At 39.4% G+C, this 143,693-nt stretch overlaps 9 protein-coding genes, 2 long non-coding RNA genes and 1 pseudogene across 15 annotated transcripts; 5 read left to right on the top strand and 7 right to left on the bottom strand.

Annotated features, from left to right (window-relative positions):
- Window positions 1-7,280: 7,280 nt before the first annotated feature.
- LOC133725318 (pentatricopeptide repeat-containing protein At2g36980, mitochondrial-like) lies at window positions 7,281-10,537 on the bottom strand (annotated as a pseudogene).
- Window positions 10,538-11,007: 470 nt separating this feature from the next.
- Window positions 11,008-12,926, bottom strand: LOC133724460 (uncharacterized). Its single transcript, XR_009853694.1, has 3 exons — window positions 12,638-12,926; window positions 11,946-12,010; window positions 11,008-11,700 (listed from the first exon to the last, which is right to left on the bottom strand). It is a non-coding gene; the product is annotated as an uncharacterized LOC133724460 (long non-coding RNA).
- A 9,921-nt stretch (window positions 12,927-22,847) lies between these two features.
- Window positions 22,848-26,086, bottom strand: LOC133724458 (pentatricopeptide repeat-containing protein At2g36980, mitochondrial). The gene is made up of 2 exons (XM_062151204.1): window positions 23,708-26,086; window positions 22,848-23,189 (listed from the first exon to the last, which is right to left on the bottom strand). The coding sequence occupies exon 1, from the start codon at window positions 25,856-25,858 to the stop codon at window positions 23,981-23,983; it is 1,878 nt and encodes a 625-aa protein (XP_062007188.1). The 5' UTR covers window positions 25,859-26,086; the 3' UTR covers window positions 22,848-23,189; window positions 23,708-23,980.
- A 325-nt stretch (window positions 26,087-26,411) lies between these two features.
- LOC133724459 (bifunctional 3-dehydroquinate dehydratase/shikimate dehydrogenase, chloroplastic-like) lies at window positions 26,412-32,357 on the bottom strand. 2 transcript variants are annotated; one of them, XM_062151206.1, is made up of 11 exons: window positions 32,187-32,357; window positions 31,855-32,084; window positions 31,088-31,193; window positions 30,463-30,690; window positions 29,083-29,429; window positions 28,928-28,991; window positions 28,673-28,781; window positions 28,427-28,570; window positions 27,173-27,321; window positions 26,885-27,047; window positions 26,412-26,802 (listed from the first exon to the last, which is right to left on the bottom strand). In XM_062151206.1, the coding sequence occupies exons 1-11, from the start codon at window positions 32,205-32,207 to the stop codon at window positions 26,759-26,761; spliced, it is 1,605 nt and encodes a 534-aa protein (XP_062007190.1). In that variant the 5' UTR covers window positions 32,208-32,357; the 3' UTR covers window positions 26,412-26,758. The 2 variants fall into 2 exon arrangements, with proteins under 2 accessions (XP_062007190.1, XP_062007191.1); XM_062151207.1 differs by having other exon boundaries at window positions 30,472-30,690; window positions 32,187-32,355.
- A 1,157-nt stretch (window positions 32,358-33,514) lies between these two features.
- LOC133724457 (uncharacterized) lies at window positions 33,515-40,684 on the top strand. Its single transcript, XR_009853693.1, has 3 exons — window positions 33,515-33,916; window positions 34,858-34,910; window positions 39,572-40,684. It is a non-coding gene; the product is annotated as an uncharacterized LOC133724457 (long non-coding RNA).
- A 2,072-nt stretch (window positions 40,685-42,756) lies between these two features.
- LOC133724455 (crossover junction endonuclease EME1B-like) lies at window positions 42,757-53,215 on the bottom strand. Of its 3 annotated transcripts, none has more exons than XR_009853692.1 (13): window positions 52,853-53,215; window positions 52,443-52,598; window positions 52,281-52,354; window positions 51,258-51,437; window positions 51,102-51,175; window positions 50,807-50,912; window positions 49,637-49,812; window positions 48,767-48,830; window positions 48,534-48,652; window positions 48,156-48,245; window positions 45,424-45,538; window positions 44,309-44,536; window positions 42,757-43,505 (listed from the first exon to the last, which is right to left on the bottom strand). XR_009853692.1 is itself a non-coding variant. In XM_062151203.1 (12 exons), exons 1-12 carry the CDS (start codon window positions 53,118-53,120, stop codon window positions 44,363-44,365), a joined length of 1,680 nt encoding a protein of 559 aa, XP_062007187.1. In that variant the 5' UTR covers window positions 53,121-53,211; the 3' UTR covers window positions 43,868-44,362. The 3 variants fall into 3 exon arrangements, 1 of the variants encoding a protein (XP_062007187.1); XR_009853691.1 differs by having other exon boundaries at window positions 42,760-43,505; window positions 50,807-50,916; window positions 51,022-51,175; window positions 52,853-53,210; XM_062151203.1 differs by lacking the exon at window positions 42,757-43,505 and having other exon boundaries at window positions 43,868-44,536; window positions 50,807-50,916; window positions 51,022-51,175; window positions 52,853-53,211.
- A 20,338-nt stretch (window positions 53,216-73,553) lies between these two features.
- Window positions 73,554-78,754, bottom strand: LOC133724453 (probable serine/threonine-protein kinase At1g54610). 2 transcript variants are annotated; one of them, XM_062151201.1, is made up of 7 exons: window positions 78,052-78,754; window positions 77,396-77,680; window positions 76,695-77,012; window positions 76,139-76,360; window positions 75,431-75,525; window positions 74,879-74,969; window positions 73,554-74,198 (listed from the first exon to the last, which is right to left on the bottom strand). In XM_062151201.1, the coding sequence occupies exons 1-7, from the start codon at window positions 78,421-78,423 to the stop codon at window positions 73,824-73,826; spliced, it is 1,758 nt and encodes a 585-aa protein (XP_062007185.1). In that variant the 5' UTR covers window positions 78,424-78,754; the 3' UTR covers window positions 73,554-73,823. The 2 variants fall into 2 exon arrangements, with proteins under 2 accessions (XP_062007185.1, XP_062007184.1); XM_062151200.1 differs by having other exon boundaries at window positions 74,879-74,972; window positions 78,052-78,692.
- A 653-nt stretch (window positions 78,755-79,407) lies between these two features.
- Window positions 79,408-84,234, bottom strand: LOC133724454 (uncharacterized). Its single transcript, XM_062151202.1, has 8 exons — window positions 84,131-84,234; window positions 82,986-83,143; window positions 82,483-82,703; window positions 82,134-82,372; window positions 81,798-82,026; window positions 80,901-81,413; window positions 80,032-80,151; window positions 79,408-79,937 (listed from the first exon to the last, which is right to left on the bottom strand). Exons 2-8 carry the CDS (start codon window positions 83,110-83,112, stop codon window positions 79,845-79,847), a joined length of 1,542 nt encoding a protein of 513 aa, XP_062007186.1. The 5' UTR covers window positions 83,113-83,143; window positions 84,131-84,234; the 3' UTR covers window positions 79,408-79,844.
- Window positions 84,235-90,284: 6,050 nt separating this feature from the next.
- On the top strand, window positions 90,285-91,673 carry LOC133725310 (uncharacterized). Its single transcript, XM_062152520.1, has one exon. It carries the CDS (start codon window positions 90,285-90,287, stop codon window positions 91,671-91,673), a length of 1,389 nt encoding a protein of 462 aa, XP_062008504.1.
- An 898-nt stretch (window positions 91,674-92,571) lies between these two features.
- Window positions 92,572-94,825, top strand: LOC133725301 (uncharacterized). The gene is made up of 4 exons (XM_062152510.1): window positions 92,572-93,049; window positions 93,400-93,492; window positions 93,536-93,854; window positions 93,967-94,825. Exons 1-4 carry the CDS (start codon window positions 92,572-92,574, stop codon window positions 94,823-94,825), a joined length of 1,749 nt encoding a protein of 582 aa, XP_062008494.1.
- A 10,313-nt stretch (window positions 94,826-105,138) lies between these two features.
- LOC133724452 (UDP-rhamnose/UDP-galactose transporter 4) lies at window positions 105,139-109,312 on the top strand. Its single transcript, XM_062151199.1, has 6 exons — window positions 105,139-105,341; window positions 105,937-106,110; window positions 106,831-107,015; window positions 107,099-107,299; window positions 107,663-107,824; window positions 108,734-109,312. The coding sequence occupies exons 2-6, from the start codon at window positions 105,984-105,986 to the stop codon at window positions 109,052-109,054; spliced, it is 996 nt and encodes a 331-aa protein (XP_062007183.1). The 5' UTR covers window positions 105,139-105,341; window positions 105,937-105,983; the 3' UTR covers window positions 109,055-109,312.
- A 7,876-nt stretch (window positions 109,313-117,188) lies between these two features.
- On the top strand, window positions 117,189-121,398 carry LOC133724451 (systemin receptor SR160). Its single transcript, XM_062151198.1, has one exon. The coding sequence runs from the start codon at window positions 117,589-117,591 to the stop codon at window positions 121,150-121,152; it is 3,564 nt and encodes a 1,187-aa protein (XP_062007182.1). The 5' UTR covers window positions 117,189-117,588; the 3' UTR covers window positions 121,153-121,398.
- The last annotated feature ends 22,295 nt before the right edge of the window (window positions 121,399-143,693 follow it).

The raw sequence follows: 143,693 nt of genomic DNA, 5'->3' as shown, positions 1-143,693 counted from the left end.
AGCTGAAATTCCCCGGACTGAGAAATGACAGAATACTCGGACTATTGAGGCTACACTACTACTCTCTGAATTTGATCTAAAAAGGTCCAGTTGTCTGTTTGGTTGGCCAAACAGCCTACTTGTTCGTCCCAAGGTGTAGGGATGAAGTCTAGTTCTTGATAAGGACAGTGGTGCACTTACTAAGCTTTCCAACCTGTAAGTCTTTCTTAGAAAAAGTTATCTGAAGTACAGATCCCTGACCCCTCCCGGTAGTCATGTCTCCCCAGGACTGTGACCACTGAACCACACATATATACTAGCAAGGAAAGGCAGCTCAGCAAAAATGACACCACACTGCAAATCAAGAAAATAATTGAGAAAGAATAGTCCTCTTAACTCAGAAGAAAGCGAATCCAATAAAAATAGGCAACCTATTCAATCCCCATTGCCATAATCTAGAGTAGCTGCAAAAAGAGATATAAACTCTAAAAAGTGAAACAAACTAATGATTATAGATGTAATCTTAATGATTATTGATGTAATCTTCAGGCCCCGATTGGGATTGCTTTACTTTTAAAAAAATCAGCTTTTGTTTAAAATTTTAGATTTTATTGTGTCTGGTAAATAAATAAAAATGAGCTTTAATTGAAACTTATTTGGCAGCAGATTTTAGAAGCAGCCCAAAGGTTGCTTTTAGAAGCTGCTATGGATCAAAACACGTTCTGAAGTTGTTTTATGTACTGACAGCACTTTTAAAAATATTATTTACCAAATACGAAACTGTTTTAATTCATAACTGATTATTCTCACAACACAGTAGCAGCAGTTTTTTTTTTAAATCACAGCAATCCCAAACTATCCCTCAGTAGGCCATTAAAAGCTTTTCGAGAAATCTCCATCCTTCTTTATGAATTTCTCCTTTATCTTTGAACTAAAATTCTACTTCCAATTCTTTGAGGTACATTTCTTTCTCTGAGTTCAGCTCCCACAAAGTCAAATCATGCAGCAGCAATAACAAAATTAATAATAAAATTAGATACCAACAAAATAATACAAGCGAGTAAAGCAATATTGCACACATATGCTTCTGTCCCATATGCAGCTGTAAAATTGCAGGGAGCCACACAAAACACTTCCTATAATAGTACAATTTGCTTATGTAGAATCGGTGTAAATCTGTATGTAATTAAAATTCTTATTTATTTAGGATATCATGTAATTATAGAAATGATTGTTTCCTATTAGAGTTAGACTACTCCTTTGTACTTATATATATAGCCTCATTATGGGATGAATAGAATCATCGAATTAACCTTGAATTGAAGTATTCTTTTCTACTTGGTATCAGAGCAGGTTCAATCCTTTGAACTTGCGCTGCATCGTTTGAATCTTGAATCCCGAAGAACACCACAAACCGCTACGTACCGCCACCATTAAAATCAAACCATCCTTGAATTTCAAACCACCATCACCCTACCTTTTCTCGAAGAAAAAAAAAACCTTCTTTTTCAGAGAATTCAGATCCATCTTGAAACCCTAGAAAACCCAATCCTGCAAAAATCTCGAATTCCTCAATGGCCGGACCTGTAATTGAAGGCGAACATTCAAATCCGGAGAAGGCAATGGTGCCATCCTCACAAGTCATCCTTCACCACTACGCCACCCAACAAGATAACTCTGTGTTCCCAACAAGTGTTGTCTTGAATGAATCCAACTACGCCATATGGGATCCTCTCATGCGGATGTGCATTGGAGAACGAGGGAAGGTTGTTTATTTGATCGGAGTGAAGGCTGAACCCGCCATAAATTCTGCAGAGTATGAAGCTTGGGCCATGGACAATGAAATGGTGAAAAGTTGGCTCATTGACTCCATGGAGTCCTCTATTATGAACCGGTATATTCATCTCCCTACTGCAAAAGATATTTAGGAAGCTGTAGAGAAAACCTTCTATGATGATTCTGATGAAACCCGGATCTTTGAATTGAACAAGAAGTGTTTTGAAGCAAAGCAGAAGCTCTGCTCCAAGGAGAATTTAGGTTCCTTGTGCAGGATTTCTCCATGCACCTGATCATACTCTGGGTCAAGTCCACTCAAAAACATGTGAACACACATTCGGGACATCGCTGAAGTCTCTTGCACTACAGCAGCAACATTATCATTCTGAGAGGCCACCCTTTGATCAATCTCCTGGAACATCGCCACTACCTCATTGTAGTAGGTAGGAATGGGCCGTCCAACATTCGCAAGGTGCAATAAGAGAAACAAGCTATGGGGCGTTCGGTACCAACCGAATCTTCTGTTATGGCTGTTCAACGCAAACCGGGTCCTCCTCCAGGCTTCTCAGTTCCTTCTCCACGTATCCTCTAAGTAAACCAAATCCATTTGCAAACAGAAAGTGTGTTATCTATAGGGAATTAGGTCTAGCAAGGAGCGGTGCTATGAAGTGATTGGTTGGATTTCACCAAGACACCACGAAAGAATCTGGGCAAGGCCGCCGTTGCTACTATAGAGGAAGAGCATCTAGACAATGCCTCTGCTAATGTAGCGCAGTCAGGTATGAAAGGTAAGGTTACTTTGAATAATACACGGATAATTGATACAGGTGCATCTGATCATATGACAAATGACCATAATCTTGTGAAAAACCTTAGACATTCCCCTCAAAATGTTGTCTCTACTGCTGATGGAACTCCAACTCCGATCACCAGAGAAGGTTATATTGTTTTAGCTGATACCTTAACCCTTGAATATGTCTTAGTTGTTCCATCACTAGCTTATAATCTCTTGTCTGTTGGACAAATTATTTTAGCTCTTGCATGTATTGTGACCTTCTATCTGTCTTTCTGTGTGTTTCAGGACATTCTGACTCAGCGGATTCTTGGTTATGGTGTTAGAAGGGGGAAACTGTACTACCTGGATCTAATAGAGACTGGAGAGAACCAGAAGCACCTTTTGAGGCAAGTGAATCAGATCAACGAGGTAGAGAATGCAAAGGAAGCTGTATGGTTATGGCATTGCCGTTTAGGTCATCTATCTTTTAGTTATCTTAAGAAGCTGCAACCTCATTTGTTTTCGGTTGTCAGTGATTTGGATTTCCATTGTGACATTTGTGAACTGGCCAAGAGCCACCGTATTTCATATTCACTAAGTCTTAATAAAAGTCCTATTCCTTTTATGAAATTCACTCTGATGTCTGGAGTCCTGCGAAAATTCATTCTCTTTCTGGAGCTTGATATTATGTAACGTTTATTGATGATTGCACTCGCATGACATAGGTGTCATTATTGAAGAATAAGAGTGATGTATTCGGGATGTTTACTGAATTTCACAAAATGGTGACAACTCAGTATTAACAATCCATCAGAGTGTTTCAGTCTGACAATTAATGGTGGAAAGTTTGTGAATGGCCCTATGATTGAGTTTTGCCGGTCACATGGAATTCGTCATCAAACCTCTAATTCTTATACTCCTCAACAGAATGGTTTAGCAAAACGAAAGAACAAGCAGTTGATGGAAGTTGTTTGTGCTTCCTTAATTGGCATGAATGTACATCGGTCTTATTGGGTCGAAGCAGTGAAATCAGCAGCATATGTCATCAACCGTACTCCTTCAGGGGTAATTAAGTTTCAGAATCCTCATAGGAAGCTTCATATACTTTTGATCATCCCCTCTATGCCTAAGATGGAGCCCCGAGTGTTTGGGTGCATAGCTTATGTCCATATACCAAAGCCACAACGGAGAAACTTGATCCCCGTGCAAAGAAGTGTATTTTTGTGGGTTATGCAGAGTTTCAGAAGGGCTACATATGTTATCACCCGCTCACCAAAACAGTACATATATCTCTTCACGTCTCATTCTAGGAATTTGAGCCATATTACTCAGGGGGAGCTTCTCAGTCTTCCCTTCAGGGGGAGAGAGGTTGTGAAGGGAATCCTCGTTCCATTGTTGATTTTGATGTCTTTGAAGACTTGGAAAATTTGGAGGAACAATTTAAAGGCATAAATTCTGAAATAGCCAAAAACGATCAATCGTTTGAACCTGACGATTAATCGTTTCGAGAGACAGAAGCTCCCAGTAGACAAAGCGATCGATCATTCAGCCCTAGCGATCTATCGCTTCCTGAGGCAGAAGCAAACGATCGATCTCTTGAATCTAGCGATCGATCGTTTCAACAGGCAGAAATTTCCAGTAGCCAAACTATTAATCGTTTGGTCCCTAGCGATCGATTGTTTCCTGAGACATCTTTTTTGGATAGTTTGAATCAAAATCAAGACGTATCTGAAGCTCACACACAAGATATTCCCCCTTCTACAGCACCAACTGAAGATCTTGCTCAGAATGATCCACCTCAGGTACCCCTAAACTTTAATGAGCCTTTTGGGTTAGAAAGTGTCGAAGCTAGGAAATCACAAAGGGTTACCAAGGGAATTCCTAAGAAACAATATGAACCAGATATCAAAGCTAAAGCTAAATGCCCTATAGCTAACTTTATGTCTAACCATAGGATTTCTGGGTCACATGCACTTGTTGTTGATCAATTGTCTACTGTATCCATTCCTAGTAACATGCAGGATGCATTGACGGATCCAAAATGGACAAAGGCGATGAATGAAGAATTGGAAGCTCTTCAGAAGAATGCAACACGGGAACTAGTACCTATGCTGGTTGGAAAGAAGACTGTAGGATGTCGTTGGGTGTTTACGCTGAAGCTTAATGCTGATGGAACTATTGATAGATACAAAGCGAGGTTGGTTGCCAAGGGATATACACAACGCTATGGGATTGATTATGAGGAGACGTTTGCACCTGTGACAAGCGTTCTACATCTGGGTACTTCACTTTTGTTGGAGAGAACCTTGTCACTTGGCGTAGCAAAAAGCAGAAAGTCGTTGCCAGATCAAGTGCAGAAGCTGAATTTCGAGATATGGCACATAGAGTCTGTGAAATGTTGTGGATCCGTAATGTCCTGAAAGACCTAGGTTACAAGCTTAAATGGCCTATGGATTTGCATTGTGATAATTAATATAGTTGCCATTGAGATTGCACATAATCCAGTTCATCATTATAGAACAAAGCATCTGGAGGTTGACCGTCATTTTATTAAAGAAAATCTTGACAAAAGGGTTATTCGCTTACCATTTGTAAACTCAGATGAGCAATTAGCTGACGTTCTTACTAAATGAGTGTCCAGGAAGATATTCGACAGCTCGGTTGACAAGTTGGGCATGATAGATATCTATGCACCAACTTGAGGGGGAGTGTAGAATCGCTGTAAATCTGTATGTAATTAAATTTTTTATTTATTTAGGATATCCTGTAATTATGGAAATGATTGTTTCCAATTAGAGTTAGACTATTTCTTTGTACTTGTATATATACCCCCATTGTGGGATGAATAGAATCATCGAATTAACACTGAATTAAAGTATTATTTTCTACTGCTTGGACCTCCCATCTGCTTTCCCATAGCCAAATAAATGCAAATGCAAAAACTCAGCATTGTGAAATTTTTCTGGCAGATTATTAAAGATGATCTTGAAACACGAATTGCACGTGTGCATATACATTATATTCCAGAACATCAACATCGTCTAAAAAGAAATGCCTTCAGATTTCTCTAACAAAGTGACACCTATCAGCTTCTTCAGTAATTCCTAAAGGTGTCGGTTTCACAGCACTCCTGCACACTGGCGGATCTACTCACAGACTAGGACGGGCTCAAGCCCGTCCGAGATTTTGAAGCCCAAAAAAAAAATTAGATCTATACTTTTTTTTTTAAATTGGGGTTTGTCCAGACAATAGAAGCCCAGTAGGCCACCCACTAGCCGACCCGAACTAACTCCCCACTTCGTCCCGACTCCACTCATCGTCGTCATCGACTACGGGTCAACTGGAGATCTGGAGAATTGTCTCTCACAGAGTCACAGTCTCACTCAGTCACTCTCTCCCACTTCCTCCTCCTCTCGCCGCCTGCGGCTCAGCCTGCTCTCCCGACTCCACTCATCGACTACGGGTAACGGGTCTACGGCCTATTCAAAGTTTCGAACTGGTCAACTGGAGAATCGTCTCTCACAGTCTCACTCTCTTCCACTTCCTCCTCCTCTCGCTCCTGTGGCTCAGCCGATTCTCCCTTCTGGCCTTCTCCACTTCTCTCAGAGATCAACTGATCAAGTTCAATTTTGTTTAATTTTGTAAGTTCAATTTTGTTTAATTGAATCAATCCAATTTGGGGCAATTTATAGGGTTAAGAATTCAATTTCGTAGGTTGTATTGGATATTTGGATTGAAGCTTTCGTGGATTGAAGAATGAAGGTTGCATACTGGAAATCAGGTAGGCTGTAGGCAGCATTCTCTCCGTCTCCTTGTTCTGCAAATATGCAATCTACTGCTGGAAATCAGAGAAGCTTGAGTCCATTATTTGCTTTCTTCTTAAGCTAGCTTCCTATTCATCCTCCTTTCTTTTTTAACTTGTGATTCGTCTTCGGTTTCAATTTCTTGGAATTTGAGTTAGATTTGTGGGTTGATTCGGTGATTTGAAGATTTGCACCTTTTCTACTTCAAGATTCGTTGCTTTCTTGGGGTTTCTTTGTTTTAATTTCTTGTTCATGTGTGCATCTATGTATGATCTTGTGCAGGATGGAAGTACTTTTGGACTCCATGTGTGCATCTATGTATGATCTATGTTTAAGAAATCCAAGCCCGCCCAAGATTTCAATCCTGGATCCGCCATTGCTCCTGCACCAAGCAGAGCATATTTTGACAAAATTCACAATGTAAGACCTTCAGATGAAAGCTCATCAGAATATATACCTCACAAACTTGGTCTTGCCAATATGTCATGCTCTCCCTGTCCATGCACGTCAAGGAGAAATTAACCATGGACGTACTCGACAATATTATGAGAAATCAGGAATGTGTGCAAACAACAATATGGCAATTGATTCAGTACATTTGCGTCTGTACCGAAGAAAAACGCTGTCGACAGCAATGCTGCCAAAGGGCTCCCATGAGCTGGATCTGTTACCACAGCTATTAATCAGTTAATTGTCTCCTGACGAATTCTCTTATGTGTACAGATCGAGCTCATAGTTTGCTTGAGGAAAATAAGTAACAGTTTATTTATAATGTATCTTCCATCACACTCTCTCAGCAACCAATCAAAAAAAGAGAAGGAACAGAGCATATCAAAACCATATAACTACAATACTAGTTTAGTCAACAATGGACATGTCCGTTCGGTTGCTAACAAAACATAATTGAGACACAGGAAGATCTAATGAATTTTTGGGTCTAAATTTTGCTTTTCTCTCGCCAGTGGAAAAGAAAATCATAGAGGGAGAGATAGTTATTGAAAGGCATTAGTGCATTACAACGACGTTTTTGGAGTCCACTGCTGCATTCAAGAGGTAGTGGGCAGTAGACCTCACTCCCCTACAGGCGCCAGCGGTGTTTGACTAACTGGTCTTGCAGTGGCTAGTTGTTGTTGGCATTTCTGCAGCCATTAACAACAGTTCTTAAGTCACAACAAAAATGCATCCATTACAACTGTACTATTTATCTATTTCTTCAAATTATACATGGAATGTGTGTCTCATTAACAGTCAACACATATCAATGCCTTCCACTATTAATATCAACAAAGTATGGATTCCTCATTTCAAAATCAATGTACTGTAGTACATTGTACACCTCGTCAATAAATGGACCAGAATGCTTTCCCGCTACAAAAGCTGTTACCTTGTTTCTCACATCGAACCAACTACAACCAGGCATTTCTTCACACCTTGATTTGCCATTCTCGTCCTAACCATTTCAGCTTCCTTCCATTGCTTAGTTGCACAATACAAATTTGACAATAACACATAGCTTGTCTCCTTATGTGGTTCTGTGGTTTTCAGAGTTTCCCCCATGCATCTATTTTCCAAATCCCAACTTCCCATGTGCAGAACATGTTCCAAGCAGAGCTTCACGCGAGCTGGTCTTAGCATATACTGAACAATACCCATCAGCCCGTTCCCTTGCTTCAGCTAAGGATCCACCTCTAGCAAGCATATCCACCATGCATGATCTTTCTCAGGAGAGAGACCATAAATTGTTTGCATTGTTTCAAAAAGTATGTGACTTTCCCCTATTAATCCAGAATGGATGCAAGCCATCAACAAGAAGATGAAGGTAACATTATCTGGTTTAACCTGATTCACCACCATTTGTTCAAAAACTTGTAGAGATTGGATAGCTTTTCCATGCAATCCGAAAGCAAACAACATTGCATTCCAAGATACCAATCCTTGTGCAATATATCACAGAATGCACAGATGGACCCTTTCAATTCCATGCATTTAGCATACATGTTAACCAAGCCATTCCCAATAAAGGCATATGAATGGAAACCATACAGAATTATGCAACCATGAAACATATCACCGCGTCCAAGTAAGCCAAGTTTGAACATGCAGGAAGAACAGCTGCAAAACTGAAATCGTCTTATTGTAGGTCACTTGGCAACATATCAACAAAGAAGATAGCAGCTTCCCATGTCCATTTCCTTGAGATCATAGATGTCCATGAGACAATATTCTGTTCAAGGGATAGTTGAAATACATGAAGTGCTTCATGGGTATTTCCCAGTTTCATGTAGGTATCAATCATCGCATTCCAGGACACCTGTGTTAGAGTTCAACCAGACTTGAACACATTTACTGCATTCACCAGGCAACCTAATTCAGCATAAATACTTAAAAAGGAGTTCTTCACCAACGCAGAAGATCTCCAACCACATTTTTGATGATAAAAGCACGCAACCACGCCGAAATTCTAATGCTTCACCGCAAGCTTTTATGAGTGCACTGAAAGTCCACTGATCTGGCAGGCACAAACTGTCTTTCATCTCTTTCAACAAACCCAAACAAAGCGCACAACCCACAATCATAATATTCCATGCAATATTGTTAGAATTTGTGGCTTTGATACCACTGTCGTAATTTGGTGCGGAAGCTTATGGTTGTGATGGGCTAAAACTGTGTTTAGGACAATGTATTTGAGAGCTAGAAGTTGGGAGAAGATGTTTATAGGACAAAGATGATAGGAGGATATGATTTTGAGGAGAAGCAATATATTGAAATAGAGGAGGGAATGATAGCAATATATGATTTTGTTTAACTTGCTTCTTGTTCTTTCTTTTTTGATTAGAAGGGCACATCATATATTTATAGACATTGATGAATCATTCTAGACCTTCCTAGACTTATTAGATATTCTAGACCTTAATTACACTTCCATGATTAAGCTAGAACCTTACCATTCTTATATGACAGTTCTAGAGTCTTCCTACATTTACATGATGAGTGTAGAAACTTCTTGCACTAGCTAATATGATCATTCTAGATCATATTCTAGATTACTCTAGCAACTCTTAGACTTCACTTGATTGCTCTTGATTTCTCTCTAAATTGATGTAGATTATCTTAGATGATCAATGTGCATTAACTTTCAACAAATATCCACCCTTCTAGGCACAACGTAGAACTACACTTCACGCGCGACATCAAACTGACTGGAGTTTGTGTATGCAAATAACAACGAACACCAAGTAAATTCATTAGTTTCATGTCCTCAAACACTCTGGTAGCACTACAAGGGTCCAAACATTTCCCAAACATATCAATAAGTGCATAGTTAACCAGCAACTAAGACTGGTAACCCAAAATCGTCACTAACCCATGCACATTGGTTCCACATTGAAGCTTACATGCGCTGGCACAGGCTCTTAAAGCAGAATTGAAGGTAAAGTGATTAGGCCTTGTGTAGAAGATTCTCATGTGGCGGAAAATAAAGTTATGAACCATCAGCTCTTTCTTGGCAAAGAAATCTGAAGAACATAAATACAAAGCCCACAAGATTTTGAGCTTATGAACCTAGAAGTGCAACTACAACTCAACATAACTCAACTGACTACAAGTCTGAAAACCACAACAACTGGTTTTTGATATACTCAAGGTGAAGTTTCTTATGTATATTGCAAAACTGAACCTTTCTCCCAACAGTTAAATCTCTATATGGCAATGTCAGGTGGATCGGCTTCGATAGGCATTTTTAACCACCATTCCTAGGCCAATCACACTTTTATCCAAGCCGGAAGCTACTAAAAATTCTACATTTGGATACTAATCAAGCATGAAACACTATTACTGACCAGTGTTTGCTTTGATTCAATTAAACCTAATTTGCTTCAATTCCAATTATACTTCAAAAATTCTTTGGTCTTTGTCCAAAACTAAGTGCAACCAATCGAGCTAACTGAAATCTTATATGCTCGCACACTAGTACAGCCAACACACTAGTACAACCAACTTGAAGCACAACAAATCAAGCTCAATCATATAACATATTCCTTGCGAAGTAGTAGTACCTAATAAGTGAAAAGAGTGAGCAAAGGGGATTCTTCTCTTCATTGGAATTGAAGACCTTCAAATGGACCAATCTAATCTCCACAAGGTCAGCACCAACGGCTTTAGCCCTGCCGATATCAACCACCATATTGGCCACCGATTTTGCCATGATCGGAGCACAAATAAGGGTTGAACTCTTTCTCATTCCTCCACCTCCCACTTGAGCCTAGGCAACCCGAAATCCCAAAAACACAGAAAAGTAATAAACTTAACACAATGCAGGTGCCAATCCCCGTGCCATTACTCTAAATTTGATGTTGAAGCAATGCAGCAAATTACAGTTTGACAATTTATATAAGCTCAATCAGACAGAGAACGAATACTAGGAATTGAATTAGTTGAGAACCAAAAAAAAAAAAAAAACAATCGGGATTTGGACTTTAGAGAACTATGAACAGAGAATCAGAGGAGGTAGTTGGTTGTTACCGTAACGTTTTGACAGTCCATTGATTGCTTGCTTGGTGTTGACAGAGAGTTGGAAACAAGCGTAGAAGATGCTGCTGTGGTTGCGTACGTATAATAAAAAGTGATGGTTGTTTACTGATTTATAGGCGCATTACCTTTTCGAATGCCAGTGTATCCAACAAATCCATCAAAACTCATACATATATATACTTTGCATCACCCTTATACATCTACATATGGTCATATGGATATATAGATACATATATAACACTGGTTATAAACAACCCACGAAGGTCTACTAGGAGCTATGTGATATATGTTTATACAAATTTAGTTTCCCAAGTTCTCCTTTACAGTTGACATGATGACATGATGAAACTTGGAATATAAAAGGCTTTGTAAAAGAGAGAAGCTCAGTGGAACAGTACATAATTTCGCAAGAAAATTTGGCTTCCTTTAGCTATGAACTAGGTAGAAAGGGGCGCACGATGCTGCGGGTCTTTTAGTTGCAGTAATAATTGGTGTTTCAAAAATACGGAATGAGAAAACAAAGAAGAATAGCCAGCAGTGTTCACAGCCAAACTGAAAACAGCTAAAAAAAGATCAGCATGCTAGCAAATTTCCATCCATAAAATACCAACTAAACAGTATAGTGTTTGGGATAAGTTTAGTATAGTAAAATGCAACACCTGGATCCCTAGCAGAGTTTATTAAGTTCTTTTACCTAGATATCTAAAGATGATTATTGAAAAATAAGTTAAAAATATCTAGACAATGTGTTTTCAAAGGTCATGTAAAACAATTACTACAGTAGTGACCAATTTGTTGCTGGGATGTTCCTTCCTGTACTTCTCTCTAAACTCCTCCCTATTCAAAATCGAAACAAAAGTCAGCGAAATAAATTCACACCAAAAAACAAAAAAACAAAAAAAGGAAAATTTTCACAGATCCAAAAAATTCATGAACATGCTCAAAGATCACTTTTTTCTCTACTCAATAAAATGAATCCCACAACCCCAGCTGAAATGTAAATAAAGAAAGGGAGACAGGGACCTTGAACATGACATCAAATCTGACTTGAAGAAATGTAAATAAAGAAAGGGAGACCGGACCTTGAACATGGCCTCAAATCTGACTTGAACAAATTGTTAGGGGACTAACAATCAAAATGTAGGAGCTGTAGTACATTTGAAATTAACTTGTTTAAAATCCACATTCGAGCGTATATGAGTTCCATCTCTTCACATGTATTAAGTAATAAAAAAAAACTTGTCTAAAACTTGTGTCACAATCTCAACAGAGGCATATACGAATCCAAACCCATCAAAACTTAAGCTGACAGCATATAGTATATTTAGAAAGGGGCAACAAAAGCCTCCAACAAAAGGAAACACCTCACTGGGTTTCTCACTAAATCTTTCTTTCTACTATGCATCCTCTTCCCTTAAACAACTTCAAAGTTACTGGAAGCAACATCCATCTTGCTTGAAGAATTATGCAAAGCAAGAAGTTAAAATTATTAGGTCTATATAATTATACACCATGTGTGTTTGAGTGTTCATATTTCATAGACCGGAAGGTCCACATTGTGTAATCCAATCGCACCCGGTTAGTAAAATTTCAAATCCAAGTTAATCTATAGACAACGGAAACGAATTCCATCAAACTCATTCATATCACACACAAACCCAATTCAGAACAACAGAATAAGTAACAATTGGTGTCCCTAATCGTCTTAAAATACAAAATCAATGGTGGAAAAGAGCAAGAACTCAATTGAGTAGAGCAAAAATCAAGTAAATACCTCTTTTGTCTTTCTTCGAGGAAGCTCAATCACCTTGTGCTCAGATAATCAGACGCGGATTCACTTGGGTTAGGATCGATTTGATTCCCAACTCTCTCTCTATCTTTCTCTCAAGCGTAAAATTTCAGTCATTTGGGCAAAAGAGAGCTGAGGTCTGACCAAATCACACCCTACCGGTCGTTCGGCGGAGAAAAGAGAAGACACGCGGAAACAACCCGGCGACATACAAATCACACCCTATTGGTCCATGTTGAACCGTTTACATGAATTCCTCTTGTTATTTGCGAATGAATTGTGTCCTAAAACAATCATTTTGATGTAATTATTATTGTAATTATTATTATTCAAAAGGGCAAGTTTATTGTTCATTGCTTATATTTAATATTTGATTGAACAAGGTCCAAGGAATATGAGTTAAAGAGAAAGTAATCTAAAGAGTTAGATGTGTGAGACCTTTACTCTTTCACACTCTTATCCTAAAAGGTTCCTAGTCATAGGATTATCACTTGGACATTGATAATCCGGAAAGACTAGCACATACTATGTATGCTCAATATGGAGGATGATATGTCTCTTGTCATTTGTGTAGAGACACTAATACAAGTATGTGGGTGCTCTTAACTTAAAGAGTACACTGAACGCGATCATTAGAGTTCTTGTATGGAGTCTTACTTACATGTCAAACTTGAACTCTAAATTGCAATAATACAAATTAGTCATTTGACCTGAGACACCATAGTTGTCTTATGAGTGAATGGATTATCTCTTGATGATGCAATAATATTGTGTCCCTTAATGGATATAATAGATGCATTCATTGGTATAATCAATTCGGTCATGGAGACATGTGAGTGTACAATAAGGAATCTCTATCCTTAAGTAAATAAGGTGTATGTTCAAAGATGTGATTCAATGAGTCTTTGGCCAAAGCATTGAATGAGATTAAAAAGGAGTTTTTAATCACATTCTAAGAATCACATAAGAATGAAAATCACATTAGGGAATTGACATATCAATTCCATACCCCGATGATGTGATTTAGAACATAGTGTTAGAGAAGGACCGTATTGTATTGTAATTCCAATTGAATAGGTTCTTTGTCATTCTACATTAACTAGGGTAGTCATGATATGTTGCAAGACGTCACTCATGACTTGTGAAGTCCCCGAGGATTAATAAACATTTATAATCCTAATAACAAGGGAGAATCAAAAATGGAGTTTTTGATTCGTAAACAAAATAGAATGGTTTCTATAAACTTCACTGCCTTGTTAATTAGAACCTAAGAGATCGCACACCATATAAGTGGATCCTTGAGATTGTATATGAAGAAGATTAAACAAGAGTTGGTTATGACCAAATAATTAATTAGATTTATTATTTGGACATAATTAGGTTTTTCGGGTAAAACCGAACCTATTGGGCCTAAACGATTGTCGGGCTTTTCGTGTGGACTTGAGCTTCACTAAATGAGATTTAAATGAAAGCCCAAGACACATTTTTAGTGCCCAATAACAAGTATGGACCAGCCAAAATATTGGCTTTATGAAAGTCAATATTTTCTTTTAGTAATTGGAGTTATTTCCTATTATATAAAAGTGAAAGCATGGACAAAGAGAATAAGTGTGTCTCCACACTATTATTTTCAGATTTGAGAGAGAGAGAGAGAAAGAGTTCTTTCTTGGTCCATTACAAAATTAAAGTAAAGAAGAACACTTGCATAATTTCTTCTTTTCTTTCATCTTTCTTCATCTCTTGATTCACTTGGTGAAGATCCTTAGAGGCCATATCCTTTTGTGGCTTTACTTGTTACATCAAAAGAGAAGATTACAAGCACAAGAAGGAGTACAAGAAGGAGTTCTTAATCCAAGGTGCTTCAAGGTGGAGGAAACACACACAAGGAGAGATCAAGGAGAGGAACTTTGGTGGTTCACTTGGATCGGATTAAAATCACGCTCCAAGGGTGAGTAGAACATAAACTCCCTCTTTGTTCTTCCTTACTATGCATGCTATGTTTATATACATATCACAATAAGCCAAGATCATGGGTTAAAGGAATGGATTTTATGTTTAGTTAGTAGTTTAATGGTTAAACTAATTCCGCACTAATTAAAAAGTTTTGAAATCCATCCATTCCTTCAATTGGTATCAGAGCCATTGGCTTAATTTTGATATGTTATAAACATGGCTAAGTATGTTGGTTGATGTGATTTTCTTAAGCTTAGAGTAATATGTAATTTAGATCATAAAATTTGCTTTATCATAAAAGTTATGAAGCATGTGATGTAAGGTAGATTTTATGATAGCTAGAAAAAGTTTTCTGGAAATTACATGTAAGAAGTGGTTTAAGTTTTATGAAACTTTGATGCATATGAGATATGTATTAAGGGATTCTATATGTTTCTTAATTAAGGTGTTAATCTTAGAAACATATTAGATTATATATGCCTTAGGGTATGCATGATTTTTGGCTTCAAAGATGAAGTAAACAAATGTTCAATGGAAGAACACAAAACTGGAATTTTATTTCCAGCTTTGGAACATGTCTAAACTAGTTATGAACTAGCTAATTTTTCATGGTGTTTGTTTTTCACTTTTGATCCATAAATTCATGAATTCAAATTTACCTAATAGTTAATGATGACATAAAATCATTTCCATGTTTCCCTCACCAAAAGGTTGGTAGAGTTAGTCATCTTTACTATTAGTTTCTCTAAATTACTCACCAAAAGTTGGAATGAGATAAAAGACATGTCTCCCTAAATTATGAGATAAAAGACATGTCTCCCTAAATCACTCACCAAAGGTTGGTGAATCATGATGTAAAACATCATCCCCTAAATCACTCACCAAAAGTTGGTGATGCATGATGTAAAACATCATTCCCTAAATCACTCATCAAAAGTGATGTGAGACATCATCCCCTAAATTACTCACCAAAAGTTAGTGTTGCATGATGTAAGACATCATCCCCTAAATCACTCAATTAATTTACTTGCATTAAATTAAAGTAATTTAGTGGTTAATTTATTTTGAATAAGTTAATTATGCTTGTTTAATTAACCTTATTAATCTTGGTTAATTAAATGATGATTATGGACTATGGCCTAATATAATTGAGCATGAGATTGGCCGACTATTCATTTTGAATGAATGTGGTTATGTAATTAAAGTAGTTAATTCATTTGGGCTATGTAATTAAAGTAGTTAATTCATTTGGGCTATGTAATTAAAGTAGTTAATTCATTTGGTTGTGTAACTAAGTAGCTTATTTAATTTATTCAAGTTTGATTAAATTAAATGGGAGCTTGTATGCCCCTCATCCACTCTTGTAATCGAAGATGGAGGCACATGAGGATGATCCAAAGAAGAAGTTTGAAGTCATCAAGCCTTGAAAGGAGTTCAAGTGCAAAGTGTAATAGCTTAGCTTAGTTATTTAATTCTCGTAATCGTTACGCGTAATTAAAATCAACCACCCAAACATAACCTTGATCCAACATATTGGCTCATGTTGGATCAAACAACAAGTCCATAATCATCCTATGTGACCTATTATAATTGCATGTTCGTTGCACTTGATCAAGTAATTTTATACTTCCCATGATTCCATTTGAAAATGTTTTTGATGAAATCAAATTGTTTTTCCGAAAAACAATTAAGTGGGAGTATTTTATTATAGATCAAGTATAATGAAAATGTGATTGCATTAGGATCAAAGCAAATGCAATGTGATTGTTATTAATGAGATTATTAAAGATGAGACCTTAAAATTCCCTCAAAGTGATATTAAGTTGAAAAACGAAGAAGTCATTATGAATGCTTCTTTGTGGCCTTCCAACATTGTAATCTCCTAGTAGATGTTCTTGCATGTGAATATCATTCCGAACGGAGGTATTTCTTGCTAGGAGCATTAAAGAGAGGTTATTCAACATTTGATGTTGTAAGGTAGGGACAAATCTTGGTCAATATTCTATTATGATGAGATTTAATTTTTGATCCCTATACTTACATGAGATGAAGGGTATAGCTTAACTAGAGTAATTTATCAATATCCTATTATGGTGAGACTTAATTACTTTAGAGGCCAAAGTTATGGATATTCACATTTGATGTGATTGGATAAGAGTATCCTCTCATGGAAATTAAGTTGACTTATAGTTCTATTATGATGCGGTTGGCTTAATGAAAATGAGTCTTCCATACTCACTAAGAGTTTTAATTTATACTCTCGAATTCCTTTGAGGGATTTGGAATTTGTTAAAATAGTGAGAGGGTGCCATTTGATTCTTAAGACCCGAGTCACTTGGTTTTAAAATCAATCTCACTTCTTTTATTTTATGTTATGTAGACTGCAATATGTCAGGACATCCTATCACCAAAATTCTCAATGAAAATCGTCTTGAGGGCCCAAACTTCAATGACTGGCTCCGCAATTTGAAAATTGTATTGACATTCGATAAGATCGCTTATGTCTTACAAAATGCACCCCCTCACACTCCTTTGGCTCAAGATGCAACCGATGAGCAACGTGTTGCTTATCAAAAGCATAAGGATAATGACACTCAAGCTAAATGTGTTATGCTTGCATCCATGAACTCACAACTTCAGAAGCAACATGAGAATATGGATAGCGCCAGTTCTATATTACTTCATCTCACTGAATTGTTTGGTGAGAGAAATAGAAATGTGCGATTCACAGCTGTCAATGAGCTTGTTAAGACAAAGCATGTGAGGGGTGCACCTGTTCATCAACATGGTCTAAAAATGATAGGCCTTATTGAGCAAATTCAAGACCTTGGATTTGCACTTGATGCGGAGCTAGCTCAAGATCTTCTTCTTTCCTCCCTAGATGATTCATTTTCTCAGTTCATAATGAACTATAATATGCAACAAATGGATCATACTCTTTCTGATCTTCTCAATATGTTGGTAACAGCTGAGAAGCAAATTAAGAAAGAGAGTGGGAGTGCGGCTATTATCGCTTCTTCTTCATCCCATAAGTCCAAATGTAAAGGCAAAGGGAAGAAGAAACAAGTGATAAAGCCTAAGGGAGTAGTCCAAAAGAAGAAGAAGAAGGAACAAAAGGAACCAAAAGGTATTTGTTTCTTTTGCAACAAAGATGGGCACTAGAAGAGGAATTGCAAAGCTTATCTTGCATCCTTGAAGAACAAGTCTTCAACAGAAGGTATGATCAATGTGATTGAATCAATATTTACAGTTAATAATACTTCCACTTGGATAATTGATTCAGGTGCATCCCACCATGTTTGCACTTCGTTGCAGGACCTAGTGGGAGCAAGGAAGCTTAAAGCTGGAGAAATTTCCCTACGTGTAGGAAATGGCACAAGAGTTGATGCCAAAGCCGTGGGGACTTATATTTTGAAGTTACCATCAGGAGATACATTGGAGTTAAATAATTGTCTTTATCTTCCTATATGTATAAAGAACCTTATCTCCATCTCCATGCTTTTGAAGGATGGTTATAGAGTAGTTTTTGATAAACTAAGTGGTTTTGTATCTATTAATGAACGCATGATATGTCATGCTAATATTATTGATGGTCTCTTTCATCTAGCTTTAGATGGTAGTATTAACTGTATGAAGGAAAATGCTTTGGGATCTAAGAGAACTCGAGAAACGGTTAACCCCATTAAAATGTGGCACCTTAAACTTGGTCATATTAGCCAAGATAGAATTCACAAATTATCCAAAAATGGATACTTAGAGTCATTAGGATCTGATCCTATGCCTACTTGTGAGTCTTGTCTAAAAGGAAAAATGACCAAGTCACATTATGGTGGACAAAGAACAAGAGTTAAAGAACTCCTAGGCCTAATACATACCGATGTATGTGGTCCCATGTCCACTATTAGTAGAGGTGGATTCTTATACTTCATAACCTTTACCGATGATTATTCTCGGTTTGGTTATTTATACCTTATGAAGAACAAATCTGAAGCCTTTGAAAAGTTCAAAGAATTTAAGAATGAAGTTGAGAAACAAACCGACAGAAGTATTAAGGCTCTAAGATCTGATCGAGGAGGCGAATACTTAAGCAATGAGTTTATTGATTATCTCAAACAAGAAGGCATTGTTTCTTCATTAGCTCCTCCTGGAACACCACAACTCAATGGTGTCTCTGAAAGGAGAAATCGAACTTTGTTAGACATGGTTCGTTCCATGATGAGCTATACTGATTTACCTATATCCTTTTGGGGATATGCACTTCAAACAACAATTTATTTGTTGAATAAAGTGCCTTCCAAGTCCGTCCCTCTTACACCATATGAGATGTGGCATGGGAAGAAACCAAGTCTCAATCATATTAAGATTTGGGGTTGTCCAGCTTATGTCAAAAGACTAGAAGCAGGCAAGCTTGAAGCTAGATCAAGCAAGTGTTTATTTGTGGGATATCCTAAAGATAGTTTAGGATATTATTTCTATCAACTTGAAGAACAAAGGGTGTTTGTTAGCAGGAATGCCACTTTCCTTGAAAGGGACTACGTCCTTGATGGAAATGTTGAGCAAATGGTAGAACTCAAGGAAGTGTCCAACAAGCCACAAACTAACACTCCATTTCCCATTGAACAACTTCCTGAACCAACTATAACACAAACTCCAAGAATTTCTAGTAGGATCCGGATACCTCCCAAGAGGTATGGTTTGTGTCATGAAAGCCTTGGGGAGTTAAATCTCCTTGGTGACAATGAAAACCTGCATGATCCTTCTAGTTATAATGAAGCAATGTCAAACGTTGACTCAAAGCAATGGCAAGAAGCCATGGAATCCGAGATTGACTCTATGTATACCAATCAAGTCTGGACTCTCGTTGACCCTCCTCCTGGTATTAGACCAATTGGAAACAAATGGGTCTTCAAGAAAAAGATAGGTTCAAATGGTAAAATAGAAACCTACAAAGCAAGGTTGGTGGCAAAGGGCTATAAGCAAAGAGAGGGCATTGATTATGAAGATACGTTCTCTCCTGTTGCCATGGTTAAATCTATTCGGATATTATTTGCTATAGCTGCTCACTATGATTATGAGATATGGCAAATGGACGTAAAGACTGCCTTTCTGAATGGCAACCTTGAGGAAGACCTTTATATGGATCAACCTGAAGGCTTTACGTCTAAAGATGACATTCATAAAGTGTGTAAGCTTCATAGGTCCATCTATGGACTCAAGCAAGCTTCAAGGAGTTGGAACATCCGTTTTGATGATGCAGTCAAATCTTTTGGTTTCACACAAAACATGGATGAACCTTGTGTTTACAAGAAGGTCAGTGGGAGTGCTGTTGTGTTCCTTGTACTTTATGTAGATGACATCCTACTATTTGGGAATGATGTAGGAATGTTATCTTCAATTAAAGTTTGGTTGTCCAAGACCTTCCTTATGAAGGATCTTGGAGAAGCTGCCTATGTACTAGGAATAAAAATCTACAGAGATAGATCAAGGAGATTAATTGGATTATCTCAATCCTTGTACATAGACAAAGTGTTGAATAGATTTCACATGGAACAATCTAGGAAGGGTTTTCTGCCTGTCAGACATGGCATTCACCTTTCTAAGAAAATGTGCCCACAAACGATTGAGGAAGTGCAAAAGATGAGCAAGATCCCATATGCATCTGCAATAGGGAGCCTCATGTATGCGATGCTATGCACAAGACCTGATATCAGTTATGGCGTAAGCATAACTAGTCGATATCAGTCCAATCCAGGTTTAGAACACTGGAATGCTGTTAAGAATATCCTTAAGTACTTGAGAAGGACTAAAGATTTATTCCTCGTTTATGGAGGTGGTGATTTGCAATCAGAGTTGCAAGTGGAAGCATACACAGACTCAGATTTTCAATCTGATGTGAATGACAGAAAATCCACATCAGGGTTTGTCTTCACCTTGAATGGAGGTGCAGTAAATTGGAGAAGCTGCAAACAAAGCGTTACTGCAGATTCCACTACTGAGGCAGAATACATTGCAGCTGCAGAGGCTGCAAAGGAAGCAGTTTGGATGAAAAAGTTCATCACTGAACTTGATGTTGTTCCTACCATTGAGTCACCGATTCCACTTTACTGTGACAACAATGGGGCAATTGCTCAAGCCAAGGAACCAAGGTCTCATCAAAAATCCAAACACATCGAAAGACGTTTCCATATCATAAGGGAGATTGTTAATCGTGGAGACGTTAACATTCTCAAAGTAGCATCTGTTGATAACATATCAGATCCATTCACTAAGCCTTTATCACAAGCAAAGCTAGAACAACATCTTGAGAAGATGGGTGTACGTTTCATGGCTGATTGGGTTTAGTACAAGTGGGAGATTGAAGGAATTGTGTCCTAAAACAATCATTTTGATGTAATTATTATTGTAATTATTATTATTCAAAAGGGCAAGTTTATTGTTCATTGCTTATATTTAATATTTGATTGAACAAGGTCCAAGGAATATGAGTTAAAGAGAAAGTAATCTAAAGAGTTAGATGTGTGAGACCTTTACTCTTTCACACTCTTATCCTAAAAGGTTCCTAGTCATAGGATTATCACTTGGACATTGATAATCCGGAAAGACTAGCACATACTATGTATGCTCAATATGGAGGATGATATGTCTCTTGTCATTTGTGTAGAGACACTAATACAAGTATGTGGGTGCTCTTAACTTAAAGAGTACACTGAACGCGATCATTAGAGTTCTTGTATGGAGTCTTACTTACATGTCAAACTTGAACTCTAAATTGCAATAATACAAATTAGTCATTTGACCTGAGACACCATAGTTGTCTTATGAGTGAATGGATTATCTCTTGATGATGCAATAATATTGTGTCCCTTAATGGATATAATAGATGCATTCATTGGTATAATCAATTCGGTCATGGAGACATGTGAGTGTACAATAAGGAATCTCTATCCTTAAGTAAATAAGGTGTATGTTCAAAGATGTGATTCAATGAGTCTTTGGCCAAAGCATTGAATGAGATTAAAAAGGAGTTTTTAATCACATTCTAAGAATCACATAAGAATGAAAATCACATTAGGGGATTGACATATCAATTCCATACCCCGATGATGTGATTTAGAACATAGTGTTAGAGAAGGACCGTATTGTATTGTAATTCCAATTGAATAGGTTCTTTGTCATTCTACATTAACTAGGGTAGTCATGATATGTTGCAAGACGTCACTCATGACTTGTGAAGTCCCCGAGGATTAATAAACATTTATAATCCTAATAACAAGGGAGAATCAAAAATGGAGTTTTTGATTCGTAAACAAAATAGAATGGTTTCTATAAACTTCACTGCCTTGTTAATTAGAACCTAAGAGATCGCACACCATATAAGTGGATCCTTGAGATTGTATATGAAGAAGATTAAACAAGAGTTGGTTATGACCAAATAATTAATTAGATTTATTATTTGGACATAATTAGGTTTTTCGGGTAAAACCGAACCTATTGGGCCTAAACGATTGTCGGGCTTTTCGTGTGGACTTGAGCTTCACTAAATGAGATTTAAATGAAAGCCCAAGACACATTTTTAGTGCCCAATAACAAGTATGGACCAGCCAAAATATTGGCTTTATGAAAGTCAATATTTTCTTTTAGTAATTGGAGTTATTTCCTATTATATAAAAGTGAAAGCATGGACAAAGAGAATAAGTGTGTCTCCACACTATTATTTTCAGATTTGAGAGAGAGAGAGAGAAAGAGTTCTTTCTTGGTCCATTACAAAATTAAAGTAAAGAAGAACACTTGCATAATTTCTTCTTTTCTTTCATCTTTCTTCATCTCTTGATTCACTTGGTGAAGATCCTTAGAGGCCATATCCTTTTGTGGCTTTACTTGTTACATCAAAAGAGAAGATTACAAGCACAAGAAGGAGTACAAGAAGGAGTTCTTAATCCAAGGTGCTTCAAGGTGGAGGAAACACACACAAGGAGAGATCAAGGAGAGGAACTTTGGTGGTTCACTTGGATCGGATTAAAATCACGCTCCAAGGGTGAGTAGAACATAAACTCCCTCTTTGTTCTTCCTTACTATGCATGCTATGTTTATATACATATCACAATAAGCCAAGATCATGGGTTAAAGGAATGGATTTTATGTTTAGTTAGTAGTTTAATGGTTAAACTAATTCCGCACTAATTAAAAAGTTTTGAAATCCATCCATTCCTTCAATTTGGTAGTAGTTGGTACCAATTGAAAAGAAAGAAAAGTCCATTATGGACAACATGAACTAGTACAAAGTAGTACAAGTTTATCACTAAACTAGTTCTAAACATCCATAAGCTCGCTCAGTAAATTAATAAACCCAACTGAGCAAATGAAGATCAGCAACCAAGAAACCCAAAAGGACTGATTGAAATCTAAATCTGGATCTAAGTCAAGATCTCAGACGGAGGACGTGGCCTTGGCCGACTGTAATCCGCAAGATTTACTTCCTCGGTAGTCCCATCAAGAACATCATCTTGGTTTGATGGAAACTTATAGTCCATGCCTTGTTGACGATCACTTCCATTACTGCTATGTGCCACTTGCAAACTCCTTGCTGTCAGAGTAAACCCAGAAGAAGAATAAAATTCCCAAAACACAAACATACAAACGAAAATCTTGACGAGTTATGTAAAGAGAAAATTTCATATGTACGTTTACCTCTAGCAGTGATAGAGATGAAGCAAACCAAGATAAGAATAGAAAGAACAAGACGCTTGCATGGTACTATAGCCATATCTTAAAAGATCTTGATGATCTGCTCTATATTATCTATCTTTTGCTGTATATATAGAAATTATAATGTTATAATATAGATGCACTTGCTCATATTTATATATAATGGGATGGAATAGTTGTTGCCTCAGTAACCGTCCAAGTAGAGCAGTTTGGTTAATGTGACATGATCACAATAGGTTTCGTAAGCAGACTTCACCTAGAACAGTCGGCAGGCTTATATTTTACAAGTATTTATTCTTCACCTAATTAGCTTTAACCAACAGGTCTTATTATATACAATAGCATAGAAGCAGCAGCATTATGAGTCCTATGGGAGCTCATATAAAAAATACGTACCCTTATTCCTTTATTTCCAAATATACCAAGAGATGAAAATGCACAAAGCATTCGACTGCATCCCTTGATATTTGTAGCTTAGTTGATAGAGGTTAGCAGAAATCCAACCTTCCCAATGAAGTCTGATTGTCTGAAGGTTCTCTGTATTAATGTACCTGGGGATGCCAAGAGAATGCCAAACAGCTTGAGGTTTAGGCCAATCACGAGGAATATGAAACATGCTCTTCTGTATATCTTGGCACCACTAGGATCCAGAGTGAGTTGCCTCTTCCTTCAACAATTAATATCAACAATGTATGGATTCCTGATTTCAAAATCAATGTACTGTAGTATATTATACACGTCATCCATAAATGGATCAGAATTCTTCCCTGCAACAAAAGCCATTACCTTGTTTCTCACTTCTATCCAACTACATCCAGGCAATTTCTTCACCCCTTGATCTGCCATTCTCTTCCTAACCATTTCAGCTTCCTTCCATTGCCCACTTGCACAGTACAAATTTGACAATAACACATAGCTTGTCTCATTATGTGGTTCTGTTATTTTCAGCGTTTCCCCCAAATATTTTCCAAATCCCAACTCCCCATGTGCAGAACATGCTCCAAGCAGAGCTTCACACGAGCTGATCTTAGCATTATATACTGAACAATACTTATCAGCCAGTTCCTTAGCTTCAGCTAAGTAACCACCTCTTCCAAGCATATCCACCATGCATGCCACATGATATTTGTCAGGAGAGAGCCCATAAATTGTCTGCATTGTTTCAAAAAGTGCACGACTTTCTCCTATCAATCCAGAGTGGCTGCAAGCCATCAACAAGCCGATAAAGGTAACATTATCTGGTTTGACCCCATTTACCACCATTTGTTCAAAAAATTGTAGAGTTTCGATAGCTTTTCCATGTAATCCAAATGCAAACAACATCGCGTTCCAAGATACCAAATCCTTGTGAAGTATATCACGGAATGCACGGATGGACCCTTTCAAATCCCCGCATTTAGCATACATGTTAACCAAGCCGTTCCCAATAAACGCATATGCATGGAAACCATAGTGAATTATGGAACCATGAAACATTTCCCCGCATCCAAGTAATGCTAAGTTTGAACATGCATGAAGGACGGCAGTAAAACTGAAATCATCTGGTTCGAGTCCAGTTCTCAACATATCAACAAAGAACATTGCAGCTTCTTCCCCACGTCCATTTCTTGCATACCCTGAGATCATAGATGTCCATGAGACAATATTCTGTTCAGGGGATAGCTGAAACACACGAAGTGCTTCATGGGTATTTCCCAGTTTCATGTAGGTATCAATCATCGCATTCCAAGACACCTGTGTTAGAGTTCCACCGGACTCAAACACCTTCACCGCATTGCCCAGGCAACCTAATTCAGCATAAAAACTCAAAACCGAGTTCTTCACCTCCGCAGAAGAGCTCCAACCACTTTTAATGATGAAAGCATGCAGCATGCAACCACACCGAAATTCCAATGCCTCCGCGCAAGCATTCATAAGAGCACTGAAAGTCCACTGATCTGGCCGGCACAAACTCTCTTTCATCTCTTTCAACAACCCCAAACACATCTCCACCTCCCCGTTTCGTGCATAACCCACAATCATAACATTCCAAGCTCTCTCCACCCTTCTAGGCATTACACAAAACACTTGACGCGCGGCGTCAAACAGTCCGGAGTTTGTGTATGCAAATAACAAAGAACACCAAGTTACTTCATTCCTAAGTTCCATCTCTTCAAACACTCTGGTAGCACTGCAAGGCTCCAAGCACTTGCCATACATATCAATAAGCGCATTGTTGACCGGCAAGTAAGACTGGTAACCCAAAACAGTGAGTAAACAATGTAATTTGGTTCCACATCGAAGGTTACATGCGCCGGCACAGGCGCTTAGCGTAGCAGTGAAGGTGAAGTGATCGGGCCGGGCGTTGGAGATTCTCATGCTGCGGAGAAGAGAGAGAGCTTGGTGGTGGAAGCCCAGTTGGGTGTAGGCGGTGAGCATTGCGTTCCAAGCAATGGAGTCTCGGTGAGGCATTTCGTCGAACAGTTGGCGGGCATGGTTGATGTGACCCAACCTTGCAAAGGCTGCTATCTTCGACGTCGTTTTGATCAATTTTTGAGCGTATGTCATTCTATTCTATTGTAGTAGAAGATGCCCATTAACCCTATGAATGAGCTTCTGCGGAGGAAGAATGCCACGAGCTCAAGCTGCTGTAAGGAAGTTGGACCCATTTTGAAAAGGTTCAAAGGCCTTTGCTGATCTTTGTTTTCACTGTAAATGAACGAGTGGTTGGACATCGTGAACATTTTATTATAAGAGAGGACACATGTCAAGAAGTAAAATATAAAGAATACATCGACTAGCAGATTAGCGGAAATAATACTTAGCCGATCATTTAGTTCCGTAATCTTAACCGTTCAATTTATAAATATTATCTATGTAAAAAAGTCAACCTAAACGAAAACTGTTAATGTTAAATTTCACAAAAACCGTCTCTACTTATTTGACATGGTTGAAGCTAAACCGTGTGGTATGTTCGACTCTATGTCGACACCTAGGAGCCTGTTGGCAACGACCTTTTCCCTTCAATTGCAATACAAGATTCTTCGAGAAATCATATATTGCTTGAATCGATTTGCCAATACTAAGAATTACTTTTTCTTCTCAAAATTAAAAAGAATAATAACAAAAATCAGATCAACTGATCCTTTTCTTCTATAAGGAATGTGTGTTAAACATATCAAATCAGAATAGAAGAACACAAAATAAAGATCCACTAAAAAGGTAAAAGTCTATATTTCAACTTTTTTTTGAAGGACATTAGAATCAGCATCTCTCTCCATACAAACATATATGATCGTGGCCAACTGATTCCTCACACAAATGTACCCGCTACTAACTACTGCCAACAAGGGTGCTTGGTGTATACTTTTCTTTTGGACTCAGAGCTCTGCTGACACAGCGCTGTTTCTCATGCCTTATAGGGGCGTATAGAACAAGCAAGAATTTGATGACTTTGGGTGACAAACCTCAAGAGGTGCTCTCCACAACTTTCCTGAAGAGTTCCTTTGGCGCTGCAAGTTACAGTTAAAATGCATAAGAGACGATAATAAAACCATAGAACGTAGACCTTTGAGTGCTATAACTAAATCTTACCAGGCAATCCAGTGAACCTCTCGAACTGTTCATATGCCTGTCCAATGAACATCTCCGACCCACTAACAACTATGGCACCAGACTCTTCTGCTTCCTTCAAGAGTCTGGTTATTTTGGGGGTGTAAACGGCATCGAACACCAAGGCGTAAGATCTCAGAGCATGCTGCAAAAACAGAAAGCCAATTAACTAAAGAGATCCAATGCTATTTATAGTGCATGACCACATACCTTATATTATGTAAGGCCAACAGATCATTTATCATGCAACAGAATAAGAGGGTGGCAAACCTTAGAAATGGGTGTCTCATTAACTTTGGGCTGCATTCCAATAGATGTTGTGTTTGCAAGAATCATGCCATCCTCTGGGTGGAATTTATCTAGATCAGAAATAGACAAAGCCTGTCCTCCAATTGTGTCTGCAATTTCTCTGGCTCGATCTTGAAGAAAATAATTAAGCATATATTAAGATTTAAAAAAAAATATATGGATTTTGAAATGAAATATAGAAGTGGACAGTGGGGAAAAAAGAGGTAGCTAACAGGAAAAACCATTAACAAGCGAGAAAAATAATATTGAGCAACAATATAAGGTGTAACCCACTTCATGTCTAGAACATAATAACTCTTTTTTTTTAAGCAGCAAGAACATGATAATACTTAATATAGATCTGTACTAGAATAATGCAGACTTTGAAGGTTATGCAAAGATTCAAATCTTACAGTAATTATGAAACAACAGTTGATCTTTTTTCTTAACAAGAAAGTAGGAATGGATACAAATTGAATATGGTCCCTCTGATCCACGGTATCAAACTTTGTTAAATATGAGCATTTGGTTCGAAGAAATTTTGGGTCATGTCAGAGATATGGAAGCAAAGTGTTGCTGATGACACTGGATATCAGTGTGAATACAAAATCTGTGGGGCTTTCAATTTAAGGAGAGCAATGTTTGCTGGGTGTCGCCAGACATTGCACCTCATTGATGAGTGAGAAGTTTAAAGTGTCGGAAAACAGGGTAAACACTATGGGTTTGTCTAGTAATGGCAATTATATGGGTCAAGTAGGCAAACCAAAACAGATAGAATATTTAAGGATACTAGGGGGCAGCAAGGGGACAAGGCTTGGGCGAAGTTTATGTTTCGTGCAGCTCTTTCGCCTCTCCATATTTCAGAGACATATCTCTATCACACATTATTTTTTATTGAAAGCCATATTATCTTGATTAGCAGACTATCCCATACAGTCCAGTTAGACAATTGACATGTGACTGCGTAAAGGTATTTATCAGTATGAAGAAGAACACAGAACCTATTTCAAACAACAAAATCTTACAATTCTTTGAAATAATTCAAAGGTAACCTTCATCTTCAATAAAAATGAGCATGGATAGTAAAAATGACCCCAAAGAGAAAGGGAGAGAAATGAACTAAAAAACACAGATTGACCATTGTTAATTAAAATAGTATGAAAGATCAGAAAAACAAAAACAAAGTTCATAAGCTCACAGGAAAAAAATAAAAAATAAAAAAAAGCTGGAACTAACCATAGGTGCGGTTGGCAATCACAATCCTTGCTCCCTTCTGTTTTGCGCCATAAGCAAGGGCCTTGCCAGCACCTCCGGCACCTATGACAACAAATAGCCTACCAGCTAAAGGGGAACCAGTTACAAGGGAACTGTTGAGTGAACCTGTAAAGGAAGATAAGCAGAAACTCAGACACCCTAAAGAAAAATTTTCCTAGAATAAATAGAGAGAGAGAAAAAAATTAGCTAGTACAACAAGATGCAAACCTCGCAGTCCATCCTCTATGGCAGAGATAGCCCCGACATAGTCCGTATTTAATCCATATAACTTTCCATCAGTTGGTCTCCTTATAATGCAATTAATAGCTCCTATTGACTGAATATCATGATCCAGATAGAACAATTATGAGCAAGTATCAGTAAGAAAACTGAATTATATGTACAAGTATGAATCAAAAGTCAGCCAACTAATGCAACAAAAATGTCAACACTAGTAATATTAGAGAGTGATTCGTTCACGACCTTTGCAACTGGATCAACCTCGTCACAGCACTTAAGTGCAGCTTCCTTGTGAGGAATTGTAACACTGTCAGAAATAAAGACAATAAGCTCTGATCTTCATTTAATAAGAGAATTAACTGTATACTACTATTTCTAATCAACTCTAATGACTGAACCTGAAACCAGCAAAATCCGCAGATGAGTATGTCTTGAGAAATTTGGCAATATCATCCACCAACAAATGTACATAAACTCCATTGAAACCCACTGACTTGAATCCTTCATTATGCAAAATAGGCGATTTGCTGTGGCTGACGGGCTTTCCAATAATACCGAACACTTTTGTGTCAGGCCCTATCTGTCTGAAATTGTATAGATGCAAGATATCCTTGATAGTAGGTTGACCAGGAGCTGAAACTGCTCCTGAATCAATTGTGCCAAAGGTAAGATAACCACCAAATTTGGCACAAAGTATCCGTGAAATCAAACCCCTTTCACCCATTACAAGTCCAATTATTGGGACCTGAAATTCCATGGAAAAGTTAGTTTTGTTCTCATCTTACGAATTAAAAAGTGTGAAAATGCAATGACTCAAAGAGAAGACATTCCCTGCAGGCGCATTTATGCACACATACAAAGGAAGAGAGAGCAATTTGAGCCATTTTTTCATCCTATTGTTGTTCTCTCTATCAAACTGACATGTATATCTACAACTTACTCTTGATCTTCCTGAGAAAATCAGTTTTTAAACCAGAGAAGCAATCCGCCTACACTTATCCCCCCTAGATGAACCCCATTTATTTGACGAGTAGGTTTTACTTATAGTAATCATCTTAATAACAGCAAAATGTTATACATTCTTTATCATTGGTAGTACAGAGAAATAAGAATAGCACTACTCAACATGCAAACATTCAAACTACTCCTGTGATCAATTAATATTACAGGTACTATCTGAGGTGGCCTACTATACAAGATTCTCACTAGTGGGTCTGTAGAAGGATTATGTAGATGGCCTTATCCCCCCTTGAGGGAAGGTTTGTCTCCCATTACAAACCCACCCGCCTACAGTTTCCTTACAACAGTGCCAAGCCAAGCTCATATTTTCAGAGTATTAGTACTACCATAAATCATTTATTTTAGTAGAAGGTCTTACCTATCATCTAATGTACCATCTAAATGAGAAGGAAACATGATCCATTATAGACCATTGGTCTCTACGGTTTGCAGACTATTGAATTGGGCAGGGTAGACAAGACTTACTAATGTGAGGTATTGGGAAGGTCGTGTTCATTTTGTAACCACTAGCCTCCAGTCGCAAAATGGTAATCTTCCTTTGTGTTGAGGCTCAACTCATATTTACAGAACACTATTACTAACATAAAGCATATAAAATGCACACCTAAATAAACCATATATATCTGCACATTGATTTTGATCCATCAACATACTGGTATATAAGTTTACCTACAAGAACAGTGATCTAAAGTTCAATTCAAAAAGGAAACAAACTCTGCATCAAGGTGAAATACTGCAATAAATAGCATACCACCTACATTGCTTACTTGAGAATGCACGGTTATTTGAAAAATGCGAGCGACATCAGTGATATCCAAGGCAAAGGTCGCAATCTTCACTATATCAGCTCCAGTGGCTTGTATTTTTGCAACAAGATTGCCAAGAGCCTCAACAGATGGAGTTTCTTGATAGTTGTGAGAAGAAACAATAACTTTTAGCTTTTCAGGCTTCTTGTCTTGTATGGAGTCAATAAATTCTTGAGCAACCTTCAACAGAGGTAATAACATTAGTAAATGGAAGCTTAGGTTTAGAATCCTAATTACAAAGTTAAAATGGAAAATAGATTAATCAATTTTTTAAGATCTTTACTACAGAGTACAGTCACACTACTTAGGGTAGCTTGTTCAGATTTTACAGGCAGGAGAATGTATTGACATGCTACTTCAGGTATTTGTTTCATTAGGAAAAAATGATGTCTTTACCTACATAAATTTGTGTAACAAAAAAACATAAACAAAAGTTGAATGATCTAGAAGTTGTCTTTACAATCACAAATAGACTGTTAGGGAAGGACCGATAAAATATATCATGTTACATAGTTTATGATATCACCATGCCAAAGGACGAAAATGCTTTAGAGTTATCTAGTCATTAAGGAGCAACCTGAAGCTCAACATCAATGTAATCTGCCCCCAACTCCATAGCTAGTCGAAGCGCATCTAATCTGCTCTTTTCATCGCCATCATACTGACCACCTTCCCACTTTGGTCTAGAAAAATATATAATGTCAGATAAGATCTAGCAGAGAGATTCTTAGGTTGATCACATTCAAAATACAAAAGTTGATACTGATATGCAAAGAAACATGTGCTAGCATGAGAAGACATGAAAATTTCACTCCACATTAAGCACTTAGAAGCAAAAAGCATACACCACTTCACATAAACAAGTTGCCGTGAAATCTGATAAGAGAAAGGAAAAGCCCATCTGAGTGATAAAACATGAAGAGTTGGCTCATGTATTCAACACTATAAGAAGAGAGGAAAAACCTCATTCATTACATTTTACCACCCATAAGAAGTTCACAACCAATGAACCATCATTTTCTCCGACCGTAGATCTCTATAAGGCAATGCATCGACTTCACTTAGCATTTTTTAACAACCATTCCTAGGCCAATCACACTTTTTATCTAAACCAGAAGCTGCTATCATGAAACATCACTACTGATCGTCGTTTGCTTTGATTTGATTAAACTTATTTTGCTCAATTCCACACTCTCTTATATCATAACAAGTTGTAAACTTCAAAAATTCTTTGGTCTAACTTAAATCTCTACATGCTCTCTCATACTAGCACAACAAAACTTGAAGCTGCACAACAAAACAAGCTCAATCACACAAGATAAGATATTTGTAGCGAACTAGTACCTATAAGTGAAAAGAGTGGGCAAAGGGGATTGATCAATTAGGGTCTTGACATCTTGACTGCAATTGAAGACCTTCAAATGGTCCAATCGAATCTCCACAAGGTCAGCACCAGCGGCCTTTGCCCTGCCAATCTCAACCACCATCTCGGCCACCGATTCGGCCACGATCGGAGCACAAATAAGGGTTGAACTCTTCCTCATTCCTCCGCCTCCCACTTGTGCTGAAGCAACCTGCAACCCCAAGAACACACAGAAAAGTAGTAAACTTTGGCACGTTTCAGGCCTGAGAATTTAAGAGAATGAGAGAGAGAGAGAGAGAAAGGGAAAGGTTACCGCAAGGTTTGGTGAGTCCATTGGTGGGTTGGTATTGATATAGAGAGAGAGAGAGAGAGAGAGAGAGAGAGGGAGAGTGGGAAAGAAGCGAAAGAAGATGCTGCTTAAAAAGGAGTGATGGGAGGAGGAGGAGGAGGTTGGTGAAAGCGTGGAGAGGACACAGCCAGCATCAGTTAGACGACTACCAACCTCGTCAAATCTTTCGTGTACCCACCACATATCTAAACAGACCCCGCGGTACAGAGTATCTAGTCTAGACATAACCCTACCAAAAAAAAAAGACACATTCCGAAATTGAAAATTGGTTCCTAATTTAGTAATGATAGAAGGATTGATAGAAGGATTGAAATCAATTATCCATTACTAAAGGGATTTCAATGATTTTTTGATTATATCTTACTCTTGCATCCTTTAAACAAGATTATCACAACGTTCACATTAATATTTGTAATGATATCATTATGTACTTTAAAATACGATTAAGATATGCACATAGCCGGGGAGATACGATTAAGATGATGTTTTAGGCGATTTGAGGATTGTAAAGAATTATAAACATTTACCAGAGGTTTGATACGCCAAGGGGTTTGAAATTGACCAATTAAGCACTGTTGCTTGGTAAGCCTGCAATGCCAGCAGCACCAATTGCCAGCCCCTGAAAATAAACAGAGTTGAGAGCCTCCACGCCAATGTAGCAGACACCAAATTATGCTACTTAATTTGTTCAATTTGTGGTCTCCAGTCCCTTGTTTTTGAGACGTTGCAAAATGCTAAGGGGTCGTTTAAAGTAGCATATTTGCTACTTGGTTTGAGATGTAGCAAGAGATATATATATATATATATATATATATATGAGACCTTTGGAATGGAGTTGCTTTAACCCGTGACAAATTTCCAGGGAAGAAATTGTCATAGACAGTAACAACTTAAAGACTAGCTATAAGAATTAATATGGACTTATTAATGTTCACTATGGACCACAACAATTTAGCTACCTTATTTGCAGAATTACGTGCTTTGATTATTCAAGTCTGTGATCTCTTTATGTATAATCAATACTGAATACGGTATATATTGTTGATTACTTAATTATAGAGTAATCCTAAATGTACATGAAATAGTTTGACAAATGCCTACATCAAGTAGGACTAAGAATCCTTTATGGGAGGTACCTAGTCCTTGATGCCTATAAAAGTCTTAGATCCCTGCTCTATCAATCACCACGCTATTCATAAGCTTTGCCCCATAAAAGGTTGCATACAGGATTGGATAGAGGAGAAGATCTATCATGACTAAATTCAAGTTGGTATACATGATTTATATTTTGTTCATCTTAATATTAAGCTTATGTTAATCTTAATTATATTTTGTGTTCTTAGATTGAGTACAATCTTATTTTAGTTTTACATTTGGTATCAGAGCCTTTTGTAAATTAAGAATCAAAATGTTTTGGACCGATTGATCTTAAAAAAGAGGGGGAAGAGCATGTGTTTTAAATAATAAAAAAATAGTGCTGCAGATTATTTGAAAACAAAATTGTAGAGGGTCGACCCTGGGTCAAACCAGGTTTTTAATCAAAACCCAAAAACCTTTGGTGTTAAAAAAAAAAAGTTCTTTCTTTCCGGGCGTTGTTCTCTCTCTGGCGCGCGAAGTACAAAAGAGAAGAGAAACCTGTTTTGTCAAAATCGTTTTATGGGTTTTGTTTTAGATAGTTTTGCAACTCGATTGAGGTATGTTTTGTGAATTTTAGTCTGATATTTTGTGGCAAATTTTCAAAACCTTGAAAAGTTGGAGTTCTTCAGTAAACATGGTGTTCAACTTGATCTTGACATGAGTTTCATATATGCTTTATATTTTATCAATTTACTACTGCAAATCTAAATTCCATAGCCTTGAGGCCTATATGAAACTGCTGCAGGTGTTGGTCGAATTCTATGAATATTGTTTGCTTATCTGGTTTTGTTTTGTTGGCTGTGTAGATTAACTACTCCCTGCTTTTTCGCTAAGCAAAACTACACAATTCCTTAAGTTTTCGTGTAAAACTCTGAAAGATTTCGACATAAGACACTTAAAACTTGTTCTGATCTAAGTTATCTAAAATTTTAATTAACATTCAATATTGCCCTAGCAATTACATGTTAAAAGTTTTTATAACTCTATAGAAAGGATCAGAAAACTTGTGATTTTATTGCCTAAAGATTGTAGTTCTTGCTCCCACAGGAGGTTTAAATAACATGCATCTTTAGGTGTGAGATCAGCACCTTACAAGCTGGGATAATCACTTTCAGATGGTGTAGGAAGTTCTTCATGCCTCCAAACATGTTGACTTAGCTTATAACCTACAGTTGGTTATTTCAGTTTTGGGAATGTGATTCAGTATGTCACAGTCCTGGCACTACAGCTGAGCAGACATGTTATACAAAACTGGAACTTCAGTTTATTTTCTGATTTTTCTTTGGTTTGCATCTTAATAAAACTTATGCATGAGTTTGCACGAAAGATTGATTCTTTTATGTTCAGAAAATAAGAAATTTTTGAAAAGAACTCATTTTACTCCGATTTCACATTGTTTATCCTGACAAATATTTTCGCTTTATCAATTTACTTTTTTCCTCCTATATTTGTGTATAATTATTGTTGAAAGCGTGGTTGAGGAAGCCTATTGCTGCAGGTATGCTTTCATGTTGTTGCTATTTCCAAGTTGCAGGATAATTTTGCTTCCAGGTGCGTTTCCGTACCTATCTTAAAATTAAGCAAAACTATATAGTTGCCGTAGTTCAATCATGATTTCCTACATGCTTTACATGATGAATTGTCTTGGTTTAAGTAATTTTTCATGACCCTGGTGAGGCATGCATGATTTTGGCAAACTGTGTTGATTTAATCCTTGTATTTTATCGAGTTTATGATCCTGGATGCTTCTGTCTGCATTGTTTGATTCACTATATGCTTAAAAATTAGCTGATTACTTGTTCTCCCAATTCAGTAAATAATCATTAGTGAACAATTCATAAAACTCGAATAAAATACATAAAACTCTGTATAATTTTTGGTCCAGTTTAATTAACATCTTTTAACATAATGTATTGTCAATAGCAATCCCATGTAGAAGACTATAACTAAACAAGTATTGGACCAATACCTTGTAATATTGAGTTTGAAAGTCAGTGTCTTTGCTCCCCATAGGAGGTTTAAACATTCACAACTTTTAAATTCAATATTAGCACATAACAAAATTAAAATTCACATTCAGAGGTCATTAGAGATGTTCTTCTTGCCACCCTAGGTGTTGACATTATCTAACCGACCTATAGTTGAGTTTTGATCTTTGGTTATGTGATTCAGTAGTGTCAATTGTCCTTTTGCCACTCTAGGTAAGGCTGACACGATGAAGCACTTTGGGGCTCTCCAGTTTTAATGCCTAGTTATTAATTTTCAAACTAGGGTAAATATTAAGGAACTGTTAATGACCTGTTACAGCAATAAGTATTCTAATAAGTTTTTCCACTTTCTTATTTAAGAGGTGAAACTGGGGCAGCAACTAGAGTTGAGTGTCTGAATCTTCCATCAATTTCATAAATAACTACTTCTTTCTTTTACCTTGAGGGGAAGAGATTTGTCATACCTCAATAGCTACTGTTTTGTTTTCTCTTTTAGGGGAAAAGGAATGTAATTATCCCCTAAAGTTGCTGCATATACTACATGGTTGAAAGATAGTAGCTATGTTCATCAATCCTTAAGTCTTGGATAGTTATGGTGTTGACTTTATGTTTGGTTTTTGCTCAATCATGGTTCCTTTTTTGGAGAGTGTTACGTTATTTTATTTTGGTTTATTCATGGAACCGTAATTAAAAAGGACCATTTGCTTTTCGTTTGCTTGGTTGTAATAACATCTGTGATAAATCAAACAATACCTTGATGAGTTACATAGTCAAGATGTGCTGGTTTTACCTAATTATGTATTAATTTTGATTATGTGTTTGGTATACTATCTGTATATGTTGGATGCCAAAGTATTGCCTTGTTTTGAAGCTTGTTCATGATCTTCAAATATTCTTGCAGATCTGATTCTTAGTGTTAAACAAGTTGCTTATATATATTTATTCGGCGTCTTTTATTTATTTTGACTACTTTAAGTTCCTGGATCTTCATATAACCCATTCATTATTTCATGCTATCTTTTAGAAAGGATTTTCCAAGACTAAATATACTTTTTCATTCTCTGCATGAAAATCTACTTCAAATTTTTGGTAACTCAAGCAACTGCCATAAGTGCAGTCATCTTTAAACATTGACTCGTTTTAAAGATAAGTTTTTATCAGTTTGCCTTCTCTACTACAAATAATGATCTTTTGATAAACGCTACTGTACTACTTATCAAAGAAATATATTTTGGTATTTGTTCACATTAATACGATAACAATGAATCATAGTTTTTCTCATTATTAGGAGTCATATGATAGGTCCTCTTTATATCAATATCGGCACTAAGTGAAACTCTTAGCAAATACTTAAATGAAATAAAAGGAATTTTTGCTTTTGGCAGGTTTATTAGATTCACTTGTTTAAGGGTGGACACAAGTTGTGTAGTTCTTATGATCCTACATGTATTGTTATTTCTGTTACATATAGTCTGTTTTGGCAATTTTCTTTCTGTTTAGGAAATATTAATGGAACTAAGTTTAGAGGTATAATGGAACAGCTAGGTTCCAAATAAAATTATATATATATTTACAGGGATATTTCCTTTATGATTACTTTTCATTATGTCGAATGTGGTCTTGTGTTCACTTTATGTTATTCTCCTTTATTAATGCCTTGGGAAATTAAGATCATTTCGTGCATAGATTACACAAGTTAATTTGCATTACAAAATATAGATACCAGAGTTGTAGTGAATTTTGTCCTTTGTGTATTTTTTGCAGTTCATCTACTTTTCTATCTAGTTGATAATTGCAGTACCTTGAAATTGAAATTGAATATACTACAATTAATAAGGACCTTTATAGGGTGTCTATAACCAATTTATTTTTGACAGGGGTAATGTAAATCCATTTGTCTTTCATGAATTGTTCTCACCTTTAAAAGACACACTTTAAGTCATATGGTTCAATATTTTGTGTTTAATCCAACTGCGTTTTCATTTGCATTTATTTAATCCAAGGACATGCAGCTTAGTCCTTCATATGTGTTGTAGAAACAAAGTTTTAAGTGTTGGACTTTATTGCATCTGCCTTGTTATGTCCTTTTACTGAATGCATACCTTAATTAAAAGACAAACCAATCTTAACCATACCAATGTTGAAAACTTATAGTTCCTAACAGCAGGGAAAGAGAATCCAACCCATAAGGTTCATACCAGATCTCCTAGAACTAGTAACTTTTCACTTCATCCAAAATAGCATATGTAGCTCGAGAAGGAGGGCTGTAAAAGTAGACAACCCCATTTTTTCATGGCCAATACTAGCTGTGATTAGCAAGGGATCGAAGTTGCAGTCATGGTGAATGCTGTGCTTGAAAAATATGGGAAATCACTACGTGTACTATTTGGGTATTTAAAGGGAAATCACTAACAAAGTATTTGACAAATCCATGAAAACTATTACATTTATGTCTACTTATTGGCACCACTCTTTGCAATACACGCGCGCTCGCGCACATGTATATTATAACACTGGCTTATAGAAGACCCACAAAATGTGTTACATGTTTTACAAACTTCTTTCTCCAATACCAGTGCTCCTTTACATTATGACAAGATAAAACTACTAATATATTAAAAGCTTTGTAAAAGTTGAGAAAATTTGGCTTCTTAATTAGTTATGAATTGGTGGTTTCCTCCTTGCTGGAGTGTAATCCATAGCGTTTAAGTCCTCAGTATCATCGTCAAGAACACCATCTTGGATTGACTGGAACTTATATTCCATGCCTTTTTGTCGATGATGATCACTTCCAGTACTACTAGCTGCTACATTGAAACTGCGTGCTGTCAAAGTAAACAAAAGAACAATAAAATCAGTCCTCAAAAACAATACACTTAGACGAAGATGTCAACTGTTTATGTAAAGAGAAAATTTTGTAGTTGAGTTTACCTCTAGCAGTGACAGAGATGAAGAAAACCAAGAGAAAAACAGAAAGAACAAGGCCCCTACATGGTACCATAGCCATATCTTAAAGCCCTTGGTCTGGTATATAATATCGATCTCTTCTTTTGTAGATTATATAATGTTATAGAACAGATGCTCTTGCGCTTATTATATAGTGAGATAGACCTCTAGTTGCCACCAGGTAGCGGAACATATACAGCAGTTTATTGTTATGGTGACATGATGGTTTAGTGCATAGGTGGATTGGTGCTTGAAGGAAAAGGCTTCATTGTCGTCAAGCCTTACCGTCAGGATGAGATCGAGAAAGCTACCTTCACATTGAGGACCATTTTCACTTTCAAGTACAATGTTTAGGGTCCAGATTTTTTAACATCTGTCCCTGGCCCTCCCCTCCCCCTCCCCCTCCCACCTTCCCCCCAGCCCCCCTCCCCCCAAAAAGTGTGTCATTCATGACTTGAATATGAGGTTGACAATACTGGGGAGCTAGAAATGTAGTTAATCCAGGGCCATATGTTGTCGGAGGATCCAATAGTGTTCATAATAGTAAGCTTGCTTGAAGAAGGTTTTCTTTAACCACTACCCGACAAGGCAATCCTTTATCACTCCATCTTTCTAGTCCATTTTGTGTGTTGAACCTGTTCTTCACCAATTGAATAACTGCTTTTCAATTCTCTTTCCATCATGTCTGTTTTCTTCTCCCCATGGTCCTCGGTGATTCTAATCTAATATTGAAGTTCATTCCAAACTGTAACTTCTGACTATTGGCGTATCCATCTGTTTGTGCATGCATGTTTGATTGTGATTTTAGTTATAGTAAGTCTTGATATTTCGACCGGACAAGATTTGACCGGCTGATGAATTCGAGTTTGTACCGACTGACCAAAACAGCCAGAACATCCATAGCTTTTCCCAGCTGATCTGGGAGAAGAGAGCACACGGGACAACCATGGAAGAAAGGAAGCATTGCATTGACGAAGCGAATTAAGGACAACCAAGAGTCTGCAACTCTGCATATATGCCAAACTCACATGGGATTCATCTAGCACGGGACCCAGGGATGGTGTACGTACTTGTTGAGTACCTAGCTAGATAGAGCCTTATCACTGGTTTTGTTGCGCGTATATACGCTTTAGACTTGATTATCTCTTTGGCATAAAGCTTAAGATGGAGACATTTTATGCAAAAAGTTGAACAAACACATTTTAATATTGAAGTTCATTCCAAACTATAACTTCTGACTATTGGCGTATCCATCTATTTGTGAATGCATGTTTGCAGGATATAGGATATCTATTTGGTTCCTTTCAGCATGTTTGGATGGGATCTTGGCCAAGCTGGAATAGTATGGAGGAGAAGCTAGAAACAGCTTAGAAAAGGAAGAGGAAAATGTAACTAGTTCTAGATAGGCACCTTGCATCCGTCGACAGTGAAGAATTGTTGAGAGGGAGGGGCCTCCACATGCCTATACAAGGAGGGCCTCACGGCATTAGAAGGGATTCCTGCCACTTGGAGCAAGTTATGAACTCAACAGAGGCATGTAACTTGTATCTATGTTTCATGCATAGTGAAAACCCTAAAACACCCTGAAGTGGACGTAGCCTGATAACCATTGTACTGGGTGACAAAAGCAGCTGGCACCCAGTATTAGATTGTGATTAGAATCACAATCAAAATGGTTACAGTACGTCTCAGCTGTAACCATTTTGATTGTGATTTTAGTTACAGTACGTCTTGATATTTCGACCGGACAAGATTTGACCGGCTGGTGAATTCGAGTTTGTACCGACTGGCCAGAACATCCATAGCTTTTCTCAGCTGATCTGGGAGAAGAGAGCACACGTACAGTAAGAGATTTTATTAACCATGGAAGAAAGGATGCATTGCATTGACGAAGCGAATTAAGGACAACCAAGAGTCTGCAACTCTGCATATATGCCAAACTTGCCAAACTCACATGGGATTCATCTAGCACGGGACCCAGGGATGGTGTACTTGTTGACCCTAACTAGATAGAGCCTTATCACTGGTTTAGTTGCGTGTGCATACGCTTTAGACTTGATTATCTCTTTGGCATTAAAGCTTAAGATGGAGACATTTTATGCAAAAAAAATGAACAAACACAAGAAAGCTGGGAGAACGCGAAACGTAGTGGGGATGTAAGGAGAAAGCCCAAGTTTAGGGTCAGGGATTCAATAATATTGGCAGAATGGCATCTATTTAAATCTCAGCCCTAGCCCTAGCTCCTTTTTCTTTCTTTGCTTTCTGTAATGGTGACATGTGAAAGTTTTGCAATTAATAATGAGTGGCTTCGAGAAATTATATGAGCGATACTTATAACCTCTATGGTCACATACATGATACATGTATGAGGGCTGGCTCCTCCTTCAAGGATTTCGTCTTTTGGATCTAATTTGAGAGAGATTAGTATATAAACCATCTTGTCACTTGCAATTACATTACTCACATAAAAGATTTTATAACTCTTAGACAACCACGATTTGACTCTCAAATGTTTTTTTTCTTGTCCAAAAACTTAAAATTTTTGTCTTCAATATCAATATATTGCATGTGTAAAATCCCGTTTTTATGATCTCAATCATTCATCATGGCACAGAACTAGTCATTTTTAATTAAAAAAAAATCCAAATTCGAATTATCAAGCCTTTTTAAAACATTGTGTCTTTTTAAAAGTCGCGAGAACCAGAAATCAAACCTAATCACTTAAGCAATCATAGAAGCAAGAAATTAAAGCATTTTCTCAATCAAAGTCTCTTTCCATCTTTTGCAACTTCCAGCAATTAATTAGAAGCGGATCTAGCCTTTCCTCCATCATATAGACTCGTGTTTGTGAATGTATAACTACGAATAAACATGATTTACTCTTGGTGGACGATCATCATCGGCAAGTAACAATCTACTGATTTGACTGATCATCTTGCCTGACATGATCGGGTTTGGATATCGACAACTAATAATCTACTGATTTGACTGACCACCTAGCGTGCATGGCTTTACTTCTAATTCCACAAGGAAGTAGGTTCCTCCATCACAGGAATGTGTTTGATGCTTGGACTAATTTGGAGCGTAGCCAGAGCCAGAAACAAAGTACGTATAGTGCCTTCCTTGGCCTGTTCTGTTGTTTGCAGGTCATTTTCAGATATCCTGGCATCAACTGAAAGAAAGGTTAGTAGGGAACAAGCTCATGTGTATGTGTTTGTTATCTGCAGTACACTAGCTAGATGTGTACTAAATGAGATTCACAAAATTCTTTTTATCAGCGCAAGCAATATCATCCATTAATCAAAGGGTATTATCTAGGTCAAATTAATTGGATCCAGCCATTTATCTAGGGTCAGGGTGGAGCATTCTCATCCTACACCAAAGGCATATATAACGTCTAACTAGAGGATGAGCTCATTACATATGTGAGTAGTGTATACTTTTAGAGAGCATATTTAGCTTTTTGGCTATTTTAGCATCACCATCAACCTTCTAAGAAACATGTTAGCCATTTTTTTACCAAACTTTAATCAAAGTAGCTAAAAAGCTATTTTGTCTTGCGACTTTTAAAATACATCAGCACCAGTTCTTTTTTTTTTAACTAGTTATGAATTTAGATTATTATTTTTAAAGAAAAAGATAGCTTATTTTGATTCAAGTACAAATATTTCTTTGGATTTTTTAGTCATTATATTTAGACAATGCATAAGTGATGATCCAACGGCTGTTACACAAGGAATTTTGGGACACATCATAAACTCGATCAATTAGGGTTTGTATGCTATTTGTACTGTTTTTTTATTTTCTTTTTTCTTTTTCTTTCTTATCTTAAACTTTAAATTGGTTTTGAAACTAATTCTAAATAGTACAGTTGTTGCCCCTAATAGTACAGTTCTTATCTTAGAGCTTAGTGCAGTTGTTGTTGCTTTACTCATCAAACAACCCTGGAAGTCAGAACCCTAATACAGTTCTTGCCCCTAATTTAGACAGGACAAAGTGCCGATCATAGGACATGAATGTAATGATTTTCAAAGTGATAGAACATAGTTTGTTACGTTCAACTTAAGATTTTGATTTGTCTCTAAGAGTTGGTTTAAAAACCATTGTAATTATGGTAATACCTCCATTCTACAATGTTTTACAATTCTACTCTTATTGAGACCGAAAACTTAACAGTAGAGATATTGATATGTGTTCGAAAAATGATTCCTACAAATGATCTCTTAAAATTGACAAAAAGGACCTGATATGTAAATATCTCTTCTACTAGGCAATCCTTTTTGTTGTTCATTTTATGAGATCGCTTGTGCCACTCACTTTTCAATCACATATCAACATCTCCACTATCCAGTTTCTAGGTCTCTATGAGTAAATCACCTCAATAAATTTTCAGCTGAATTGAAATCTCATAATCATAGTTTCTCCTTATAAACATGAACAGTTCAAGTTAGACAAATTTTATTCATGAAGATCGAAAAACTATATAGTCGAAATGTCAATATGTGATACAAAAGTGAGTCCCACAAATGATGGACAAAAAAAAATATCCCTTACTAGAAGGGCATTGTGTGTGTAAAACTTCCTTTTAAGGAAGAAGAAAAGAGGAACTTTTCTGCTTACAACTTGAGAAAGGTCAAGCATATATGATTTATGAAATGATCAGCGGCCTCATTTATGCTATGCCCTGCATCGTGTTCGTGTTCTTATGCTTCCCATGATTCAGCGAAAACACAACCTTTGAAAATATTCTTGCAAATGGTCAGGACTCAGGTCAACATGGTCTAGATTTCAATCCTTCTGACTTCCACAACTTTGCAATTAAAGTTTGCCAACAAATTTTCACTCTAAACTAGCTCTAACTAGATGTCATGTAACTATGACAAGCAAGCCGACCTTAAACTTCGCCGCACATCACTATAGAAGCTGCAAGCTTAACAAGCTTATTTCTCCTAACCTAAACCAGCAACTCTAATCTTATCTGAAGTTAGGTTGAACTATACAACTATAGCCAAGAACTTGATTTACATTATACATCAGTGAAATCATAATTACATCAATAAAATTTGAAAGGACAGCTTCCCACTTCATAGTTCAAAGCACAGCTTCTCATTGCCTTTGTGGATTCTGTCTGGTACAGCCTAGCACTAACCAGACCTCAACACACATACATCAGTTCGGTGGAAGCCAATTGCGGAAAGAAAATGACCGGATTCTGCAGGAAAAGTATTATTATTAAATTTGAGCACACACCTCGACCACTCAACATAATCTGTAGCCGATCATGCATATGAATCAAAGACATGTCACATGAATGATAAATGCAAACAAACAGTTAAAGAATGTCATCTATTAGGAACATGTGAAAAACTGAGAATGAATAGAGCAGATAAAAGTAATCATATCGGGTAAACAAGAAGAAAAATGGATGTATAACCCCAATTTTCAACCAACAAGGTCTCTCTTTTTTAATCAGTTACAAAAAGGCAAAAAAAAAGAAAAAAAAAAAAAAGACACTGACAACTGAAAGCCAATTCGATTGTGTTTTTTGTGTGAACAGCGCAGAACAGAACAATTGCGTTCTTGTACTTGGCTTGTGCTTATGGTTTAGTTTCTTAGGAAAACTATAGCTGACCATGATTTCTTCTCATTTCATATCACAGATTATGAACAAGTCCTCACATTTCTAGAGCAGAAACAATTCTAAGATGAAAACGAGAAATTGTCAAAGAGCAACAACATACTATGAAGTCACTCAGTAAACACATTGCAGACATATATGAAGCAAATTAAACACTTACTATAATTGCATCGACAAAACCAAGCTAATTATTTTCAGTTAACTAAATTGGTAATAATGGTTCATTATTTCAAAGGCTTGAAATTCTAATTTTTTTTTAAGTACATTAATTGAAGGTTTTGTTTAACACGGCAAGAGCAACCTGAGGCTCCAAAACAGAAAAGGTGATGTGTGTATCACAGAAGAAAAATTTAGATGAACAGGTCAAGAATATACACCTGCTTTTGTCCATACAAGTAAGAGTTATATAGAAATTTTGAGGAGCAACTAAGTCAATTGACCCTGAAAAAATCTGCACCATCCTCAACATCATCGGTCTTGGTGCAGCCACTTTGTGCCATGAGTATTCTGTACACTCTCTTGGAACACACCTCACCTAATCTTCTATCACCACCGAGTAAACCTTCTGTTGTCAAGTCCTTGAGCAGAAATTCCTTTTCATGTACCTATCATTTCAATAGAGAGTTAACACCACAGTGAACGAGGGCCATATATAATCAATATCCTTATACTGGAATTCCATGGTTGAATCTTATTACTTCTCAAGAAATTTTTTATCAGTTGTGATAACGAGACATATTACTCAGCTGTCTAGTCATATGCATTGCCCGCAACATAAATAGCTATCAATTAGAAAACCAATCCCACTGAACCTAAAGTTGGCCCAAATCTAGTCAAATTTGTTTGATAAACAAGAGGATAATGAATATTAGTTCCTTATATGCAGGGGGAAAACAACACAACCTGTTGCATTTCTTCATCTCCATTGGCTTCCAAAAAGGACTAGTCATATGCATCCCATAATTAGAAATGCCATCTTCGAAACAAGACTCTGAGTTCCTAATCAAAACTTGGCTATTTTTAAGGTAGTTGTCTGCTCTAATTCCCACAGAAAAAGCAAAAAAGTGTACTTTGATCTTGTTCTACAATATTTATGTTTCTCCTAAAGAAAGTATCTTTACATCCCATCTTTTGAGAAGAAACACAAACTTTATAAAACAAGATCAAAGTACACGAGAGAACAAGTCCTCAGACCCTAAAAATGTCTATACATCCTATTGGACGTAAAATATCAGGGAAAATGGAAAACGGTGCATCTACTACACCCAATGAAACTGGATGGAAGAACTGCAGTTTCTACTATCTTTTCTATTTTTGACCAACTATGTGACTAATAACCATGTATAAGAAATTCTTTTCTTCCAAGGCAATTAAATCTGCCAAACTGGAAATTTACATAGGTCAAATAAACAGTGGTAGAGCAATCTAGTTATCTGTTGTTTATTCGTCATGGCCAGTCAAACAGAAGAGGCATTCTAATATTTATACTTACTGATATATTTGGGTCCATGTAAACACTCAACAGAGACTTCAAGGTAGGATACTTCTTGCCTATGGCAATAGCAAATCGTGGCTGCACCTTCGGGATAGCTACCAAAGCCTTTAACCTGGATGCAGAAACTAATGTCAGGTACTGAAATAAAAAGCTCAAAGACATAATAGAAAAAAATCATGAAAAACAGACAAATCAACTTAGAAGCCTTCTTCTATGGTACTGTTTTTTTCCCCAAGCTTGTAATGAATAGCGTTGGCATAGTTGAGCATAATCATAGAAGTGAAAGACTGAGTGAAACTCTTAGGTGTTTGGGAGATTGATTCAAATTGAATTCATAAATATAACAAGAATTCCAGATACAGTTTTAGTTAAAAGTTTGAAGGAAAGAGGGTTTCCCTCACTAGAAAACTAGACTGGAAGGTCTCTCTTACTCTCTGTCCTTCCACTTTCATTATGGCTCCTCTTCTAATTTCTGTCCTATCACAACCCTTTTCAAAAGTAGAGAGACAACCTAGTTCATCAGATCATACCTAGTTCTCCTCAACCTAAAAGAAATATTCCTGGCAATATATAGTCATAACACCCAAATTGGGGGTTCTATAACCCCAGAAAGTGAAGGCAAAGCTATCAAATTCCCATCAAGGAAACAAGACAATGTATCAAGTGGAGCAGTATCACAACAACCATATTTTTTTATTGGGGCTGTGACCAGTTACCCATTTTTAGCCCAAAAAATGCCCACTTACTCCACCAAGAGTTTTTTAACCCCATTTACCCAATCTTACATCTATTGACATTTTAGCCCCTGTTAATTAAATTAAAACCCATCCATCTCTTATCAGTCTCTCTCTCCTTCCCAAACTCTCTCTCTCTCCCCCCGATCTCCACCTCCACTCTCTCTCTCTCTCCTCCCCATGATCTCCACCTCCGGTCTGTCTCTCTCTCTCTGATCGCCGCGCCGGAGATGCAGTCCAAATCTGAACACGACGATGAAGCTCCAGTCGGCGATCCAACGTTCTCGTCGCCGTTCAATTGATCGGCGATCCAGCCACTCCAACGTCCTCGTCGCAGTTCATCGGCAATGTGTCTACTGCCCCTAACGCTGCCCCTAAACCCTAAACTTAACACGAAGACATTATTTGGGGGCAGTAATGTGTCTACTGCCCCCCACTAAACCATTATTACTGCCCCCCACTAAACCATTAAAACTTGCCCCAGTTTTGTGAAGGGTTCTGACTTCGTATGAAGACATTATTTGGGGGCAGTAATGTGTCTACTGCCCCCCACTAAACCATTAAAACTTGCACCAGTTAAGTGAAGGGTTCTGACTTCGTATGAAGACATTATTTGGGGGCAGTAATGTGTCTACTGCCCCCCACTAAACCATTAAAACTTGCACCAGTTTCAAGGATTCACAGTGTATTGCACTTTATCACAAACAAATCAACAAGAGATGATTACTGTCTCCTAAGAAAGACATTATTGGGTGGCACTAATGTGTCTACTGCCCCCCAATAGACCATCAAACATTACACCGCTTCCTATGTTTCGCAGATTATACAAGTTATTCACACTCAAAACAACAGATAATGTCTAAAAACCCACATTATGAGGGTCAATATTCTGTCTACTGCCCCCCACTAGACTGACACAAACAACACAATTTTTTTCATTTATCAACTACTGCAATTTAACACTACATTTACTTTGGAATAGCAGTTTTCAGTCCGTCAATAAATAAAGCAGTCATCATTGGCCCCCAATACAAAGTCTACTGGGGGGCACTAATGTTACAACTTTTATGGTTATGACTGCACAATAGCAGATAGCCATTTTCAGTCCGTCGTCGATTCCTTCAGAAGGTCAACCCCGGCCTCGCCGAGCTTCTCAGCGACGAGGACCGTCGGCTTGGCGTCGAGCCTGGCAGCGGAGAGCACGACGACGAGTTTCGGCGCGGCGATGGCTAGAGCAGGCGTCGTGGGCGACCTGCAGGAGGGATGGAGGGAGGGAGAGAGAGATCCGACGTCTTCTGGAGAGAGAGAGAGAGAGAGAGAGAGAGAGAGAGAGAGAGAGAGAGAGAGAGAGAGAGAGAGAGAGAGAGAGAGAGAGAGAGAGATAGAGAAATCGGTGAGGGGGGAGGAGAGAGAAATCGGTGAGGGGGAGAGAGAGAGAGAGAGAGAGAAACTGAGAGTAGAGAGATTGAAGGAGAGGGCAAAAAAGTCCCAAAAATTAATAAAAAGAATTAATTGGGTAAAGGGGAAATAATCCCTTAGAGTGTTTTGGGTAAATGGGGTTTAAAAACTCTTAGTCGGGCAAGTGGGCACATTTTAAGCTAAAATTGGGTAAATGAGCATTTTCCCTTTTTTATTCAATTCACTCTTGAGTGGATTAGGGGCACCGGAGGTGTGTCAACTTTCACTACTTTTTGCTAGGTCTGACTCCCTTAGGCATAAAGCCAATTCCATCTCTATCTGACCACTCTGGGACTCCAAGACCAGAGGCAAAAGGTAAGAGATAATAAGACGTCACCACTCAAACTATTTCTACCTCACCATAAATAACAATATCAAACACATACAACTTCTGACTTCATCTTATAATGGTTACCATCTCCACCCTAGGAAGGCATATCTTCAATCTTTGTTCACCATATAGTCTTTTGAATTTGGGTATCCTGTTATCTTATGATTCTTCTATAATGATTAATTGGTTGACATCATACTACTCACCATGAGCTCTTTTTTATCAAATGCCGGTCAACGCAGTCCTTTGTGATAAAGGATCCATTAGCATTTACATCAAGTCTAGTTAACTTCTTCCTGCATATTCATAATTAAGGAGGTAGAATCAGAATAATGACCTAATTGTAAAACTGCACACACACATAAAGGATAAAAAAACGCGCAGAGGTGACTATAAATTTCCTAAGTTATGGTATACAAATTTAGAAATATGCAAATTTGGACTTAACAACTTTAGGGAAACACCGTCTGTGATGTTGATATATGTATATTAAATTCCAGAAAACTCGTATTTAGTGCAAGCATGTTGTAAAGCGTACTGAAACTATGAGCAGGTATTAAGTAAATAAATAAGAGTGTTCATACCTGAAAAGGCAGGATGACAGGCTACATGTTAAACCAACAACATGTTCAGCAAGTTCAGCCTCATCTTTGCATTGCCTGGAATGTACTTTGGAAAAGCTAGTGGTCAAATTTGCCAACACCTGTTAAAATGGAGGAGTTAAGACACTAACAGAAGTACATATCAGCTATTCTGTATGATGACCAGAAACCGTTTAGGTCTCACAAGCACAAGCATTTTGTGTTACCAGTACAACCTTTTCAACCTTGTCAACACTTGGGTGTCCCTCGTGGCCCCGGCCATTGTACAGTTGTCCTTCCCTGACATTGTCAATTCAATGTGATGAAGCACTAGATAATCATTATACACAAAACCAATAAAGCACATAAGAAAAAATATGAAAAAAAAGAATCAGATACTGTAAAATGACTTTAACTCCATTATATCAGTTCCATGAGATGATTTTCTACAATATACAAAAACGTATGTTCAACTGGTGCTTATAATCATCCATAATGCCCAACTGTATGTATTCATCAATGAACAATGTTTGCTTATAGGCAAACACAAAAAGCTTGACTTTACTGCAAATCTGCTCATTTTCACTATAAGGCTCCTAGATAAATGACTAACCAATTAATTAAAAGTAACTTATAGATATTCAAGCTGCCTGTAAATGATCTTCAATCAAAACTATAAAACTTCAGTTTTAGTAATACTTTCTGCAGAAAATGGCTGCCTGATATACTTAAACAAGGGAGATATCATGGTCCAGTTAAGCTCTAAGCCACACTATGATTTCAGTTTTTATTATCACTTAATTTATAGGTATTGATGAATTGATAACCACAATGATGATAAAAGAAACTTATTTCTCATGCTTGCTGTCGGCCTTGGCCATAGGAAAAACAATAGCATAAGATTTTAGTACACCATCCACATACTTCTTATCTGAATGATGATAACCATCATGCAGCATCTCTCAATAGAATATAAAAAACACTTACAAAAGAATAAATCAGTGAAATGACAGAGGAAAAAATAACACAAAAATACAACACATATTAGGTAATTAATATGAACTAAAGACGCAATATAGTAACCTCAAAACTTCAGCAACTCTCACCTTTTCCTAACATATGCAATCAACTTATTTGTGAGGTAACACACTGTATATGATGGATAATGGTTTTGAACTCTCAAGACATGTCCCGGAAGAGATTCGTTGATGATGAGTTTACAAAAATCTTCAGCCTCATAAACAATCAATATATATTGAATCTCCACTCCTCCAGGAGAAAGCTGCAATAAGATGTTGAGGTCAACATATGTTAAAATTTTGTAGCAGGCATATGAAAGCATGGCTGCATATAGAAGATTGTGTGTATTTATTCACAGAGAGATTTACATATTTCCAACAAGAACCCAATGGTTAGTGGTTAAATCAGGCATGCCTCAGAGATTTGATGTAAATCAACAAATGACTGGCATCCAGAAACCTTAATGCAGACACGAGCCCAACCCATGGAGAAGCACCACAATAGTAACCAATAATTACATCATAGTACTTTGACAGCAAGCCTTTGACCAACAAATTTAACATCCACATCAGCGTCATGATTTATATTTATTAATGTAGAAGGATTTTGGAAGAGTACAAAGGTGCAGGGGTGGAGGAGCTGCGGAAAGAATATGGCTTTGTCCAGCTTTATGGGTGTCTCTTTCTGTGGGTTTTAAGGACTACAGTCTTTCTTGTATTCTGCTAGAAGGGTTTGGAAGAGCACATACGTGCAAGGGTCAGGAACTGCGGGAAAGAATAAGGCTTTGGGCAGCTTTATGGGCATCTGTTTCTGTGGTTTTTAAGTACTACAGTCTTTCTTCCATTCCGCTATACTGGAAGGCAGCTGTAGTATAGGGTTACTGACTTCATTAGGTGGTTTGTTTGGCTCAACTGCTGTTGATGTAGGATTTGGTTTGTTTTTATTTCTCTCTGATGTGGACTCCTCACATTCATTGTGTCATGCTATATTATCAGTAAAAGTTGTTTCTTTACAGAAAATAAATAAATAAATAAGAGGTTTATACATTTTTATGTAATGGATGAAATGAAGGAATCAAATTCAACCTCGTGAAAGTTATTGAAAACAAATAAACTTCTAGCTAATTCTCAGGTTACGGCCTTACAGGACATACTACAAAGAGAGGTGGCATGATCATAAACAACAAGCTGACAAAGTAACAACAAATATTAATAAGAATAACCATCATCATCATATCAATTCCTTACGCATATTACCTGTGAAATATGTTCCGGAACAGTCATCGTCCAGACAATTGATCTTTCAATTGGATTTGATGTTATACGGTATGTTAACCCCCTTTCGGCAAACCTTGTAAGCAGACTTCCTAACATACAGATGTTAAACAACCTCTCAGCTAAAAGATATAAAAGGACATGAGATGCATAGAGAAACACACTCTACTTTTAACTGAGAAGAAGAATGTTGTCACCTCCAACTGATCCGGATTCAATTACTTTAGAATCAATCTCAGCCACGATGGATTTAAGTGCAAACTTCCCTTTTTCCCACCTTAGCTTTTCTTTCTGTAATTTTTTCATCTCTGCAGCTTCAGCTTTCAGAGCTTCTCTTTGCAACTTCTCTTCCTGTTTTTCATGGATATGAATCAGCTTAGTTTCTGGTTAAATGAAATATAGAATCAAGTACAGATCACAAATAACAACTTACAAGCTTCTTTAGCTTCTTTTCTTCCATTAAGCGTGTCCTTTCCTCTTTGGTCATCTTCTTTCTTCCCTTTACTTCTTTAGTAGTATTTTCCTTTTCCGTAATAGCTATAGATTCTTTTCTTGGTCTCATAATATTGCCCATTTGATCCATTATGTTTTCATTGTCAGGACAATCAAGTACCTGATATCATCATGTCACCAAACATTTTAGAATAACATACCTAATCAAATATGTGAATATTGAAGAAGGGAACACCAAAACTACATTAAAAAATGAAGCAAGAGTGAAGTTTGCAATGTGTCAGACAGTTTACAGATATCATAACTGAAATCAGAGGAGATGGGCATACAGAAGAGAATGAAATATTAATATTATGTGTCTAGACAATGGATAAACTGCAAGACTGATGCTACAATTAGATTGTGAAAATGAAATCAGTCAACACTCAAAACAGCAGATTAAAAGGTTCCTTCTGTCTTGATCGGTAAAGCAAAATGTAGCTTGAAATATGAGATTCTGCTACTACAAAACTATACAATCAGGTAACACAGTTTTTTATACATTAGCATCATTGCAAACCCAGTTGTTTCACTAAAACCCTAAGTAGTTTTCTTTAAAAGCATAGCATCCCAATCATAACAACTTGAAATTCAAGGAGCTTTGGACGAGTAAAGCAAGAACCAAATATTTAAGACGTATCTGAAGTTTTTCATAAAGCTTTACTAGTCCCTGCCATTACCAATAGTAATCATGCATTACCAATATGTGTGGAACTGAAATACCACACTTGGAAATGAAAAGAACAAAAAAACAGGAAGCACACCTCTTGTTTAATCAAGTGTAACAATTCTAACCAGGATGTCAAGACCCCATATACAAATAATATCCTCCAAGTCTACTTGGTCCAATAGGTGGAAACAGAAGGCAATTGACAATATAAGGCCATGGCTGCTTACTTCACCGCAGTTACACAGGAATCATAAAGGAAACGGATATTAGAAGATAACGAATCAGGAAAGTAACCTGATCAATATCATCCTGCAAAGAAGTAGGAGTTGAAGAGCTGCCCTCAAGCGAGCGCGCCAGCTCAGAATGTCCTGTTCCAAACATGAATCTGTATTTAAATTTAGAGCACAAACATATACCACAATAGGAATCATAAACAAAACAGTTGACCATATATACCAAGTGCACATGAGGACTCAACAAAACTCGGACTCCAATCCAAGACCTTGGCCAGACCAAAACCACCCAGCATTGATCCATTTTCCTTCTTCTTTTCCCCTCCACAACTACTTCCGGGCTCATTATCGGATTCCAAACATATCAATCCATTGATGCCTGAATGTCAAGATAAAAAGATGCAATTAGGATCAAAGTTAATAGCAAGCCCTAAATCCCAAGTAAACTAAAATAAAATTTCACCAAAATAACATCAAAGGTTGCTTCAATTCCATGACTTTTTTCACACCCAGTTACTTTTTACTCAAATTGACCAGGTTTCTTGCACAAGTACCAAATAATACTTAAAAACCCGAAGCCAATTCAGAAAACCCTAATTCGAGAAATTGAGTGAAAATAGGGAAGCAACCAACCAGATAACTTGTGCTGGGCAGCCCTTGTGCATTTCACGATTGCGATATCGGAATTCGGGGTGTCCGGGACCAAGTAGGCCGTGGATTTGGGGCCGGGTTTCTGCGGGGTCGGGTCGTCGTCGAGGATGAGAACCGTAGGATTTGGATTTGGATTCGGATTCGGATTCTGACTCGGGTCGAATTGGGTTCGGCGTTTCTTAGAGGGAAATGGTGGGAATGCGGCATTGTGGTGGTCTTCTTCGTCTGAGAGGATGATTGGCTCTGACATTTGAGACGGAAGCCCACTTAGAGACTGCGGCTTCGGCTTTTTGAATAAGCGCGGGATGGATGGACCAAGAACAACAACTCTTTTGAGTTTATTTATATACCTCTGTTATAAATATTAATTCTTATGTGGCTGTACACAGTAATTAGGTAACGATTTTACACGTAATATCTCAATAGTTTATATATTTATTGATCAAGAAAATAATACCCAACCACCCTTAGATGTAAATCTAATGGCAGAGAGAATTATTATTAAGTTGATGTGTTTTGTTTTCCACCCTTAGATGTAAATCTAAGGGTTATTGAGAATAAATTCTTTGATTTTGGTCAGCAACTGACCAGGTGAATACCACTATATGTAGTAAATGTATATCACTGTAAATTTGAAATTGAAATAGAAGACTCATATATAGATCTTGAGTAACGGTCAAAAAGCAATAATGTTGCACCATAAGAAAAGAAGAGAAAAAATAAAGCGCGTTGATAATGTGTTATAAACTAATAAGTAATAACTTACTTTATAGAGGGTAAAAAGTGTAGATAGAAGTATGAGATTCAGTCTCAATGGCCTCCTCTATATTAAGGTAATAGTGGTATTCACCTGGTCAGTTGCTGACCAAAGAATTTATGCTCAATAACCCTTAGATTTACATCTAAGGGTGGAAAACAAAACACCTCAAATTATGCTCAATAACCCTTAGATTTACTACATATATGTTGGCAATTATAAATATCGCATATAAATTTAGCAATATTTTTCCCTTTTTGAGTTTGAAGTAACACACTTATTACTAAAAGAATTTAATGGTGAGACACATAAACAAGGATAATATGCATACAAAGACGTTAGTAACCAAGAAAACAGTTTATATATGTATATTCTAGTGAGGGTCATAAAATAACTGAAATTTACAATCCAGCTTCAATAAGTACTAAGACAAGACTAACGTTGAATTTGAATTATGATTATAATGTTGCTGTTTAAGGAAATCTCTTTTATGTGTTTGGCCCAAACTCTAGGTTACTTGACCTAGTGGTAATAGGGTTAAATTAGAATGATCTAAATTCCTATTCAATGTACGATTACTTTCCCTGTATGATTAAGATTCTATGCATTGTAATCCTCTATATAAAGAGACCCCTATTGTAATAACCCGAAACTTAGTATCACTGTAGAGCACTCTAAGATACCTTAAACTTAGAAGTAATCCAAGTATCTTCTAAGCACTTTTTTTTTGAAACCGATGATACCACATGCTATACTTACAAGTTATATAGGTAAATTTTTAGAGTTCTAGTAAACTTTCTAAAATACGTTAGTTCGTATTACTTGTGTACACTCGATATTTGTTTTCAAACCCAAGACTATTATCTATGTTATTTTTGTGATGCATGTTATTTTAGAACTAATTATTGCTATTTTTTTTACCTTAAGAAAGCACTAAAGTTCTTTACTTATTAATTGGGTAAATGTGCATATGTGTGTGTGTGTGTGTGTATATATATATATATTTAGCAAGTGGATTTATGCTTTCTTTCTTTTATTACTTTTTTTTAATTTTATCTTATCATTTTAATCATTTAACCTAAATAGTAACTAGTCACTCACCTTATAATAATTAGTCACTTACTTATTTTATGCTTAATTCTAGCCTATTTAAGCATATGATCTGATCATACTTCCTACAAGCTTGAAGATCAAATGCAAAATTGATCTAAAACTCCCTTAGTTGAAGAGAAAACTCAACTAGAAGTTCTTCACACAAATCCTTCATCCTATTTCTCTTAAGAAGTTTCCTTTTTGTGAAAGAAGTCCAAAGTTTGATCACAAGACCTTCTGATTTCCTTAAGTAAGTACATGAATACATTTCTATATTCTTTTGTCTTTAAGATTTATCAAACTACATAATCAATGATAAAATGGAAAAGGATCTGCTTTGCTGCAAACCTGTATTTTCGTATATAACAAAGTCTGTTTTGTTAAAACTATTTACAGTATTAAATTCCTCATCAAAAGTTCTTCAGTTTAGGCTTTTGAATCACTCAAAAAGGTTAAGAAATGAAGAAGTTATGGCTAATCAAAGTTTTCAACTTTTAAACTCGCTGGAAATCTCATACAGCCATCACAACTTCAAAAATTCATATCTCCCTCATTTCTTATTCGTTTTCTACAAACTTTATATCAATTTGAAGCTTAGGACCTCTACTTGTGATCTGGAGAGTTTGAGAATTAATGGTAAAATACACAGAACGTAAAGACTTAAACACCAAAGGTCAGTAACAAAAATATCGGTTTCTGCATTGTTATGGTTCTTCACCATTTCTGGACTATATCCCTCTGATCTGGACTACATGACTTATTCCATTGAATTCCTTGTGAAAAACCCTTTGACATGGTGTACTCATTTGACTAATTCGGACTTGTGATGGACATCATAACACATTTTGAAGTTCGATGAACTTCAATGGATTTGGACATAAGGACTGAAATACTAACTATAATATAATTTTGTTAAATTCTGTATATTTACTTATTTAATGCTTGTACTTTATTATTTTACTTTATTTCAGTTATTTACAAGCTTATTAATTGTGTATAGTTACTCATTTAATGCTTGTGCTTTATTATTTTACTTGATTTCAATTATGTATAAGCTTATTTATTTTATTATGTTGTTTGCTAGTGAATTTACTTATTTGTGTTATACAATTATGTTACATATGTTTTCATATGAAATTATTCCTAAGTATATGTCTCTATATGTGTGTGTACATATACATATATATTACGATCTATAATTCATAAAGATTGTATTTTGTGGATTTGATTATGTTTGAGAAGTACAATTGTGAAGCTGGGTGATTAGTATTACCCCGTGCTTAAGTAAATGTGTTTTGGTGTTATGAGACGTTAAGCCTGGGCCCTAGTCCCTATAGATAGTGCACTATTATACTCATAGGAAGGAAGTAGCCGACCTTGGGTATACATACTTTGGTAGTGTCCTCAGTATGCTACGGCTTACCCGTGCTTTGGGTATAGTAGACATACCCTAGTACGTGGATTTATGATTCGTTGCCAGTTAATCCGAAAATTCACTAAGAAGAGAAGTGTACTTATATTATTTCGATCAAATATCTGTCTGCGATATATTATTAATATGTTACGATGATAAGTGAAAAAGAGAATTGAGCATGCATTTCTTTGAGGTTATTTCACATATTAATGCTGCAATATATTGTTGGTTCAATAAGGAGACGTGACTATATGATTTATTATAAACCATTCACACGGATGAATATATTTGTATATATGTGTGTGTGTATTGTGCGTATACATATACATATTTAAGAATTCGTATGAACATATAAATGGTTCCCGGTACATTTTTACTTGGTTATTCACTTTGATTTCCTATAAGACACATTAATATAAGAATGTATGTTGTGTACTTACTGGGCTTGTGTTGCTCATGATGCTACACCTTCTTGTTTTCAGGTAGCGATTAGACGCTTGGGGAAAATGGGGCGATTCTCTAAATAAATGAATGTTTTATTTTCTACCGCTTTCTCAAAAGAAATAATGTAATATATTTTGTTCAGCTTTAGTATTGTAAAAATAATAATTTCAATTTCTAATAAAAGTATTATTCAGACTTATTTGCAAATTCTTTTACTTTAATTTATCCATTGAGGAAGTTTTATTTGTAATAACCCACATCACGAATTCGGGTACCATATTTCAGTATAATATTGGTCTCGGGTTTGGGGTGTGACACCTATTATCAATGAGTATACACAGCAATTCTCTCTCAATTATTGTTTCTCTAAAACACGTTATCAGCACAAGCCCTAACCCTAGCTTTAGAAACCAAAACCCCAGAAATTGATCAAGCTCCACCGGATTAGCCTTGACTGCGCTACTACTGCCCCCGCAGCCCTCGCGTCGTAACTCAACGCTAACCCTACCAGGTTAGCCTCGCTGCCCCTACAGCGCCCGCAAGCCCTGCTTGCCTTCTGCCCTCGCGCGCACTCGCCTGTCCTCGCGACTGCAACTCACCAGCGACACCACGACCCTGCGACCCCAAAGTCACTGCAACTCGCCCGCGACCCAGCTACCTCGCGGCATCCCCGCAGCATCCTCGGGGTATCGCGGCATCCCTGCAGCATCCTCGTGGCATACCTACAGCGACCTCGAGACAATCCCGCGATGCGCCCGCAAACTCTCCCGCGACACAACTGCGACCCCGCAAAACCCCCGCGACCATCTCTCTAGTCTGTTTGCCTAAGACTGAAGCTCGCTCTGCAATCCAACGAGGTAAACTTTTCTAAAAGTTCCTGTTTTTGAAGTTTTTCATTCTTTTCTTCTTTTCTCGGGGACTTGCAACCTCCCCTCTTCTACCCCTCTTTCTTCTTCATAAGGGAGACCAATAGCCGAATTATGGGGGTTCGTGCTCACTCCAAGCTTGGAGCTTGTAGAGTCCTCCAAACTTAGAGTTTGTTGAAAAGAAAGCGATCGACCACATACATCATTGTTTCGATCTAATCCAACCCCTCTTGGAATCGAATTTCTTGGAAGCGACTACACTCGGAAATTCCTAATTTCTTGGAAGCAACTACGCTAAGAAATTTTATATGCTTTCATGGTAGCCTTTCATGCTCCGAAACTAACCCTAATTTCTTATTCTCTTTCAGGATGAGTAACCTGAACAAATTGGACTTTGCTCCATTGGGAACAACTAGCTCTGTATATCACAGGTGGGTTCGTGATGTCCACCAACATCTCAAGGCCGATGGAATCCTGGATACGATTCTCGAGCCTAGCCAGGACGTGCTAACTATTGAGCAAGCTCAAGCTTTGGAAGCAAATAGAGCAGCCTTACAGGCAAATAAGGCGAAAGCCATCATCCTAATGACTCGTCATATGGATGATTCGCTCCAGTACGAGTATATGAATGAAGAATACCCCAGAAGGCTGTGGGTCTCACTCAAAGAAAGATTTGGCAACGTCCGTGACTCCCTGCTTCCTGACCTAGAAGTGAGATGGCATAGCCTCCGCTTTTGTGATTTCAAGTCAGTTCTTGACTACAACTTGAAAGCACTTCACATTAAATCCTTAATGGAATTCTGTGGTAAAGAGATCACAGATGCGATGTTGATTGAGAAGACTCTCTCTACATTCCCCATCTTTGCATTGATGGTTGCTAAGAACTATCGAATCGATGTTACTGCAGATCGAATCACAAGGTTTCATGAGCTCATTGGAGCTATGAATGTTGCTGAAAAGCATGACAACATCCTTGTGAAGAACTATAATTCGAGATCCGTGGAAGCAGAGCATATTCCGGAATCCAATTATAGTCGCGCCTCTAAGAGAGGGCGCCGCGCCAAGAGCGAAACCCTAATCTTAGGGATACTTCTAGACGTTCTGGTCCATATAATCGCTCTACTTGGGAAGGTAACCGCCAAAATAGGCGAACAAGGAACCGAAGAGGTAAATGTGGAAAGAGAGAGGAAGGCAACGCCTCTGGCCATGTTGGTGGCGCCACCAACACTAAGAGCCATCTAAATGACGCTTTCAAAGCGCCTCAATCAATGGAGTTTGAGCAAAGAGATGTATGTTCTTGATGTGGAGTGTCTGATCATTGGGCACACATTTGTAGAGCTCGTGAAGAAATTGTCACCGCCTACAAAGCATATTGTGAAGCAAAAGAAGCTCACTATGTGGAACAAGAAGATCAAGAAGATGATCTAGAGTGAAGGGTTGAAGACTACAAATCTGGCTGGGATCAATAGATCGCCAATTCTGTATAAGTCTTTATTTTTCCAAGAGATGTAATAGGCAATTGCCATATACTTTTTAGTAAATGCCAATGGTTTAGTCTTTCTTCAAAGGTTTAGTCTTTCTTCAAAGTAGGCTCACCCAAAGTAAGTGTGATGTCTAGGAAGATTCTGAAATTAGTGGTACTTAAGCGAGCCTTGCTCCACCGACATCTCTCTACTCACCTGGTCACATTTATTTTGGAATTACCGAAAGAAGTTAGACGACTACCATTGTTTTGCATTAGCTAGCATTTGGATTAGATTCGACAATGATGTACTCTGTTGGCTTATGAATAAAATTTCGAGTTCTTTTCATTATGACTCCATTTTTATTCTGAGCATATGACTTTGTGACTACGATGGCTGGGCCATCAGTATTAATTCAAGGACATGGAATAGCCCAAGTTCCACTTGCCAAATGGCACCTTAATTGTCACAGAAACTCTCTACGCTCCTAGTGCCAATCGCACCTATGAATAGCCAACATATTCCATGTGAAATCGCATGTAGAGAACGGAGATGAGTTCTTTTGCAATACCTCTAATGATTGTGAACGAAGGCGCGTCTTAGAGAAGTTTATGTGTCTCTCTAGTGGACTTTATGTCACTATTCGAGCTATTAATCCAATAAAAGTTATGAGAGAATATCTCTTGAATTTAGACACATATTGGCTTTGTCACGACAGGATAGATCATCCTAGTCATGATATGATGATCCTTCTACAAAAGACTTCACACAGACATCTTTTCTCTCGAGCGAAATGAAGCATGAATCAAAAGTTGATTCCTAGACTAAGTGTGACCGACACTGCTGCCTAGGGCTGGCGTAGTCCCTATCCATGACGGCATGGATGGTGTCCATCATGGTGATGGCGCCCCAGGTGATGCTGCAATCACCAACTTGCTTCAAAATAGCGTTTCAGACGCTCAAGGCTAACCAAAATTCTCATTGGTTGCTTCTAAAGCCTCTCGCTCGTTTAACAAAGCCCATTACTTAGGGAAATTAGGACTGAGACCATCCTATGCAAAGGATATGAAAATACTCATTATGTTCTTACATAGCATCCGTGAGGATTCTGTGGGCTAATTCAACCAACTTGCGGACGTTTAAATATCTTATGATATTGGTTGACACGCAAACACATTGGTCACGTGTTGTGCCATTGTCCACTTGTAAATGCTGCTTATGCTACACTCCTAGCAAATATCACATGACAACGGGCTCACTCCCCGGATCATCCTAATTTCGTCAATTGGACTTGACGATACTAGAGAGTTTACATCGAAGACTTTCGATAGTTATTGTATTGGGACTGATGTTGGACATCATATTCCCATGAACACACCTAAATGGTCTTGCGGAATTAAACAACCATGATGGTAGTCCGGACATTGGTAATGCGCACCAATTTCCTTATATCCGCTTGGGGTGATGCAATATCGCATGCAGCTATGCTAATTCGTCTACGACCCACCGCCACTCAATCTACCTCTGCGTTACAGCTAGTGACTGGGTACAAGTATCGTACTTACGCATCTTTGGGTGTGCCATTTATGTACCAATTGCGCCACCACAGCGCTCTATTATGGGTCCTCACAGACGAATGGGCAACTACGTTGGATTTGAGACTCCAACAATCGTCCGCCACTTCATGCTCTTGCTAGGCGATTTCCTTACCGCTAGATTTGCGGATGTCACTTTGATGAGACAATCTTCCCATCGTTAGGGGGAGATAAGAACACAGATGTTCAGCAGGAACGATAGGAATTGTCGTGGTCTGTCCCCATTATGTCTCATCTCGATCCCTACTAAAGTGACGAGATCACACAAATATGCTGCAAACATGCCTGCAAGGAAGAACGTCCCTACGAGAGGACGTAACGTCACCCTACACGGGGGTAGGCATGGCGCCAACGCCATAGAGAGTGGCACTTTGGCGTTACAGGCCATGGCCCCAGCTAGGATGCATGGGAGGCCCGTGGGTTTCGAAGGATACTTTGGCACATTGCAATCCTTTGATCATCGACACTCAAAATCCGTCACATGAGTATCTTCCGGGTTATGGTTATCGTTGGGGGACGCCTCAACGTCAGAACCTATTCCTGAGAATATAGAGCTCTTTGAAAATTACACTAGTGTACATGAGACGTGGGATAGAAACTCCATCATAATTGATGATGTAGTTGCGCATTTCGTTGCGCATGAGTTTGTTGAGTCAAATGATATCGAACCACGCTCCGTTGATGAATGAATGCCAATGTAGAGAGATTTGGCCTAAATGGAAAGATGTGATCCAGGTTAAGTTGGATTCTCTAACGAAGAGGAAGGTTCTCGAGCCAGTGATGCCAACACCTCATGACATAAAACCTGTTGACTAATGGGTCTTCGTTAGAAAGTGTGATGAGAAAAAGAGATGGCAATCTCGCCTTATGGCGCAAGGCTTCTCACAAAACGCCCTGGAATCGACTATGATGAGACATATTCTCTCATAATAGATGTCATTGCACTCCACTACCCTGTCAGTTTGGTAGTTTCCGAATAACTGATTATGCAGCTTACAAATGTGGTCAATATGTATCTCTATGGGGATCTAGATACGGAATATACATGAAGGTTCATGGTGAACTTCATTTACCCAAGTCAAGTGGCTCTAGACCACGAAGCGCGTTTTACAAAGAGGTTGAAACGCTCACTAAAGTGACTACTTGATTGGGAAGGGATATGCCCGCGCGTTTCCATAAGAAGTTTCGGATTCTATTCGCGGTTCATGTTGGACATGATCTTCATTGGAAGCCCTTAAAAAGTTAAGGGAAACCGCTGAACACATAAAATCCGAGTTTGAGATGAAGGATTTTGGGAGAACACGATTATGTCTCGGTTTGGAACATGAGCATTGTGTTGATAGATGCTTAGGCATTTTGACAAGGTCAAACCTTCAAGCACCCCCATGATCGTCTGTAGTCTTGATCCTGAAAATGATCCTCTTCGTTCGAAGGATGATGACGAAGATGCTCTAGGGGCATAAATGCCCTAGTTAAGTACAATAGGCACATTATTGTACCTAGCTCAATGCACAAGACCGGACATCTCATTTACCATGAACTTGTTAGCTAAGATATAGCTCTGCGCCAACGCGACGTCATTAGATTGATGTAAAAGATATCTTTCGATACTTGAAATGTACGATTGATATGGGCTTGTTCTATCCCTACAGAGAGACGATGGTTTCAAACCCATCACACACCAGGAACGCCGCCAACACTGGCCTGCGTCCATTATCCCCATCCCAAAACGACATGTGTTTTGGAAGGTTTTTGCTGATATTGGGTATCTCTCTGACCCATACAAAGGTCATTCCCAAACTGGTTAATTGTTCACCGTGGGTAAAGACAGTGATATCCTGGAGGTCTACAGAAATACACCCTAGTCGCTAGCTATATCTTCGAACAATGCAGAGATCATTTCTCTTCACGAAGTGGTTCGTGAATGTATATGGATTAGATCCACAATTACGCATGTTCGAAAAGTTGTGGTTTGAAGTCTACCACAAATAAGCCTACACAAATGAAGCAAGGCTACATCAAAAGCGACAACACCAAGGATAATCTGTAACGTCCCGAACCCAAATTCACCGGTTTACTAGTCATTTGGACAGTAAACGGTAATTTGTTTTACTTTTACTCTTTTTCAGCAACTTTAGTGGCCCTAAAAGTTGACTTTTTGTTCGGGTCAAAATTTGGGAAAATGTTCTTCATGGAAGTCGTAGAGGACGTTAAACCGAGCGCGTGCATATGTGGTGCGTAAAAATCGGAGTTCGTATGCGAAAGTTACAAGCGAAATAGTAAAGTTACTGTTCATTGGTAGAAAGTATAAATTTGAAAATTTACTGTTGCTGGGTAATTTCTTTTCTCTCTCCCCTTCCCCGCGTTTTCTCTCTTCTCCCCGAACTGTCGCTCTTTCTCCCTCTCGCCTGCAACTCCGGCCTTCTTCCTCCTCCGGCCACCTGACGACGAAAAGCAAGCATCTTTGGACTCGTCTCCGCCCCCTCTTGGCACCGGTGGTGGTAGCTCACGGCGGTTTGGCCGGAAAACGAGGCATCGGCCCGTGAAACTTTACTGTAGCAGTTTGGGATTTTCGTCGATTTCCGGCGATTCCGGCCATCTCCGGCCACCAAACAGGCGTCGAAGGAGCGGTTTTTTCCAAGGATCATGTTGCCCCTAGCCTTGAGCCACGATTTTCAGTGTGGAGGTCGAATCGAAGGTTTGAAATTCCGAGTTACTATTCACAATTTTGGGTTCAAACTTCCCTTTAATTGTTGAGGTACTTCCGCTCATTTTCTAACTTGGTCACAGTTGAAAGAATTAATGGGTGTGTTGAGAAGGTGCTACTGCCAAATTTTGGTGGCCATCGGAGATGGTGGCGGTGGCGGCGGCGCCGCCACTGTGGGCGGCGGTAGCGGTGGCTAGGGTAGCTTTTTAATTTAAATTTTTGGCTAGTTAAATTCTATAATTATCATAGAGCTTGTATGTGAAGTTTGGTGAATTTTGGAGAAGCTTGGAATTAATTATGAATTTTTGAAGTTTAGGGTTTCGATTATTAAATTACGAGAATCCGACCGTCGGATATCTCTCGGTTCTGCTTTGGAACCTTTAAATTAACGAATTGGTATTAGTGGTATCATTTGGGCTGAATCCGAGGAGAATGGGAGATGTAATTTATGAGGAATTGAGTTTAGGAATTATATTAAATTGTTGAATAATTATTCACGGAATATAATCGTGTACAGGATGTCGTACCGAGCCCTGGCTCGATGAAGGAACTCGTATACGTGATCGTCAGAATAGTACTGTGAGTGGACTTTTGTTTTTAAGTAAATGATGCATGCATTTATTTTGAAATTATTGGTTTATTTAATTATCGTTTTATTTATCGAGCATGATATTTTGTCTTGGATTATAATTTGACATTGATTTTTCATGAGTTTCGGATATGAACTTATTATGCTCGGATTTGGATTTATGAGTTGTTTTTGAGAATATGAATTGATTTTCAGAAATTGATTATAATTATTATTTGAAATTCTGATATTGTGATTTTCAATGAATTCTTTTCCGAGGTGATTTCCGGAATTTCATATTTATTTTTCATTCACCGATTTGAGATCTCTGAAAGATTTTCGAAATGAGATTTCGATGGAATTATTTCTTGGTTGTTTATCGACTTTCGGTTTTGGCATTGGGAATGCCTCGATGATGATTTTGGAATTGGTTTTGTTTCGAATCATGATGATACTCTTGGCGTGTGGGACACGTCGTTGGAAATTCATTTGCGAGAGTTGGGGAAGCCTTATGTATTTATGGATTTACTTGGTTTTCGGTTATGTTTCCCTGTGCCATACTGAGGGGTGATTTTATCATGCTAGCATTGATTTTCCGCCTTTGTGGCGCGGTGATGGGATCACCGTAGCCCTTCCGCCTTTGTGGCGCAAGTTACTGTCTCTGTGACAGTAATTTTGTAGCCCAGTATCCTATCGCTACACTTAGTGGCGTAAGGGTATATTACGGGAGTTATGGGAGTTCTTTAGCCTGGGAGGCTATCACCCAAGCCTGAGTGGCTTATTCGTATGGCTATCATCTTCCCCTACTCATTATATTATTGCTGGGCTAGCGGGGTCTAGTCTGATTCCCTTAACCAGCGGGGCTGGTCTTATTTTCTTGAGTATCAGAGTTCTTTCCTCTTTGCTTGGTTGTGGCTAGCGGGGCTAGTCGGTTTTCTTGAGCTGAACTAAAGTTGTGTTTCTTTAAATTGTTGCATGCATCGGGATTTTTAAAGAAATAAATGTGGGAAAGTATAAAATACATTTGGTTTTAAATTGTTTATTTTTGTCCACTCACGCTAACGTTTTTATGTACTTTCCCATGGGCCCTTCGGTTTCAAATGCCCAGTGTGCAGGAGAAATTAGTTGAGGTCGGGCGTACATGGAGTCGAGGCATAGTCAACAGTATGGCTTCCGCGATTGCCTTGAATTAGGTTTTCCTCATTTACCTTTCTATTAGAATTGCTCTGATTACCTGCGGAATTAAGGTTGTTAAGTCGAGAATTGTGTGTTGTGATTTTGGTTGATGTTGTTTGGGGGAGCAGGGTGGCTCCAGGAGAATAAGGATGGGTGATTTAGAAGTGTAAATTCTCTTTCTACAGGTTTTGGGTTGTCCACTTTAGGGGAAGTTCTGCCTAATTTTTGGCAAAATTTCTTCTAAGGTGGGCCCCGCAGGTCCACTTCGGATTTCAGGGTGAAATTCGGGGCGGGTCCTGTCATAATCAGCAACAACAGACTCTCCTCAAGATCAAAGTGAACTAGGTTCAATCTGAGGACAGTGTGGCAGACTTGCTCACTGAGTCATTGCCTAAATTCCACTTTCGAGAAACATGTTGGTAGCATCGTTTGCGGAAGTTATCCGAACTCCCATGACCGTAGTCATCAGGGGGAGATGCAGACATTAGGGGGAGATGTCTACATGTATGGTCTCGAAACGTGAATGGTGTGTTGTGCTCTTTTTCCCCTTCGACCGAGGTTATTTTTGTCCCACTGGATTTTTGTTACTCGGCAAGGTTTTTAATGAGGCAACGAGAGAAGCACTGCGTTTGGGCAACACAAGGGGGAGTGTTTAAGGAAATCTCATTTATGTGTTTGGCCCAAACTCTAGGTTACTTGACCTAGTGGTAATAGGGTTAAATTAGAAGGATCTAGATTTCTATTCAATGTACGATTACTTTCCTTGTATGATTAAGATTCTATGCATTGTAATCCTCTATATAAAGAGACCCCTATTATCAATGAGTATACACAGCAATTCTCTCTCAATTACTGTTTCTCTAAAACAGTTGCAACATATTCTTTCTTTCATTTTTTAATGTTGCAACGTATTCTAACTTTAGCAAAATTATGAACTTATCTAGAGCTTCTATAGAGCTATAAGAAATCATCAATTGTACGAGTTGATATTATGGCTAAGTATATGCCATATTAATTTCAATGCTCAATATATTGTATAAATGTAAATGTTTTGATTGTTGATTAATGAGTTTATCTATGAAGTTGAACATATGAAATTGTTTTCTAACCTTATTGCGTGAAGTAAGACCTTGGAAAATCTAATAAATTGTCTCTTTATCTAGTGTTTAGTACACATTTACTCTCTCTCTCTCTCTCTCTCTCTCTCTACACACACACATCTGAACAATTCCCTCTAGCCAGTCCTAGTACTCTCTCTCATTATCATCGGATATGTTCTGCTCTTTTTCATCTTCGCGCTCTCTCAGTGAATCTTCTTTCTGGCTTGCGAAAAAAAAACGGGAAAATGATCATTTACCCAATTTCTGCTTAAAAATTGCCCACTTGCTCCACTAACTGTTTTTTAACCCCGTTTACCCAAAACACTCTAAGAGATTATTTCCCTAATACCCAATTAATTCTTTTTTATTAATTTTTGGGACTTTTTTGCCCTCTCCTTCTTTCTCACTTAGAGGGAGAAATCATCCTCCACCTTGCCCGACTCCAGTGACTAGTGGCCGGCCGCAAACCGGTGACCGGAATCCGGCGACCAGTGACCGAAATCCGGCGACCGGTGACCGGAATCCGGCTACCGGACTGGTGTCGAGATTCCGGCGTATGAATTTATTGCCCCCCAGTAATCATATTATTGCCCCCCCAATAATAATCTATTGACTCTATGTTATTATTTGTGGGAATTATGTTTTTGATAGCTGATACGTTTATTTGTGTTTATAGAGTGGAATTGTAGTGTACTATGGGGGGGCAATAGAAATATTATTGTCCCCTAGTAATGTGATTTTTAGACGTCTATTGCCCCCAATAGACATTTAACTTCTCTCTATTGGCCTCCAATTGACATTCAAAACATTTTTTTTTTCTTTTTTCTTTCCTTCTGCCCCTTATTTTACTTTAAAAAAAAAACTAATTTGGGCACCCAGAAAAATGATCTAGGCACCCACATCAAGACCGGACGCGTTTCTCGCCTACCAGGTGTTGGACTCCGGCGAGGTAGGCCTACCAAAGCTGTTTTGTCGTCTTCAGGAGTGGATGCTGCTTCTCCAATCGGCGCCGCAGACCGGAAAGCCCAGATCGCCGAAATCGACAGTGCTCGTCGCCTTCCGATCTCAACAGAGTCCTCGATCTGCGGCCTCTGAGGCGTCGTCTTCGGCCTATGCGGCGTTGTCCGGCCTCTGTGGCGTCGTCTCCGGCCTCTGTGGAGCGCGGCAACGGGCACGTTGGGGGGGAGAGAGAGAGAGAGAGAGGAGGGAGAAAACGCAGATCGGAGGGATGAGAGAGAGAGATAGATATGAGTGTAATTTATAAATTAAAATGAGGGCAATACTGTCAAACACTGTTGGATTGGGTAAATGAGGTTAAAAAACTCTTAGTGGAGTAAGTGGGCTATTTTTAGCCTAAAATTGGGTAAGTGGTCACGGCCCCAAAAAAAAAGAAGCTTTTATTCACTTCTCTCCTACCTCCGGTCTTGAACAGGATCATATATATATATATATATATTATCCAGAGCGGAGCTCCGCTTTGAAATTAACGTGTGAAGTTCGAGTTTTTGGTCACTTTTCGGTCGCATATCCACATCTCGACCATTCCAGTTTTTAGGTACTAGTGTATAGATCATCTCTGCAAATTTTCAGCCAAATTGTTGATCGTTAAGGTATCTAACTCGCTTAAACCAATGGACAGACTGAATCTGTCAACCTGAACCATACTAGCTTTAAGGCAGTTATCAATGCCTTAACGATCATCATTTTAGCTGAAAATTTGCAGGGATGATCTATACACTAGTACCTAAAAACTGAACGGTCGAGATGTGGATATCCGACCGAAAAGTGACCCAAAACTCGAACTTCACACGTTAATTTCAAAGCAGAGCTCCGCTCTGGATAGGATCTGATATACATATTCCCCCCCAAACCCCCCAAAAAAAAAATAATAATAATAATAATGGATGCAAAAATACATTAAAAAAAATAGCTAGGATATTACTGGATGCAAGATCACGTCGAAGAAGAGCACTAGACATAAGATGGGCAATGAAAAAAGTAACTTTTTTTTTTTTTAAAGAAAACTCTTAGTCCACCTCACATTTACATATGTCAGTGAGAATCAAACCCATAACCTTTTATAATGTTGGAATTATAACTAATGATACATGCATGTTTCACATAAATAATGTACATGAAATTGATGGTAATCTTTCATCAATATAACCAGTAGTATGACTAACCATGCATATTCCATGCAAAATCTAAAGTCAATAGGGAGCAATCTTCCACCAAACTATAACCAAAGAATCAAAGAACTCAAATTCCAAAACACAACACCCAACTCAATTCCTTTAGATCCCAAATATGAATCCAAACACCACTCCCATAGGCCCAGGGGCGGAACTACTTTGAAGGCTTTATGGGCTGAAGCCTAGACAACATTTTTGGCTAAAAACCCTTAAGTATATATACTTCAGCCCATACCAGCCCAAAGAAAAAAATAAAAAAAATTAGAGGTTTGATTCGCGTCATCGCGTGTATCCCAGCTCCCAGCCCACAGCAGCAGCAGCAGACAGCCTCTGAGCCTCACGCATCCAAAGTCCTCCCACAGCAGCAGACAGCCTCACACATCCAAAGACCAAAGTCCTCACTGTCTCTACTCTCTAGTGTTTCGATGGAGGCATGGAGGTTATCCGGACTCCGGTTAGGCTTAATCGATTGAAACAACTCAAGTCTCAAACAAAGGTATGAAGCTCTAAACCTATCGATCTCCCCTGTTTTGAATTTGTGAATTGTGATACATCTCTGTTCAGCCTGGTCGGTCACTTCTTCTTCTTGATCTGCTTTTCCCAGTTGCCGATTCTGTTTGTGGTAACTGAAATCCTAGAAATCTCAAATCTTCTGAGTTGGGCTTTTGTGTTATTGTGTATAAATTGAGGTTTGGGGGAGACTGGAGAGAGGGACTGAGGGAGATAGAGAAAGAGAGACTGAGAGACTGAGAGAGAGAGAGAGAACCCGGTGCCCGGTGGTTAGTTGAGGAGTGAGGCCTGAGGATCTTGATTCTTGATCTGTTAATCATGGTCGGATTGGTCGCCTGGTCGGTCATGGTGGATGGATCACAGTCAGTCACTCAGTCGGTGCCTTGGTGGATGGATAGACCGATAAAGTGATGCACTGATGTGGTGATGTTTTTTATGTTAGAATTACCAACTGATGTGGTGATGTTTTTGATGTGGTGATGTTTTTTATGTTAGAATTACCGACTGATGTTTACTATGTTGTGATTATTTTTTATTTAAAGATGTGCATTTTGTGTTGCAGATTGGAGAATTTTGAGTTTTGGTGATAGTGATTGGGTTTATGCACAATACTGAGATTGCTGTTGATGTCATTTCCATCTGGTTAGTGTTACTAATTTTATATTCTTTAGCCTGTCTTATTTAATTAATGAGTGTTCCTTTCACAAACCCATTAGAATTATATATTTTTGAACCAAACCAAACATCAATTTCATTCATACTCAAGCCAGAATGGCACGGATACATACCTTCCCTTGCCATACCAAGGACAAGTTTAGGACGTGGTATGCTAGCACAACCCATTAGACAACCAGCGCTCACTTATTTAGCGAGCCTATGAACTATGAACAGTCATAGTAAATAGGCACAAAAAAAAAAGTGCATAGGTCCCTGAAAATACAAGGAATTTGTTGTAATTAGACGAACTAAAAACATAGGGATGGGCTTAGAGCAAAACCCTAGCCCATCAAATTTTTGTCCCAAGGAGCTCCAATAGCAGGCCTACTGAAGCCCAACAGGCCACGATTGGCCCAGACCATACTTCCATCTCCAAACCCGTGCAACAAGCATAGGAGTCCTCAGCCACCACCATGCCCACGCCCGCTCCGGCAGGATTTCGGCAATCCCGATGCAAACACCGCCACAGAACCCCGCCACGACCCATCGCTCCACGATTCCACGCCGCCGCCGAAGTCGAGACCGCCACGACCCAGCGCTCCTCAACAGCTGCAACGCCGTCGATCTGCAAACCGAGATCCACCATAACTACACCGCACGCATCCCAGAGAAATTCCGTCGATCATGAGCCAAAAACCACCTGCAAAGACCTTCGAGCAAACCCACACCAGAGCCTCCGGGATGTTAGCCATCAGGTCCAGTCCGGCAGTAGATCACGCGTCATTGGTGAGGCCAAAAGGCCATCCCGAATGCCATAGCCGCCGCCGGACGAGAGAAAATCTTTGTTGAGCCGCCGCCGACCTTTTTCTCTCTCTCTCAGAGCTCTTATCTAATTATTTTTTTTTGACTAAAAAATTATTAGATTAGAATTATATATATGTTAAGGAGGCACATATTAAATCCATTAGACATTAAAGTCTGCTGCTAGTTAGTAACTAATAATAATGTATAATTAGTTGTAGTTGCGTTATGTCTGAAATGTATGTGTGTGTGTGTGTGTGTGTGTATATATATATATATATATATAATTCTAATGGTGGTATCTATATAATATATTATAGGTATTGAATATAATGACGGATCACCGGAAACCCAAGAGGTACAAAAATCTTTTGTCATGGTATCTACAAAAATTTGCTAATAACATTGATAATGATTCTGTAATTACTGAGTTTGAAGTGAGTAGATCTCGGAGGGTACGATTTAGTTAGTTTATTGTTGTTTTACAACAAATGTATACTTGTAGTTTTTAATTTACGGGGTTTGATTTTATGTCCCCTCCGTTGTATGTTTTGATCCAAAATAATAAAGGCGTGAGGATGAGCCTCCCACTGGGTTCCAAACCTCAAAAAAAAAAAAAAAAAAAATATTGTGCCCTTCTAATTAGCCTAGACAGGAATTTGATCCTGGTTCTGCCACTGCATAGGCCCAAGACCCACGACCGAAGTTGGTGATGCCAATGATCCAGAATGAGAGAGAGAGTTAAGGGAGAAGACAGAGAGAATAGTGCGTCTGTGCATGAAGAGAAGAGCGGCATGTCTTCTCACAATAGGCTAGGGTTTTCATGGCTGTGTGTAATTTCTTCAATGAAGATATAAGTTGGAATTTTGAAAGAATCATTCATCTACATTGACCACCGGTACAATGAATATCGCTGCTTCTACTTCAAAAAAGAGGTTAGGCCTAGCTTCTGTTTTTCAAAAGAAAAAGCCCCTACTTCTCGAAAAAGCAGGTTGAGGGGCAATTTACCAAACACCAAAAAGGCTGGTGCTTATAAGTGGAGGAGCTAAAAAGGCCCCCAAACACAGACATCCAACTTATTTTCCGACTCCGGCCGGTTGGTTCTTTACCCCACTAGGGCACAGCCTCACTTCTTTGGTCGCCCTACCACCACTAATTGATACCCAAATGACTAATCACTAGTGGCTTCCTAATTCTATTGAACAGCTAGAAAATCCACCACTACATATATTGTGGTCCACTTGTGCCGGCCTCTCGGCTCTCGCTCTCGTGAATCATGATATATCCCAATTAGCAAAGCATAGTGTACCTAATCCTCAACAATATATGGTGTCACCAAGCTTCTCCACTAAGAAAATTTTGTTTCTTTGTTGCTAGTAACTTTGGCAATTGTTTGATTCCTTAATCTGGGAAGAGCAAAAGCTCTTGATATTACTCTTATCTAAGGAAATGTGACGAAAGGTGGGAGGAACTAACAATGTTGTTACTGTCTATCGACGTAGCAACAAAATTCTAAGCAAAGATGCCTTAAACACAACATACTAGGTAACAGAGTAGCTTAGTTCTTAACACCACCAGAGACTAAAGTGAACCATGTCAAATTTATAATTCCAGAGCTAATACATTTCAATTACGACTAAAGCTACAAACGGGTATGTCACTCTCTACTGTTATGCTCATTGCTCGTAACATAACATCGCATATTCCTTCCATATAATATCTAAGCACTATTGTCCGCACACGAGTCCCATTAATAAATCGAATGATTTATTCTATCATCAAAAACTAAGGCGTGTCATGATAGCCCATGCACATCGCACTAAGTTGATTGCTTTACTATATATCATATATAATCACTGGTGCTACTTTCTCACCCTCTCATATATTTGCAACTCATGAGAGCTGGTCTACTCTTGTAACTGCAAGGCATCTCTACCTCCTTGTCCTTTGAGCTGAGAATTCAGATATGGAGAAGAGCAAATCATTTTCTGGGTACTACGCAACTGCATATACAGAGGCGAGGTTCGGGTTTGAGGATCGACCGAAATCTTACAGCTTCAATGGTCCGGTGAGCAAGGTAGAAGGGCCATCTTCAGCATCAGGGTCTGGTAATAGTAATCCAGAGCTGGAGAGAAGGAAGAGGGTGGCAAACTATAACATGTATACCATGGAAGGTAAGTTCAAGTCGTCGCTGCGCAACAGTTTCAAATGGATCAAAGGCAAGTTTGTTGACAACTTCTATGACGAGTAGTACTATTACTGGTGGTGAACTAAACAGTAAACAAAGTATCAAAACTCTCTCTCTCTTTTTTACCTGTACATAGTTTGTTTACTACGAGCATAAAACTACTGCATGTGTTTCAAGACCTTAGTTGATTCTAATGATTTTCTAAGGCTTGGATCCGTTGACATGTATATGTATAAGAAGGTTTTGAATGCTTTCGATCGAGTTTGATTCAACAGTCCTTTGCATGTGTGGAGCTGATCTTGCCAAATGAGCATGCTTACCTTTTACTTTTTATTTTCTTCTAAGGATTGTATCGGTGTCGGATTTGATGTTTTGGCTGGACTTAATCCAGCTGTCAACATCTGTTGCAGCATGAGTTTCCACTAGCTAGAGATGCTCTTAAAAGTAAATAAGATAAGATATTTTAGGACTCCAAATTCCGCTGTATCTGTATCTTAATATGAACTTATGAAGATAGAGAAACAGAGACATTGTTTCATCAGATCCCAGATTAGGCTAGTACTAGCTAGAACAATTTGGATGTTGCTTTGGATCTCTGAACAAGCAACTTTCCACTTGCAAGTTGAGGAGGTTCAAAGTTGCTCGTTGATATATAATGATTCATGGAAATCGGGATGTTCCGTTGCAAATTCAAACTTATCTCAGATATCCTCCTCTTTCTGCAATGATTTCTACATTCCATTGTTCAACATTATCTATATTATTATGAGGCTAATTTTGCAGCAGCTTCTGCACAGCTAAGTTTTGAAAACAAAATTTTTAGCACACGTGTGGTCTGTGTTTTGTTATATAAACAAGAAATTTGTGTTGTTTCAACTTTATAGAAATTATAAGAAGAATCTAAGAACAGCAAGGTATAGAATACAACAAGACTGGGATTCATAACTTGAGAGGACAGATAAACAAATATCTGGTGTGTGGAGTAATGCTAAAATTTGAGTGGAAAGGCATGATAATTTCATAATGAACATTGTCTTCCGTCGAAATTCTTCAGCAGCTCCTTACATACATGATTCTAGCCCTTCGGCCTAGCACTGAAATCCAAGCAGCATCAAATCTAGCACAAGCATACGTAAAGATCTATTGCAATGTGTTAGCAAATCATGTCTATTGTCCAATGAATCATTACACAACTACTTTTTCTGTCATCTTACTATTCAGTGCAAAACCAACTTCTTTTATTTTATGGAGAATTTTCCATAGGTAATCTGTGAACAAAAAAAGTTTACAGAGACAGAATTATTGTTTATAGCACAAACTCATGTAAGGGAAATTTGAGACCAAAAAACTGGGAAAAAGAATTATAAGTTTCTAACCCAGAAGGGGTAGAAAGCTTGAGCTGATAAAGATATGTTCTGATTGCCTATACTTTGTCGAATCCAAACATCTTCTCAGGATCAAAATTTCGGAAGTCTAGCGTTGAATGAGATCTCCGGTATGTACCGCCTTCAGTGTGGTTGACGATATCTTTTATAGAGGCCTGTAAGAGAGTAAAGTTGTTGATGTTTTTGAGAGCATCAGGATTAATGTTCTTGAGAGCATTGGGATGACCCTCGGTGCTTGGAAATCTTTTTTGATGCGAGCGGATTATTGGGGAAAGAGATGCATTCAAGTTCTCGTGTATGGAGGGTCTAAAACAGGAGGAAGCGCTGCTGCTTACACTAGTGTTGCCCATATCTTGGCTATATATGCTTCCCATTTCTTGGCTGTGTGTACTTCCAGTTTCCGCATTCTTTTCCTGAATAAAGTAGAAAAAGCCAGGATATAATTCTACAAATGAACTATATCAAGTAATGGTGTAGTCATTTCATATATACAAACTGAAAGCATGATAGTTTTAAACCAAGTCTGAGTCATCAAAGAAAAAAAAAAAAAGGTGAAAGAATGTACCCTAGTCAAAAAATATTTTCCATTTCTCACTTTATTCCAAGTTATTAGAGAAGCGATATCAGTCACAATACAAGGTGAATCTTAGACGAAAGACTGCACTTGGGTTAAATGGCTAGTCATTGTCAATTTTTACAATGTGTTGTTTCTTTAAAGACAGAATCCATTCCCACTACTGTTAGTTCTTTTGTCCTGAATAATTTACTTGGAACTGCTTCCTGAGGAAGCACCTAATCCAGAAAGCAATGCGAGCAAGTGCTCCTAGAACCCCAAAAGAACATTGTTTTTCTACCAAACACAATAATAAGCAAGTTTGATCGATTATTTGAAAGTACATTTGGAACTACCACCACACTGTGAAAGAAGCCCTTATTGTGTGACGTACTACTTGAATCAATGTTCTCATTTTTTTACTAAAGCACATTTTTCGCCCATGAAACTTCTGAAGTACATGATACTATCCCAAATGAAACATATATTGACTCAAATAAAAAGTCTGCTTTAAGGAACTTGTCCGTGTGCAAAACTTACCTCATTCAAAGATCCAAATTCTCCTCTTCCCTGGACCCTTCTTTGATGAAAATCACGGTTTGTTTGAGACCATTGCCTTACTTTGTAGACCCTCCTTGCATCAGATGAAAAACCACAATTAGGTAATTCATATTTAGGGTGTTTAGACCTCCACTGAACTGTTAATGTGCATTTTATCTATACATTAGATGTTAGTTAAATCAAATAAGGTTTTGACAGCATTTACTCTAAATTAAACCAACTGTAAACAAAACAGCAGATCTGAAATTGAACATGGGGACAAAAATGCAATTCAAAAACCTCATGAATTAGAAAACATCTGATCAAGAGTATTGGAGTGAAAGTTTTTTAGATTTCCTTGTGTTATGCAAAAGTAGTACCACATTTTAGAGTTAAATAAAAAAAATAAAACAACAGAAATATTAATTTTTCATCCAGGCAAGTTCAAATGCATGTCCACATAAACTACATCTAGGTGTCCTTTTAATATAGTTTGTATAATATCAATCAAAATAATGAAAGTAGATTGTTGGTAGTAATTTAATAGCATACTTCTTCCGATCCTTTCTTTGAGCCGGATCATCCTCCTCTTTATACAGCACTGGTAGAGCTGAAAGGTCACACGCCGATGGACTTGAACTAAAGAACTGAAGGCAGAAAATGAAATTAGAATCTGTAGATAACATGTTGAACAGATGTAGATCAAACAATCAAAAAGAACATACTGAAATAGTTCACCAAAACATTAAGCTTTTCTTCATTCATTTTTCTCTTAGATCAACCAAATTTCAACTTATAGGTCAAATGGTATGTACTTGAGAGATGAGATTGTACTTGAAAACTTCAAAGTCATAAACTAAAGCAGTAATAACATGGCACATTCAATTAATGTCCCATGAGAAAAAGATGTTAGCAGTTGCTAAAACAGATCAAAAATAGATAACACAAAAGTTGATAATGTTCATCCCTACCCTTTCACTTCTATATAACAATGCTAGTGATCAATCACAGTACAAAACAATAAATACTCTCTATGTTAATTCATTGACCACGAACTCTTAGTCAATTCAGAATCAAATTCATGATTAATGAATTGTAAAAAGGATTCAACGTACAACTGCAACTCTGACTATTTTAACTATTGATATCTTTTTTGCCTCATGTTCTTTATGACGATGTTCAGTTCAATCAAATAGAACAGAAAACTAAAAATTGGTAGAGAAAATTGACTCCAGAAAGAAAAAGCTCATTGGTACTCACTCCGCTCTGGAGACCAGAAGCAGCACTGCCACGAGATGTCGGGTCAAGAGCAAGAAGAGTGATCAACAGACCAAATGATGGCATCGAGAAGTCCCTGAAGAATTCTTCAAAACTAGGTTTGTAATGATGTGGGGGTCGGAAGCTTGTTGGTAACTTCATTTTCTTCCAGTAATCATCTGAGGGGGAACCACAAAGCTTGAAGATTCTATGAAGTTGCTCAACCTGAATACACAGATGCATAAGAGAATAAGAGAATAAAAAGTGCCAGTAATAAGATGAAAGCGAATGTTCTAGTAATTTCAGCTCCCATCATAGAAGGGATTTTCATATTGAAATTTGAGAAAGAGATGAAAAGGCAAAACCAACTATTTCTCATACGAGGACAATACATACAAAGAACTCAATATTGTTTTAATATCATCAGATAGGATATTCGATTGTGTAAATAACTCATTTGAGAAAACTGTAAAGCTGACTTGGTTTCCCACAAAAATCCTAATGAACAAATGATTCGAGTTCCTAGTGTAAGAGCATAACTAGCATCAAAGCGTTTTACCTCAGTCCTCCCAGGCATAATTGGCCTTCCTACAAACATTTCTCCCAGTAGACATCCTGCACTCCAAAGATCAATACCAACTCCGTAATCTGTAGAGCCTAACAAGAGCTCTGGGGCTCTATACCAGAGAGTCACAACTCGGCTCGTAAGAGGACGTTTTTGTTTGGGAGGGAAGAAGTTCGCTAGCCCAAAATCTGCAATTTTGAGCATCCCATTCTTGTCTATTAGCAAGTTTGAAGGTTTAATGTCTCTGTGTAGAATTCCTTTCTCATGGCAGTGCTGGAGACCAGAAAGCAGTTGCTGCATATAGCACTTTACCTGCAAAAAAAAAAAATAATAATAATAATAATAATAAACTCCAAGTCATTCCAAACAAACCTCTACCTAGTGGAGAAACAGTTATGAACTTAGGAACTGATGAAGTTAGTTTGCAACAATTAGAAGCCCGTGCCAATTACGCAAATAAATGAAACTATTTTACAACATTTCCACCGAAAAAAGAGTAGTCATCATCATCATCATTTTCAACCTTTTCTATTCAAAATCAATAGTCGAACTGTCCCTTCCTTATCACCACCTATTCCTGATTGGTTGAGGAACTCCACACTTTTCCCAAAGACAATATTTCATGAATATTGACTCCATGAGTATGAGCCAATAACTACATATAACTGTAAGGATGAAGAAGGGAAAATGCCAACCTGTGGTTCAGTGAGCCTCTCTTCAGGACGTGAGATTATTTTAGTCAGGTCATATTGCATGAATTCAAGGACCAAATATAGACTATATTGCATCCTTGACGTGGCTAGTCCTTCAAGCTTGATGACATTGGGATGATCTAGCCTCCGTAATATCATTATCTCCCTCGCCATAAACTTGATACTCTCTGGCTCTGATGTGTCAAACCGGACCTTTTTCAAAGCAACAATCTTTTTGGTGTCTCTATCACGAGCTTTGTACACATTGCTGTAGGTTCCTTGGCCTACCTGCACAAACCAGAAATAGATTCAGGCCTAGTCATACTCTTGCCCTCCAGGAAAACCAAGTAAGGAAAATGAATATGTGGCACCAATTCTTTACCTACCCCACCTGACCTCTTCTAACTGAGTTTGAAAATTGAATGTATATCACTTCAATTTCATAATGATATAGCAAATAACATCACATGATAAGAACAATGGCAACTCATTCTAGCTCGCTCACACCTTATTCACTAAGACAATTTGACAAGAAACAAAGCTATCAACTTTTTCTAGAACAGATGTAACATTGGCAAAATGGGATATTGCTGAATCTGCATTTATATACTGAAATGATATGTAATAGAAATGAGTATAACATACTGAGTACAAATTACCTTAGCAAGCTTGTCATATGAATCAGCACTCTTCGGAACCAAGCCATCCAAAACATCTCGAGGCACATTATCAACAAGCCACTTTGGCCAGCCATCCACAATTTCATCATCATCTCCTCCAGTCTGCGTCACTGTAAGCCTTCCTGAAACATTGCCTCTCTCTGTCTCTCTACTAACCACACCCTTCCCACCTCCTCCTCCACTATCAACCTTAACCTCGGCATTAACCCTCACCGGCGCCTTTCCCGGGGCTTTCAGGGCAAAGGGTTTCCCTTCCCCACCTCCCTTGACATACCCATGATCAACTTTCAACTTGTCGAGGCCATGAGGTCCATGAGTTGGGGAGTTGGTCTTGGTCTGAATACACCCCATTAAACCTCAGAAGCAGGGATTAGTCTCCGACTGAGTGTTTGACGGTAGCACCTAGGTGACATAGTAATCATGAAAGTGGATAAAAACATTGGGAATGTAGGGATAGGTGGTGGCAAAGTTTGATTGAACCTGCCGTCCCTTGGCCGGCAGTGCTTGGATTTATGCCAAAGGAGAAGGGTGTCATTGATCATTGTTTGGCTCCGCTTACTCCGCCATGAGAATTTGGGGAATAAGACTTGAAAATGGTCTTTAGGGTTGGATAATTTTCTTTTTCCCTTCTCCATTTTCAACGACTTGGACTGCTCTCAAAGAGAGTGGTAGAATGAGAAAAATGAAAGGGAGATTGTGATGGGAAGTTGGAATGCTCTATTTGGTGGGTAAATGGATCATTGGGATGTAGAGTTTCACAGCGTACAACAGTTGCCACCTGCCAGCAGCCAGCAGGCCACTCTCCCACATTGTAATTGGCGCAATCATAAAAAAAAACTTCGAAAATCTAGGGAATCCACGGTATTGTATACTTTGGGTTAGTTTTCGGTGAATTCATGAATCTGATGATAGAATATTTCGGGATATGTCAAACTTCGGAGTACTACCAAATGTTTCCTCAAAAAACAATATATTATCAAGACTTTTATAATAACGTTTTCGTTTTTGAAGTTTCGGTTACACTCGTAAACAAAAGGATAGTCTTTAACCCGTTATTTTTGTTCATGACTTTTTTTTGTGTACTCACGAGTACGTGGGAACTGACAGAAAATGAGACAAATAGTTCATTCTGACCTACAAAATCGACAAAGGTCCTTTCATGCTAATTTGGCACAACTAGAGTTTAACTGCATTTTTATAAATTGCAACTCCATATTTCCTACCATATCTAAATTCCATTTAGAAAGGTACAATAATAACCTGTACAGCACCAACTCCAATTCCAGGAGTCACCTCTTCAACTATTAAATAGAGAATGAACTAACACAGTTAAACAGAGTACCAACCTTGGGATTCTAGAAGCTAGCCTACCTATCTAAAAGAAGAGTATAAGGCAGACACTATACAGAAATATTTTTCTCTACATATGTTGGTCTTAGTTGAAGAAAGATGCTGCAAGATTCAAAATATTGCATAGTGGAAAGTATTGCGAATCAATCCATGTCCATGCTTCAATTCAAAACAGTAGATAGAACATATTTGATATGACTAGAAGCCATGCGTTTGAAATGGACTTGACATAACTATATGCAATGAATCATTAGGAATTTGACTGCTTTCTTATTCTTCTATTCAAGTCTTGACATATATGGGTTTGCATAGCATCTTTTTCTTTATCCTTTTCAGAAGTCTAAACAAGCACTTTAACCTCATGATGTCATTAATCCCTTGATTTGGAATCTCCATCAAAAGGGTCCCTTAGTCTCCAACTGCTACTTAACAAATCCGCTGATGCTTGTACTCTCTGCATTACAGAGCTTCTGGGAGACAGGCAGGCCAAGATCAAAGGGCCCCAAAGAGTCGGTCTGTGGCGCAGCAGCAAAAAGAAAAGATTAGCTTATATTTTTCTTTGTAAAGTTGTACATCATGGTATATCACTTCAATAAGAAATTCAATTACCCATTTGATGCCTGATAGCCCAAGGCTCCGTTCATCATTGTTCAAATATGAACAATTCATCCGTTCTGTATTAGATACTTGCCGAGCATGGTCTTTTGGAAGCTCAGCTACTCTATTACCCTGAAAATAGACATCAGATATGAGTTGAAATTGACAGCTCTAGAACAGCCACAACTTTATGCTGTTTCAAGTGTATAGTCTTATGACTAGGGATTTCAACAGATGTTTAAGAATAAAAATAGCCTCATGTTTGATCATACGCAAGAGACTAAAGAATGTAGTCTAATTATTTTAATTAAACCAAGGTTGGAAAGGTCTACCAAACGGAATTGCTTAATATATCAATTGCTAAAATAAACCAGAAGACATCCCTCAAAAGGTTCACAAACATGCAAGGCATTTTCTTACTCCATTAAAACCTAAATGTTGCTATTCCACCACACATCACCTTGACACCTAATTTAACCAACCTAAATGTTGCTATTCCACCACACATCCTCATTTAACCAAGAAATCAATGTTAAATAGTTGCTACGTCCTTAATACTTCAACAGATTTGGAAATTTCAAGTTTCAACTTTTCAATACCTTAAGCATTCTCCGCAGCTAATTTTGAGGTTATCAATCAAAACAATTGGTGGCTGATGTGAAATCCAAGTTTAAACATTAGAATTTATCATATCAAATTAATCCATGTAGTACTCAAATCATGTATAGATGATATAAAAATACACATTACGTTTTATGTGGCAAGATTTCTGTAAAGTAGACTGAAAGGTAATGGATTTCAAACCCTAGTAGATTGAAGCAACATACATTTATGCACAGTCGCAGTAAAAGAAACAAATAAGCAAACAGAATTACACAAACCTTGGCTGGAAGAGGAAACTTGAACAGTTTGAAACCAGAGTTCTGGCTCAAACCTCCACAACTTCCTCCGATACCCAGAACATCTTTTCCCAGAGAAAACTTTTGAGAGGGAAATGCATGACAGGTTTCTTCAGCATCCAAAATTGATAAGCAAGAATCATGAGCAGATGGCCTTGAACCTTGCAGATTATCAGAAATTGAATGAGCTGGCTGCAAGCTTGGATTGCTCATAGTTGATTGCGCACCAAAACGATTGATTTTTCCCTGTAAGGATACTTCAGACAGGATGCCGCCAATGCTTATAGATGGACAATCAGCCCACAACTCAAATGATTTTGAATCACTCTTTATGCCCACAGGATGTGGGGTTTTAGCCTTCTCTCTCTGTTTTTTATTTCCATTATTGCACTTAGCCTGTAAGGATGCTTCAGAAAGGAGGCCTCCAATGCTTATGTCAGTAACAGTATCAACAACCAGTGCATGTTTACCATCCACCCGCCTCTGGCCATCACTCTAAATACAATAAAACAGAACTTCAAAATATCAGTAAAATCAGTGAAAATACATGTTGCATCTAAACCTAATGTGTGCAATGCAGATAGCCAGTTAAAAGTCCTCTACAGGATACACAACAAGTTTCCTTATCTGCTTAAAGATTTTCAAAGGAAGGATGTGAAAAGCTTGTGTGAGAAATCCAACATTTCTTCATGTCTATATAGACTTCCCAGTTAATGCAATTTCAACTCAAAAAAGTCATACTCACCATAAGTAAGTGCTTCAGAAAATTCAGGTATTCACATTAATAAATGCAAAAGGTTACTTGGGTGATGATGGAGGTGCTTGTGAGCATTATGATGAAGGAATCACTCAAGAGAGAGAAGCAGAAGAAAACTTTACCAAAAGATCAGCATCTACATTAGAAATCTTCTCAGCATTTGAATCTGTCCTTTCATTTATTGATTCCATATATTTGCTTGTTAACACAGTGTGGTTCTCTACTTCATATGCATTCTCTGCAGGGGTGCTAGTAGCTCTCTGTATGCTTTCAGATTGCAAGTCAACCTTGTCATAAGCTGATGTAGAAGGCTTCTCAGAGGTTTTAGGTTCATTAGAGAACCAACCATACCTGGAAAATTATATCGAGTCAGATACAATATAACAAGTTACACAATCCCTATTTTCAGCTCAAATTACACAATCCTTTTGAGCAAGAGAAATGAATAAGATTTATACCTTAAGCGAAAAATTTCAGGGCTTTCAATAGCTGCATAGACATCTCCTGCACTGGTTTCAGCATCATTCAACGTCCATCTTCTGTTACTAGATACACTGTCCTGTATCCTGTATGGGAAGAGAACCGGCTCACCAACAGCAGCGCTTGAACTGCCCCATTTGCTAATAAGGTGCTTTAGAACAGAAGAAATCTTCTTCCGTGCTCTAAGAGTGAGTTCCAAATACGGATGAAATCCATCCTAAAGTGGAATAAAACAAAACGAAACTTAAAATTAAAGTGACAAGATTTTTATGCTTTCAAATAAATAATACTGTTCTCATTTCCAAAGCTTCATCATTCAAGAATTACCTTTTCCAATCCTATTCGAATGCCTTCATTTACAGGAAAAAGCTGCAATTTGATCTTTGAATGAGGAAGAAGTGGTTTCCCTCCATTAATGCCATAAAAAGGCCGCTTCTTTGTTGGTTCTGAACACTGTACATCATCAGAAATCTCCAAATCCAATCCTTTAGCTGCATTGCAAGGTGATACATGCTCATCTTTTTCATTGAAGAAGTCGTCACCTTTCCCTATGGAAAATAAGGTGAAATAAGCAAAACAGAATTCCCAAATTAGCTGCAGTTTCAATGCACATGTCTTTGATATGTTTCTCCATGTGCAAACTTTTAAATAAGGAAAGCATGGAAAAATGAACATTTTACTGCAAACGAACTTTGTCTAGAATTATCAAATTCAACAATATTAGCAAATCCTGTTCATGCAAATGCATACAAAAACTAACGGTTAATGTAAGGTTCAAGTTTGACAGTATTCAAGCATACTACTAAGGACAAGATTTTTTTTTTTTTTACCTGGTTCTCTATGACAGTGCTGTGTAGTTCTGCTTGTAGATTTTTGTTCCCCCATGCCACCTTTACTTGCTCTGCCCTTTATAGGAACCTTGATCACTTTTGAGTTTCTCTGTCTAGGAGCTTTCATGTTGTTTCAGCTCTCCAGTACTTTTTAGCCGCTGTCACACAAATTTGTCATCTTCCAATTAAGAAAAACAATGATGAATTGGCAGGCTTCAACATCATTTTCAAAAAAAATCTAGCTTCTAAGTTATTTGCAATTATGTTCAAAGGCAATATTAATTTAACCAACTGGTGTAAGCACAAGAATTTACATAGTTTATCAATTTATTAGTATTCCCATTAGTCTATTCACCCTTTCCTTTTGTATCATATCAAAGCATACATTGTTTGAATAGCATGAAAGTTGCACTGCCCTTTCTCACATATTTGCTCCAAAAGTCTAAGCACAAAACAAAGTCTTTCATGTGAAACACAGATATCCACATAACAAAACTTAAAACACCAAAAAGAAAAGGAAAAAAAAAACCCAATTATAATACTGCGGAAGAAATCATGTTATCCACCCAAAGATCAAATCAACAATCCAAGTTTGAAAATTGATGAATTCTCCAAACCAAAGAAAAAAGCTACACCGATCCCTAAGAAGCCCCTAATAAAGTAAACGGGATGTCCCTCTTACTCAGTGAGATATAAATTCTGAAGATCTAACAGCTAAGCTAGCGAATCACAATCCTATTCCTAGTTCCATGTACAAATGGCTCTCACCGCAGTCATTTGATTCAAGCATCGGCTAGCAATTGCATGTATATGTGTGCAAAATTGAGACCAAAACACCAGTAATTCCAGAATCTAGGGTTTTGAGCACAAAACACTCGGATACAAATGAGATTAATTCCGACGATTTAGTATGAAATATTTAGCCCCAAATTTCACACAATAGAAAACCGAATCGTAAACGAGAACACTCAAATCCAATACATATTTAATTACATCTATATAGCTGGTAAATCTTAGGCCCAATGATTTCACTAAATTGCAGAAAAACAAGGAAGAATTAAAGAGTAGTCAATTGAAATTGAAACAAAGCGAAGGACTTTCTGGATATTAAAACCAAATCGTACTGGTTACCGAAGCCTTCATACCTTATTAGATTGAACCCAAGCGAAGAGAGTGAAAGAGAGAGAGACCCCAAAACGTTGGGCGCGAATGAGTTTGGGTTTTTGAGTTGGAGACCTATTGCCGCCTTAAACCCGAAATTATTTATTTACGAGTATTTAACTATTTATACCCTATTTATAGGGTTTTTGTCCATTTACCCCATTTCTAGGGATTTTTTTCCCACTAACCCCATTAAGTTTTTTTAATTCTCTCTTACCCAATACACTCTAAGGGAGTCTTCCCTAATACCCCATTAAGATTTTTTTTTTGTTTTTAATTTTTTTTTAATACCATTCTACCCCTAACCCCTTTGTTACTTAGAGAGAGAGAGAGAGAGAGTGAAAATGGAAGAGAGAGAAACCATAGGAGACTTCGCCGGAGCCCGTCACCGGCCGCCGGAATCCGGTCACCGGCCGCCGGATTCCGGCTAACTTTCGCCGGATTCCGGTCAACTTTCACCGGATTCCGGTCAACGGTCGCCGGATTCCGGTCACCGGCTACCGCCCACCGGAATTTGCTGAAAATCTCACCGGAAAGTTTTTTTGCACCCAATAGACATCTATTGCCCCCTAATAGACGTCTATTGCCCCTAATAGGTGACTATTCAGCCATGTATTGCCCCCCAATAGATGACTATCAGCCATGTATTGCCCCCCAATAGACGTCTATTGCCCCCCAATAGAAAATTTGGTCTATTGCCCCCCAATAGACGTCTATTGGCCCCCAATAGACGATTATCAGCCATATATTGCCCCCCAATAGATGTCTATTGCCTCCCAATAGGACTTTCAGTAGCCAGAATAGGAACTAATCTTCCTAGATTTAGACAAATAAAACTTTTATTAAAGAAAAAAATGAGAATATTACATCAATTCAAAACGTCTATTACCCCCCAATAGACGCTTTAACAGACTTCTATTGGCCCAATAGAACTTTTTTTCCTTCATTTTTTCTTTCTTTCTAGGCCTTCTGCACCATTGTACGAAAAAAAAAACAGATAAATTGATTTGGGCACCCAGAGAAAAGCTCTGGGCACCCATGTCGTCTTCTCCATTTTTGTTGCAGTCGAAACTGTGCCAAACCTGCCAAATTGGACTCGAATATAAGGAACCAACCATGGAGATCCGAATTCCAACAAGGCGAAGCCCTGACCGGGTTGGGTCGGCATCGTCGTCTCCAGCATAAGAGTCGCTGGTGATGATTTTGTGGTGGTGGTCCTTCTTGCGGTCCTCGTCTCCATGGCCGGCATTGAGATTGTCGAAGAGGGAGCCGGTGCAGTTGACGGTGTCGCAGGCGGTGAAGCAGCAGCGGAGGCGCTCGAAGACGATGTCCATAACCGGCGCTCGGAGACGATCTCCAAAACTGGATCCGACGAAATCTCCTGGCCTCCACGACGACCCAATCCATTCCGGCGACGTTGCGAGCTTGGTGAGACCAGCGGCAGAATTTGAAAATGACGACGACGGTGAGAGAGAGCAGATCGGAGAGGGATGAGAGAGAGAGAAAGAGAGAGAGAGAGAGAGAGAGAGAGAGAGAGAGAGAGAGAGAGTCTGCAGATCGCAGAGGGATAGAGACAGAGGAGAGAAAATTGATGGCATATGGATGTAATTCATTAATTAGATGGAGGGTAAAATTGTTATTTTATTTCAAATTGGGTTAGTGGGAATAAAAATCTGTTACTGGGGTAAGTAGGATAATTTTTTCTCATTTTGGGGCTTTTGGTCAAGGACCCTTATTTATAAGCATCTCACACACGTCTTCGCACGTGTCGGAATTAAAAAAAGGGTTAATTACTTATCACTTTTTATCAACCAGTTTTTTTTTTTTTTTTTTTTCCTGAATCGAAGAAAAGAAAATTACAATGAAGAATCTCTTTCACAACTTATAGCTAGACGATCAAAGAAATGAGCATTATAAGCTGAAAGGGGTAGTAGGGAATGTCTCCAAGCATTGACAGTGGAATTGTGTCATGTATTAGCAACGGCATCAGCAAAGAAATTGGCTTCTCTCTTGATGTGTCTGATGCTTAAATTTAAGAGCTGATTTGATGACTAAACAATATGTTTAAGGATGAATTTGATCCGCCAAGGGGGAGAAATGGTTCCGAGGAAGCTATCAATTGTAAGCAAACTAGCATTGCTTATGGAACAAGACATTGATTAGAACTTGTATTCTGCATATACATTTCATATATATATATATATATGTAATTAATCTAAGTTTAGACTATAATATAAGCTGATGAAATATTTCATTTTGTGACAAGCTTATCTGATATTTGAATTTAAATTAAGTTGCAATTGAAAGAGCAGTTAAAGTATGATAAGCAGTTTCTTTATGGATGAAACTAATTTGCAAAGTTGCTATATATATGTCAGATTGGTCCCTTCTGATGCATGTGTGGTTCTTGTTTTAGTCTCATATACTAAGATAACATAAGGGTGAAATCAGGAGAAGGCTATCATGGACAATGGAAGTGCATCAAGTAAGATTTTGCATTAATGTTCTTGTGTTCTTGTTTTCTGGAAATTCAGGATTGATACAGCACTTTCAATCCTAATCATATAATTTACATTTTGTCGATTTGCAGTAATCTTAGTTACATGCATGTATTGATCTAGTATATGTTCTTAACTATATGTTTGTGATTCTTCAAGTTTGGTATTTCTATCAATTGGTATCAAAGCCACATATACATAGATCATTAGCATGTTAAATAGATTAACTGCATTGAAAGAATGTATTCTGGGAAATCAATAATTTTAATCTGCATTAAGACATGTTATGATTTTACATGTTTATGACTAAATGTCTTGATATATGCAATTAACATCAAATTCACATGATCATCACATACATATAATTATTCATATGTGATCAAATCTTTAAATGGAATTGACACATGAGCATGTTCATATAATTGCTGGTATAATGTCAAATATATTGTGTGCTGTCAAAGTGGCCATAATATAAACTGGAAGAGATTATTTGCATCAAACCTACATATATCTTAAATCCATGTATGCTGTCAAAATGGCTTCATGTAAATAAGATAAGAGATGCTGATATTTCATCACTGAAGATAACAGATTTAAGAAACTTAAAATAAATTTGTTGTTTATTTCCAAAGAAATGCAGTTTGAAATTTGGTTATTAAATCTGGTATGTGTATTGAGTAAATGGACATTTATATATCAATAGAGATGTGTAGACCATAAAGGTTGTCAGAGTCTTAAAATTGATGAGTTCATATTGCTGTATATGTACATTACATTCAAGTTCATGGGACATTCAATCAGTTCTAGTATTAAGTAGCACTAGATTAATCTGTTTGATCATTTCACATGCAGCTATGCACTTTCCAATGAACATCAATCAAATTGAGCTTTTGAATGACTCAAACTTTAAGAAATGGAAAGGAGACATAGAACTAAATCTGGGGATATTGGACTATAATCATATTTTAAAGGAGAATCCACCAGCTGCATTAACTGAAAGTTCTAGTAGAGATGCAAGGGAAAAACATGACAAGTGGTACAAGCATAACAAGATGGCATTGATCATGATCAAGAAAAGCATGCATGAGAATGTGAAGGGCAGTATACCTGATTCAGAATTTCCCAAGGAGTTCTTCAATTCTATTGTAGAGAAATTCAAAATTTCTGACAAAGCTGAAGTACAAAACCTTGTGAGGTCTCTTGCAAGAATGAAGTATAATGGCAAGACAAGTGTCAGGGAATATTTAATGAGAGGCTCAGACATTGCTACAAGGCTGAGAGCACTGAATATGGCAATTGATGATTCTTTTCTGGTGTATATGTTTCTAGACTCATTGCCAAATGAGTATATACCCAACTCAAGACATTGTACAAGACTCAGAAAGAGAAATGGAGTGTAAATGAGTTAATTTCACTGTGTGTGGAAATTGAGGATGAAATGAAGAAGCAAGAAGGAACTGATGTGGCTGTGAATCTCATGTCCAAAATCAAGTACAAGAAGAAATTTGGCAACAACAAGAACTTCAAACTTGGTACCACTGTAAGCACCTCTAAATCCATTGTGAAATCTGATCATGATAAAATGAATATTAGACCTGCAGGTGGCATAAAGTGTTTCTTTTGTAAGAAACCAGGTCACTTTAAGAAAGATTGTGAATGTTTCAAAGATTGGCTGAAAAAGAAAGGTAGTTTTTTGTCCAAATCTGTTTTCAGTTTTGAGTCAAATGATTATGTGCATGACAATTCTTGGTGGTTTGACACTGGTTCCCCTATTCATATTGTCAATTCATTACAGGGATTGTCAGAGATTTCAATCCCAAGAAAGAATGAGACAAGGGTGTGTACTGGGAGTGGCCAAAGGGTGGCTGTGAAGGCTGAGGAATTGTCAAACTCAAGTTTAGGAATAATTATGTATTAGTATTGAACAATGTCTATTGTATTCCAAGTATAAGTAGGAACTTGATTTTTGGATCTCAATTTGTAGCAAACAATGGCTTTAGCTTTTCTAGTAATAATAAAGTTATGAATTTCTATTATAAGTCAAAGTATTTTGGTGATGGAGAACTGCTTCCGCTTGGTAAAATCCTCTGTCTTTTCTTTCTTGTCCCTGGTTCAAATCTTCCCATCTCCTTTTACCTTTTTTTTTTAAGTAGATCGGTTATTAAAATAGCGCCTTGTCTATTACAAACTAACTAAAACCTCCTCCAAAACTTTGTTCCTATTCAAGTAAATCTAGAATATGGAACAAAAGTCCTGAACTAGTAGAGATGGCTGCACCTCATTCGCAACCCCCAAACTCCCCCAAATCGCATCCCCCAAATTCCCCCAAACCAACTTCCACCAAACCTAAACCTACCTTTGCATCCGTCCTTTTCAATGAGCCTCCTCTGTCCTTTTCAATTGACGACCTACCGACCCCTTTTCTGGAAGAGGGTTTGGTTTCAGTAAGAATCTCGGAGCCCTCCTTCCAACGAGGGCTAGAGAGTTGCAAAGCCAACCTGGTAGGTAGAGTACTCCTTTCCCCCAAACACGGTCCTCTGAAAACTCATGATCTTGCTACCCAATTGCGAGCTTCTTGGCCATCAATTGTCAATTGGACCATTGCTCCTCTCGGAAAGGGTTTCTTTATGTTGAGGTTCCAATCGGTTGAAGATATGCAACGCATCTGGTCCTTGGGTTCTGTCAATATTCACAACGGTATTCTCAGATTCATCAAATGGATGCCGAATTTTTCACCTGCTACATATCAAAACTCTTTTGCCCAAGTCTGGGTAAGGTTCTGGGACCTGAATGAAGCCTATTGGGATCAACAAACTCTGTTTGAAATTGCACGAGGTGTGGGGACTCCCATTAAACTAGACCCAAGAACTCGGGATCGTTCTATCGGACTATATGCAAGGGTGTTAATTGACGTGGATTTCTCCAGACCCCTTTTGACTCATCTACGTATCATCCGTGACCTTGGTGACACAATTGTCACTGGAGTAGATTATGAAACTGAACATGCCGTATGTTCATCTTGTGGGAATATTGGACATGCTGCTTTGAAATGCAGAGTTCTTAAGGCTAAGGTGCAACCCCATGCGTCTAGTGAGACTCAGTTCGCAGCGCCTTCGACCTTGAACCGGGGTAGATCATTATCTCGTTCCAGGCGACGCCGACGGTCGCGCAAGATTGAAAACCATGTTTCACCTAGTAAGCATCCAATTTTGGATGCTGGACCTTCTAAAAGTGCTACAGCTCTGGTTACTACGGTCCAAGATTTTACTGTGCCACTTCCTCAGGTTGCGTTAGAACCCTTAGTTGAAGCAATTTCAGACATACAAGGAGAACAAGATGCTTCTTCCTCTTTGTTGAGTGTTCCGCCGGGCTTTCAAAAATTGCAGCCTCAGTTGGAGGCAGTAGACTGCAATTCCATCTCCTCTTCAACCGGTACAAAAGCTATCGAGGAACTTCCTTATTCTATTGAAGATATTACAAATCTGGAAGATAAGGAAGAAGGAGAATTCACTCCAGTTGTTTCTAAGAAGACTAAAAAGCTTCAAAAACTCTCTGCAAAAGTGAAAGGCAAGCCCACTAATCGTAAACCTTCGACAGTACGTCTCGTCCTGAACAAGGGGGCCAAACACAAGCATCTTTGATGAATGTGTTATACTGGAATGCCTGTGGTCTTGCGAACGCAGACACACAACGGGCCTTAAAGAAGCTGGTACGTGAAAATAATCCTTTAGTTGTATGTCTTTCGGAACCTTTTGTATCACCTGATGCCATTCCATTTTCATTTTGGCGTACTTTAAATTTACACATGTTTGCTACTAATAACCGGGGTGAACAAGACCCCAATCTTTGGTTCCTTTGTCATGTAGATCTCAAGCCTATTCTTTTGTCCTCCACGGATCAACAAATTACTGTGTCATGTTCACTTGATGGAGTTCAATGTTGTATTACTGCAGTCTATGCAAAAACAACCATCAGGGGACGCCGTCAACTTTGGCATGACCTTAACATTATTCATTCCTCTCAGGCTCATAACCCTTGGTTGGTATTGGGTGACTTTAATTGTGTTCTTGGAGCACATGAGAAGCGAGGGGGAAACATTCCCAGTGCAACTGCCTGTAGAGAGTTCCAACAGATGTGCACTGCTTGTGAGCTCTTGAATATAGACACAAAAGGGCTATTTTTCACATGGTCTAATCGGAGAACAGATATTCGTCTAGATAGAGCCCTCGGTAATGCAGAATGGTTTGATGCTTGGAATAATTTTGAGTGCCGTTCTCTCACAAAAGCTTCATCTGATCATTGCCCTATAATGGTCTCTTGTTCTAGAATTCCTCACTTGGTGCGACCTCTCTTCAGATTTCAGAATATGTGGCTTCAACATCCAGACTTTCTCCATCTAGTTAGAGAATTTTGGGAGAACTCAACCTATCATGGGTGCCCAATGTTTATTTTGTCTGCCAAGCTTAGAGCCCTTAAAGTAGTATTGAGGCAATGGAATGCCTCCCATTTTGGAGATATTAACAACCGTGTGCATTTGGCAAAGGTAGAGCTAGATGGTATTCAGCAAGACATCTCTTCTTTAGGCCCATCAGAGGAACGTTATAGGCAAGAAGATAAGGCACATGCAGATTATCAATTGGCCCTTTCCATGCAAGATTCTTTTCTCCGTAGTAAGTCGCGTGTCCGTTGGCTTGTTGATGGGGACAGAAATACTTCATTTTTGCACAACATGGTGAAGATTCGGAAGGTTCATAGGTCAATGGCAACGATTAAAGTTGGCTCACAGGTTTTGCAATCTCATGACCAGATTGCTTCTCATGTAGTCCAACACTTCAGTTCATTGTTTACTAAAGATGAGAGTATTACGAACACAGGCTTGGTTGAGCGTGTTATTCCAGCATTGGTCACTGAGGAGGAAAACTTGATGCTTGCAGCAAGCCCTTCTATAGAGGAGATACGCGGGGCGGTTATGGGCATGGATGGTTTTAGTGCTCCAGGTCCAGATGGTTTTGGTGGTTCATTTTTTTAGCAAGGGCTAAATACTAGTTAGTACCCTGTGGTTTAGGTCCAAAATCAATTCAGTCCCTGGACTTCTAATTTCATCAAAAACACCCTTGCACTTTCAATTTTGATCTAATAGGTCCAATTCGTTAATATTCTTTCAAATAGTTGGATTATTTGTTGAAAAACTATTTATTTTTAATAGTATGACTCACTCCTAAATTGACAATGCAGACCACCTCAACACCACATCATAAAATATAGGCCATATATGATCCACATTAACAAGTTAAATAACTCAATTGTCGGAAAACTAACAAATTGGACATATTAGATCAAAATTGAAAGTGCAGGGGTGTTTTTGATGAAATTAGAAGTTCAGGGACTGAATTGATTTTGGACCTAAACCACAGGGTAGTAATTTGTATTTAGCCCATTTTTTTATGCTTGCTGGGACATAGTTGCTTCAGAAGTGATTGCTGCGGTCTCAGGTTTCTTTGAAGATGGGTTTATCCTCCCAAATTTCAATTCCAGTGTCATCACTCTTATTCCGAAAACGAAAGAAGCCGATAGAATTTCAGATTATCGCCCAATTGCATTAGCTAATTTTGTGTTCAAGGTGATCACGAAAATTCTAGCAGATAGACTTGGCTCGGTGGCTTTAAGGATTATTTCTCCTAATCAAAGTGGCTTTGTTAAAGGTCGTTCTATTGTTGATCCAATAATTTTGACATCTGAATGCATCAATATGTTAGATCGAAATTGTCATTGGGGTAATATTGCCATAAAGTTGGATGTCAGCAAAGCCTTTGATACTTTGGATTGGGATTTCTTGCTACGAGTTCTTCACTCATTTGGTTTTGCTTCAGTCTTTATAAACTGGATACATAATATTCTCAAATCTGCCAAACTCTCAGTTCTTATAAATGGGCAAACTTGTGGTTTCTTTGACTGTTCACGTGGAGTTCGGCAAGGGGCCCCTATCCCTGTTATTATTTTGCCTTGCGGAAGAAGTCTTGAGTCGAGGCTTATCTCGCTTGGTTTCTAGAGGAAAAATTACTCCCATTGCTACTCCGAAAAAAGTGTCACCTCCATCTCATGTTCTATTTGCTGATGACATAATGGTGTTCATGCAAAGCAACTCTCGTGGTATTAAGGCTTTAATGAGATTTCTTGATGAATATGGGGCTAATTCTGGGCAAATTGTGAACAAAGCTAAGTCCTCTCTTTTTATTGGTAAATATGTTGTTCGACGGAAAGTTATTATCCAACGACTTTTGGGTATTCGTGAAGGATCTCTTCCATTCACTTACCTGGGAGTTCCAATTTTCAAAGGATGTCCGAAGCCAGAATATTTTTGTGCAATAGCTGATAAGGTTCGCTGCAAACTCTCTTCTTGGAAGGGTATGCAGCTATCCCAGGCGGCTCGTCTTCAATTAATTTCTTCGGTAATCCAAAGCTTGCTTATTTACAGTTTCCAAGTATATGAATGGCCTCGTTCACTTTTATTGAAAGTTCAAGCTTGGACTCGTAATTTCTTCTGGTCAGGTGACCCTCTCAAGAAAGGGTCTACATTAATTGCATGGACTAAATGTTGTCTTCCAGTTGATCAAGGAGGATTGGGCCTAAAGAATTTGTTCACTCTTAACCGAGCCTTGCTCCTTACCAGATGCTGGGGCATTATTCAATTATCTTCCCCTTCAGCTCAATTCTTGCGGGATAGATTTTTTACACTTTCTTTTCACGCACTACAGTATTATCAAAGATCTTCGGTTTGGATTGGCCTGAAGAAGCTTTGGCCAATGTTTTATTCCAAGATTCATTGGCTGGTAGGAGATGGAAAACAGGTTCGTTTTTGGTTAGATAATTGGCTTGGCAATCCAATTTCAGTTACTCATAATCTGGGTCTGGAGCTGCAACCTTTCATTAAGGAGCCAGTGTGCAATTTCATCACAAATGGAAATTGGTCGTTGCCTTCTCTATTCGTTTCTTCCTTCCCAGCCTTGGCCAACCAAATTTTGGAGGTTTCGCTGCCTATTAATAGGATGGTTGATAAAGCAATTTGGCCTGTTTCAACGTCAGGTCAGTTCACATCAAAGGATGCTTATATTTCTATTTCTACCTCCAACCCAATTATACCTTGGTGCAAATTCATTTGGCATAAAGCAGTTCAACCGCAAAAGCATGGCTACTTGGAAAGTTCTCCATGGTAGAATGCTCACAGATGAATTGCTACAGAAGAGAGGTTATTCACTTTGCTCTAGGTGTGATTTATGCTGTGAAAATGTTGAATCTTTATCTCATTTATTTTACAACTGCAGTGTGATACACAGTTTTTGGAGTTGGATTTTTCAGCTTTTTCGCTTGAGTTTTTCGAATCAGACAGAGGATCTTGGATTATTATCTCCAATGGTGCTTGACTCTTTGCCCGCTCCGTCTAGAAAACTCTGGTGCTTTGCAGTTTGTAATGCCATCTGGTGCATCTGGACTGAGAGAAATAAATTGAGGTTTGATGATAAGGTTTTTTCCTTAGCTAATTTCAAACACTTTTTTCTTCTTTCATTCAAGGACTCTGCTTCTCTTTATTTTGCATTGTGCTCTTCGTCTCTGGGTTCTCTGCCAGCCTTCCAGTTACTGGGTTTATCACCTCTGCGGCTCAAAGCTCCAAAATTTATACCAGTAAGATGGGCCCCTCCTCCTGTGGGTTGGCTGAAGGTAAACACTGATGGGTCATTTCGTAGCCCAGAGGTAGCAGGTTTTGGAGGATTATTTAGAGATTCGGATGGTCTATTTAAGGGTGCCTTTGCCCATAGAGTCATTGTTAATAGTGCAATTGATGCTGAGATTCTGGCAGTCATTGAGGCTCTTCGTGTTGCCTGGGCAAGAAGCTGGACACATATTTGGCTTGAAACAGACTCAACTCTAGTGGTTCACTATTTCAATTCGCCCAATCTAATACCTTGGAGGTTCAGAGTGGAATGGTTGAACTGTCTGCACTTTACTCAATCCATACATTTTCGTGTTACTCATATTTATAGAGAAGGTAACTCTTCAGCTGATGCTCTTGCTAATTATGGTGCTCAAAATGATGGCTCTATTTGGTGGACTTCACCTCCTAGATTCATTGCTGGATTCTATGGTCGGGATCTATCTTATGTTACTCATTATCGTTATGTGTAAAGACATAGGTTTTTATTTGCTTTTAGTTTTGCTAGTGTCTAGGAAGGGGGTTTGTCTCTTCCTTGGATTGTTTTTTGTGGTTGGGTTTTGGTCTAATCCCCCCAACTTTCTTTTTTTTTTGTATTTGTCAACTATTCTTCTATTAATAAAATAGGGGGATGGGGGGTGGGTTCCCAGAGTGTGGCAGACCCTTCTCCTTCGGGATTGAGGGTGGGACTTGTTCCCTACATTGTTTGCCTCCGAGGAACTAATATCGCCTAATCCCTTATTATTTCAAAAAAAATAAATAAAATAAATAAATAAATTTGGTGATGCTATTTTGATAAATGGTTACTGGTGTGCAAATTGTGAGAATGTTTTGGCTGAAAAATGATGACAGTAAGAAAATTTTTCTTTTAAGCAAATCGAGTTCCAAAAGAAAATTTTGTAATGCATCATCTTTTCAGTGGCATAAGAGACTTGGTCACATTTCAAAACCAAGATTGCAAGAACTTGTGAAACAAGGCATTTTGCCTACTTTAGACTTCACTGATTTTGAAACTTGTGTTGACTGTATAAAAGGCAAAATGACAAATGCTAGAAAAACAAGTTCTAAAAGAAGTGAGCATTTGCTTGAATTAATTCATACAGATATTTGTGGCCCTTTTCCAGTTAACACAATATGTGGAAACTGTTATTTCATAACCTTCATAGATGATTTTTCAAGGTTTTGTTATGTCTACTTGATTTCATAAAAATCACAAGCTTTGGAATTTTTCAAAATCTATAAAGCTGAGGTTGAAAAACAATCTGGAAAATTGATTAAGGATATCAGATCAGATAGGGGAGGTGAATACTTTGGCAAGTATACAGAACAAGGACAACACAAAGGTCCTTTTGCATTGTATTTGCAAGAATGTGGAATAGTGGCACAATACACAACTCCATATAATCCACAGCAAAATGGAGTGTCAGAAAGGAGGAATAGGACTTTGATTAGCATGGTGAGAAGCATGATAGTAAGGTCTGCATTACCAAAATTTCTGTGGGGAGAAGCATTGAAGACAGCAAATTATATTTGCAATAGAACTCCAAGCAAGGTTGTGCTTAAAAACTCCTTTGGAATTATGGTGTGGTTACAAGCCTAGTTTAAACCATTTCCATGTGTAGGGCTGCAATGCAGAGGTGAGAGTTCATAATGTGGCAGATGGAAAGCTTGATTCTCAGTTAAGTGGTTATTTTATTGGCTACTGTGAAAAATCAAAAGGTTTCAAATTTTATTGTCCAAACATAAGCACGAGGATTGTGGAGTCACATAGAGCCACATTTTATGATGAATTGTTTGACAACAATGCAAGAAAAGATGCAAAAAAGGAGATGGTAGCAATGCAGAATAGCAACAAAGCCTTTGAAGAATGGTTTGTGTACCAGGATTGCAGTGCCTCAACAATCCTAGACCAGGACTGCAATAACAATTCAGTTTCAGAAAATGAAGTGAATTTGAATCCTATTCCAGAAAATGAAGAAACTGACTGTGCAGCACACCAAGTTGAAAATATAGTGCAGAATGGTGTTGAGAATGATGATGCCACAGTTGCTCAAAATGATCAAAGTCAAAATAATGAAGTGCAAGGACAGCAAGTTAATCAACAAGATGAGATAAATGCAGCATCACATGTAGAAATGTCTCAACCTATAGCCTTGAGAAAATCTACAAGAATCAGGAAATGTGCTATACCAGATGATTACAAGCTGTACTTGACAATTGAAGAAGATAACTTAGAAGATGAAGATGATCCCATCTCAGTTGCAGAAGCTATGCAGTCAATAAATAGTGAAAAATGGAGATTGGCAATGGAGGATGAACTTCAAAGTATGGCTCAGAATGGTGTATGGATTTTGGTTGATAAACCACATGACTCTAAACCTATTGGATGCAAATGGGTGTTTAAAACAAAGAGGGATGCTGATGGCAAAGTGGAAAGATTTAAAGCAAGACTAGTGGCTAAAGGCTACAATCAGAAAGAAGGAATTGACTATAATGAGACTTTCTCTCCAGTTTCAACCAAAGATGCATTCAGAGTTGTCATGGCTCTAGTAGCACACTTTGATATTGAGTTACACCAGATGGATGTCAAGACTGCATTTTTGAATGGTGATTTGCATGAAGAAATTTATATGTTGCAGCCAGATGGTTTTGCAGAAGATGAAAGCAAGGTTTGATATTGAGTTACACCAGATGGATGTCAAGACTGCATTTTTGAATGGTGATTTGCATGAAGAAATTTATATGTTGCAGCCAGATGGTTTTGCAGAAGATGAAAGCAAGGTTTGCAAGCTCAAGAAATCAATATATGGTCTTAAGCAAGCTCCCAGGCAATGGTATCTCAAGATTGATAAGGTAATCACTCAATTTGGTTTTTTGGAAAATAAATTGGATGAGTGTATTTATCTTAAGACCAGTGGGAGCAATTTTATTTTGCTCATTCTGTATGTTGATGATATTTTTCTTGCAAGCAGCAATAGTTGTTTGCTGAAAGAAACAAAAGAAACAAAAGCTTTTTTGTTGAGTCAGTTTGACATGAAAGACATGGGAGAAGCACATTATGTGCTAGGCATTGAGATAACCAGAAATAGAAAGCAATATGCTTTAGGTTTATCTCAGAAAAATTATGTGGACAAGATATTGCAGAGATTTGGGATGCAACGCTGCAAATCAGGTGATGCACCAATGTCTAAAGGAGATAGGTTGCACAAGGGTCAATGTCCAAAGAGTATGTTGGAAATAGAGAGCATGAAGAATGTACCATATGCAAGATTGGTGGGGAGCTTGATGTATGCTCAGATTTGTACAAGGTCTGATATTTCATTTGCAGTAAATATGCTTTGAAGATTTCAATCAAATGCAGGCCATGAACATTGGATAGCAGGTAAGAAAGTTCTGAGATATTTAAAAAGGACTAGGAATCATATGTTGGTGTATAGAAGATTGAATGATAAAGAACTTGAAGTAGAGGCCTACACAGATGCATCTTACAAATCAGATATGGATGATTTGAAATCTACATCTGGTTATATATTTCTTCAAGCAGGTGGAGTTATTTCATGGAAAACTGCAAAGCAAACCTTGACAGCCACATCAACTTTTCAGGCTGAGTATATTGCTATTTTTGAAGCAACAGGACATGCATTGTGGTTGAGGAACTTTATTTCTCATTTGAAGTTAATAGGTTCTGTAGAAAGGCCTATGGTGATTTACTGTGATAATGCATCAGCAGTCTTCTTTTCAAAGAACAACAAGAGGTCTTCAGGTTCTAGAAATATTGATGTTAAGTACTTTGCAGTGAGGGAAAGTGTTAGAGATAATGAAATAGAAGTTGTAAAGATTGGAACAAAGGAGCAGTTGGCAGATCCATTGACCAAGGCTTTACCAGTGGCTGAGTTTGTAAAACATGCTGTAAATATGGGAGTTGCAAACATCATTTGATATTGAGGAACATATCAGCATTATCTCACAAGTTAGTATTGACTAGTAGTTTTGTTATTTAAGTTGTGATATGATCAATAAAATGCAATTATATTATTAAGGTTTTATCCAATTAATTATCAGCTAAAATCAAGTTGTACAACTTTCAGTTTGCAATTTATTGAATGGCAATATATATAATGCAGATTGTGATAAAATTTACAGTGGAATATAATTTGCTTAATTTACTTCTATTAATTTAGAAATTTTGGTAGGACTTTAAACATACAAGTGTATAATTGAATGCATTCATAACACAGGTGTGTTTATACTGTTGCTGTAACTGAGATTCATGTGATTTTAGTCTGCTGCAATGTGATCTTGGAAAACTAGTGTTTATTCTTATTCACTGTGACGTTCTTGGGTTCCTTGTAGTTGGACATCATTGACAGAATCTAGATTACCAAATTTAAATAACCAAAGTGTCTAAACTTGCAGTGCACATTTTAAGTAGATTAGTTCTTATGTGAGTGTATAAATATGCATTCAGCTACAATTACAAATCAATGTCAAGTTCAGTGGGAGATAACCACTGCAAATGGTCTAGTGGTTCTTGCCTAGTTGGGTGTGCTCCCCAACCTAGGTTCGAATCCTGAAGCTGTCCAAGTGGCCAGGCACTGTGCTGCAATGCACAGTTGGAGCATTTCACATGCGCCGAAGGGGTTTATCTTGGGTCTAGGAAGCCTTTGGGTTCCCCTTGACAAAGTAAAAAAAAAAAAAAAAAAAAGTTCAGTGGGAGATTGTAAGCAAACTAGCATTGCTTATGGAACAAGACATTGATTAGAACTTGTATTCTGCATATACATTTCATATATATGTAATTAATCTAAGTTTAGACTATAATATAAGCTGATGAAATATTTCATTTTGTGACAAGCTTATCTGGTATTTGAATTTAAATTAGGGTCCTTGACCCAAAGCACCAAAATTGGCTATAACTATCCCACTTACCCCAGCCAGAGATTTTTATTCTCACTAACCCAGTTTAAAAGGAAATGACAACTTTGCCCTTAAACTAATTAAAAAACTACATCATGCCACTCTCTCATCTCTCTCCTCCCTCGATCCGGTTTCTCTCTCTCCCCCCAATCTCCAGTTTCTCTCTGTCTCTCTCCCCCCAATCTCCGAACCGGTTTCTCTCTCTCTCCCCCCCCCCCCACCTCTGCAGAGAACAGAGAACAGAGATAGAGATGGTTCGCGTCATCAGAGCTCAGCGTAAGGGTGCCAGGTCCGTCTTCAAGTCCCACACCGACCACTGCAAGGGTCCGGCCCGATCTCCGATCTCCGATCTCCACCGGTTTCTCTCTCCACCGGGAGCGACGTCATGCAGGAGGAACTTCGTGTCCGGGCTCGAGTTCTTCTCTGTTGTATTGGAGTCGCTGGACGCGGCAGTGCCGGGCAGCGACATGGTGAGGAAGAGCGAAGAAATTTCTGTTGAGGCCGAAGATCAAGGCTCGGCGGTGTTTTTTTTTTTTTTTTGTCTATTTGGATGGAGCTTTATCGATGCAAATCGAAATGGTGCTAGTGTGCAACTTCTGTTTTTTTTTTTTTTTTTTGGAATTGTGTGCAAAACAAAAGTCCCATAAGGAAAGAAAAAAGAAAAAAAATGCTCTGTTGCCCCTCAATAGTAGTCTATTGGGGGGCAATACATGGCTGATAGTCTTCTATTGGGGGGCAATACATGGCTGATAGTCGTCTATTGGGGGGCAATATGGGGCAATAGAGGTCTATTGGGGGGCAATACATGACTGATAGTCTTCTATTGGGGGGCAATACATGGCTGATGGTCGTCTATTGGGGGGCAATACATGGCTGATAGTCGTCTATTGGGGGGCAATACATGGTTGATAGTCGTCTATTGGGGGGCAATAGATGTCTATTGGGGGCAAAAAAACTTTCCCGTGAGATTTTCAGCAAATTCCGGTGGGAGGCAGCCGGTGACCGGAATCCGGCGACGGTGACCGGATTCCGGCGAAAGTTGGCCGGATTCCGGCGAAAGTTGGCCGGATTCCGGCGGCCGGTGACCGGATTCCGGCGGCCGGTGACCGGGCTCCGGCGAAGTCTCCTATGGTTTCTCTCTCTTGCATTTTCTCTATCTCTCTCTCTAAGTAACAAAGGGGTGAGGGGTAAAATGGTATTAAAAAAAAATTAAAAACAAAAAAAAAATCTTAATGGGGTATTAGGGAAGACTCCCTTAGAGTGTATTGGGTAAGAGAGAATTAAAAAAACTTAATGGGGTAAGTGGGAAAAAAATCTCTAAAAATGGTGTAAATGGATAAAAACCCTTTAAATTAAGTTGCAGTTGAAAGAGCAGTTAAAGTATGATAAGCAGTTGAGGTATTGCAGCAGTTTCTTTATGGATGAAACTAATTTGCAAAGTTGCTATATATATGTCAGATTGGTCCCTTCTGATGCATGTGTGGTTCTTGTTTTAGTCCCATATACTAAGAGAACATAAGGGTGAAATCAGGAGAAGGCTATCATGCATGGACAATGGAAGTGCATCGAGTAAGATTTTGCATTAATGTTCTTGTGTTCTTGTTTTCTGGAGATTCAGGATTGATACAGCACTTTCAATCCTAATCATATAATTTACATTTTGTCGATTTGCAGTAATCTTAGTTACATGTATTGATCTAGTATAGGTTCTTAACTATATGTTTGTGATTCTTCAAGTTTGCTATTTCTATCATCAATCAAAAGTTTTGAATCTCCTTCAATTTCCAAATTTGTGAAACCATGAATGATTGCAGCATGAATCCAACTCTTAAAGCTAGAGCTTCAGATGTCACGACACTATTTAAGCCTAAATTTTTAGAGGCAGCAAGAATTGGATTACCACGTTCATCTCTAAACATAAAACCATCAGCACCGAGATGATTAGATTTAACATATCCATCAAAATTTAATTTTAAGAAACCTGAAGCAGGAGGGTGTCATTTGATCATTTCTAGGGATGGCAAAAATCCCCATCGGGTAGGGTACCCATAGGGTATTCGACCCTAACGGGGAGAAATTCGGGGGAAATCGGGTAACGGGGATGGAGATCCCCAGTATTCGAATTCTGAAATTGGGTACGGGGCGGGGATGGTATTTTTATCCCCATCCCCATACCCACCCAATAAGAATTATCTGAAATACATATATATATATATATATATATATATATTATTTATTATATATATTTTTGATATTATTTATAAATAAATATTTATATAAACTTCATCTTTTTGTCAATATTTAAATTCTATTAATAAATATGTTCAAAAAAAGGAAGATTCTTTTAATAAAAGATCTTTATCAACATGTTAATTTTCCTTGATTGAAATAAGAAATTTATTTTATTTTGATGTTTGATTTTAACTTCATATTTTACAATCCATAATTATTTGTATAAATTTTTATATAATAAATTAGTAATATTGTTAACGGGGATTTGGGCGGGTACGGGATGGAGAATGAAGTCGGGTATGGGGATGGTAATTTAATCCCCTTACCCTACCCTCCCTATTGCCATCCCTAATCGTTTCTCTATATTTGACCTCTTTATAGGAGGGCCATTAAAAATTTTATAATTAGAGAATAAGGTGGAGGCTAAGTACATTATTACCTAAATATTTAGGATCCTTTTTGGGTTTTTCTAAAAATGACATTGTCTCTATTAATTCAAATGCTGTAAAGGGTACATAAAGCAATAGAAGGATCATTGAATTTAGAAAGCAAATCCAACCAGTCAATAAAGGACTTAGTCCAGTTTGTTAGGTCTAAATTAGGGAAAAAAAGCTTTCCAGACCTGAAGAGAGAAACTAAATTCAAAAAACAGGTGCTTAATTTTTTTTTTTTTTTTAGGGCAACGGAAGACTAATCCATTGATCGAAAACAGGTGCTTAATTGATTCAAGAGTATTATGACAAATAGGCAAGACCTATCGATACTAAAATTGGAATGAATATTTATTTAAAAAAAAAAAATTGGAATGAATATTGTCTCTAGTATCTCTTCCTGATTAATTGCCATCTAAAGATTTTGATCTTAGGTGGTAGGTAGCATTTTCACATTTTGTTCAGAAGGTTAGATCTAGAGTGAACTTAATTTTGTAAATTAGTTTTGATATTCAAGGGATGGATAAGTCATCAACGCTGATCAAATCATGAAACTTTCCTAAAATTACCTTCACTATATCCTGATCATGTTCCTATTTAAATGGGGAATTCTCCTCAGTGTGTTCAAATTCAAAGGGTTGAATTGAATATTGAATATGGCAGAGACCAGCAAGTTGAGTATTGAGTGTTCATGACTTCTCCTCACGTTGTTAGTTTCAAACTTTACAAAATAAAAATGACCAGAAAAACAAGTTCACAAAACAGAATATCATACCTCCATTCTTGGTCACATTACACTTCACAGAGCCACAAAAGTTTCAGAAAAGCTGAACACTAAGTGTAAGATAACTCTCTTACTTTAGAGTGACTAAAAGATGCTAAATAATTTCAAACCAAAAAAAGGAATAACTTAAGGGGGGATAAAGATGTCACTAAAATAATCAATAATGTGCCTCTTGGATTCAAATCTGTGGCCTCGAGGAATATGTTATGTTCCAATTAAGCTAAGTTTAAAGAAGGGTATCTTCTAGAAGAAACAGAGGGATCATCAAAGTAGGAGAGGAGAAAGAATGAACATTATTTTGAAGAGTCATCTTACTAGAGTCAATAGATCTGTGATTTGTTAGGCAAATCCAAGTGGAAAATAGGAGACATAATGAGGCACCAAACTCTAATGGACCCAAACATTAGAATCTTTGCGCATAAGAAGCATATTGGGAGGTTGAGGTCGGCACATCATGATGCAAAATTGGGGGGTCATCAAACCCATTTCTATAGAGAAAAGTACAAGAAAAGGACTTTTATGACACTAACAAAGCAAGAAAATGACACTACGTGCCATCCTAAACACGTCAAGATCCTATAACTTTCTATAAATCAAATACATAATGATCAAATAAATTTTTTTTTTTTTTTTTTGAGAATGAAAAAATTTAAAAATATGGTTCCACAGGATTAATAATTTTCTAGAAGAGTGTTAGATACTATTATTTTATATAGTTCCAAATAAAATCTCATGTAAATAAAGAAATATCATTACAGTGTAGACTATGATTCTAGTTAGACCTCCAAATTTAATATTTGGACCTCCCTAATTTTTAAAAAATTTTAAAATCCAAATCTACCCCTGAAAAAAAAAAAAAAAAAGGAAACTGAGGTCTTCAAGATCGTTGCTGTCACTGCTCCTGGACATAGGAGAGTGATTTCTGGCTTATGACATCAAAGTTTATTCCTTCAATCTGCTAACAACGGGATGGATTACAATTAAGAACCAAAGCATATTGAACAAAAATCCCATAATTTCTTCATGCTTCATTTTGTCCTTTGCAATTATTAGAATTGTTTTCATTTTGAAATCTGGGTAAAGCGTTATTCACAATTCAATATACCTTTGGTTGTGAATCATTCTCAGTTCTCAACTACTATTGCTACTTTAATTGGTCTTGATTTTCTGTATGAATTTTTGTTAAGGTTTATTAATCAAAATTCAAGGTGAGAGCTTAATGAAAGCTCCTTCAATTCCCATCCTCCATCAACATCGATGGAAGAAAACAAAAAGAGGAGAGAGAGAGTTTGATCAACTTAGGAGTTCGGAGATGAAGTCATCCATCTTGCTTCACAACAATTATGTTAAGAGTGTTTTGGTCGACATAGAGAGTCACAAGGTTTAGCTCGCAAAGATAACAGTTGAGACGGGGAAGAGGAGGCAAAACTGAAAAAAGAAAAAATATGGGCAAAATTGGAAGTTTGATGTGTAAAAATATCAAAGGAGGTCCATATAGCAAATAGAGAGGTCTGAATAGAACCACCCATTTATTTATTATAAAATTAAGATCGGTATAATTCGAACTTGAGACCCTAGGATGGTCACTGTTTTAGCTAGAACTACCCACTAAACTTGAGACCCTAGGATGGTCACTGTTTTAGCTAGAACTACCCACTAAACTAACCCGCTCAGTGATAGCATTTCAGTACTACAATTGAAATCGATAATATCAGTTGACTACTCCAATGCCAAACCCAACCAATATAACTCGGAAGTTGCTAAACAACGTTATCCCAGTTGTCCAAATTTGCAAAGCTTCAATGTCGGTCAACCACGCGAACACGAGATTGTTTTTATCATCTTTAGCCCACAATTCCATATATCCCAAATCCATTAGCAACTGGAGAGAAAATTGACAATAAAAAAAAAAGAAAAAAAAGAAAAAAGAGAACTCGAGCAAAACCGCCAAATGTGACTGTGATTGGGAGCAAATATAGTCACTTCCAAGTTCCAACTACATTTTGTGCAACCGAAGAGAAAATATATAGATAAATCAACAATTACATTATCAGCTTGTTTAGGCCAAACTAACAATCTATCAACCCAAAACTGATGAACCGTTGATCAAGCCAACTATAGATCATTCAATTTACACTTAAAAAGTTAAAATTGAAGTCCTACATTCACAATAAACATCGATGACCAACACAAAAGCGAGAACGAGACGATGCCCAAATTCAAATTGTCCACATGCCCTTCACCATGACTTATCTAACGCATTAGGGTCCCTAATGCATGTGATTTCCAATTTCTTTATTGCACGTATATCTCAAAATACATAAACTTCAAAATTAAAATTAATCCCCAAATTAGCCCCAATTAGATCACAGATTAAAATAAATAAATAAAAACCAAAAAGAAAAAAAAGAAAAGAAAAAGAAAAAACGTAGAGAGACAGTTCGTTCATTCACTTTCTCACAGTTTACGTCTCAGTGTCTGTCTTTAATGGCGAGGACGGCGTTCTTCAATTCCACAATTCTTGACGTTCTCTCCACCTCTACCTCCTCCTCCTCCTCCTCCTCTTAACTCCCCGATTCCCGAGGCTCCCCAATCTCCTTCGATCCTTCTTCTTCTTCTTCCGAGGTTCGTCCCTGCTCTCAGCTTCATCGCACTTCCGATTTCTGTTGATGCTTTTTTTTTTTTTTTTCATCTGCGGCACATTTTGCCGGGAAAATCAGATGCCGGAATGTCGAAGATGGATTCTTTGAGATTTTGGACTTCCGATACTGTTGGATTGCTGCTTGTTACTTGCATCGAGTGTTTTTTTTTTTTTTTTTTTTCAATTTGGTGTTGCGTTTTGTGATGGATCTAATTGGGAATCGTCGTGATTTGGCTCAATTTGATTCTGGAAATGAATTAGCTTTTGATTTTTGTGTGGTAGAGTAGCTCTGGTGTTTGATTAACTGAATTGCTGTTCAAATCTGGGATCAGCTTGGGAGAATTTTTAGTCTTTGTTCATGTCTCTGTAGATTATTTTGAAGTGTTAGACTGCTGATTGTTGTTGTTGTTGTGATTTTAGTTTGTTGTGTTTTCGATTAACATTTGCGGAATTGGTGTGAGTAATGGGGTTGGTTTACTTGAAATGAGAATGTTTCGAGTTTATTTTGTTTTGTGTTGTTGTTTATGGATGGAACTACTGGTGTCTAATATTTGTGTGTGTGCGCACTGGTCTGTGAAGACTGGGCAGTGAAGAATCTAGGGATCGATTGGGAGATATAGGTAAAGATGAGTGCCGGCAAAGGTGATAGGAAGGCGACTCTTGACGCCGCCTCATGGCTCTTCAATGTGGTTACATCTGTTGGAATAATCATTGTCAATAAATCATTGATGGCTACGCATGGTTTCAGTTTCGGTACGTTATCTGTGCTACATGATCTTCTTCATTTTCATTGCCGATCTAATCGTTTTTGCCTGAAGCTTTTCATCCTTTGATGCCGTGTAAACTGTAATCATCCATCCTCTTTCCCCAAGTAAATGTAAAGATGTAGGGGGATGCCAGAGCCATAATTGTCTTAATGATATATTACTTGTACAAACCATTGAGTAAGGGGAAGGATTGGGGAAAGAGGGTACATGAGCTGCAAGCTCGTTTGGAAGAAAATGTGAATATGGCAATAAACAGTTCAATCACTCTGTACATTTCCGCATTATTTGAGTAGCAGTTTAAAATTGTGTAGACATAACTGATGAAATCCAGTGATGGTTGAAGTAAATATATCTTCATATGTCTTAGTAATGGACAGATAAACTTATAGAACAGTTAATTGGGTAACTTGAATTTGAAACTAACCTTGCATAACTTTATAGTTGTCAGATACATTGCATAAATTTGACTAATGAGGTTATATATGATCAAAAAAACATATAGGATGGGCACTACACACTACATACACAGTGAAAGGACAAATCTAAACTAAGGACTTAAACATGGATTGGCAGGATGATATATTATGTAACAGTTATGTTGATAAGTCTCCAAACACTAGTTACCATCGAACAATTCTATTTGAGTTCTTACGTCGTAGTTGTAACCTGTAAGGTTAGTTTATGACATTTTCTCTATATACTGCAGCCACAACGTTAACGGGTCTGCATTTTGCCACAACAACCTTATTGACACTTGTCCTTAAGTGGCTGGGATACATCCAGCCTTCCCAGTTACCACTGCCTGAGCTTTTGAAGTTTGTTTTATTTGCAAATTTCTCCATAGTTGGGATGAATGTGAGCTTAATGTGGAACTCTGTTGGATTCTATCAGGTGTGTGCTCATGAACTAGTAAATAATACGTATTCTGTTTTTGTTATATAGTTCTAATAATTTTCATGTTCTTTTATTTTCAGATCGCGAAGCTGACTATGATCCCAGTATCATGTTTTCTAGAGGTTGTCTTGGACAAGGTCCGATACTCAAGGGATACGAAGCTTAGCATAACATTGGTTCTCCTTGGTGTTGCAGTTTGTACTGTTACTGATGTGAGTGTTAATGCCAAGGGTTTTATAGCTGCTTCAGTGGCAGTTTGGAGCACTGCCCTACAACAGTATGTAAGTAGCTCGTAAACTTAATGCATGATCATATGTACTGCATGAGGATGGAATGGGTTAGGGGTCATTAAGAGCGACTCCTTGCCTCCTAGGGCTGCACAGATCCAGTTTCAACTTAACTGAAGTTTCTTATTTGTATCTGTTATTTCGATTTGTACCACGTCATAAATGTTAACATCCTTCAACAACCTAAAGATAATATAATAGGCATCCTGTTTTTAAGTGGTTGGGCCTGGGAGATATGTATATCAGGGTCAATCTGTTATCAATGTGTAATATCCCAACGAAGGATTGAATTGAACCATGTTGTCCAAGCCCCAAGCTACACTTGCTTGACATTTTTCAATATCTATGTTTCTGCAGTACGTGCACCATCTTCAACGGAAGTATTCTCTTAGTTCTTTCAACCTATTGGGACATACTGCACCAGTACAGGCTGCATCTTTGCTGATATTAGGTCCCTTCGTGGACTTCTGGTTGACAAGCAAAACAGTTTATGCATATGACTATCATTTTGTATCAGTGGTGAGTTCAATACGATAATTGTATTTTCCTAGATTGCATGCCTTCACATATATATATATGGCTACTCTCATCTAGCCTTTACATGTGTGTGTGTGTGTGTGTGTCAGTACTCAGTAGTATCCTTTCAATTTTTCATGCTCATTTGCATATGTTTGTTTAAGTTCAATTACTTTTCCTGAACACATCCCTCAATATGACTCTTTAACTTTTTACTTTCCAAATAATGCTGGTCTAATCAGGTTGGTTATTTAGATTTATTGCATTCCACGACAAGTCTGCATCTCCATATATTTAAGTAATTCTATTTGCTAGATGAATTATTGCTTCAATTTATAATGTTACCCCGTTTATGGTGTCAAGCACTACATACTTTGATTTGAACTTCATGATATTTTTTGTCTATTCAATGGACAATGGGCAGCTCTAATCTGGTGAACCTGAAACTTTGTTCTCTACAGATTCCATGAGAATTTTGTGGTGACAAATCAATTAGTTTGGCATTATTATTTATTAGGAAAGAAAACTACCTTTCCTGTCTCTGAATTGTATCAACCAGTAGGGAGCCAATCCATATCAGTGCACAAAACCGTTTGCCACCTCAAGCCACCAATAGTGCATGAATCCTTATCTTGGTGGCCTTTCACAATCTTGAGAAAAACCTTTTCTATTACAAAACCTTCATATATAGAATTCTGTTTCTCCTATGAAATAACAATGTGCAAATGTGCAACTTTCTCATTCCTTTGGTTTCTTCATCATTCATCATGTGGACCGAGATAGGATAGTCCTACAACAAATAAAGCTGTACACGTGTATGTCTATGAGCATAAATGCATATACATTCTTGCCTATAGCTACCTGTGACTTGTGGCTACCATTATTGATTTGGGCTGATATTGTCTTCTGCAGTCATTGATTCTCCTATCTTGCACCATTGCGGTAGGAACCAACCTCAGCCAGTTCATATGCATCGGCAGATTTACTGCTGTGTCATTTCAAGTCCTGGGCCATATGAAGACGATTCTAGTCTTGATCTTAGGATTCATATTCTTTGGGAAAGAGGGTCTCAATCATCAAGTAGTTTTAGGTATGTTCATTGCAATCATGGGAATGGTATGGTATGGCAATGCTTCATCCAAACCAGGAGGCAAGGAGCGTCGTTCCGCTCCAAGCAAATCCCAGAAGAAAGGCACTGTATCAGAGTCCTCTGAAGTGGATGACAAGGTATAGAATATCAGAAAAGGCTGTGCCTACAGTGGGAGAAAATGGAATGAAATAGAGAGCATATTAGGTCAGCTGATTGAAGGAGCTTCTTCACATCTACAAGGCAAATCCCTCAATTTTTACACTTTTTTTTTTTTCACCATATTTGATATTTGTATTCTTGAGTTTACCAAAGTGAAAGATAAAGTTGTATGGTGTAACAGTTCCCTTGTACCACTATAATTTTTTAATATTAACTTATTATAAAATCAATTTCAGAGACCATCCAAGTCCTCCACCCCACCCTATTTGCTTGAATTCTAAAGTGCTTTCTCCTAATGACTTAATGAGAGCTAGTTCTAACAGTTCATTTGAGACAACCGGTTATATACACTTGTTTCTATTTCTTTTATCACGTGATTCAGTCTTATGTGTTTCCATCTTATAATTGTATACAACCAGTGATAGGATCCTATTTTTCCTGGGCATAATGAAATCCTACTCCATTGATTCTAGTTTGGCCTCAACTATAATGAAGTGTCTATGCACGTGAGACATGTAATGAATTCCAATTTACCAGATCTTGGGCTTGAGGAAGTTGTGCTCTATATATCATCATTCATGAGCGTAGAGCAATTAAAAGAGCATATTAAATGCCTGATATACATGTTGGGTGGATTTATACCATATGAAAAAACTCAGAATTATTGAAGCTCCTTCCATCTTACAGCTTCACTCTTTTGTGGTCCCAATTCACATCTAGATCTGGCTATTTGGCAACACCCTCTATAAACAAAGACTATACTACTGTTAAGGCCAGAACCTGTATTAAAATACTATGGATTTGAGATATGGGGAATGATATGTTTCATTAAATTCATATATTCTTTACTGGAAAATTTTATTTATATCCTGCATTGCATTTCCTAAGAGCCAGAGCCAGAGCCACAGCCACCTGGGCTTTCTATTTAAGTATTAGAATCTGTGGGAAAATCTCCCGAGTATCAGATGCAGAGTATAAGACTATGTGTCTTTGGTCAAAGTTCATGCATAAAGGCAAGTATAACAGCATTGAAATGAAGATTGAAAAGAGCGCATTTCCAGCCTTTATGTGATTGTGTTAATGTTAGCTCTTCACCAACCTCACTGTTGCTCGTAATGGAGTGCAGCTAATGCTGGATTGAATTTTGAGGAAAATGGAAGACTTTTCTGCTTAACAACTAGTCAACTAGTTAGGTACTGTAATTGGAAAGCATAGGGAGCCACATGTGTTTTTGGGACACGGTTGTCAAATGATGTTGATGAGTTTGTGTAAAGTGGGAAACTAAATGATAGTCTAGTGATAAATTAGAACTTAGAAGGAACTACATTCTAAGGTTCTAAGTTTATGAGTACCTTAGTGTGGGAATACCCATTAGACCAGTTACCACCATATTCTCATTTGACTACTCTAGATAGAAACCCTAAACCAACCGCTCACCACCATTTTCTCCTTCGTCTAGAGCTGCCCGGACAGAAATTTTAGAGATTTATCAACTGATTCGACGGGTTGCATCCTTGTGAGTGTTGGAATGTACCAGCAGCCATGTCGCCATGATTACCCAAAACTAATGCGACAGTCACTAAAGTCATTGTTGGAGTCATAGTAAAAGTGAAAAGTACCCATCATATAGAGTGGCTGCAAACAATAGAATATTCATGAGTTACATTAAAAAAATAGAAATTTGCGCGTGATTGTTGAATAATATTCGAATACTTTAAAAAGGAATAGGTTGTGAGAGTTTCTTTGAATTTATATACTCTGAATCAAGTCACGCGTATCAAGTAAATTTGAATACTTTTAAGTTTTTAACAATTCAAATTTAAAGTTCTAAAATTACAAACTATGTCAAATCTGAGAGTATATATAATGTGACAAGATTGCAATTTCTGACTTAGACCCTTTTGAATTGTATATATTGAGCTCTAAATATCCGAGAAAAAATCGGTCATGCTTTTACAATTTCTCTGATGAGGCGTTTTGCTACATGCTATATTTGACTATGATTGAGACCCTTTTTGAATCATATGGTCTTTGAAGCAGGGACACAAATGACAAAAGCTCATAAATTGAAGAGAAAAACAACTTTAGCTGTATCTCTCTCTTAATTTGGCGCAGCTGGGCTTGCTTAGTTAGTTCATCATTATTGAAGGGCCACCCCCAATCAAACCCAAAATTTTATCTCTATAATAATTTGGTGGAGGGGTCACTCCTCTCGTGTGGCATGAGGGTGTTTTTCATTCTCATTTTCCAATTCGTACTTTGTGTTTTTTTTATAGGAGAAAAGAGAGACATAGAAAAAGAAATTGGGACCTATACATTACTTGATGACCCTCATCTTTCTCCAACCAAACATACATAATCACAAACTAATCATCATATAATCTTCATTAACTCCAATTAATGGATTTTGCTTTTAGATCATTGAAGCTATTAATTAACTTTTTCCCCTTTGAACTTTGTTTTGCATTTTATTTGTCTTTTCTAATGATTGAATGGTTTATTTAGTAGATAATAGCTTGATCACCAAATGATGTTCATATTTCTTTAGTTTCTATAATTTCATCAACGCAGCTATTTGTGTGAAGCTAACCTCGCATGATTTTCTATTTCGCTTATTAAGTACAAGTATATTCGATTTTTTTTAGTTCTGACTTATGAGTGATTGCTGTAATCTCCTCAACAAAAAAGAAATTGTTTGTTGTGTTGGAAATGAAAATGTTAGTTGAGAAAGTTATTAGCAAATGCTAGGAAAATCCGAAATGTGTTGGTGTTAATACATCACTGACGTAATGATGTGTACAAAGGTGAAAGGTAGACCAACTCAAAATTGCTACAGATTACCTCTATAACATTATAAGCATTTTTAACATTATCAAAAGCTAGTCGATCACAAGTTCACAATTAAAATTAGTGATACATTAGTGTGTTCAGGAAATTTAATCCTTCCTCTTTGTTTCTTAATTTCATAACAATTATAATTAGAATAAAAAACGATCATCCATCCGTAAGTCAAACTCGCAATCTATCGCTTATAAATAGAATTCTTATTATGTCACGGATCGAATGACTATCCGATGGTTACTTCTTTTCTTATCACACCATTAATTCACTAACTATTTCAAGCAAACAAAGCTCACATTGTTAGTGGGGCCCTGCGGACCTAAACAATAATTGTTACGTGTTTGTGCACGTGTGGGGCTGCTTCCCTTAATTTTCCCATCTTTAAATTTCTGTGTCGTGCGCACTCGTGCGAACCACACCCGCCGCGTGCGCACTCGTGCGAACCACACCCGCCGCTCACGTTAGCAAAACACCCCCCCCCCCCACCCTCTCTAAGCCAAACAGTAACCAAACGCTCAGATCCCAACAGTAAATATTAGGTAGTAAACAGTAAAATCAACCTGTCCCTCTCTCAATTCTCCGTAGCTAGCTTAGCTAGCGTAACAGTGACAGGCTGGCCAACCTGTCGGTGACGCTGGGGTCAAACCCACCCCCTCCCATTCGTCCACGTCACCACCACAGACATCGGCACGTGTTGATCGCTCCTCCTGGGTCCTCCCCCTCCCTTTCCCTCCAAATCAAGCCCCCATCATTTTTTTTTCCCTCAATAATCATATCCTTTTTTCTTTTTTTTGATAATAAATCATTTCCTTTTTTTCAATTCACAAAAAAAAAAAAAAAAAAATCCTCTCCTCCATTTTCAGTGCCGATTGGATGAGAAGCTCATCACTCCGGGGCCCCACCTCCACGCCCTAAGTTGCCCCACTTGAATGAAAACGACGCATGACTTGTGGGCCCTGGTATTACCCAGAGAGAGAGAAGAGCGTGTGATAGCGACAGGCTGATCATAAGGAAGAATTTGCTCAAGTGACAGCTACAAAAAATATTATACGACTCTCACTCGCGAACGGTTAAACGACACGTCGTGTGGGGGAAGCTCCGTGCTTGCGTGGCTTTGACGCGCGGGGGAGCGACGGTGAGGGAGGTTTTGGAGTTGTTGTTGTGTGTCAGTCTGTTTTGGTTAAATTCGGATGTCGTTAGCGGAAGTTAAAAAAGTTACTGCCTTGCTGTGCTGAGGAAGGAGACAAAAGTAACTGTGGTAACTGACTGCTATCTGGTTTGGGAAATTTTTACTGCTTTTCAGCTGTCCTTTTTGGCTTCGGCCACGCAACCGTGTTTTGTTTGCTTTCATTTTATAGAAACGGAAAAGGGAAAGGGAAAGGAGAGATTTTGGGGAGCTAAATATAGAAAATGATGTATATATAGATTGTCACTTTTACATTCTACTGATGATTATACTAGTGAAAGAGATTGAGAAATTTTTTGAGTTATAGTTCTTGTGGTGATCAAGATGGTCTTGGCATGATGTAAGCAGAAAATTTGGCGATTAAACGGAATGAATTCTTTAATTATTTGGTGTTATGAGTGTCCTTTTTTAGTAATGTTTTCGTGACCTACTTTTAAATGGCGTGTTAGATACTCGTAGAATGAAGATATAGTAGAGATTTACGCTTACTTTAGGAACTTGCGGGTGCAAATCACGACTCTTCTTATTTGGTAGTTTTCTCCTTTGTCTCTTTTTGCAACGACTATATCGTGACGTGAATTCTTAGCCCAATTATTGTTCTACTCGATGTCAGTTTTTTTATTGATTGTGTTGTGTGCGTTGTTGTTTTCTTGCCGAGAAAAGAAAAGCGTTTATATAACCCTTCTTTCTCACGTATCTATTTTACGTCAATAAATTATTCCCCGTACTTCAAAATTTAGAAAGAGCTAGTCACTTTACTTAATATAATGAAAAATCTTAGGTCACCAGGATGAACTACATGCGACTAATGGAATTTTCACAAATCATCCATATTATAAGACTTTTGAGGTTGTAAGGGAGAACTATAAATTTGAAATATATGTGTGTGATTTTATTATTATTTTTGTTTTTATGAGAAGGGTGGATGGATTTCAACCAATTTATTCAATGGCAAAACAATATTATACAGTGACACATAATCAAACACCAAAAAAAAGTGAGACCATTACACGTAATAAGTTACCTCACTTACTAGGTGAAGCACATGACACCGACAATATTTGTTTGCATACTTCATTGGAAGATTTAATAACCTTAAATCTATAAAACCAACAATAAAAATGTGATGAAATTAGCCGTTAGAAAAAGCCACTATTTGAGCAAAACCCTCATTTTCAAGGCATTAAGCTTCAACCAGAAAAATACTTACAAAATTCTATTAGATAAAAAATAATTACTATTTTCATTTTACCTTCTCGATCTTTACATTTTAAATCAATTGTGCCCCTACACTTCTAGTTTCATTACATGTGCCCCTATAGTTACTAATTGTAATAGATGTTGTTTGATTGTTAATTTTTCTGTAGATTTTGTTAACTGGTAACATACCTTTCGTGAGCCATTTTTTTTTATGATGATGTCTCAATGACATAGAATACAAAATTATATAATAGGTTACAAAATTTTCAAATGGTCTCACACCATGTCTCATTGTTGGGTACAAAAGCACATGTGATGAAATTAGAAGTGCAAGGAGAACTATTAATTTATGATGTAAAAGTTAATGAGGTAATAAGATATTTACCCTAAAAAAATAAATATAGAATGGAAGATGATGACACATCGATGACATCTCCATTAGCTCCTAGAAGAGGTTGCGAGACCTTTTAGCTTGGGAGGAGCTCCGAGTCATTTTGACCTTATTTTTGATTTGCACGGGCATTCCCTTGTAATTCTTAGCCGATGAAACCGCTAATAACCCATTAGAATAAGGTAAAGGATGAGAAACTTCAACAATTTCAATAATAAGAGTTTAACTTCTCAGGGGGTTTGAATCATACAACTTTTGCGAAGTACTTTAAGTTCAACAATAATAGAATTATTGCTCTGTAGTTCAAGAGTTTAACTCAATGGACGAGTTTCTCATAATAATGAGTATATAAACTACTTTTTTTGTTTTTTGTATTGCTTGTTAAATAAATTAGTCATTTTCTTAAAAATAAAAAGGACTATCTATAAAAGTATTTTCAGACAATAAATTGAAAGAAAAGGCACTTTGATTTTGTTTTGGAGAATTAAAATTTTGGAATACTTTTGGCATTTTTGAGATTTCTGGTACAATTAATGGTGGTCGAGTAAGCTATCACTCCGGGGCAGGGAGCAATTTGGGCATGACCCTTCCCTAAGGGGATGTTTTTCACAAGCTGTGGTTCGAACCAGGGACCTCCTATTACTAGAAGAAGCCCTGCAACATCCGCCCCACTTGCAGTCTAGCATGTTTCGTTGCTTCCACTAGACCAACCCCGTTGGGTAGCATTTTGGAGCTTTGTATCAAAGTGTTTTCAGACAAAAAATAACAAATCACATTGATTTTCTCAACGTCACAAATTTTTCACCTGAGAGTGTTATATTGCCATAAATACCCTCACAGACTTCCCCCTACCCCGGTCACCAATAACGGGCATTTATGTACTTGTAGCATTTAGTACTAGTCTCTAGACTCACTCCTAGATTTACTGTTAGATTCGGGAACACAGCAACTGGTTGGTACGGGGAGCACAGTCAATTCTGCGCCAGCAGCTCAATCCTCACCGTCAAAATTTACTGACGGACCCTATTGATTGCTAACGTGGACCCCTACGTAAGGTCACACACTGCAAATAAGTACAGTTAATAATTATACAGCTACTTAACTTTACTTGCATCTTGAGCGATTGTTCCACACGCACCAATGGAAACGCTAGGATGGGACAGTGTTGGACTGGAGCGTTATTACCGCGCTGTATCGAGCGTGAAAGTATGTAATGGGTACATTTTTGTTTATTACATTTTGGATCAATAATGACACGTGGCTGGGGCCATTGTTTTAGGTACACGAGCGCCTCTAGCACAAGGTCGAGCTCACCAACGAGGTGGTTTTTCATTTTTTGTTTTTATTTATTTATTTATTAATTTTTCAATCCTCATTATCAAACCGGCCAAACCCATTAATATTTCTTTTTCGCTTTATCTGTAGCTCTAATAGTGAAAGTGTATAAATAAGTGGAAATTATTCTATGCACCGACGGTGCAAGTGACCCAACCCTTATAAAATAATCTCAACCCTTGATATATATTATAAACTTTATTTTTAATAAACAAAAAGTGTATTTAATGCAATCTAACCATTCATTTATGTTGGTGCAAGTGCACGGCGGTGCTCTGAATAATCTCTCATAAAATGTGCTGTTATAATCTGAGTATTCTGAATGATATATATGAAGATGATTATTGTTAAAAAAATTCAATAATATTTTGAAATCTCAATCAAAATATGATATGAGGATGATATATTAAAAATAAAAAATTTAAATCCCGAAATGATACTTGAAATACTTATAAACATTAAAATATTCTTACAGGTGAAGGATAAACGTAAAAGTCTATTAAAAATTAAAGATGATATATGTAGTTCAATGTGAAAAAAAAATTACAAAAATAAAAAGAAGAAATTGTAAAGACGATTAAACAACGATGATATCGTGCACTCTAACTATCTTAGCATTGTACAATCAAAACTGAAATGTAAAGTGATAATTCATTAAATAAAAAAATGATTGAAAAACAAGGTTTTTTTAAGGCTTTCGCTCTTTTTTCTCCCAGAGTCATTTTCTTATTTTAAAAGAGGATCAAAGAGTTTCACTCCTGCTCTCATAGTGACTCGAACCCATGACTTCGTACATAGGTAGTGGGTGCTCTAACCACTGAGCTAACACCACTTCATTTGTTTTCAAATAGATTAATTTATAGTTAGAAATTAGATCCAACTTGTAATTGTGAGTTTAATAAATTGTTGATCTAAAAAATAAACAAAACCCAATTAAACTAGAGGAAAAAAAAAACAAGGAAGTAATAAATTAATAGATGGAATCTTGATAAATTGACAGTGATGGATCCATGTATGTTTTGATATCACGTACGCGGAAAAGCAAGAAAGCTAGAGAGACAAGCTCATAAAAATTATAGTTTCATGATAGAGAGAAGAGAGAATAATAATCCATGCATTAAGTAACAACCCACCTTTGAATCCCTCTCATGCTTTCTCTCTTAGAGAAACAAAGAAACAATTTTCAGAGAGAAAAACACGATTAATAAAAAGGAAAGCAGAGAGAGAAAGTTTGTAATTGCAGACAGACAAACAGCCAGAGAAGACTGAGATAGAGAGAGAGAGAGAGTCTCACATACTCACATGGCATGTGAGCAAACCTGGCTCTGTCCACTCCTTCCCACTTTGATAAATACCCTTCTTACCTTCCTTACTCAAACTTTTGACTCCCTTCTCTATCCTCTTTTTTCTTCCTCTCTCTACTCTACTACAAACCCAGCTGAGGGATAGCTTCTTCTTCTTCTTCTTCTTCTTCTAAGAGCTTCTTCTCTAATGGCAGACCTCAGCACCTAAAACCAAAACCCATCTCTTCTTTAGCACCACCTCTACAGTGAAAACAAATAAAAATGAAACCCCACAAACCCATTTCACACCACCACTTCTTTCTTCTTCTTCTTCTTCTCTTCTTGCTCTCTGCAACTCCCTCTTCTTCTTCTTCTTCATCAGCTTACAAAGACGCCCAGCAACTCCTGAGCTTCAAAAACTCTCTTCCGAAACCTACCCTTCTCTCCAATTGGCTCCCTGACCAAAACCCATGTCTGTTTTCCGGCGTTTTCTGCAAACAAACCCGGGTTTCCTCCATAGACCTGAGCTCCGTCCCCTTGTCCACAAACCTCACAATTATCTCCACTTTCTTGATGACCATTGATTCTCTACAATCACTCACTCTGAAATCTACCAGCCTCACCGGCCCCATTTCTTTTCCGGCTAAATCCAAGTGCAGCCCTCTCCTCACTTACATAGATCTAGCTCAGAACAGCTTGTCCGGCCCAATTTCCGGTATTCCCAACTTGGCTTCCTGCTCGAGCTTGAACTCTCTTAACCTCTCCACCAACCTCCTCGAGTTCAATGCCAAGGACTCGGCCACGTTCGGACTCTCCCTCCAGGTCCTCGACCTCTCCTTCAACAAGATTGCCGGCCCCGCCGTGCCGTGGATCGTATCCGACGGCTGCAGCGAGCTTGTAAAACTAGTTCTCAAGGGGAACAAGATCACCGGCGACATGAGTGTCTCTGGGTGCAAGAAGCTCGAGACTCTCGACTTCTCCTCCAACAATTTCACCGTGGAGATTCCGTCTTTCGGGGACTGTTTGGTTCTGGACCATCTCGACATCTCCGGCAACAAATTCTCCGGCGACGTCGCGCATGCTCTCTCTTCCTGCAAGCAGCTGACGTTTCTGAACCTCTCCAGAAACCATTTCTCCGGTCCTATTCCGGCCATTCCCACCCAGAATCTTCAGTTTCTTTCCCTCTCCGGCAACGAGTTCAAAGGTGCAATTCCACCCAGCTTGCTCAGTTCGTGTGAGTCGCTAGTGGAGCTGGATCTTTCCATGAATAATCTCACGGGCACCGTTCCCGATGCATTGAGCTCTTGCGCTTCCTTGGAGTCTCTCGACATATCCAACAACTTCTTCACCGGTGAGTTGCCCATCGAAACTCTGTTGAAGCTCAGCAACCTAAAGAGTGTGTCTCTTTCTCTCAACGGTTTCTTTGGTACGCTGCCTCGCTCTCTCTCCGAACTTTCATATCTGGACAGCTTGGATCTGAGCTCGAACAATTTCACTGGCTCCATTCCGAGTTGGCTTTGCGAAGATCCCAGGAACAGCTGGAAGGAGCTGTACCTCCAGAACAATAAGTTCGGTGGTACTATTCCTCCAGCTCTCAGCAACTGTACTCAGCTCGTTGCTCTTGATTTGAGCTTCAATTACCTCACTGGTACCATCCCTGCCAGCTTGGGGTCTTTGTCTAAGCTTCGCGATTTGATCATTTGGTTGAATCAGCTTAGCGGGGAAATTCCCCAGGAGCTCATGAATCTTGGGTTGCTGGAGAATCTTATCCTGGACTTCAATGAGCTGACCGGGACGATTCCTGTGGGGCTGAGTAACTGCACCAATTTGAGCTGGATTTCGTTGGCGAATAACAAGTTGAGTGGTGAGATTCCGGCGTGGATTGGCAAGCTTCCGAAGCTGGCGATACTGAAGCTGAGTAACAACTCATTCTATGGGAACATTCCCCCGGAGCTGGGGGACTGTAAGAGCTTGATATGGTTGGATCTCAATACTAACTTGTTGAATGGTACAATCCCTCCTGGGCTTTTCAAGCAGTCTGGCAACATTGCGGTGAATTTTGTTGCTTCCAAGACGTATGTGTATATCAAGAATGATGGAAGCAAGGAGTGCCATGGAGCAGGGAATTTGCTGGAGTTTGCGGGGATAAGACAAGAGCAATTGACCAGGATTTCGACGAGGAACCCCTGCAACTTCACTAGAGTGTATAGAGGTATTCTCCAACCAACATTTAATGACAATGGGACGATGATTTTTCTTGATATCTCACACAATAGGTTATCGGGTAGCATTCCGAAAGAGATTGGGAGTATGTACTATCTCTATATTCTGAATCTGGGCCATAACAATATATCTGGAGCAATCCCACTAGAGCTTGGGAAATTGAAGGACCTCAACATTCTTGATCTCTCTAGCAACAGCCTTGATGGAAGTATTCCTCAGTCTTTGGTTAGCCTTTCCATGCTGATGGAGATCGATTTGTCAAACAATCATCTGTCTGGAATGATTCCAGATTCAGGCCAGTTTGAGACATTCCCTGCTTACAGATTTATGAACAATTCAGGCCTTTGTGGCTACCCTTTGAATTCCTGTGGAGATGCTTCTGGGGCAAATGGAAATGGGCACCAGAAATCTCATCGACAAGCGTCCCTGGCAGGCAGTGTGGCAATGGGGCTACTGTTTTCCCTTTTCTGCATCTTTGGTTTGCTTATTGTTGCAATTGAAACCAAGAAAAGGCGAAAAAAGAAGGATTCAGGTCTGGACGTTTATGTGGACAGTCGTTCCCACTCCGGTACTGCCTGGAAGCTAACGGGTGCCCGAGAAGCATTAAGCATCAACCTCTCCACATTTGAGAAGCCACTTCAAAAGCTCACTTTTGCAGATCTTCTTGAGGCTACCAATGGTTTCCACAATGACAGTCTTATAGGCTCTGGTGGTTTTGGTGATGTATACAAGGCCCAATTGAAGGATGGCAGCATTGTTGCCATCAAGAAGTTGATACATATCAGCGGGCAAGGTGATCGTGAATTCACTGCTGAAATGGAAACTATCGGGAAGATCAAGCACCGAAACCTTGTTCCCCTCCTTGGATACTGCAAAGTAGGAGAAGAACGGCTTTTAGTTTACGAGTACATGAAGTATGGAAGCTTAGATGATGTTTTACATGACCAGAAGAAAGGTATCAAGCTGAGTTGGTCTGCAAGGAGGAAGATTGCGATTGGATCTGCGAGAGGACTGGCCTTTCTTCACCACAATTGCATTCCTCACATCATTCATAGGGACATGAAATCGAGCAACGTCCTGCTCGATGAGAATCTAGAAGCCAGAGTCTCCGATTTTGGAATGGCAAGGCTTATGAGTGCAATGGACACTCATTTGAGTGTGAGCACCCTGGCAGGCACACCTGGTTATGTTCCTCCAGAATACTACCAGAGTTTCAGATGTTCTACAAAAGGCGATGTTTATAGTTATGGTGTAGTATTGCTCGAGCTGCTAACAGGAAGACGTCCTACAGATTCAGCTGATTTTGGTGACAATAATCTTGTTGGTTGGGTGAAGCAACATGCTAAATTAAAAATAAGTGATGTTTTTGATCCAGAGCTCATGAAAGAGGACCCAACCCTTGAGATTGAGCTGTTACAGCACTTAAAGGTGGCTTGCGCTTGTTTGGATGATAGGCCATGGCGCCGCCCTACGATGATTCAAGTCATGGCGCAGTTCAAGGAAATCCAAGCAGGACCCGGGATGGACTCCCAATCAACCATAGCCACCGACGATGGAGGTTTTGGTGCAGTTGAAATGGTTGAGATGAGCATAAAAGAAGACCCTGAACCGGGCAAGCAGTAGCTTCAAAGCTTGAACCAATTTTCAAGTGAATTCGTTGGAAGAAAGAAGAAACAAGAAGGTGGGGATGATGATGATGCTATAAGCTTCCCCAAAAATTTTCCCTCTTCTTTCCAACTTCAAATGCTGTGGAGCTGCCACTGTATCTGTACCATTTAATGTATGTAATCATTTCATTTTATACATAGAAGGTTGTTTAACTTGGTATAAATGTGTATATAAACAGCTTCAGTTGCTTTATGCTTTAAATTTGGTTCTCAGTTGATCTTCATAAGAGAGAAGAGGGCATTGGACTCGGATAAAATCCCCAAAACAAAAACAGTTGCATCCATGACCCCATTGATGATTTACTAACTGGACGGTCTTTTTGGCTCTTTCCTCCTAGCTTAGCCTACCTGATTTGTTTGCATTACTCTACCATGGTACCCCAAATTTTACTCAATTTTATTGAAGTAGCATGCCAAAACCATTTGCCTGTGATTTTTTTTTTTTGAACTCAATCATCAATTTCATTCATGCTCAAGCCAGAATGGCACGGATACATACCTTCCCTTGCCATACCAAGGACAAGTTTAGGACGTGGTATGCTAGCACCACCCATTAGACAACCAGTGCTCACTTATTTAAGAAAAGCGAGCCTAAGAACTATGACAAAAACTAGCACATAGTAATTAGGCAAAGTTTAGCAAAAAAACAAAATTAAATGTGCTCCTTGCCCTTAACAGTTGGGCTAGGAGGTTTAGAAAGATAAGCAAAGCAAGTCTCTTGCGCAGCAGTCACCTTCTTCGACTTTGGAGGGTTCTTATTCTTTGCCCCTAATGGCCTTCCTCGTTTCTTTTTGGCATCAGAGTGAGCAGAGACTAGCTCCTTGGGGACGAGGATATTGCCAGGCGCTTCAACCATCCCTATGGACTTAGCAGAGAACCTACTGGTGAACATGGGGATCTTTTGTTTCTTGGCATGAACCTCGGGGAGGAGAGGTTTAAACAGCTCCGGTAGCAGGAACTTTAGCTTTTGGGGAGATTTTGTAGGAGAGGGAGGTAGGTGACGCTTGTCACCCCTATTCTCCTTGGTCACTGCCTCCAACTCTGCAGGTACACCTGTGTTGTCAGAAGTTTTCAGGCTAGGAGTGCTCTCTGCCGGATCAAATGGTGACACCTGCTCAAGTTCCAAGCCCTCAGTCAGAGTTATCGACTCAGAACTGGATACATGGTTAACTGGGTCAGCAAGCACCGCCAGTGCTAAAGGTTGGTGGACTTCCTCATCAGTCTCAGAGAGATTGAGGTCTCTTGCACGCAGTATAATTGGCTTGCGTGGTTTGATTGCTTCCTTGGGTTGGAATAGAGACCTGCAAATATTCGTCGGTGTTTGCACACCCTGAAAGCGAAAGGTTCCATCAACAAACTTGTTAGCAGCAAAACCCAAAGACGGACCAACAATATCCTTTCTCTGGTCCCCTGTATATGATGTAGTATGACGCCCAAGCAAAGGGCAATGATCACCCTCATGATAAATCAGATTACAATGGTCACACTTTCCCACCAAGTTCTCAAAAAAATAAGAAATTTCAGCTTCAACTCCAGCTGCAAGTCTTAGGGTTTTGTTCAGAAAAAAAGGTTTTGAGATATCATGAGCCACACGGACTCGAACCTTGCCTTGATTCGCAAAAAGCTTTTCATCCAGTTCAAGGAACTTACCCGCCACCGAAGCAATGTTTCTAATCATGTCAGGCTCCTCAAACAGCGGTGGGATGTTGTTGATGCGAACCCAGAAGAAGAGAAGGGTTAGAGCGATATCTTCCATGGGCGCAACACCATCGTATTCCTGAAATACGATCGGGGCTTGTTGGAACCTCCACGGTCCACCCTTCAGAACCTTATTGCGATCCTTCCTCAGATCAAAAGCCAGAACGAACCGATCTGGTGCACGTTCTTGAATCTTAAAGTCCTTATCCAGGACCCATACTCGCCGGAGAAAGCGTTTCAGGTCATTCAAGGCGACCGGCTTCTTGACCAGAGGACGTGCCAAGAGAAAAGACTGCTTGGCTCGTCGTTGGATTCCACCAGAGGTGTGGGAAACATCAATGACGTCCCTGCTAGCAAGTGCCAGCGACGCAGCAAAGGAGGAGGTGACGGCGTCGATGCTGGACATGTTGGCGGTATGGAGATCGGAAGGGGAGCGACAGACGTCGCTCAATTTTCTAGGGTTTGATGGCTGCACACAGAGCGCTGCCTTAGGGTTTTTGCATCGATCACCATTTGCCTGTGATTTAATACCAAGAACAAATACAATATTAATAAAGAACACCAACTAAATTAATGGTATTTATCTTCTCTGTATTAGTAAAGTCTCAAGTTCGAAGTAATAGAAATAAATAGTCGAGTCAATTTGTTTTTGTCTACTAATTTTGTTTTTTCTTTTGTGTATCGACTAGTAATTGTTGACGAATGCGACCAAATGTGGATCGAAATTGCAAAATATATAACATATAAATTTTGGAATATTGTATTCTAACCAAAATACATTACAGTCGTCTGTCAATTCCGAAAGAATAAAAATCAAAGAAGCTAAGGATTAACATCAAACATAGACATGTGGCACACATTAAACTCAAACGAACCCACCAAAGGGACTATGTACATGAATGCAAAAATCCCTAGTTACACTACAAGATTACAAGGGTATATAGCTAGTGGACCATTTCTCTCTTAATCCTGATTTCCTCCTAGACATTTTCATAGCAGAAGAGTTCTTTCACCATTCACATCTGTGCCTGGTATGGACCATTTAGTGAGGATGACAAGTCCCAATCCCATAATTGCAAAACGTAAGCGCAAAATTGGCATGCTCTCATAGTTGTCAAGCACTTTGTATTCAACGTTTTCATCCTTTCCAAACAAGATCCATAAACAATTAGAAATTTGTCTCCTTTTCTTCGACAATGTGCAATGGTGCATCACACGTGCTCTGCGTCTTGAAGATCATAATTTTTTCCCATCCAGCTAGGAAAATGTGTTCCTCTATATTTAAGCACATAGAATACAACCCCCAACCTTCAACAGGAAATAAAATATAAACTTTTTTTGTTTTTGATGCGAAAATAAAATAAAATATAAACGTTGCCTTGATGAACATTATCAAATATCAACTTGTGAGGTTTGAGATCTTGACTCGATCACCACGGGAATGAGATGTCTTATATGTAAAATGAAGAGGGTTAAGCAAACCGGAATTTCCTAGCGTTCTTCTAGGGTTTCTATCCCAAACGAGAATACTCGGTTAAATGCTTCCGGCTAGGGTCGCCTATGCCGTACGTAATGCATTCTCATCAGGAAGGGAAATGTCTCTGTTGGGGCGCGGAGGTTGAAGATCGATAAATTAGAAACTTGTGGTTACAGGGGTTTCTCTTTTCAGGAAGTAAACTGTGGTTTTTCAATGTCCAAAAAATCATTTTTATCTTGAAACTCTATATTAAGGTTATGTTATACATTTCTCATACAGATCTTATAACATGTAATATTTACTAGTTTGAGGACACTTATTGTTTTTTTCCAAGTCAATACATAGAACTCGTCCATAAAAATTCAGTCAAGTTGTAGGGAAGAACCATTTTTTATTTTTCTCTTTCTTTCTATGAAGTAGGGAACCTCTTATGCAATTTTTATTTTTATTTATTTTTAGTTAAGGAAGAGATCATTCTTATCCTCTTATGTTAAGAAAATGAAAACAAGAGTACAAAGAAGGGGGATCAAAACCAAAACCTCCCAAATAAATCAGAAAAAGCAAACATGGAACTGACGAAAATGAAAGTTCGGAAGACCCAAGTGGTCTCTGTTATAGTGTGGAAGTATGAAGGGTGGAGCAGAGTTTCACCAAACCAAACTTGTAGAAGTAGTACCAAAATTCGCTAATGCTCCGAGAATTTAAGACCTTTCCACCACATGTAGCCGTAACCCACTGCCCCCAAGGTAGCAGCTAACACTATAAGTGATGTCAAGTTACCTTGGCCACCCCCATTTGCATTCAGTACAACTGTTTGTCTTGCAGAGCGGATCTCATCCAGCAATCGGTTATACATTTGCGATGCAATTTATCATAATTACGTTCTCATTGCTCTCCTGATCAATTCAACAAAGCGTGAAGTTCAGCGATCACGTCGGAGAGTTTGCCGTTTCTAACGAGGATGGAGCTAGTGTAACCTGCTCCAACTATGATCAGAAACCCAGTTTGAGGACACTCATGTCAGCACTTCAACAACTCATGTGGTAATTAGAAAAAAAAAAAAAAAAACCCTTATTAAGGTAAATAAGGTTCCAATTGGAGTAAACTCGTTTGAGTAATTAAGTTTTAAAAGTGGTAATTGAATGTATGTTACATATATTAACATATTGTAGAATTTTTCATTCGACACATAAGTCTAAATGAAGCATCTTAAATACAAGGAATTTTTTTAATTTTATTTTTTTTGGGAGGATGACAATATATATTAACACCCTTTTTAACCTTTTAAGGCACGACAATATGAGATATCACCTAAGTAAGTTCAACTATCTAATGCAATTGATACCGAAAAAGACAGACACTGGAACCAATAATTAAAAAAAACCCTGAACTCAGGTCTCGAACATTTTGTGTCGTTTCTTTACCTATAAAACAGGGTAAGTATCCCAAAATGTTAACTTAGCCATACCTCAAAGGTCGCACAACAACATTTTTTCCACTGACTTAGATCCATGAGGTATAGTACGTACGTAGTAGCCCATTGAAACCAGTCATGTCAAAGACACAATTAGAAAATTGAAAGAAACCCGCCTTAATCACCAAAAATAGAAGTCGGACAACATAAACAGAAACTAGGTTCTAAAAAATGCTAGGCGCTAATCGAGGTTAGGGCACATAGTGCCTAGGGGCTTAGGTAGTTTTTATTTTTTTAATTCTTTTAACTATTTTTATAACATAAAATTAATAAATAATAATATTAAAAGTTCTACAATTAATATTTTCTATTTTCAATTATTATGTCCAACAATTAATTAAAAGTAATCAAAATAGGAAAGAAAATGTTTATGTATTAATAACAATTAACAATTAATTAAATCTAAATATCCATCGAGAGATATGGTGAAGGAAATGTTGAGGGAGAGAGGTCTAATAAGCACGCATCTCTAAAGGATTCACTAATGAGTCTTCAACCTTTATCTTCAATTACCGATCATTCCACTTCATCTTTAGCCTTTATCATTGTTTGAGCCCAAAAGTAATTTTGGCAATATCCTTCAGTGGATCTAGCACAGCGGGCCGATACCTGCGGCCCAAAAATAAACATACTTGGTTTTGGGTTACGACTCCGCCTATTCCGGAATCCATGAGGAGAGCGAAGTCCTATTGGAATCAAGTAATAGAGATTGACTAGGAAACTCCAGTCAATAATCCTTCTACGACAAGGAGCGGTCGAAACCCTAGGTATATATACCAGGTTTCGAGGACAGATTAAGGACCTCTCTCATATCAATCAATCCTAGCGATTACAAAGCCTCCCCGGAGCAAACCTTCAACCTTGTTGAAACCCGGTGACCGTGCGCCAGTCCTAGTCTCTCCAAGAGCCGACTGTCAGCATCACCAGACCAACCCGGCGACCGCACTTCCAGTCCCAGTCTCCCAGCGAGCCGACTGCGAGCGCAACCGCCACCGTTACTACCAGCGAAGCAAGGGTAACGCCCTCGCAACCCAGCGAAGCTAAAGTCACGCTTTAGCAAAAAACCCGTGCTTCTCCCAACTTCCCAGTGATTGCTCTGCTTAGTCTACAACACTAAGTATCGATTCGGTGAACGCAAGAGACCACAACCAAAGTCCTTATCCGTAAGGCAAAAGTCCTTTTCCGAAAGGCTAGAGAAGAACCCTGTGACGAGGTTGGTGCTCTCCTCGTCCACAGCGCTTGAAGAAGAAGTCAGGTCAAGGGACTACCCCAACGACTGCACCCCGCGGTGCTGGCACGCCTGCGCAATCACTCGCTCAAAAGAGACAGTTTGCAAGCCAACTGGTTTTGGAGCCAAACATTTTGGCACGCCCAGTGGGACCAAACTAGTGTCTCTTCGTGAACGGTAGCCATTGGGAAGTCAAGCGAAAACCCTTACCAAAAGGTTTACGCTAACTGCCCAAAGCATAAGACCTCCAGTTACAAGCCGCATTCTCGCGCGGATTGTCGTGGTCTTTCTGAGCAACAAGTGACTCAAAGATTCGCTCTTCATCCCCATCCAACCGAGATGTCGACGGAAAAAGGAGAGAATCGTCCGACCGCTGCTGAGGGTCAAACTGTCACTAACAACCAGGCCAGCGAGCCGGTTGACACTGTCGCTAGCTCCAACACAGCGACGAGTGTGCAAAGAAAGGCTTTCGTTCCGAAGCCTATCCCAGAAGGGGCCTCCTCCGAGGTCGCGTTCGCAATTATCCTGGAGAACATCGAAAACCACAGCAAGAAGATAGCTGCTGACCTTGCAAGGGATAATGCGAGAGCCGACCAGGTCATACGCGAGATAAACCAGCGTATTTCCCAACAAGCGGAGGAAACTAAGCAGCAAATCTCACAGACTGAGAATGCTTTGATGGCCCATGCTTCAGGTATCGCAGAAGAACAGAACCAGCGCCAGAAAGGAATAATAGAGGCCATTGCGAACCATACGAAGCAAACAACGGCTGACATGGCTGGTCTCCGTAAAGATGGAGAGATCCTCGCAACCGAGGTTGCCATGCAGAGGGCCGAGCTGAACCAGGCTAAGGAGGTATTAAACCAGACCTTGGGTGATCCCAATGCTATCCTTGGTTCTCTTGGCCAGCCATCCGGTTCGGGCAAATACGTGCCACCGAACCAGCGCGAGAAGGTTAGCAGCCATACTGCTATACCTGCCGCAACTGTTGCTGCCACGCCGCTGAAAAACAAAGAACAAGCGCTAGTTATCGGCGGCAGCAAAGATAAAGGTACTGCCTCAAGTGGGCAGACTACCAGGCAGAAGCACCAGGCCTCAAAGGGCGCTGGAACCTCGTCCGATTCTACGTTCGTTCAATACGACAGCGACGGGGCAGAGAACGTATATCAAAAGCTGCCGGGAAGCTACTATGGGATTGACCAGGCTGGTAATCCGGTTAGGATAACAGCGCTGGCAAAGGAGATGCCCATACCAGCAGTGACTCTTCAACAACCCACTACAACCCGCGTTGTCCACATAGGAGAAGGGGCAGCGACTGTAAACCAAGCAATACCTGTGCAGCCTGTTCGCCATGCAGCGGCCATACCACCTCCTCCTCCTCCGGGTCCAGAATATGTGAGACGAGATGAGGTAGAGGAGATGATTAGACAGGCTAACCCTAGGGCCCAAATGGATGGGATCTATGAGGGACCTTTCCCGCCGCATATAATGCTCGCGCCTTTCCCCAGGGGCTATAAGAACATTATATTTGCTACTTTCTCAGGGGAAGACTCCGAGAATGCGGCAACCCATCTGGCTAGGTTCAGGGTACAATGCGGCCAGTACCAGAATGATGACATCCTCAAGTGCAGGATTTTTGGCACTTCTCTCTCAGGAGCTGCCTTCAGGTGGTTCTCCAAATTGCGGCCAGGAACTGTAGCAGATTGGCCTGCAATGGAAAAGCTTTTCCGGGAGACTTTCGGGGCCACAGAACCTGAGGTAGACTTGGCCTCTCTCACCTAGATGGCCCAACAGCCCACAGAGTCCGCTGTGGCCTATCTTCAGCGCTTCCAGATTCAGAAGGCCAAGCTGAATGTGATCCTGCCAGAGAAAGAATTGATCAAGTTGGCGATCAAGGGCTTAGAGCCTCGCCAGCGAAAGAAGCAGCATGGCAGCATGATCCAGTCAATGGGAGAGCTCATCACAGAGGTGGGAAGCTTCGAACACCTCCTCAGAGAAACTGACGCCAGGAAGAATGCGTCCAGAGGAACATACGTACCAGGGAAACACCGCACTGTAGCGGCCCTGAGCTACCAGCCGGCTACGTATGATCCTTACTACCACTATCACAGTGAGGACGTGGCTCAGGAGGACGAGGAGGAAGATGAAAGCGACATCGCCGCTTATGAGTTGACAGGGAGAAAGAACCCAGCCTTAAAGCAATTGAAAATCTCCAAGGAACCTGTCAAGCTCAAATCGATTGCCTTCACTAAACCTGAATTCGCGACGTATACATATGATGCCAACAAGGCACACGAGATTCTAGATGAGATGATCGCCGCGAAGATGGTGAAGACCGACTTTGGACCTTTTCCTCGACCAGATCAGCTGAAAGGAAAGAAGTACTGCAAATTCCATAACCTGTGGAACCACAATACAGCTGATTGTGTGAAGCTCAAGGACCAGATTCAGGTATGGCTCAACAACGGTAGTCTTCAGGTGGAAGCTCCAGTAACTGCAGCAGCGCTTGTTGACCTAAACCCTTTTCCTGATACTGGGATTAACATGGTCGATGTGAACTGGACCAAGCAGAACCAGAGGAAACCAACTCTGGATTTGTCCACGAAAGGACAAGAAACAGAGCCTAAAGAGGCTCCTGCCCAGAAGAAGGCTAAACCATTTGGTCAAGCCTCGCCAGTAGTGTTATGCTCGCGGTGCAAAGAAGAGTGTGGCATCCAAGTGCCGCACGAAGAGGTCGAGCAGACATTTCGTTTTGGCTCTTTCCCGCCCATTAAGTGGGCTTCGCCATCACGACACTACCAGCCTTCCAGCCCAAGAGAAAATGAGAGAATGGGGTCGCCTACATCGCCAAAGGACTCCAATCTGTTCAAGAAGCTGAAGGCAGCTACAGCTGATCAGAAGATGGAGGAAAAGGTCGCGAACAAGCACAAAGACATTCTGACCAAGCCCTACATACCACCTGCTTCAACCGCTACCATCAAAGAAGGAAAGTGGTACACCAGGGAGAAGGGGAAGGCAGTGGAGATAAGTCCTTCCAAGAAGCGAAAACTGCAGCGCAGATTTGGTGAAGCCAAGCGCGCGCTAGAGGCTTTAGACCAGGGCCTGATCAAACCGTCACAGTTAGTCAAATCTCCTGAGCAGTATCAGAAGGAGATGGAAGCGCTCGCTGCCAAGCCATTAGTGGCTCCTCGCAGTCTGCGAAAGCCAGCGAGCTCAGAATCCGGGGCATCTAAGCCCAACGTTTTTTGCAGGATTACCAAGGAGAGAACACCTCCGCTGGCCAGAAAGGAGAGCTCGCCGTCCAGGCGACCACACGTCAGGCGCAGGTTGTCTCGCGAGGAACCAGAAGCCAAACCCTCGGTTTTCGAGAGACTGGGGGGCAGAGACAAGACTACCGACACTTTACAGTGGAGACCTAAGAAAGTCCAGAGTTTGGTGGTCGCTCCCCCAAAGGCGGATATTGCTAGGGAACTGAAGCCAGATTCCCTTGAACAAGCTTCAGTGGTTCAAGAGCTCGAACAATGTGAAGTAAAAGGCCTCACCGAGGAATCCTTAGTGGACAGGTTGGTCAAACAATTCAACACGGATATCCCTGTCCACGAACCCAAGCTTAACCTGGAGGACGACATAGATGAATTCGAAACGTCCTGCAATATGGTTTATGTGCTTCCAGCGCGGTATGCAATGCCGGTCGCTGCTCAGGAATGCGTAGAAGCTGAGGAAAGTAATACACAACCCCTGCAGATCACGTCAGCAGTCCCAACACCGGTAGAAGAGTTTGTTTGTCTGGAAACAGAGGACGCTAACGGTAAAGAATTCTTCATGAGCTTCACTAGGCCAACTCCTGCTATGGTCCAGCACATGAGACCTTTATACATCACGGCGGACGTTGGTGGTACCAAAGTTAGCAAGATCATGGTTGATACTGGAGCTGCTGTTAATGTCATTACTACCAGGACCATGCACCTACTAGGGATCAAGAAGGAGAAGATCCAGTCGACATCTCTTACTCTCAAGAACTTCGCGGGGACTGTAACAAAAACCCTGGGTTTACTTTTCTTGCTTATCAAGGTAGGTCCAGCAGAGGGAGTTTACGCTTTCTTTGTGACAGACTGCTATGCGGCCTACAGCGCTATCCTGGGCAGAGATTGGATTCACTGGAGCTACTGTGTTCCGTCAACCCTCAATCAGGAACTTATTATGTGGAACAGGGAGACAGACAAAGCTGAGGTGATCAAAGCGGACCCTCGTCCTTTCCCAGTATCCGCAAACTATGTGGATGCCAGGTACTACTTGGAGCCTATCTCTCCATTGCAAGTCAGTGGCATCGATAACAAAGGCCGCCCCACAGGGGTGACGGCCTCTGAACTGGCACAGTGGGGGCTTACGCTCGCAAAAGAAGGCTTAGAAAGGCCTGGCCACGCTGTGCCTAAACCCTTGAACGATTAATGGATTACGACCTTCCAGAAGAAGGGATAGAGGCCCTCCACTCGCTGCATGAAAGATTATCATCATATCTAGTGGAAAAAGAGGCCTATGAGCAAATCGCGACTTTGGAAATCGTTGAAGAGGGACTCTCTGATCAGGAACAAGAGGATGAGATAGAAATCCAGCTCGCTCCGGCAGCGTTGGACGACACGCCTCCTAAGGTCAGAGATCCTACCGAGAAAGTCAATCTCGGAACAGTAGATGAGCCTATGGAAGTGGCTATCAGTGCTTACTTAGAGCCTAGCGAGAAACAGAGGCTTATTGACTTATTACTAGAATTCAAGGACTGCTTTGCGGAAAAGTATGAGGATATGCCTGGCCTGTCACCGGACTTGGTTTGCCATCAGCTACCAACACTCCCTGACAAGAGGCCTGTGAAACAAGAGCCGCGAAGAATGAATTCAGAGACTCAAATCCTCGTTAAAGAGGAGGTCGAAAAAATGCACAAATCAGGCATTATCAGGGTGGCCAAGTACAATCAGTGGCTATCTAACATAGTGCCTGTCCGAAAGAAGAATGGTAAGATGAGGGTCTGCGTAGATTACAGAGACCTTAATACTGCTACACCTAAAGATGTCTACCCCATGCCGGTCGCGGATATGTTGGTAGATGCCGTTGCGCGGCATGAATTACTGTCCTTCATGGACGGCACTGCGGGGTATCACCAGATTCCGGTTGCAGAGGAAGACAGACACAAAACCGCGTTCCGCTGCCCTGGGTTCGCGGGCGTTTTTGAATATGTGGTTATGCCTTTTGGACTGAAGAACGCTGGAGCGACTTACCAAAGAGCCATGAACCTAATCTTCCATGACATACTTGGAAAGATTTTGGAGGTTTACATTGATGACGTGGTTGTCAAGTCTCAGAAAAGAGGGGATCATATCACAGACCTCAGGAAAGTATTCGAGCGCATGCGACAGCACAAGCTTAAAATGAATCCTGCTAAGTGCGTTTTTGGAGTTCAAGCAGGAGACTTTCTGGGGTTCATTGTCCATCAGAGGGGAATTGAGGTCCCTGAAGACAAAGCGAGCGCAGTTATCAACGCATCTCCGCCACGCACGAAGAAAGAGCTACAGCGCTTGCTTGGTAAAATCAACTTCCTGAGACGCTTCATCTCTAACTCTGCAGGTAAGATCCAGCCTTTCTCTCCTCTGCTGAAGCTGCAGGGCCAAAGCGAGTTTGTCTGGGAACATAAGCACCAAGAGGCTTTTGACGGAATCAAGGCCTACCTGGCGAGCCCGCCAGTGCTCGTTCCTCCTAGGGCTGGATTTTCATTAAAGCTATATATATCAGCAGCTGAGGCTTCTATTGGCAGCCTACTCGCCCAAGACGATGAGGATGGTGTCGAACATGCCATATTCTACCTTAGTAGGACACTCACAGACTGCGAGACAAGGTACACTCCAATGGAAAAGCTATGTCTCACATTGTACTTCTCAGCGTGCAAGCTGCGCCACTACATGTTATCCTTTACCACTTGCATCATCGCTCAGACTGACTTAGTCAAGTACATGCTATCGCGACCTATTCTGAGAGGCCGCATTGGCAAATGGGTGTTAGCTTTATCTGAATTCTCACTACAGTATGTGCCACAAAAGGCAGTAAAGGGACAGGCTATCGCAGATTTCCTCGCGCACCACCCTACCTTAGACATCCCTATAGTGAAGGAGTTAGAAATAGCAGCTGTGGCCATCACTCGGCCAGATTTGGCGCGCATCCCAGAGTACCCTATTTTGTACCAAGCCACAGTCTCCTTACAGCCCTGGATCCTATACTTTGACGGTTCAAGAACGGAAACGTTAGCAGGGGCTGGGATTGTTCTGGAAAATCCAGCGGGCGATCGGTTCTCTTATTCTTCCAGTTGGAGTTTAAGTGTACCAACAATCAAGCAGAGTATGAGGCCCTTATCATTGGCCTAGAGGTTCTGCTAGAGTTAGGGGTGAGGGACGTTCAGGTACACGGCGACTCTTTGCTCATAATCAACCAGCTCCAAGGAAAGTACAAGTGTGAAAGCTTTTTGCTCATACCCTACATGCATCGTGCCATTGAACTTCTAGATCAATTTGACGATGTAGACTTGGAGCACATACCTCGTGAGCGCAACTTTGCGGCCAATGAACTCGCTCAATTGGCTATAGGCATTACTTTGAAATATGGCGTTCGCGAGCGCATTCTGAAAGTCGAGCGCCGCACACTGCCTTCGTGGCTCGCGCGGCCTGACCCACCAGACGATCCAGTCGTCGCGGTCCTTGAGCCTATCGACGTTGATTGGCGCATACCGTTGATTGACTACCTCAAGCAACCAGATCTTACAACAGACAGGAAGATTCGTTTCCTTGCCTTGAATTATTTCCTTCGAGGTGATGAGCTGCGACGACGTGGAGAAGATGGCGTAGACTTTAGATGTGTCTATGGCCGCGAAGCAAAACGATTAATGCGCGAAGCGCACACAGGAGTATGTGGAGCCCATCAAGCGGGCCCCAAGATGCGTTGGCTTATCAGAAGACATGGGTTTTATTGGCCTAGCATTTTGAAAGATTGTATCGCATTCGCGAAAGGCTGCCAAGACTGTCAGGCGCATGGTCCGGTACAGCACATTCCCAATATTCCCATGCAACCCATTATTAAGCCTTGGCCTGCACGAGGCTGGGCTTTGGATTTGATTGGGATGATTCACCCTCACTCTTCGCTCCAGCATAAGTTCATCATTGTGGCCACTGATTTCTTCACAAAGTGGGTTGAAGCTGAACCATTGAAGGAGGCTTCCGGCGCTACCATTCGTCAGTTTATCTTTCAGAATATTATTTGCAGGTTTGGTATCCCGGAAGTGTTGGTCTCAGACAGGGGGGCAGCGTTTATGGGCGGTGATGTAGAGAAGCTTGTCAATGAGTTGGGTATTCAGTTTGTCCACAGCACACCATATTATGCCCAATCCAATGGTCAAGCAGAGGCCAGTAACAAGATTATTATCACCTTGCTCAAGAAGATGCTGGTTGAAAACCCCAGACAGTGGCACGATACGCTGTATGAAACCTTATGGGCGTATCGTACCTCCAAGAGGAATCCCACTGTTACAACCCCCTATGCGCTAATGTTCGGCCATGATGCAGTTTTACCTTTGGAACTCAACGTCCAATCTTTGCGCGTCCAAGATCAGCATCACTTGATCGGGGAAGATTATGTTCAGGCGATGTGGCAAGAACACGAAGATCTCAGCGAGCAACGCTTGGCAGCTTTGGACAACTTGGTCTTGGAAAAACAGAGGATTGCTCGCGCCTATGACAAGAGGACACGTGGTCGTAGTTACAAAGAGGGTGATTTGGTTTGGAAGGCTGTTTTGCCTTTTGGCGAGAAGTTGACCGGTCGCGGTAAATGGACTCCGCGATGGGAAGGACCCTTCGTTGTTCATCGCATTCTGGAGCGCGGGGCCTTTCACCTCAAAGATTTGGATGGCGGCCTCCACCGCAATCCCATTAACGGGCGTTTCCTGAAGAAATACTACCCTAGTGTTTGGGAGTTTGACGATCCACCGGATCAACCTCCTTCTCAGACAGGGGGGCAACCTTAGTCTACCCAGGTTCGCTTCGTCCACATTCAGGCCTTTCCTGTGGCCTTAGTATCCTGTACTTGCTTCACCTACGCATACTAGGGGGGCAACACTCTGTACATTGAGGCCTTATACCTGAGGCCTTTTTCGTTCATTCAGGCCTTATTTGAGGCTTTTCGTTCAAATATTTCAAATTTCAATTTCAATGTTTCTTTTCTTTGACATTATGGTGTTAAGAATGCATGTAATGGCCTATACCTGAGGCCTTATTTTATACTTTGATTTGCAAAAAAGTGTTAAAAAACTTTCATTCATAAAGTGGCTTTGCGGCCAAAAGCAGTACAAAGTGCAAATCAAAATAATTAGATTTGCGGTTTACAAGGCCAGAAGTGGCTTAGAGTAAAAACCATAAAGTTACAGATCTACTGAGAGTTTCTGGATCTTCTGGCAGCAAAGGGGCTGTGCTCGGGCATTCCTACTCTCCCTCTCTTCACCCACATGCCTCCTCTGCTTTGAGTTGCAAGCCGCTACCGTCTGTACCGGACCAAAAAGGAAGGAAATAATCCATCGCAACCCTTTTGGGAAGGATTATCCTCCGGGATGGAGATGGTCTTCACAGAGAAGCGCGACTCACAACCACATCTACCTCCAGGGGAAAAACATAAGTCACGCAGTCAGACCCTGGAGGCAGGCGACGGAGCAAGAACAGGCGACCCATATTGGTCTTCCGCCCTTCTTCCTCTTGCTCCACGCGGGCAATCTGAGAGAGGAGACCCCTCAGAATCTGGTTCCGCCGCTACGGGAGCATCACATGTCTTTGGTCTAAATGAAACCGGTGGGTTTCACCGCGACTTCCAGAGACCAAAGACATGAGGTTGGACCTGAGGTTAGGCCATAAGACCTACCCAGGTATTGAGGTTAAGCCATAAGGCCTAGGAATTTGAGGCTAAGGCTAATATCGTGAGGAGAAGATCGTAGAAACTGGAGGAAGAGAAGTAGAGATTTTGTTGCTATCTCTGGGAAACCCATATTCGTTTGTGTATATCTTCTCCCCAGAGTGCAGGTATTTATATTGCCAGTCTCAGTGGCTTTGACCGTACGATGGTTAGTTGTGATATTCTCATGGCCATCAATGAGCGTATCAATCGGAGTTAAATGCTAAGATCTCGGAAATGAAGATAATTGAAAGCGCGTGGGAGACGGAGCAGTCTCCAAGGAGGTAACCGCTCCGTTTCGAGATTATCTTTTCAGTCTTTTCAAACGGTTTTAAAGCAATAAAGGCAACTTAAAGCGTTGAACCGTTTGAGAGAATAAGTTATTATTTGGGCCAAGCAAAGTGGGCTAAATAGTAAGTTAATAATAATAATAATATTGTTCATACAAAATATGGGCCTAATTCTAGGGGCCCAAAAGTCTTCGGCCTGCATGGGTCAGGCGAAGGAAGAGTTCGTCCAAACGAAAACTGGCATCCGCAGCAGCTTGTGCGGCTTGTTGGGCTGCCACGCGTGCCTGAGCCAGTTCCTGGGATAGCGTCTCGAGAGCAGCGAGGGGTTGTTCCAACTGAGGCTCTGCATGAACGAGCATAGCAGTAACATCGGTTAACCGGGCTTGAAAGGCCTGAATTTGGGACCTCAAGTGGTTCCTCTCGAGCGTCAGTTCCCTGATGAGGTTAGCTTGGTCACCCAAGAAGTCGCGCGCGGTCTCCGTTTGCTGAGTAAGGTTCTGATAATGCATTTCGGTCTGCCTGGCTTGCGCATTCGCGACTGCCCGCTCGTTGAGCCCTTGAGGAAGATCCTGCAACAGTTGATCGATTTCCTGGAATTGTTCCTCAGTGATGGCTCCCTCGCGGAGGAGCACCCTCAAGTATTCTAGGACCCTCACAGGCGCACCAGGAATCAAGATATCAGGGCCCAGGAAGCGGCGAAGACCTTCTCTGACTTCATCTACAACCCCAGGGGGGGTCACTTCAAGTACACGAGCTAACCTTTCCAAAGTAGAGGGAGTGGGAGGCTCAGCGACAGGGGCCTCAGGAGGTTCAGCGATAGATACTTCTGGCACTGGTTCAGGTACCTCCGGCGTTGGTTCAGGAAGGTTTTCCAATTCTTCAGCTTCAGCGACTTGGGGGGCAGGGGGAGGAAGTTCTTGATCAACCACGTTAGGAACAGGCTCAGCAGCTTCTGCTTCTACTGCTCCGATTACATCGTCCCCAGTTCCAACGACGTTTGGAACCTGGAAGAAGACATTATCAGAATACTTGAACCAGGAAATAATGATGAAATAGTTGGTTAGGGGGGAATAACTCTTCGATTGGGGGCTCATACACAATGATCGCTAGCATTGTCTCTGGGCTAGCTTCGCTGGGAACAGGAATTGAGTCAGGCGCTGTCTGTTCCAGGACAGGAACGTCGCTTGGTTCTTCGCGAGGTGCATCCAATAGCAGTACTCTATTTTCAGCCTCCGGCGAGCTGTCATCTATGATCTGCACTGGTATCGAGGCCAATTGTGCATTATCTACAGCGCCCGCAAGAGGTGGAGAGTGGTTCACAACAGTTGGCGCTGGAGCTTGGGAAGCAGATGTGCCTTCACCAACAGTTGAAGATCCTTCTTCAGCATGTCTCGAGGACCTGTGGCGAACCTGCAAATGAGGATTGTTACAGAGTCACGCAGAATGAAAAGAAATTTCTAACAAGTGCTTAGTGTGCTTGGGTCTTACCAGTCGGTCAGCGATTGGTTCATCCTCTGCCCACAGGTCAGTTCGAGGATCAAAACGAGCGCGCTTCCGAGCCGAGAGAGCTGCGATCTGTTAGAGGCAGGGGATTAGGTATGACTCGTAAAGGAAGCATGACTTGTACAAACAGAGGGCTCTTACCGTTTGCATGTCATCATCATCAGAGGAGGATTCTTTGTCCTCAGGCTCTATCATTACTGCCTTTTGCTTCCCAGACTGGCCAGCGGCTTGGGAAACGTTAGCTGCGCGACCGCCAGAGAGTGGCGCGCTCCCCTGGAAAAGCAAAGTTTGAATTTAAAGGGGGAGGGATAAAAGAACAAAAGGGACAAAACATGAGTCAAGATTAGTTACCTCTTGAAGGGGTTCGCGGATTACGATACCAGCTTGGGCCTGACGTGGGGCTCGCGCGGGTCGCGGAGCCGGTTCAGCAGCAGGAGGAGGAGCTTGTGCAGCGTCTTCAGGGATGCGAGCAAGTTGATCAACGTCGGCGGCGTAGGGATATCGCAGTTCCCCGAAGATGGCAGCGAATACCTCATCGTGCTGTTGCCGCCAGCAGTTAACAGAGACTTCTGCCCACCATGCATCATATCCTTCCTCAGTCGCGTCCACAGAGTCAATCTCTTTGGCCCAGTCAGGAAGATCAACCAGCGCGAGCGTGCTTTGTGCTGGCGGAGGCCCAGAAAGGGGCCCAATTCTACGCCAAGAAGTGTTGTAGTTCCAAGCATCATATAGAGGGAATGGCACTAATTGGACAAGACCAAGTTGATGAGCGAAATGGTTGGGAGCGTAGAGCTCATAACTGAGTTCGTCAGCGGCAATCCTGACGTCGGAACAGGAGATCGCGCGGCGAAAAGCCAAGCGCGCGCGATCACTGTAGCGAGAGGCGCCAGGGAGGAATCCATGTTCAAGCGGAGCTGGGAATCTTCTACTCAGCACTAAGTCGCAGTACGGCATCTCGTGCAGAAAGTACAAGTATGTGAAACACTCAAAATAAGGAGGGGATGTGTACCTTTCACCGCGACTGAGCCATCGACCCAAGAGTTGGTCAGTAGGGCGGAAGCAATGGGATGTCGTCGCGACGAAAGTATGGAAAGTAAATTTGAATCCAGAAGTCAAGGATCCAAAAGGGGCCAGAAATGCTAGTCTCAAAGGGATGCATTGTGGCTTGATACAAAGTACGGTAGAGGGCACCTAATATTGGTTGTCCTAGTCCCACACGGTGGCTGTTGTAGAGGGTCGTCGCCAGAGAAGTCCAGGCACCAGTGGGCTTACAGGAGGAAGTGCAGAAAATAAATTTACAGAGCCAGTACTCCAAGAATGCAATCCCGCCAGTCGCATTGTGCTCCTGGCGGTAATAGGCCAGCCACCGCGGATAGGAGCTGCTATGGGCGCCGCGACCATGTTGGGCCATGGTGGAGGTGAAAGTATCAGAGTCGAATTGGCCATGCAGATAAGGTTCACCATCAATGGGTAGGCCAGTAATGGTGAGAATGTCCAATAAAGTGACACTCATTTGGCCAAATCGAAAATCAAAGGTGTTGGTAGCAGTGTTCCAGAAACAAAGAAAGGTAGCGAGTGGCGAACGATTGCCACCGCGCGGAAGACGAAAACAAAGATCGATAGTATGGGTGATACCTGCTGCGTTCCAGCGGGCTAGATCTCGAGCGCGTGCTTCCCGGTTCCAAGAAAGCTCTTCCGCACTGATGGAGGATGGCCAATGCCCTATTTTTGATCGGTGGTTAGGGGCACTCGAACTGGTAAAATCCCCAGGAGTCCTTCGGAGGACCGGGATGGGGCGGCGAACAGGTAAGCCATAAAAGGCGATAGCGTCGGCCGGGAAAGAATCTCGCGGCGTTGGACCCAGTCCGGCATGGTTATTCGAGAGTCGGAGGAGCAGAGGTCTTTGGATGGTGGTCTGGAGAATCAGGCTGGCACCAATCCCAGTTCCCCAAGAGCGTGCAGCCTGTTCATTCAGTTCTTCTTCTTGGTCGATAACCATCTTTTTCGGGGGAGCCATTTCTGGGTTTCGAAAAGGAAGATGTGTGCCAAGGAGGGTTTCTGGGTTTAGGAGACTAAAAGAGTTTCTGATGTGACAGGTCTGAAGTGGCTGCGGATTTAAATAAGAGATTTTGTGAGGGAAACGATGCGACAAAAAGGTGTTTCGCTAGTGAAAAGACGCAACCCTCATTAATGACATCGTTTCGAGCATCGAACGCGTCGTTTTAGTCCCCTTCAATCAGTTACACTTTCATGGGCCTGATTTCGAGGCCTGGGGGGCAATGTTTGAGCCCAAAAGTAATTTTGGCAATATCCTTCAGTGGATCTAGCACAGCGGGCCGATACCTGCGGCCCAAAAATAAACATACTTGGTTTTGGGTTACGACTCCGCCTATTCCGGAATCCATGAGGAGAGCGAAGTCCTATTGGAATCAAGTAATAGAGATTGACTAGGAAACTCCAGTCAATAATCCTTCTACGACAAGGAGCGGTCGAAACCCTAGGTATATATACCAGGTTTCGAGGACAGATTAAGGACCTCTCTCATATCAATCAATCCTAGCGATTACAAAGCCTCCCCGGAGCAAACCTTCAACCTTGTTGAAACCCGGTGACCGTGCGCCAGTCCTAGTCTCTCCAAGAGCCGACTGTCAGCATCACCAGACCAACCCGGCGACCGCACTTCCAGTCCCAGTCTCCCAGCGAGCCGACTGCGAGCGCAACCGCCACCGTTACTACCAGCGAAGCAAGGGTAACGCCCTCGCAACCCAGCGAAGCTAAAGTCACGCTTTAGCAAAAAACCCGTGCTTCTCCCAACTTCCCAGTGATTGCTCTGCTTAGTCTACAACACTAAGTATCGATTCGGTGAACGCAAGAGACCACAACCAAAGTCCTTATCCGTAAGGCAAAAGTCCTTTTCCGAAAGGCTAGAGAAGAACCCTGTGACGAGGTTGGTGCTCTCCTCGTCCACAGCGCTTGAAGAAGAAGTCAGGTCAAGGGACTACCCCAACGACTGCACCCCGCGGTGCTGGCACGCCTGCGCAATCACTCGCTCAAAAGAGACAGTTTGCAAGCCAACTGGTTTTGGAGCCAAACAATCATCAACGTTTTTCTTCAAAAAAAAATTTGGTTTCAATTATGTCAACTCTATCATCACACATACAGAGCACTCTCTTTCTCTCGGGCTTTCTCTCTCATCGGGTTGATCGCCGGAACCACCACCGTCCGATTAAGTCGCCATCAATCTATGAATTAAAACAAAAAAAATTGCAGCGCCCAGGCTAGCTGCCTAGACTGCCTAGATGGCCGTTGAGGAGCAAAACACCTACAACCATCACCTAGCCTATAAGAGCAAGTTCACCCGTGGGTTACCAGGTCACCTACTATTCACTGCTTTTTATGTGTATTTTCACTCTCTGGGTCATGGGCACAGTGTATTTCGTGCCCTGGGTTGCCATGTGTCACCCTAGTGACCTGCAAGCTGACCTAGTGACCCAGGTCTTATTGGAAACTGTGCCCGTGACCTAGAGAGTGGAAATAAACACTAAAAAGCAGTGAATAGTAGGTGACTTGGTGACCCAACGGGTGAACTTGCTCTAAATGGACTAGTGACATGGCACCAACGCCTAGGCGGTCGCTTAGACCGTCTTTAGAACGCTGAGTATGAATAGGTACAACAACAACAAATCTAAGAAAAGAGCTATCCTACATTATTCATGGGTAGAAACTCACCAATCAGAAACATTGCACCTTAGCTAGGTTAGGCCAAACACTTAGATAAACTAACTAATGAAACCCGAACCACATCTAGCCACCAAGCTGTTAGAACCGCTTCACTTGCTAATTACTCTAGAGATGCCACTGGAACAATCACTTGCGCCACAAATACACACCACCAAGGAGCCCTATGAAAATCACCACTCCTACTAGCAGAAAACCACCACTCATTTACTCCATCCATGGGAGACAAAAACATAGGAGAACTTCAATGAGGAGAGTAGCATGCACCCACAATAATGTGGTCGACCGATTGGTGTAGGAACAAAACCTTCTTTAAGATCGGTTAGGCCAAGACCCATCCTTTTTACTCGTGTCTAGAGTCAAAACAATGAAGTCGAAGTCAAAGCCAACCCTCCAAAATTGAGCGCGCTTGCCATCCACCTGATATGTGCTAGACCCTATTTTGAACTACCAGCGTCCATTGGCAGAACCGCTATGGCCAATCGTACCACCACCCAAATCGAGTAAGAAAAAAGATGGAAATTATTCTATGCACCGATGGTGCAAGTGACCCAACCCTTATAAAATAATCTCAACCCTTGATATTTATTATCAACTTTATTTTTAATAAACAAAAAGTATATTTAATGCAATCTAACCATTCATTTATGTTGGTGCAAGTGCACGGCGGTGGTCTGAATAATCTCTCGAAAAAAGAACCATCAACCTAGTTTGTTGCCCCAACAATATCGAGAAAGAGAGTAACCACGAAGTATAGTAGGCCACCTCCCTCGCCTTCCAATTAGCCAAGTCCAAAAAGGGCCTAGTGGACTAATGGTTGAGCATCCAAGTTAGAAACCCCTTACCTACGTTTGACTCACGAAACTATCAAAGTGGCTAGGTACTGTGATGCAATGCATAGTTGAAACATTTAACATGCGCCTAAGGATTAGTCTTTAACCTAGGAAGCTTTTGGGATACCCTGACACTGTTTTTTTATTTTATTTTTTAATTTTTAATTTTTAATTTTATTTTTATTTATTATTATTATTATTTTTTAAGTCTAGAAAGGGAGGCCATGAAACTACAAAGAAAAAAATCGAGAAGGATAAAAAATTTCGATCAAACAAGCGACACATCCATGAGACCAGAGAGAATAAACAAAAGAAAAGAGACATTGAGTAAAGATGCAAGGGATAAACTATAATAAACCCCAGCCAAATTCAATTCAATACTAATTGAATTAAGCCCTTCATTTCCCTATTCTCTGTTTCTGTTTCTATAGATTGCTTCTTTGCCAAAAAAAAAAAAAACAAGATATACCGGTCTAATTAACTTTAAAACTACTTTCATGATTTGACGTTTTTTTTTCCGACAAATAAGACCGTTCATTATATTAATGAAACCAACCAAAATGCTAGAATAGCAAAGACTACTCATTACGAATTAAAGTTCAACCAAGTCTAATGCTGAGCAAATTCTCTTAGCCTTAGAAGGAAATCTATTCTACTAACTACTCCCGCCAACTTGCCAAGCACGCCATTGTGGTAAAAATAACTAATACTTCTAAGAATGCTCATAGAAGAGTTTCTGCTAGCATCAGACAAACAACCTTAAGCCCTAAGCCCTAAGCAATAACAATTTCTTTCCCTCTTGAGGAGGAAGCGCTTGACTTTCTTGAATAAGTAACAATATGAGGACTTTTTGTTACGTCCCGTACCTTAATTTACCCGTTTACTGGTCATTCGGACGGTAAACTATTAAAATCTTTACTTTTACCTTCTTTTTGATCATTTAGTGAACTTAAAAGTTGACTTTTTATTTCGTTTGTCATTTGAGAAAATTTTCTTCAGGGAAGTTGTAGAGCACGTTAAACCAAGTCCGTGGACATGTGGCACGCTTAAATCGGAATTCGTTTGAGAAAGTTATGGATGAAAAAGTAAAAGTTACTATTCTAGGTAAATTTCTATAAAAGGAGAAATTACTGTGGTAGGTTTCTATTTCTGAAAACCTACCTTGCATCAATTCTCTCTCTCTCTTCAACCCGTTTCGATTTTTTCGGTCATTCTTCACCTTCCGGCCACCTGACGGCGTGCCACTGGTCCGATTAGGACCGCCTCCTCCTCCCATTGAAATCTGT

Source organism: Rosa rugosa, chromosome 1 (assembly GCF_958449725.1).
Source record: "Rosa rugosa chromosome 1, drRosRugo1.1, whole genome shotgun sequence".
Lineage (NCBI taxonomy): Eukaryota > Viridiplantae > Streptophyta > Magnoliopsida > Rosales > Rosaceae > Rosa > Rosa rugosa.
This window is presented reverse-complemented; position numbering and strand designations above follow the sequence as displayed.

Excerpts from the sequence above, each read along its gene's own strand:
- LOC133724454 (XM_062151202.1), bottom strand. The coding sequence starts at position 83,112 with ATGAAAGCTCCTAGACAGAGAAACTCAAAAGTGATCAAGGTTCCTATA. Across the intron at positions 82,373-82,482 it reads TTCGAATAGGATTGGAAAAG|GATGGATTTCATCCGTATTT; the intron begins GTAATTCTTGAA and ends ATTCCACTTTAG. Across the intron at positions 81,414-81,797 it reads ATGTAGATGCTGATCTTTTG|AGTGATGGCCAGAGGCGGGT; the intron begins GTAAAGTTTTCT and ends TATTGTATTTAG.
- LOC133724453 (XM_062151200.1), bottom strand. The coding sequence starts at position 78,423 with ATGGGGTGTATTCAGACCAAGACCAACTCCCCAACTCATGGACCTCAT. Across the intron at positions 76,361-76,694 it reads TTATGCCTGGGAGGACTGAG|GTTGAGCAACTTCATAGAAT; the intron begins GTAAAACGCTTT and ends CTGTGTATTCAG. Across the intron at positions 75,526-76,138 it reads CTTCTGGTCTCCAGAGCGGA|TTCTTTAGTTCAAGTCCATC; the intron begins GTGAGTACCAAT and ends TTCTGCCTTCAG.
- LOC133724455 (XM_062151203.1), bottom strand. The coding sequence starts at position 53,120 with ATGTCAGAGCCAATCATCCTCTCAGACGAAGAAGACCACCACAATGCC. Across the intron at positions 49,813-50,806 it reads TTCCGGAACATATTTCACAG|CTTTCTCCTGGAGGAGTGGA; the intron begins GTAATATGCGTA and ends ATCTTATTGCAG. Across the intron at positions 48,653-48,766 it reads GTGTTGACAAGGTTGAAAAG|GTGTTGGCAAATTTGACCAC; the intron begins GTTGTACTGGTA and ends CCATTTTAACAG.
- LOC133724459 (XM_062151206.1), bottom strand. The coding sequence starts at position 32,207 with ATGGACTCACCAAACCTTGCG. Across the intron at positions 30,691-31,087 it reads ACATTGATGTTGAGCTTCAG|GTTGCTCAAGAATTTATTGA; the intron begins GTTGCTCCTTAA and ends CCTCTGTTGAAG. Across the intron at positions 29,430-30,462 it reads TGCATTCTCAAGTAAGCAAT|GTCCCAATAATTGGACTTGT; the intron begins GTAGGTGGTATG and ends ATGGAATTTCAG.
- LOC133725301 (XM_062152510.1), top strand. The coding sequence starts at position 92,572 with ATGGGCAAACTTGTGGTTTCTTTGACTGTTCACGTGGAGTTCGGCAAG. Across the intron at positions 93,493-93,535 it reads TGGTAGGAGATGGAAAACAG|TTACTCATAATCTGGGTCTG; the intron begins GTTCGTTTTTGG and ends ATCCAATTTCAG. Across the intron at positions 93,855-93,966 it reads TACTTGGAAAGTTCTCCATG|TGTGATACACAGTTTTTGGA; the intron begins GTAGAATGCTCA and ends TTACAACTGCAG.
- LOC133724452 (XM_062151199.1), top strand. The coding sequence starts at position 105,984 with ATGAGTGCCGGCAAAGGTGATAGGAAGGCGACTCTTGACGCCGCCTCA. Across the intron at positions 107,300-107,662 it reads GCACTGCCCTACAACAGTAT|TACGTGCACCATCTTCAACG; the intron begins GTAAGTAGCTCG and ends ATGTTTCTGCAG. Across the intron at positions 107,825-108,733 it reads ACTATCATTTTGTATCAGTG|TCATTGATTCTCCTATCTTG; the intron begins GTGAGTTCAATA and ends TGTCTTCTGCAG.
- LOC133724451 (XM_062151198.1), top strand. The coding sequence starts at position 117,589 with ATGAAACCCCACAAACCCATTTCACACCACCACTTCTTTCTTCTTCTT.
- LOC133724458 (XM_062151204.1), bottom strand. The coding sequence starts at position 25,858 with ATGACATACGCTCAAAAATTGATCAAAACGACGTCGAAGATAGCAGCC.
- LOC133725310 (XM_062152520.1), top strand. The coding sequence starts at position 90,285 with ATGAATGTGTTATACTGGAATGCCTGTGGTCTTGCGAACGCAGACACA.